We start from the raw sequence: 136,811 nt of genomic DNA on the forward strand, positions 1-136,811 counted from the left end.
AAAAAAAAAGTTTGCATCTATAGAGCAGTCATTAAATAGTGATCTTTGAAATTATAAATATCTGAACTAAAATAATGCGGATGAAACAGGTTAAAGAATTATCCCTAAAAGTAGAATAAAAACACAGAAACACATTCAATAGGAAACAAAAGGCAGCAAAAGGAACAATTTCTCAGTGGAAAACATGTTGGAAGCCCGTGGGGAGTGTGGGCTGTCCCAGGCATGGGGCAGGCACCAGAATCCCCCAAAATACGAGGCATAGCAAGGGGTCAACAAACAACTTCTTACTGAGCCAGATAGTAAATATTTTAGGCTCAAGAGACGTAAGGTCTCCGTGACCTCACTTTGCCACTGCAGTGCAGAAGCAACCACAGCTGGATTCCAATAAAACTTTCTTACAGAAACAAGCGGCTGGCCCTCGGGATGGAGTCTGAGAACGCCGAGTCCCTCCGTGTGAGGCCAGTAGGAGGGTTCCACATCAGCACCGGGAAGGGCACGTTGCACACAGGGGTGTTGGCCCCACTGTGGCCGGTCGGCTCGAGGGGACCATCCAGAAGGCCCACGGGCAGCATGGGGAGAGCAGATCAGTCCTGCAGGAAATAAAGCCTTCCTGCTCCATGGGAACATGAGGCAAAGGTGGAAGATGGCCGAGAGAGAGTCTGTGTCTGAAATGGACTTCAGCGTGAGAAAAACCGATAAAGGGCAGGACTGAACGCCTGCTCGGGCGTCCACAGCCACATGCCGAGGGCCCTGGAGCATGTGGCCCAAAGAGGGAGCAGGAGGCTGGGAGAGGACTAAGCCAGGACGTGCACCCAGGACTGCATCCTTCAAGTCCCTAAGCAACAGCATTTGGTGGCCAAGCGGGGCTCCTAGGTGCTGCATGCTGGGTCCCCTCCCAGCCCCTGCCCACCCAGCCCCCAGACCCAAAACCCAGGAGCACACAGAAAAGCTCCGTGGTGTGTGTCTGTCCACATCAGCATCTCTGGTCAGAAGCACATCCACACGGCCAGGTGGCTCAGCCTGGAACCTGACATAGATCCCCTTTGACCAAACTTTAGTGGGAATTTTGAACCTTTCCCCAGGCCCATCTGTGCATTTCCTTGTAAAGTCCAGTTTTAGCAGAACTCTGGTAGGTCAGTGTAGCCAGAACCCCCACCCTCGCTCTGACAGCTTCCTCACCCTCCACCCTCCCAGGTGAGGTCCGACCACGCGGTCCTGCCTTCAGCAAGAGCCCTGTGAGGTCGAGTAGGCCAGAAGCCCCCTCACCCCTGAGGTTTTCCTCTTGGTAATTTTCCATCCACTGACCGTAGTACCCGCACCTGTCGGGAGGGTCTGGAATAAAGGCCACATTAACGGGTACCACTGAATTTTCTCTTTAACAAGCTCGCACACCACCCTCAGGACAGCGAGCATTTGCTGAAGAGCGAGTCCCACAGAGAGAGTGAACGAGCTCACTCGACAAGCATAGAGGGTCACTACAGACCCAGGTGCTCGGGACTCTCTCAAGGAACAGCTCCTGAGAACTTTGGTGGCTGGAATATTCTGGACAGAGGAATAAATTAGGAGACATAAGATCTTTGGTGCCATTTTGTATTTCATAGTGTAAAGAATGAAAGGAAGATGCAGAACAGATCATGTTATAATTAGCCACTAATTTATGTGCCATGTTACTGTTTGAGTTTTTATCTTTCTTTTAATGTTGTCTCATATTTTGACAAATGAGGAAGAGAGAGAGAACTAAAGCCTCAAACCTTCAACCCTTCCACTAGATTATGACCAACTGTGACATTTTATTACCTTCCTCCTCTGCTTCTAATAGAAGAAATGGAGTGAAGGCTCAGAGATACAAAATAATGAAATGTATCCTGAATCCAGGGAGTGGCCGCTGAGCAACGCTGTGGAAGACCAAGCTCTGCGGGAGGGAGGGCCCGCCCTCCCCTGCGGCCCCACCCAGAACTGCCTGCAGCTGGCTCTCCTGCCCTTGTGGCCCCCGCGCCGAGGACTAGAGCAGCAGGGCTCACAGACAGCCCAAGTATGTTAAGAGACAACTGTTGCTGCCCAGGGATGGCACTCTCTTCCCTCAGGAAACATTATGTCCCCTGGTAACGGCCCTATGTCCTCCTGAGAAGTCACCTCACCCCAACACAGCCAGTCTGGGTGTGAAAAGAGGGGATGCCCTTCCCTGGCTGAGCAGAGACACTCCCCAGGGACTGCATCTTGACCCAGCTGACCCCAGAGCTCCTGCATCCCTGCAGCCCACCCTTTCCTCCAGACACCCTGGTCTGCAAGAGGAGCAGAGGCCAGAGAACACTCCCTGACGTTGACAGGTCGGGATTCGCCTCACAGCAGTAACAGAACCCTAACCTCCTGTCACCCCATGGACACGCTTTTGCTCTACGACCCATGTGGGACATGGAACCCAGGGTCATCTCCAAGGCTCAGGGGTCACACACTCTCCCATCTGCAATCTCCATGCATGACGTAGGTCTGCCCTGTTCACCACAGAGGGGGGCACACAAGGGTGACCGCCAAGCTATTCTCTCTTGGTGGTCTTCCTGGATGTCCCAGCTGGCCAGGGTGCTCCCCCTAGGGTCCCCATGGGAGGAAGTGCCCCAGCGATGCGGCTCTCTGTCCCCTCACCCTGAGCCCAGAGCTCAGGCAAAAAGGGGCAAAAATGGAGCCTGACTGACCTCTGGGCGCCCCTCTTGTCCTCAGGGCCTCCAAGCCCAGGCTGCTGTTGGAGTCACCAAGAGAACCAACCTAGCCAACAGGGCCTGGACCCCAGGGAGCAATGGAAGGAGACACCACATGAAAGGAAAGCCCATTTTGCCCACAACGGATGTGGGTGGGTGCCCATCACTGAGGCCCCTGGGCTGCAGGACCTGGAAGAAGCCAATGTCCATCTATACCTAGAGATGACAGCAGCCCCCACCCCACTAGTGGGCAAGAACCCAGACAACAAACAGGTGGACCCTGGAAGTGCACTCAGCTCAGCCCAGCCAGCAGAGAATGACTCAGGGTTTTCCAAGGAGTGCTAGGATGGATTGGTGATGCCTGCAAAAGATACAGGCGATGGCACTGGTGACACGCGTTGTGAGTATGTGCCATCTCTACAAGAAGTCTTGACATCGTCATCACCACCACCATCTTCCCACTGAAACTAGGGACATCCTTCTGACCTCAGTCTCCCAAGTGGGGCCTCTTGAACCCAGAGTGTCTGGCCAACTCCTGGGCTAAGGAGGGGTGACCATCTGGACCTGCAGGGGCTGCAGGCTGCTGGCCCTGAACCCCTCCTACCAAGGTAGCCCACCCCTGTGGACCCGGGGAGGGTCAGGAAATCAAGCCTCTGAGAAAGAGGGACTGGTTTCCACATGCCCCAAAGAAGGAAACAGGATCCGAGCCCTGGGTCCCAGGGTGAGGGGATGCTGAGGGACGTGTGAATTGTGGATGGGAGTCTGGGGCAGCCACACCCATGAGAATTGCCATTTATTCCCGAAGTTGCCAAAATCATCACCAAGGATTCACCAAGGGGTGCGTAGGGGAAGGAGGAGGCTCAAACACTGATGGGGGGTCAAGAGTTTGGAGGGAGGGGGAATGGGTGGGGGCCCAGCCGTCCCTCCCCCTCCTAATGCCTTGGGAACGGGGTCCTCCTCTGGCCAGTGCCCCTCCCCACCCCGTGTCCAGCTTCTCTTCGGGGAGGGGGGGACATGGGAGGAGGGCGTAGTGTGAGTGGGTGCTGGGAGAGGGAAGGGCGCTGGGTGGGCCCATTTCACATGCACTCACAGCACTGATCTCCAGGGAGCAGAAAGGGGGAGGCAGGGCCAGGCCGGGCCAGGCCCCTCCCGCCCTGTATTATAGGAGGAAGGGGTTCGTGCTGGGGGCCGGGGGGCCCGGGGGCAGCACTGGGGTCAGGCCAGGGCCCCCAAGGGGAGAGATGTAGGGGGGTGCTCCAGGGCCTGGTGGTACAGGGCTGTGCCGGAGCTGGTTCAGGGTGAGCGTCGCAGGTGGGGCAGGCTGGAAGGGGTTGGTGACAGAGGGGCCGGTGGCCGGGGCTCCTGCAGGGAGAGAAAACAGACACATCAATAGTCAGTGGGTGCCACTCACCAAGCAGCTGTGTCCAGCTGGGACGTACAGCGGGTGTGGAGAAGCGGGTGAGAAGCGACCCTGAGAGGCGCCTGCTCTGGCAGAATGGGCAGGAGGACCCGGGAACGGGCAAGCGAGCCACACTCACCACTTGGCAGGAAGGGGTTGGAGGCCTTGGCTCCTGGCGGCGTGGGGCCCGGCCGGCTCACCAGCGAGTCCAGGTCAACAAGAGCTGCATTGGGCCCCAGGAATGACTCCGGCGTCTTCCGGGTGGGGGGCGTGGGGGTTGGGGTGGCTGCAGGTGGGGGGCTCCCCACAGCCTCAGCCAGAGACCCCCCAACCCCACTCATGTCGAATGCCCCAGGGCTGCGGGCAGGCACCTCTCCTGCAAGCAGCTCCAGCTCCCCTGGAAGGAGCCAGGAGAGGGGCTCAGAGGGGTTGCCAGCAGGGGTGGCTCCAACCCGGGAGCAGTGCAGACCAGGTGGGGGCCCCTCAGAGGGCCCAGCGCTGGAGGCCAAGGAGGAGGGACTAGGGCACAGAGGCGGGCATCGCCTGCCCAAGGCCAGCAGCTCTGAGGGTCAGAGCCCAGATTCAAAACCAGGTGGGTGTGATTCCAGTGAACAAACTAGAAGGAATGACGGAACAGGGTGTCGCCGTGACAGCCACAGCACAGGGCCTGCTGCAGGGTCTCTGACCCAGAAGGGTAGGCAGGGCAGGACTATTTACGGGGCACTTCTAGTCTCAAAGGAGCTGTCCCCACAGAAGCTAACTAATGACACAGCCCTAAACAGGAACTTCGAGTGGAGAAACAATGGCAAACACCAATGACCCAGGAGGTTTGATGACATTTGCTGGCTCGAGGTCTCATTTGTTTTTTTAAATAGAAATTCTATCTAATGCTGAAGAAAAATGCACAAATTTGTATGGGGGCGGGGAAGGGCCTAAAACGAAAACTGCAGAGTGGACAGTTAATCGAAAGCGACCCTAGCGTGAGAGGACCCAGCAGGAAGCGTGGGGCCAGGCACTGTCCTCCCCTCACTCCCCACCCCCTGCCAGACACGTATTTCTGTGCCACAATCTGCGCTTCAATAGAAGTTCCCTTCATTCGAAAAAAAAAATAAAAGTGATCAAAGTCGACATCTCCCACGGGCAGATACCAGCAGCTGCTGCTAAGACCCCAGAGCACCCATGTGGTGTTCTCGACACCTCGGACACTCTCCAGACGGGTTGCAGCTGAACGCAGCGCCCACTGAGGACGACCCTGGGCCAAGGGACGCTAGGGGTGAGGAAAGAGACGGAGGAGGGAGGGCAGCATGTCAGGGCCACTTTCCAGATCCTGGTCACCACAAGGCTGGAGACACAGGACAGACCGTCCTGGCTCTTAAAAACACATGGAAACACTCAGCAGGTCTGCAGTGCACTCAAAAGCAACCCGGAAGCAGAGGGGTCAGAGGTTGGCATCTGGGTGGGGAATCTCAAGAAGGAATTCTTTGTACTATTCTGCAACTTTTCTCAAAGTCAGAAAGAACTTAGGTATATACTTCTTTTAAAGGCAGGTGGATGGGTCTGGCTCATTCTATCCGACTGCACTCTTCATTCACCCTTAAGTGCGGCTGGCCCTGCTGGCCCTGCCTGGGCTCCAGAGGAGCCACGGAGCTCCTGCGGTGGGGGGGGTTACCTGTGCTGCTCCCGGAGGTCGGCAGGGCTGTGCGGAGTCGGTCGAAGTCAGAGAACTCGTCGGGCTCCGTGTCGAAGCCCCCAACTGCTGCAGGGGGGCAGGATGGTCTGCTTAGCACCTGCCCAGGGACCCTGCCTCTACCCCCACCTCCAGGTTTAGCACCCTCTCCCCCAGGACCCAGGAGACGACCTGCTCACACTCACTCACTGGGGCTCTGCCTGCCCGCCCCACCCCCGCCCAGTACCTGTGGTGCCGTTGGTGCTGGGCTTCGCAGGTGACCCTCCCCAGGGGTCTGAGAAAGCTGGGGCTGGTGCCCAGGGATCAGAGGCTGGGGGTCCACTGACAGGGGCCCCACCTGGGTGAGGAAAATGGCACATCAGGGGCTGGTGACCTTGCCTGCCAAGGTAGTTCGGGGGCTTGTCGCCATTCAATCTGTGGCTATTCACACAAAAGCTCCCCCCACCATTCCCCTTCCCCCGAGAAGCCCACCCCAGTTGAATGCCCCAATATGCTTGAGTTCCAGCTGTGGGTGTCATGCCTCCAGGCTCTGTCCCTGTACCCCACCCAGGGCGAGGGGCCTCCCCGCTGTCTCCCCTAGACCTGCTCACATGCTCAGGGCCCTCCCTCAGCTCCCTGTCACCCCCCTCCATCCCCATCCCTGTCCCTGTCCAGCTGAGCATCTGGCACCTTCTCTCCTGCCCCAGCTCCACCCACTGCCCACATGAGACTCGGCCTTCTGAGCAGCCCTCTCCACAGCCCAAGGCTTCCGGGCCCCGATTTCACAAGCTCTCCTCTGGGCTGTCTCACCTGACCCCCCTCAGCTCTTGCTCAGGGCCCCCCATCAGTGCCCAGGGTGCCCCCCCCAACTGCCTGGCACCACTTGGCTGTGTGTCCCCATCTAAGGGCATGGCCCAGCGAAGGCCACATCTAAGAAGGCGGTGGCACTCACCATCGGAGCTTCCCCATGGATCAGGCCCCTCTCCAGCTGCAGGGGCAGGGGTCCCACCCCAAGGGTCAACGGAGGGCCCTGAGGGGGCAGCAGGCCTCCAGGGGTCCCCAGAGGCTGGCGTGGGAGCTGGAGCACCCCATGGATCAGCAGCTGGAGGGACAGGGGGACCCCCCCAGGGGTCCGAGGTGGGGGCAGCCGTGGGGATGGCAGCAGCCATGGGCGCGGGGCCTCCCCAGGGGTCGGAGGCTGGTGGAGGAGCCGGGGCTGTGAAGACGTCGGCAAGATCCATGAGGGACGACTACAGAGTGGGGAGAAAGAAGAGAAGGAACATGAGGGGGTGGCAGGGCCAGGCGTGGACCAAGCTGAGCCCTCAGGCATTTGGGGGACAGCCAGGGCCTTGGGCCTCGACAGGAGCCATCCACAATAAAGGATGCAAGGGAGGCAGAGCCATCGAAGACCCCCATGCGCCCTCCTCTACTCTCATGTTCCCAGGGCAGCCTGCCTGTCCACCTGCCCCACCCTGACCCAGGTCACCACGAAGGAGCACCCCCAGTCCCCTCACCCTTGCCCCCCGTCCATCCTCTGCACAGCACAGGGAGGCTCTTCAACCCCACCTGCCCTGAGGTCCTCTGCATGGCCCTGGTGAGGACAGAGGCCCACCCCACCCCTGAACCTGCAGAACCTCGCCACACCTCCCCCTGGAACTCCCGCTGAGCCCCGACCCTGGCCACCCTGAGCTTGCCTCTCCAATGGCCCCCACGCTGCCTGGCAGTCAACGTCCCTTTGTTCTCAAGGTGGAGGTGCCCCCCACACGCACCCAATCAGCACCCCTGAGGCAAAGGGCCCCCGGGGAGAGATGAGCCAAGTTTTACCCAAAGCAGCCACATCCATCCTCCCCACCTGTTCTCAGGGCAGGGTGGGGCAGGACAGGAGCAGAGAAGAGATGGGGGGTCTGGTGCCCCAACTTCCTCCAGTGGAGGAATCCTCACTGGGGATCACTGGGAGCTGCATCCTGAACTGGCTTCTCTGTCCATCGAGAAAGTCCCACTGTGCTCGATCACGCACAGCCACAAGCGATCTGCTGCCCCTCCTATGGGGAGGGGGCTGTGTCCCCACTCCTTAAATCTGGGCTGCCTCAGGACCTGCTCAGACCAACAGCGCATGGCACAGGCCGAGAGCCTGCCCGGTGAGCTTGCCCTCGTGGTGCAGGGAGGGAAACAGCAGCAGCAGCCACTATACCGTGAAGGCACTCAGGACAGACTAGTGACCAGTGAGAGGCCACAGGAAGAGGGTGGAGGACAAGGCCAGCATGAGGGACCTCGGTCCCGTCACACTGAGCAAAAGAACCACCCAGCCGAGCCCTGTCCACAGAGCCGTGAGAAGTAATAAAACAGGATGTGGAAAGAGCAAGGTTCTGGAAAGGTCTGCAACTCAGCTTCAGGGCACACAAACACCAAGGAAACACTGTCCCTCTCCAAGGTCAAGGGGGAGGGAGGGGACCATGCTTCTCTTGCTCACCAATCAGCCCTCAGTGTCTGGTGCATGGCCCAGCACTTAGGAGGTGCCTGAGAAAATGGAACAGATGGATGGCTGGATGAGCCCTATGCCCTCCTGTGGCTCACGTCAGGCTGCTGTTAGCCTATTCTGAGCCTTCCTCGTCCAGCTGTGATGACCAGTGGCATCAGCACCTGGCAAGGTGAGACCACAGCAGCACCTGGGCCTGGGCCTGGCTCCACACACCTGCAGAGAAGACCCTCACCTCCAAGGCAGGAGGCAGCTGCGGAGAGGCCCAGTGGGTTGTTGGCCCCGGGCCCCAGTGGGGAGAGAGGGGCTCCAGGGCCGTGTTTTTCAGTCTCTGCCTCCCGGGGACCTGGCAAGTAGGATGAAGAGCAGCTCACAGGAGGCAGAGAGAGATCAGCAGCAATGGCAGTGAATCGGCCGTCGTGTGCAGAGGCGCCCACACTCACCTCCTCCTTGCCCCCCGTCTCCCTCTTGCTCTCTTCTATGGCCATCTGCAGCCTCAGGTCATCCCCACGACGGATCCGCTCTTCCTGTTGGGGGCACGGAGCAGCCAGCCAGAGGGAGGGGTCAGAACAGAGCAATAGGCAGACGTTGACACCCCCAGCCTAGAAGGCCCCCAACCACCCCCTCCCACCCTGACAAAGGCAACTTTAAAAAATTGAAATGGGATGCGGACAATGTATGGAATGGGATGGGACACCTGGGTCAAAGGTCAGGGAGGACACAAGGAGGAGGGTATGGTCTGGGAGATGAGGAGTGTGGGGGGTGTCGTGCTGGGGGACAGCCCAGGCCTGGTCCCACTGAGTCAGTGGCGTCTCCTGCACTGGGGGAGCAGGGAGGCCCCTGCTTCACCCAGAGCAGCCACAGCATGTCTGCCTCAGGTTCTGTCTGACCCGAGGTCCTTTGGCTAAAGATGCAGAGGTTTGAGCACACGGGAGCCTGTGGGCTGGGGCCCAGAAGAATGGGGGAGTTCTTCAGGAAGGGGCAACGGGGCTGGTCTGAGGGGAGCCCTGGGCAGGGGCAGGGAGGCTGCTCTGACCTTATCGTGCTCTTCTCGGCTCAAACTAAGGGCCAGCTGGAGCTGGACGTCGTCCTCAGGGCCGCAGGACGGGGGCTGGGGGAGAGAGAGCGTGAGGGGCCGGGGGGAGCCAGAGCCACAGAGAGGCAGGCCGAGAGAGGGGGCGGGTGGAGGAGAGCCGGGGTTAGACAGGGCCGAAGAAGCAGAGACGCAGTCGGTCACCCAAGCCCATGAGGGACACGCAGAGGGGCTGGGCCAGGACAGGCCCCAGAGAGGGGAGGAGGAACAAAGACAGAGCACAGGACTCGGGGGAGAGGACCCGGTCAGAGAATGAGAGGGGGCACACGCCTGGGGAGATCAGGGCCAGGAGGAAGGAGGCTGGGGTGCAGCATGGAGATGGGATGGCAGAACAGTGAGCCCTGGCACCACAGCCCAGGTACCTGGTCGGCCTCCTCCTTGCTCATGGCCAGGGCCAGCTGGAGCTGCAGCTCCTCCTCCCCGCTGCTCTGCGGCCACGCCTGCTCCGCCTCAGGCGGGGGCCCAGAGCCCACAGCTGCTGATGAGGCTGGGGGCAGGGAGAAGGAGGTGAGACCCAGACCCTGAGCAGATGGAGGCTTCAGTCTCCATGTCTCCTCCCCTACCCCATGACCTCGGAAGGCCAAGACTGCAAATGAGGCAGGGATCAGACACCAGGTCCTCAGGAAAGCAGGCGGGGGAGTGCAGGGCCCCCAGGGGAGGACAGAACAAAAGTCTGCTGATGGGGAGGCACAGTGTGGCAAACTCTGAGCCCTGCCGCCAAGGCTCCTGCAAGACGGCTGGCCTGGGATGCCCCGTGCCTTGGGGTCTATCCCATGGCCTGGGGCCTCAACGCTCAGTCGGCCTGGGGTGTGGGGAGGCCCAGGGTCTCAGCTTCCAGGGCTTAAACTGCCTCTGGCAGGGAATGGTTGGAATGTAGGGACAAGGACAACATCTGTTCAGACTGTGGGATCCAAGGCCCAGTCAGAGGAGAGGAATGGGCCGACAAGAAGCCCTTGGTTCCAGGAGCAAGAGTGGGAGAAGGGAGGGATGGGGCACCTGGAAGCAAGGCAGGACCCTACCAGGAGATAGGCAGGACATCCCCAGGCTCCACAGGCAGCAGCTTCCCACCTCCTGCCCTCGAACCCGTCCTGCCCTCACACCAAGTCCTGCTTGCTTCACTCCCCAAGGCCTGGGGGTCCCTGCCCCTCCACAGTGTAGAGAACAGACTCTGCCCTGGGCCAGAGCAGCCCCTGCCCCACCCTCCCTGCCCTCCGCACCACCGTGGATGCATCAGCAGGTTCCATCTGCTCTAGCGCCGAGACACTGTGCTCCTGTGTCCTGGGCCCCTGTGCCCACCGGCCCCACTGCCAGGCTGCTCACAGAAGAGCAGGCTCCCAGCTTCTCTTCACCCCACGCAGCAGCAGGCTCCCAGCTTCTCTGGCCCCACCCACACTCAGTCTAAGCAGCCCTGTGCCAGACTCAGAGTGGTGTCCCCAGCAGGGGCCAGGGCTGGGGGCACAGGCTGGGACCAGGGTGGCCAGCTGGGTGAGGGACAGAGAAAGGGTGAGAATGGGAATGCAGGTAAATGACTGTCTGAGAGGACAGAGACAGACGGAGGGATGGGGTCACAGACAGGCTAACCCACTGGGAGGACAATGCCTCTGTGGTCCCCTCCCTGTCCTCCTCTGCCCCAGCAACTCCCTCCCAAGCTCTCAGGACTCCCAGGTGGGTGCTGGGAGCCCACAGCCCATTGCCAAGCCCCTGCCCCCAGAGCTGCCTGGTGCTCAGGGAGGCTGTAGGCCCCACCTCCCACTTCATGGGCCAGTAAAGGCACCGAGCAAGCAACGTTCTGACATCCCCATCCCTGGAGCACCTGGCCTTAGTGTGAGCTCCCTGTGGGGCCACCAGGCCTTCCCAGCCGCCTGAGAGTTTTGGGGCACACTCTCTAACCTCCCTGGCCTCCTCCCTCCTCCTCACCCCTCCATACAGCTCGCTCTAGGACAGGGGCCAGCAAACTGTGGCAAAGCCACCCAAGAACTAAAAAGGTCTTTATGTTTTTTAATGGTTAGGGAAAAAATGAAAAAAAATAGTCAAGACATGTGAACATTACTTGAAATCCACACTTCGGAGCCCATGAGGACAGTCTGAGGGCAGCACAGGCCCCCATTCACGTGTGGATGGCGTGGCCGGAAATGCCGAAGATGGTCACGCTCTGGCCCTTCATGGAAAATCTGCGATCTCCGCTCTAGGATCTCCAAATACCAAAGACTCCTCCCTGAGGCCCCCTGGCTCCTGCCCACATCCCTCTTTGGGTCCAACCCAACCCTGCCCGTCCATCCAACCACCTCGAGCCAGCAGCCCCTCACTACCTCCCACACTCCCCTCCTGGTGTCCCCCCAGCCCCATCACTCCTCCATCACCTGGCTTCCTTCCCTGCACTTTACACTCTCTCTGCTCTAAATGCTGTCTGCAGGCACACAGGTCATGATTCTGGAGTCCCAGGTGGGGCCTGACACACCCTACTATGTCCCATGTCTCTCAGTGGGTGCTGAATAGTGATTCCAAACTCAACTCATCAAAAGAGAAGGCCTCATCTCCCCCAGACGAGCCTGACCGCCCAGCCAGATCCCCTGAGGGTCACAGGCTGCCCTGGCAGGTCCAGCCAATGCCACTTCCAGGGCAATGCACCATCCTCTCCCCATTGCGACCATCTCCTGCCAATCAGAACACCTCCACCCATCACCCAGACCAAGCAACACTCTCAACACTCTACCAGCTTTCTCCACCCAAGTCCCTGAACGGCTGGCGTCGTCTCTTCACGGCTGAGCCCCCAACCAGTATAGAACACATTTCCCAGCACAGTCCAGGACCCACACACCCATCCACACAACTGGAAATGTTTCACGAGACAGATCTCGGCCTGATGGCGTGCAGTGTGCTCTGGTTTCCTACTTACTCTATTTCAATGTTTTGTAAAGTGGTCACAACCCACCTAACTGAGGCCACCACCTACGAACATTTTAAAGGCTCATGACCAGATACAGGGGCACGTGCCTGTAGTCCCAGAACTTTAGGAGGCCGGGGCAGGAGGATTGCTTAAGCCCAGGAGTTCGAGGTTATACCGAGCTATGACCACACCACTGCACTCCAGCCTGGGTGAGACCCTGTCTCTAAAAATAAAAAATAAAGGCTGTTCAAGCAAGCCCAAAGGCCTTGTGGTGGCCTGCAGGCTCTGATGCTGGCCTTTTGGCTGTGTCTCACTCAGGCCACCACCCTCTGCCTGGAGTAACACCCCCCAACCCCCAATCTTGCTGTGGACGGGAGGACAGCACCCTGACGTGTCAGCGTCCAGTCCCCTCAGGAGCCCCTGTCCCTAGCACTGACTATTCTCAGACAGGACCATCACCCACCTGCCTGGCAGCTCCACGAGGTAGAGCTCTGCCTGCCTCCCTTGGCACCTGGACATACCTGGGCCCTGAGGAGGCGCTCAGCTAGTTTTGTGGCTGAGCAGAATAAAATTTCTCAATTCTAGGGCCCCAGGGTATGAGGCAGGAGACAGAAAAGGGCCCAGGTGAGCCTGTAAGACAAGCATCCCGGCTGGAGAGAGGAAAACGAGGGAGAAGGGAGACAGGGGCTCAGTGGCTGGGCACAGGAGCCTCCGCAGGAGAGGAACAGACTCTAGGCCACTGGGCCTCAGCAGGGAGAGGGGAAGGGGCCTCACCCGTGGCAGTCTGCGCCAGCTTCTCCTTGGTCTTGAGCGCGTGTGCCCGCTCCTCTCGCAGCCGGTCCTCGTCTCGCAGCAGGGCCACTAGCTGCTTGGCCTTCTCACGCACATTCACTCCCTGGTCCTTGCCATCTCGATCCACATATTGGAAGTCCTTCAACGTCTGCACGGCATACATGTTCTCCTTGCACTGCTGCGACACGCGCTCTGAGCCGGTCTTGATGAGGTACTCCATCAGCGTCATGGCCTGGGGGCGGGGGACAGGGACACACCAGTCACCAACCAGGCACCATAAAGATGGGCTGGAGACCGCGCCGAGGCCCAGGCCCTGGGGCAGCCGCCGGGATTCAAGTCCCACACCCCATGAGTCGTCGGCAAGTAGGCACATATCTGTCCACACAACAGAATATCATGTGGCCCTGAGAAGGAACAAGGCACTGACACATGTTGCCACATGGACCAAGCACGGAAACACTGTGCCCATGAAAGAAGCTCGACACAAAAGTCCACACTGAGTATGATTCCACCAATGTGAGATGTGCAGACAGGTGACTCCATAGAGACAGAGAGCAGATCATGGGTTGCCAGAGACTGGAGGGAGGGTGGGTGCGGAGGGACCACTTAGGGTGTGGGGTTTCTCTTTGGGAAAATGAAAAAGTTCGGCAACTAGACAGAAGCGGTGGCCACACAAGATTGTGAACGTACCAAACGCTACTGATTGTTCACTTTAAAAGGGCGAACTGAATGCTATACAAGCTCTAGCTCACCAAAAATTAAAAAGAGGAAATGGCAGCTACAGTCGCAGTAATCACTGCAGCCGGCCTGGGCATCAGTGCAGAACTGTTCTCTCTTTTTTTTTTTTTTTTTTTTTGAGATAGGGTCATACTCTGCTGCTCAGGCTGGAGTGCAGTGGTGAAATCACAGCTCACTGCAGCCCTGAACTTCAGGACTCAAGCGATCCTCCCATCTCAGCCTCCCAAAAGGCTGGGATTACAGGTGTGAGCCGCGACCCTGGCCTATTTCTTTAAAAAGAAAATCTAAAGTAACATCACACACACACACACACACAAAAACACATCTGTTAAATCACAGTGAACGGTAACTTAGAAGGCTTTCTGTACTGTTCTGTAAGTTTGAAATGTGTCATCCCTTTTGAATGTAAAAACTCGCACAGACATGGGACAGCAGTGAAGGTAACAAAGGGGGAGCTCATCACCTCTGGCATGAAGGGAAGCCGTGGCCCAAGGAACACACGATTCCACAACACCAGGAACAAAAAGACGGGGGTAGGAAACATTATTGTTCCACCTGCATCCTTTGGTATCTTTGTATTTTATAACATGAGAACAAACCCCCTTTTCAACAAATTGAAATGAGGGATAAAAAACAGTCTCTGTGGCTCCCCCAGCCTGGGCTCAAGCCCCGCTCTGATGAGCAAGATGAGGGGTTGCAGCCCCTTAAAGGCTCTGCTGGAAGCCTCGGCCACCATCCTCAGAAAAAGGCACACCTTAGATTGTGCAGGTGATTCCAGGGCTTTCATGAACCTCCAACCCATCCAGGGCTCCTAGGTGTAGAGAGGGAAAAAGGGAGGGAGAAGTCAGCCACTGAAGCTAAGCTCTGTCTGAACCAAGGAGAAATTTGCAAAGAAAAATGCCAGGGCCATTCATATCTCCCTAACCCTTTGAGGCAGCTGGACCTACATTTGGCAAGGCTTTCTGAAGGTGTGTTAACAGTATTTGTGTCTGTAATCAGAGATTAGTCTTTAACTGGCCCTCGAGGTGTTTACACATTAGAGAAAGGAAAGAAGGAAAGTGATTTCCATGCATTATCACACCCCACTCCAAGAGGCAGTCCTGGGTCCAAAACTCCTGGGGCCCTTGTATGTTGGAATTCAGAATTTTCCAGAGTTCAGACCAGTAAGATGATACACCTACCACACATAAAAGAACTCACCCAGCAGAGAATTATACCAATTGTCACACTAAGGGGACCAACAAACCCCCATATAAATGACCTCAGGTCAGGCTTTCCAGCAAATGGATTATGAACAACTTTTGTTTTCAGAGCTCTTTGGACTTTGGAATTGCAGTGAAAAAGACTGTGAACCAGAAAATAGTGCAAATACTCACCAACAGCAAAATGCATGTATAAACTGTGGTAAATGCACACAGTGGGACCACCACATACAACACGGGTCAACCTCCCAGGCCTGACGGTGATGGTGAGCAAAGCAAGCAAGCCACGGAGGGCCACACACATGAGTCCATGTACATGATTCAAGAATTGCCTCGGGAAACTCGAGTCATACAGGTGCCTCTGGGGGAGGGATATTGTGAGGGAGGCTCCTGTGGGGCTGGACACATCCTCAATCTCCGTCTGGGCAAAGGTTAAACAGGTATACAAACAACGTCTAAGCTGATCGGGCTGTACACTAATGATTTGCTTAGATGTTACTCCTCACAGAAAAACATAAAACTTTATTTTAAGAGTGGACAACTGGGCTAAGTGTAGTGGCCTGGAATCCCAACACTTTGGGAGGCCAAGGCAGGAGGATCACTTGAGGCCAGGAGTTTGATACCAACCTGAGCAACACAGCAAGACCCTGTCTCAAAAAAAAAAAAAAAAAAATTAGCCAGGTGTGGTGATGCACACCTGTAGTCCCAGCTACTTCAGAGGCTGAGGCAGGATGATTGCTTGAGTCCAGGAGTTCAAGGTTTCAGTGCTACAATGACACCACTGCATTCTAGCCAGGGTGACAGAGCAAGACCCTGGTCTCAAAAAAACGAAAAAAAAAAAAAAAAAAAAAAAAAAAAGTGGGCAACTGGATAACCCAATAGTCTTTATTTTTAAAATAACTTTGTCAAGGATGTCTAAAACAGAGTCAGCAAACTTTTTCTGTAAAGGGCCAGGGGATAAATATTTCAGGTTTTCAGGCCATACACTCTATCTCGACTACTGGGCAGCCATGATGAATGGGCCTGGCTGTGTTGCAATAAACCTTTATTTACGAAAACAGGCGGGGGGCGAGATTTGGCCAGTGGATTTCAGTATGCTGATCCCTGTTTTAAGATAAAGATTGAGACCCTGCATTCTTCAGAGAAGTTAGGTACAGTACAGGGCTGAGAGGGTATGCTCTGGGCCTCCTCTTCCAGCTCTACTACATCCTGGGTAGCCCTGAGCCTCAGTGTGCCTCAGTTTCCTCACCTGGAAAATGGAGAAAAAGAAGGAAAAGTATTTCTTTCACTGGGTAACAAGGATTTCCACAGGGCCACACATGCAAGGCACTGAACAAACACTGACCCTCACTCACCAAGACTCGTCCCCAAGGCCATGGAGGGAGGACATACAGAAGCCAGCCCTGCCAGGTCCCCAAGCTCATACTTTCTCGACAGGGGGCAAAAAGAGTGCCAGCCAGGGCTCTTAGGGTGGGAGAGGTCGAGCTCTGGAGAGATGGGCCCAAGACTCAGTTCCCCCACAACAATGGGCAGACAGCTTCCCACTCTGGGCCTTAGCTTTCCCAACCATCAAAGAGGAAAGTTTGCTCCTGCCCAACCTACCACTCAGGGCTGAAGTGACAAAAACGAGACCATGGTGGCAAAGGGATGGCAGGAAACAAGAGGACCTGCCCTCCTGCCAAGACAGGTCAGCACAGAGGGCTCTGGAGAGGGCCAGAGGGGGCGCTGCAGGCTCACAGTGGCTCAGGGACCCTGGGTCTGGGGGATTCTGTCCTGGTCACTCACACTTCTGGGAGGGGACTGAAGCCTGAGGGAGGTGGAAGCCAAGTGCCAGCCAAGAAGGGAGGCACTGGCCAGGCATGGACCCAGGAAGCGCTGCCCCACCCACCCACCTGTGTCCTGGGCCTGTGCCTAGCTATCTGCATGCACTGCGGAAGGGGCACGCACACATGCTGACCCCACACAGCCACTCTCAGGACAGCGGCACACTGAGACCACATCCCATCCTCAGCATGAGGAAGCACAGGTGCAGAGTGAAGTAGGAACCCTGTGCCCTCAGCCGCATGGGCTGGGGACCCCCAAACGCCCAAAGAAAAGACCGGTGCTTTGGAGAACACAGAAAAGGGAGCCCCCAAAATCAGAAGAAGCTTCAGGGACAGAGAATGGAGCAATGGCTGGGCGGGGATAGGGCCCAGGAAAGACTGCAAAGGATCAGAGGGGAGCTTTTGGGGGGTAAAAACGTTCTATGTCTTGACTGTTATGACAGTTAAGAAACAGATGCATCTGTCAAAACCAGAGATCTATACCTACAATAGTGGTATTCTAGGGGGAATTTTATTGTATACATATTATATCTCAGTAAATCTACCTTTAAAAGTTCTTAAAAAGAACTAGGATGGAAGAGTCGGCTAGGACCTGTGATCAAACTGACCCACCTAAGGCTGGCAGGGTCCTCTGCTGTGTTCTTACCTCTATGGCACCTGCCAGCCTGTCTACATGTTCCAAACCTGATCCCTACCCACCCAAGAGCTGCTCGAGGGTTGGGGCAGGATCTGATCGGGGCTGAGTCCCTAACACCATCCAGCAAGGAGCCACCCACAGGAAGCCTCAGGACAGATGTGTGGAACGAACACAGGACAAGTTTAGAAAGCAGCCTGAGTCTCACCTGGCAACAGGCTCCATCCACCCCTGCTACTTCCCTGCCCTGCACCCACACCACTGCACAGCACGCTCCCCAGACTTCCAGGCCTTGGCACTTGCTGACCACCCTCGCCCAAAGACCGCCCTACTGTTCTCTGGCCCCGGCATCACTACCCCAGCCACGGGTGAGGAAGGACCTACTGTCTGGGGCACCTGGGGACCCATCTCCCTCTACACACCCATCTCTCCAGCCCCTTGCCTCCACACAAAGACTCGCCTGCATCCCTGGCCCATTCTCAGCTGGACAAACACCACCCAGTCCTTCACAATAAATGACCAATTACTGACTCAATCTATGATTCAACCCAAGCCACAACCCAGTGTTCGTCTCTCAAGATGGGCATGGAAACAAGCCAGAAGAAACGGGCCTCAATTCCCTGCTCCAACTCCCTGGGCCTGTCTCTGAGCGGAGGGAACCAACCTGCTCATTTTAAGACTTAAGCAGGAAGTCTCAAAAATCAGCAAGGACAGGGAACTCAGCCAGAACACACCCCAGTCTAAGTCCATGAGAGCAAGCCTTCCACAGATGCTTGCTGAAGAACAGCAACAGGACCCTCCAACACTCACCAGCCACTGCCCAAGAGTCAGACGTACATCAACACCCAAACCCTCACACACAGGGAGATACAAGAACCAGCCTGAGGCCCCACGACCAGGAGAATCACCCAGTCAACCTGACCCCGGCCCACATCCTTGGCCATTTTGCTGTAACACAAGGAACAGAGTGACCAGAAGGGGATGCCAGGCCCCAGGGCCCCCAGAGCAGTGGTCAAACTGGAAGCCCACCCAAGTCCTACCCACAGACACATTCCCTTTGGCCCAAAGCCTGAGATCTGCGTGTCTGTTCAGCGGATTAGGGTGTGCACATGGGACCACCACTGTGGAGGGTATTTTGGCCACATTTACCAAAATTAGATATGCACGTGCTCTTTGACCCAGCAATTCCAGTTCTAGAAAATGATAAACGTACAGGGATATTCATGGCAGTCTTGCTTACAAAAGCAAAACACTGCACACTCCTTACAAAAAACTATCAACAGGGAACTAGTGAAATAAATTATGATCGATTCATACAGTTGAATATTCTGCAATCGTAAAAGAAAAAAGTGACAAATCTTTTACATCCTAACAGGGAATGTTCTCTAAGATAGTCTCATTTTCCCTTTTTAAATTGGGGTCTAATTTACATACAGTAAAACTCACTCATTTTAACGGTCTGAATTCTGACAAATGTGTACGGTATGTAATCAGTGCTGCCATTAAGATACACAACAGTCCCATCATCCCCAAAATTTCCTTGTGCTGCCCCTTGGTAGCCGGCCCCTCACCCTCAACTCCCAGCAGCACCAACCTGTTATCTATTCTGTCCCTACAGGCCTGCCTCTCCCCAAGTGTCAGATAAATGGAAGCAAACAGAACGCAGAAGGTGAGGCTGATATGGTTCGAGGGGTTCACCCATGCTGTCGGGCACACAGCCACAGCACAGCATCACCTGTGTCAAGGGGAGCACACGTCTTCTTGGACAGGTACACACAGGTGGTCCCCAGAAGCTGGCTCCCGGCTGTTCTGAGGAAAAGAACCAGGCATCTGGGCACACAGAAGGTATAGAAACCGAGGACCCTCTCAGGCCTTCTGAGTGTATAAATCTTACAAATGCATCCTTCATTTAAAATAGTTTTAAATCATAAGGCTCAAAGCTTCTTAAAATGTTTACAACAACAAAAAAAGGCCAGGAGCAGTGGCTCACACCTGTAATCCTAGCACTCTGAGAGGCCGAGGCAGGTGGATTGCTTGTGCTCAAGTTCAAGACCAGCCTGAGCAAGAGCGAGACCCCGTCTCTACTAAAAATAGAAAAATTAGCCAGGTCCTGTGGCACACACCTGTAGTCCCAGCTACTCAGGAGGCTGAGTGAGATAGGAAGATCACCTGAGCCCAAGAGTTTGAGGTTGCAGTGAGCCACGGTGACGCCACTGTACCCTACCCGGGGCGACAGAGCAAGACTCTGTCTCAAAAAAAAAAAAAAAAAAAGGTTTTACATTTAATGCAGTATTCCAGCCCCTCTTGAGAACTGGGAAGACCCCCCTACTCAGGGCACACACAGACTCTGTCCCATCCTCCACCTCCAGGGGAGGGGACTCAAGGCGCTGACCTTGTAGACGTGCCGCCAGTTCTTGCCGTGGTCGTTGAGCCGCTTCCAGATCATGCTCATGATCTCCGAGAAAGCCACAACGTTGTAGGTGAGGTCGGCAATTTCGGACATGAGGGAGCTGGATGGGCCCCAGGGGTCATTGCTTGTGGCCTCTCGAACCTTGATCTCTGCCTCTGAGTAGTTGTGGACAATGTTCTTCATCTGGCGCCTCAGGGATGAGGTCGACATGGTGCCCAGCAGCAGTGAGGGGCACAGGCCCCCCAAGGCGTGGAGTGATTGGGTGACTCTCAGAGGGAGGCCTCAGCAGGTGCTGGCGAGTCACTGCATCTGAGAAGGGGAGAGAAACTTTGAAAACACAGACAGGATATGGGCTGCCCAGAGCCCAAGCCCGACCTTCCTGGGGCTCCCCACTGCCCTCAGGGTGGAAGACAAGTTCCTAACTGTGGCCTAGAAGGCTCTGCCCTTTGTTAACCTCTGTCTGAAAGTTACCCCATCCAGCTTTCAGTTCCTCAAACATGCCTGCCTTCTTCCTACATGGGGCCTCTGCTCAGCAAGGCAGAGTATGCAGTGGCAGATCACAGGCCTTCGCCCCACCTCAGCTATCTCCAAGCTGGGCTATGCTGGGAAGGCCAAGAACTTCTGTATCTCAGCTTTCTTCTCTATAAAATGGGGCTCCGTGCGATGACCTAGAGAACTGAGATAACCTGGTGAGCAGAAAGCGCTCTGTAAACACTGGCGGCACATCATGAGACCCTCCATCCTGCCCGTGTGCTCTTCCTCCTTCCTCGCCCAGGGATGCCCACTGACCCCAAGGGATCCACTTTAACTGCCCAGATCTGCACCCAAACATCACAACTGCCATTCCCGTGAGCTTCATCGGTAGACTCAGTCGCCCTCATGATTTTATATTCATTTGTCTGATTCTGTGGCTAAGGTCGACCCATGAGCCCCATGGGGACAGAGAACAAATCTGTCTGGAAGTGGCTTTTCCCAGCAGAGAAGATGGCCCAGAAAAACCATTCAGTAAATGGTGCAGGAAGGAAGTGAAAGAGGGAGGGCAGGAAAGACCTTTGGAGCAAGGGTGGAGGGGGCAGGAACGTAGGAATCCAGAGGATACTCGGAAAGGAACCCATGAAGGGATTAAAGAAATAGGCAGAAGGAAGGAGCCATCCCAGGGTGACAAAAGGATAGGAGATAGCAGGGGACTGGGTGGCCCAAGGGCAGGGAAGTCCAAGGCTCAAGGGAGGAGAAATAAGGAACACAGCCACACTGCCTGGGTCCTAGCTGTGCACCAGGCGCTCACTCAGTACAGGGTACGTTATCTCATGTAACAGACGAGACTGGGCTCCTAGAGATTAAATGTTTCAGCCAAGGTCACACACTTGGAACAGCAGTGCAGACTCTACCCAAGGCCCATTTCAATTTCCAAACTTACACTTTTAAACTATGAACCTGAACTGCCACTGGTGATGAGAAAAACGGGAGGGGAATGAAGCAAATAATGACGATACCAGCAGGTACTTGCCCAGCACTCACCCTGAGCCAGGCACTGCTCTGAGTGCTACACACAGATCAATTCAATTAATCCTTACAACTCCATGATTCACAGCCACCTTAGAGGAGAGGAAACTTGAGACACAGAGAAGTTAACTCCCTTGCCCAGGGACACACACCTCACCCTTGGAGCAGTCTGGTTTCAGAGCAGGCTCTGACCAACAGTCTATGCCGCTCCAACAAGCCACAGAAGGAGATTTTCGGAGCCCCACCATGATCTAAAAGGGTGAATGAGAGAAGTTGGCCCCTGCCTTCAGCTAAGGCCAGAGAGCCAAGCACCTGAAGACAGGTATAGCTAGTTGAACAAAAGCAGCCACAATCCCAAGACAGGCAAAGCCAGACAAACTACGATAAAGTAATGATGTGACAAATACAGAGAAAACGACTGACAAGAAATTAAATAAGAAAGAGAGACAAGGACAGAAAGAAACATAGAAAAGCCCAGGCAGAGAGAGCTACCCAGAGACATGGTGAGACAGACAAAGACACAACAAGAAGCAGATACAAAAACATGGGAAGACAGGCAGGAGGACAAGGAGACAAGACATAAACTCTGAAAAAAGAGCCCTGGGACTGAGAAAAATGGGATGTAATGGAAAAGAACATGAAATTTGGGTTCAAAACCTGGCCACATCAGCTACCAGTGGAGCAAACCTCCTTGAGATTTGGTTTGCTCGACTCTGAAATGAAAGAAAGAATTCCTATCTCGCATGCTTGTTGATTAAACAAGATGGGTACATAAAGTGCTTGGCTCTGTGCCCCACAGATAGTAGGTACTCAATAACACTGGCTGCCATTATTATCAGAGAAAAAACACAGAACATTCCCAAATGGGTGGCGGCAGAAGATGTGCTACCTTAATACTGTGTACTTATTTAAAGTGTGTTACAAAAAATATATACAACTAGGACATAAAAGCTAAGCTCGCAGATATTGCTTAGAATGAGACTGGTTTTCAAATTAAATTGACTAAAAAAAAAAAAACTAATAGATTAAATAGAATGCAAACGATATGGCCGAATTCTCCAAGAGGTACTCAAATGACCAATATCTAACACTTACTGTGTAAAACAGAAAATCTCTAAGTACTATAATAAAAACCAGAGCTCCCAGTAACTACAAATTTGCTACATCCTAGACACTGTTAGGCACTTTATGAGCATCATTTCGATTTAAATACACAAGGATACTATGCTGTAGGAACTATGAAGGCCCCCACTTTAAAATTTAGGGAACTGAGGCTTGGAGACAGAGATCACCCGGCAAATATCACACAACTAGCAAGCAGCGGGTGCTTCCGAATCCAGGGTTGGAGCTCTTAACCACCACACCAGAGACTCAGAAACCTGGAGAAAGGCGGCACCAGACACCTGGGAAGAAACTTCGGGATTTGTAGGGGTATGAAGACAAGAATGAGATGCGAAGACAGAGCAGCAGCAAGACGTGCACCAGAGGCAGAGAGGTCTGGCGGGAGGGGAAGCAGATACCTGGGGAAATGAAGACACAGAAACCCAGAGAGATACAAACAAAATCCTGACAATTAGACACAGACATGACAGGCAGAAGGAGAGTCGGGACACACAGGGACACTCCTATCTCGAAATCCTTTTGTAAAAGCACTGAAACAGACACGGAGATAGAGCAACGCAGAGACAGAGGCAGAGAGGCCCACGAGACATAGAGACGTTAATAGAGACACAGACACGACAGAGAGACCGACAGAGACATAGGGGCAGTCGAGGCCGACCCAGGCACAGACACACAAAGGCCGGCAAGGGAAGACTAGAAGCCAGAAACACCCAGGATCAGAGGCCCGGCCGGAACCGCGCGCGCTGCAGCCCAGGCCTGGGTGCCCAGGGCAGGCCGGACCGCCGCGCTCCGCTCCGCGACCCGTGCCCCACGCCCTGCGCCCCGCGCTCACCTCGGCCCCCTCACGCCTGGCTGCGGGGGGTCATGGCGGTCAGCCCCCTGCCCCCGCTCGGCCTCGGTGTCGGGGGCACGCGCCAAGCCGCGGGCGGCAGCGGCGAAGCGCGCACGGGCGCACGCGCGGACGCAGGGAAGGCCGCACGCCGAGGGCCCCGCCGCCCCGGCGCCCGGCAGGGGCGCGGATAGCCAGGCGGGGGAGGGGAGCCGCCAAAGAGACGGGAAGAAACCGAAGGAGGCGACGGACCGGAAGCGGAAGTAGCAGCGCGCCCCGCCCGCCGCGCCGCGCCTGGCCCCAGCGGGCCTCACTTCAGCTGCCAAGCCCGCCCGGGCCGCATCACTTCCGGCGCGCAGACGGCTGTTGTAAGGCACTCCTTACGTCACTTCCGCCAGGCACTGAGGCTCCGCGGACGTGCCAGACAGACTCGTTTGGCCACTGAAGGGAGGCGGGAACCAGAGACCCTGGCCTGCGCACGCCACGCCTGCCCCGCGCGGCGGCTCCAGGGCCCGCAAGGCCATCCTCCCTCCCCTCGGCAGAGGGAGCCCACCCCAGAGCCCCACGCCCTCAAGGACCCTGCGCCACAGAGACCCCCCAAGAGCAGGTGCGCAGGCACGGGATGTCCCTGGGGTGCCCAAAGTACTAGCCAAGGCCCGCAGTTTGCCAAAGAAAACCGCCCACCCAGAACCGAAAGGGAGAGGGGTCGGACACAATGGACACAGAGCAGTCCCATAAAGTAAAATACAACAAAATGTTTAATGAGCAAATTCGTCTTAGCAAATATGAAACTGCCACAGAGAGTAGGAGAGGGACAGGAGCCACGGGACTAGGAGCAGGTCGGGGGAAGACTAAAGAGGAGAGAATCAACTATGTAAGAAACCAGGGAGGGAGGGTCAGAGAGGACCAGAGGCCAGAGGAATGGAGCTGTGGTCCTGGTGTGGGGGAGAGGGCAGGGCACTGAGGGCCGGACAACAAAATTCAAAATAGTTTGGCCATAAAATATAAACACGCTATATTCCTACCATGGGGAAGAGGAGAAGGGGGTACAAAGGAGAAGGAGAGGCTGTTTTGGGAGGGGCTATGGGGGTCCTACCCCACCCTGCTGTGCACCCCGTCCCCATCTCAACCCCTTCCCTCTGTGTCTGTGTGGGTGCGTGTGTCTGAGTGGGCCTGTGTGCGCACTTCCCCAGTCCCCTCCCTGCCCTAACCCCCCAACCCCCCACCCCCCACCCTTAATTGCTGCCATTCCAGTTACTGCCGGCTGTCATTCGGCTGTCACTCCTCTGCCCATCATCTTCAGAGGGGGAAAAGGGGGGGCGGGAGGGGGGAGGAGCCCCCAGCCAGCCCTGCCCCCACCCTCCCCCACCCGCCTCTACCAGAAGTCCCGGCGGTGGTAAGAGTCGGGGTCACAGTATTTTGTGACAACCACTCTGTTGGCGAACTTGCGGCCCGTCAGGCCCTGCATGGCTTTCTGGCAGTCAAACACAGAGGTGAACTCCACAAAGATCTGTGGGGAACAAGAGGCAAGTTTGTGAACAAGGCTCACTCCCAGCAACCAGCCAACATCCATCCAAGCCCAGGACTAAAGAGGGAAAGGCGACCTCAACACAGGCTTCAGAAAAGGACCCTTAGCGCAGGTTTGGCAGAGTTCACGCAAACATCCTCCAGGATGAAAGAACAAGAGCACAGATAAGAGAACAGAAACCTAACAGGCATGGAGAGAACAGAAGCTTGCCTGAGGCACACAGGGCAAGTTAGTGGTGGGAGACAGAGGCAAGCTCCCAAGAGAAGAGAGGGGCCGCTTGTGTTGAATATCATTCTGCAGCCACCACAGCAGGTACTTCTGAACCCACCCCAAGGGCCATGCTCTCCCCAGACAACAGATGAGGATGGGAAGCTCAGGAATTAGGATTCAAGCCCATGTTGAATAGAGACGAGGGAAACTTAATTTGAACCTTGATCTATTCAAGCTTCTAATCCTGCTTGAACCACCAGTTTATGGGAAAACGGAGAAAGGGAAGGATACAATGAGCCTACTTAAATATGGGATTTCATACAACAAATGACTCTATTTCTTCAACAAATAAAATGGCTTACAAAAAAAGGGAACTAATAAATTGGAAGAAATTTTGTAAACAAATTTGAAGCGGGGACATTGGAAGCTAACTGTAAAAAGTACATTTTTGAGACAGTAAATTTGAACATGGATTAGGTATACAATAAGGAATTAATGTTAATTTTATAATATAATAATGGTATTGTGGTTTTACTAAAATTTTTAAAAAAGGTTCTCCAGTTAGAGCTATAGTTCTCAACCAGGGGCAAATGTGCCCCAAGGGGACATTAAGCAAAGTCTGGAGATACTTTAGATTGTCACAAAGACGGGTGTAGCGGTTCTGCATCTAGTGGGAAGAGGTTGGGGATAAGCTAAACATCCTGCAATGCACAGCACAGACCCCCACAGCAAAGCGTTAACCCCAAATGTAAGTAGTTGAAAAATTAGAGAAATATACCTAAGTATCTCAGGTGAAATATATCTGAGATATGCGTTAAAATACTCCAGCAAAAAGGCGGGAAATAAGATGAAGATAGAAACTAAGAACAAAATATCAATGACTTAGAAGCTGGGTGATGGAGCACTATATCAATAATATTACTACATATACTATAATACAAATAATATATCACTATTACGGTCTCTGCTTTTTAAGCATGTTTAAAAAGATTCATAATAAAAAGCGTAAGAGCAAAACAGGAATAGGATGCAATAAATTTTAAAAAGTAAAATAGGTCCTCTGATACCAATGCCAGGGTCTCTCCACCCATTCTTCCCAAGAAGTGTTCACTCAGCCCCTGTTTCACCAGGGTCTATCCCAGAGCAAAGGAAAGCAGGGGTTGGGGGGAGCTCCAGAAAGAGGAAAAGACAGTAGATGCTGCCGTGACCCTCCCTCCTCACACCCCCTCCCCCGGCCCTCTGCCCACTCACAACCCTGTGTTCTTTCCACCTCTCGAGCCACCACCTTCCCACCCAGCCCTGTCTCCCGGGCAAGCTCATGCAGTCCAACATCCAAATCAAGGTCGGTCTCTCAATGACATCAGAGTTTCCATCAGCCCTTATGCTAGGAACACAGATCTGTCCACCTAATTGCTTCCTAGACATCTCTACCGAGTGTCTCAGAAACCCCAAAGCCAGGTGGCCCCACTTTGACCTCCCCCCCCCCAAACCGTTCATCACCCTTGCATGTCACTTGCCATTCCCCGGTCATGGAGCTGCCACTCTTGAGCATCTCACTGATCTCCCTTGCCCTCCCAGCAGACCCAAACCAATCACACCCAGGGCACTTTACAGGCTCATGTCTCAAATCTGTCAACTTCTCTCCATCCCTGCTATTACTTTAAATCAAGTCACCATCTTTCACCCAGATTATTCCAAAAGACCTCCCTCGTCCATCTTCCAAACCACCAAAATCACCTAAAAAATATGAGCACAGCCCTATTCTCTCCTTTAAAAACCAACTACTCCAGGGAGAAGCCACAAGGTACCCTGACCCTTCCACAGCAGACACCTCGACACCATGCACTGCCTGGAGATATTGATGGTCTTGAGGAGCCCATACTTCCTGCACTCCCCTCGTCATGAATTAACAAGGCCCTTCCCAAGCTGGCCCTGCAGAGCCAGCGTCCTCTCTGGCAAAACCTGCTCTCCCACCACCTAGGCAGCACTAACTCTACCAGCTCCTGGCCAGCCCCAGATGCCCACAGCCGCCCCTCAGCCCTCCCCCTGCTCAACCACATCCCACCCTGCAGGGCTCAGCTGGGCAGGGCCAGGGTAAGTGCCAGGTCTGTGCCCACCCCCATCCCCCGCCTCCTTATGATAAGGAGCCATCTCTATCTGCCAGCTTCCTTCCCATCTCACTGAGACCCACACGGCCCCCCAGGTCCTCCTCAACCTTCCCCACCATCTTCCTCACCCATTCACTGCCTCTCTTAACCCTGACCCCCCCTGTCTAAAGACCGCACCATGGAATCCTGGCCCAACTACTCCAGGTGGCACATGTGCCAGGCTCACAGCCGTGTTCCCAAAACTGCTGCTGCTCAAGGGCAGGAAGGGCTTCTGTTCACTGCTGAACCCTCAGCACCGAGATCAGAGCCTGCCCACAGCAGGAATTTCATAAATACACCCAGCAATGGATGAAAGAACAGTTCACGGGCCTCACCGCCACCTCACGAGGAGGATGACAAGAGGTAATTACACCCAGCACAACACCAGAGGCAGTCAGACTTGGCTCAGAAATCAGACCGCAAGCACCTGAAACCTGCCTATGTGACCTATCAGCTCTGTGCCTCAGCTCCTCTCACAAAGGGGCCTAGTAGCTACTGGGAGAACTCGGGCCGGTACAGGCACAGCCTCAGGAGAGCACCTGGCTAACAGGAGACACCAGCAGGTGTGGCCATGACTATTTCGAGGATTTCTCCCCCACTTCACAGACAAGGCAAATCCACTTGCACAAAGTCACATAACAACAGAGAGGCAAAGCCAAGTTTTGACACTAGTTGCTTCTCAGCCACAACAGCTGTGTCCCCAGCTTCTGTCTCACCTGTGGGCCCTAGGACCCCACTAGGCCACACACCTCTCTGGGTCACCAACATCTCCCACAGACAGGCCTGAGGGGGCACTCGAGGGTGGTGTGTGTACATGTGTGTACCTTAAGACGGAGGGAGAGAGAGAGGAAAAGAGAGGGAGGAGGAACATGTGCCAAGCCCAGAGTGCCCTGACCTTTCCACAGCCGGGCACCTCGACGCCATCCACGGGCCGGGGAATCTCAATGGACTTGACAAGCCCGTACTTGCTGCACTCGTCTCGCACGTCCTCCACAATCTCCTCATACTCCTCGTCATCCAACAGCTCCTCGGGCAGCACCATGTTCATGAGGCACAGGACCTCAGTCGGGTGGCCACCCATCTGCACCTGGGAACTCATCAGGCCTGGCACTTGCAGGGTCACAGGCGTCTGATTGATAGTGCTCTGTGGGGCAGGGGGCAGAGGCGTCACAGGGGGCCCTGACCCAGCCTCCCTCTGCTCAAGCCTGTGCCCCTCAGACTTCCACCTGGGGAAAGGCCATCCCCTCCACTTGACCACCCCCGTCACACTGCCCCCCAGGGATGTACTCAATGCCCCTCAAATCTCCTCCCATGAAAGCTGGGGCAGAGCTCAGAAGAACCTGCCCCCAGCCAGCCCCTTCCCACCCCCAGGGTCCCTCTAGCCAATGGAAGATGACGTGCCGGGGGGCTCACCAGCGTGGCATTCTTGGCTCCCACACTCGCCCTCTGGACAAGCAGCTTCTTATCCCCCAGCTGCATCCCATTCAGCCCTGCGATGGCCTGCGTTTGGAGGATGAGGGGCGGGAGGGGATGCAGGGGAGAGGTGGGGTCAGGACCCAGAGCCCGACACCTCCCCTCAAGCCGGGGCATTGGTGGGGAAGAGGGGAAGGCAAAGGGGTTAAGAGCTTGGAAAGAGCCAAAACCAAGGGCAAGGGGAAGAGCCCCATACACAGGACACTGCTTCAGGCTGGCCACCTCCCGCCCCATCCCAAGGAAGGGAAACCTCGGCTTGGAAACAGCGCAGGGCAGGGAAGGGCAGACGCGGCAAGTGGGCAGGGACCCGGGACTCACCTGATCTGTGACGTTGATGTCCACGTACTCACAGAAGGCGTAGCCCTTGGAGAGCCCCGTGGCACTGTCCTTGACCAGGTTGAAGGCCTTGAGAGGCCCAAACGATGTCAGCAACTCTTTCACCTGCAGCAGGCCAAGAATCTCTCAGGGCTGGATGGGCACCGGGGTTGGGGAGCGACTGGGAAGAAGGCAGGGGCCTTACCTGATCATCATTCAGGTAGTTGGGTAAGCCCCCGATGAATAGCTTGTGTGCAGAGTCAGGGACCACAGTAGACACAACCCCTAATGGCAGATGGGAAAAAAGAACTTCAATTCCAATAGAAGGTCACATCCCAGAAGCCCAGGGGAAGATCTACAGGGTGAGCTTCTCACTGGCAGACCAGGACACTCCCCACCTGAGGTGGGTAGGAGGGACTGCACACCCACCCTCCCTTCCCCATTCTGAGAGGAGGAGACGAGGGCAATGGCACACCACGGCTCCTCCATCAGAGAATGCACTGTATCTCCCAGACCTGTCCAGACTCAGAGGAACCTCAAAACAGAGGCATCCCCCAGAACACCAAGGGCACAAAGACCTGCATTCACACACCTATCTGCTGCATGACGTTGGCAGGTCACCTTCACTCTGAGCCTGCTGGTAAGTCACGATACCCTAGACCCCTTCCTCACCCCTCAGGTGCCTTTCGCCAACAACCACCCAGGTAAGTCTCCCTATTAAATCTCTCAGTCCTTTCCCTTCACAGCAGTCAGTTCATCTGTGCCACTGCAGGGATGGGTCTGCTCTCACAGGGGTGGCATGAGCTCAGAGGCTGCTCAGTGAATGAGCTGCTCAGTGAGTCTCAGAACAGTGTCCCCCGTGTTGGCTGGTATCATCTCAGTGGTGACTGCTGGCCGTGGCTGGGATGCTGGATTCGATGTCCACAAGGGCTGAGATGTCACAGTGTGGTCACACCAGCAGAGTTTAACAGCCCCCAAACCACTGAACTCTGAAACAGACAAGTGCCTGCCACATGGGGACGGTTCACGGTTCAACCTGATCCCCAGGCTTCGCAAATCTACCATTTCATTCTCGGGGCCATCCTGTTAGATGTGAGCTATGTAAGGCCCCAGCACCCATCCAGCCTGACACCCAAGTTCAAGGCCCAGCCCTTGGCCTCCCCTTCCTCTGCAGCCCCTACACCCAGTGGGCGTGGCCCTGTCCTACCTCCATTCTGATCTTGGGTAAGGAACAGATAAGACAGAAAATGAGAAAAAGCCTCAGCAGCTGAGCCGCTGTGCCCCTGAGAGGAAAGGGAGGCAGCACCCCATCCACCCTCCAGGCTCAGATCTGCCCCAGTGCACCCTCTTCCACCACCGACCCCAGCCCGTCTAACCCCACAAAACTGGAGGCACCAACCAAGCCAGCTCCAACCATCAGAGGTGAACCCAGTTGAGTATGGCCACGCAAACCATGGGAGACACAGCTTCTGTGTCACCAGGACAAGCCCAAGTAACCTGGGGACAGGAACAGATACTGAGCACTCGCCATAGGCCAGGGACCATGCCACGCTCCTTCTATCTATTACCACAATGCTCACAAAAGCCCTACCTAAAGTACAAAAGGAATAAACCGAGGTATAGAACGAAGTCACAAAGGCAGAAAAAGGAAGCCTCCAGAACTCACACTCAACCATGACTCTCCACAGGTAGCTGGGCAGGCTACAGGCTCTAACCACTGTGCGTGTCTCAGGAAGTAGCATAGGGCCAAGGGTGGGAGAGTCAGGTTCCCTGCGTTCAAATCCTGGTTGTACCCTATGAGGCTCCAAGGGCCTCAAGCGTCTTCAGCGGTAGAACAGGGAGAACGCTAGTGCCCACAGCACAAGGTGCGTGCATGAGAACAATTCATGCCAAATGTGTATTTAATACCAGGCCTGAGGACAGGCACAAGAGTCCCCACAGCTGGGGTATTTGCTAGACTCCCTGACCACAACAGGGCCAGCCCAGCCCAGACAAGCCCTGGTAAACACTAAGTCAGTGGCATGACCCACTGTTACACAGTGACAAGTTCAAGGGAATCTTCTCAGAGCCTCAGATTCCTCCGCTCATCAATTCCTCCATTTAGCAGGGACATTCCCAGAGTCAGACGGGAAAACAGGGGCAAAGTGACTTTGCAGGAGTCGTACCTCTAAAGGATCCCACATGGAGCAAAAAAAGTGTGGGGCAGAGATGGACTAACCCAGATCCAGCGGGGATCCCGTCCCCACCATCCCAACGCTTTCCTCATCTTTGAGATGGAGAAATGCCCCAACTTCACACGGTGACCAGGCCAGCTCAGCCCCAATGGGCATCCTGAGAGGAGCTCAGCAGCCACAGCTGTCACTGCCATCACTTTGGGCTCAGTCCCTGCCAGAGCACCCTACTACCCTCAGAACAGCTGAGCGCCTTGGCCTGGTAACGGAAGCAACGTTAGGTCCGAAACCTGCCATCCTATCCCCCAGGGCCCACATGTGCCGCACCCCCCTCCCCAGAAAGAGGTGCTGCATTTCCCCAGGTGCAACAGTGGATGAGGTGGTGTAGACAAGCCCGACCGAGAGATGTATGCTGCATCTCTCTTTACAAAAGCAGGTGGGACTTGGGCAGGTTTGGCCCAAGCCCTAATTTCTACCACAAAATTGTCACAGAGGTTAAGAGAAGATCCACGGAGCACACTTAGGACAATACCTGACACACAAGCACCAACAAATGGTGGGCTACTTACATAATTAAAGACGAATTGAAACACCGTGAATTTACCAGGAAGACGCACAAAGGAGATGTTTACAGCTCGATCTCATAAATGCACCCATACGTAAAAAGTCATCAAGCTGAACACTTAAACATTTGAGAGTATGTCAGTATCTATTATACCTCAGGTTTCTGATAAGTTAAAAAACATGCCCTGAATTTACCAAAACTCATGGTAGCAAAGCACTGGAGGCAAGTTGGGGACCAAGCTGAGGTCCTGCACTGACATGGATGTGCCTCCCTCTGAGCCCCTTGTTCCCCACTCCAGGAAGGGGAGAGCCAACATGGTTTCTAACGGGGTCCTCCAATGCGAAGCCTCAGCCGGGAGCACCCAGGCCCTCCGTGTTCCAGGGGCCTGGGCCGTCAGCCTCACTCAGCCAGGCAGCACTTCCCATACCCTCACAGGGCCTCCAACAAACCTAAATCCTCACTTTCACTCCGTCTGCTGCAGGGGTAAGCGAGCTAGTCTGCAGGCTGGATGAGGCCTGCCGCCTGCTTCTGTACAGCCTGCAAGCTTTCCAAAAGAAGACTATTCCAAGGCATGTGGAAAACATACGAAATCCAAATTTCAGCCACCACACACACTAAGGCACACTCACTGAACACAGCCATGCTCATTCACTCAGGTAGCGTCTGTGGCTGCTTTCACACACAGTGAAACAGCTGGCCAAGCCTTGGTCTGCTACATTATCTACCAATCAAAGATGACCCTTAACACAGCTGTAGAGAATGGCCCAGAATATAGGATTCGAGGCAAACGCTGGGAGACAAAAAAATGAGTCAATACCCAGGTGCCAGATCCCACCCCGGGGAGCTTTGCTGACATCTGCTGATGCGCACCAGCACTGACAGACACACACGGAGCCCTCTGGGGTCCCTGAGCTGTGAGGCCTCAAAGCAGAAACATGGCCCAGACCGTAAGCCCCTCACTTCCCCAGCACCTTCGGCCTGGTCCTGGCTCTGCCACGTACAAGCTGTGTGTCCTCAAACAGGTCCCAGCTCACTTCCCTGGGCCCCAGGCACCCCCTCTGCCAGGAGGAGCAGACCCAAATCAGAGGCCTGGGGGAAGCAGGGGGAAGACACATACACTCCAAAGCACCTACCCCACTTCCTAAGCAGCTCCAGCAGGGCTGAAGAAGGGAAGGGTGGGCTATGGAAACAAGGCTGGGGGAGAAGGGGCCTTGACAGAAGCCCACTCACCAGGCACATAGACAGAGGGGTTCTCCGACATGCCAGGCAACGGCTGGTAGTCATGAGGCCTCCGGATCTTCAGTGACTGGCCCTGGAAGATGATGCCATCGAAAGCCATGGCCTGGGTAGTCTCGTCCACGGAGCGGAACTGAATGGAAGAGAAGCATTTGTGAGGGCTAGGGGTCAGGGACTGGTCTACCCCAGGGGCTCTGTGACCAGGATTTCCTCTTTCACTCGTGTGAACAAATACAATGCGCCAGGCCCCGTGCTGGGCACTGGGAGGACAACAGATGTGTCCCTGCTTCTAGGAGTTCACACTCTGGTGTGTTTATAGACACCAGCACTCAACACAAACACACAACTGCAAGCTGTGATAATGCTGAAAAGGGACAAAGTACTGAAAGAGAATGTCACAAGAAAAATCAACTAAATGAGGTGGTGATAGCACTGAAGTCTTTCTGATAAGATGACATTTACGGTTGACATCCAGAGCAACGTGACTCAAAGTGGACCATAATGAGACAGTTGGAGACGGAGCACTTCGAAACCTTTGCAGAAAGCTAACATCACTTCAACATCTTTACTGTATTTTACAAGAGTATTCATCCGCCAGGAGTTGAAAATTAAAAACCAAGGTCCTCAGCACTCCGAGAGGCTGAGACAGGAGAATCGCTTGAGGCCAGGAGTTTTGAGACCAGCCTGGGCAACGTACCAAGACCCTCATCTCCACAAAAATTTTTTTAAAAATTAGTCTGGCATGGTGGCATGCATGTGGAGTCCCAGCTACTGGAGAGGGTGAGGAAGGAGATCACTTGAGCCCAGGAGTTTGAGGCTATAGTGAGCTATGATCACACCACTGTACTCCAGCTTGGGCAAAAGAGCAAGACCCTCATCTCAAAAAACAAACAAATACATAAAATGAAAACCAAAGTCCACCCCCGGTTTCAGAAACACTAACAGGAAACGTTAGTAGCATTAGTTAGCTACAGTAAATAACCCTAGCCAAATCCCGAGATAGGGAAGGTGTGTTCTGGGAAGGCCAGTATGGCCAGAGTGCCTACGACTGGGCCAGAATGGTGTAGACAAGGCTGAAGAGGTCTGCAGAGACCCAAAAGGCCTCCTAAAGCTGCCAGGGAGAACAAAAGGCAGGCAGGAGGTAGCCTCAGATTTGCAGAGCCCCTACAGAGCTCACTCTGGCAACTCTGCAGAGGGGCCCAGTGGGAACAGGCAGCACAAGGAAGCAGGACACACCACAGGACCAAAGGACAGGTCTTCACACCACTTACACTTCCCTGGCCCTGTCACTCTCCCAACTCACCTCCAAAAAGGCAAAATTCTTGTCTTGGTTAATCTGCACAGCCAAGACCGGGTTGCCAGGGGCCTGGGTCAGTCCCCCCAGGCGCATCTGGGCGTTGAAGAAATCCATCATGGCCTCCTGCAGAGGGAATAGGAGACAGGGAGGGGCAGGGGAAGGGAGGAGGAGAGAGGAGGGGGAGGGTGAGAGAGGGAGACACAGAGGGGTTTGGGGTAAGGGGAGAGGGACAAGGGGAGGGCGGAGGGGGAGGGGAAGGAACAGTGGAATATGGGTGGGGGTGTAGAGATCAATAGTAGGAACAAAAGCAAGAGGAAAACGAGAGAAAACGGGAAGGAAGCAGTAGCGAAAGACAGCCAAGGGCAGGAGATGGACAGGTGCAGGGGAGAGCCATGGGGTCCCAAAAAAAATCAGGGGAAAGGAGAAAGATCATTCAAGAAAAGACAGATGGAAACGAAGACAAGAGGGAAAGGAAAAAAAACATGAAACACAGAAAAGATGAGGAGACAGAACACACAGGAAGGAAAGAACACCCAGTGAAGACAGACAGGGAAATGGGGGGCAGTAGAAAAGGAGCAGCAGGCAGGAGCAGAGAGGGCAGAAAGGGAGGTCGAAGGGCGAGAGTGCAGGAGCGGGAAGGGAGGAAGGAGTGTGGGGAGGAAGGGGCAGGGACGGGAGGGGAGGAGAAAAGAGTGATGTGGAGGAATCTGGCCCTGGAGTCCGGGGGCTGGTTTATCAAATGTAGCAAAGTGCAGGTTGAGAAAGTCAGAATGGACCTTACTTGCCTTCGACGATGGTAGCAAACTTTTTGTTGCTACGAGGGATCTCAGCCCCACAATATTTCACTTTAAAGAGAAATGGAAACAACTCTTTGATCTCGGGATTCTCAGGGGGTGCCACGGGAAGGGGTTGGGGAGAGGGATGGGGGAAAGGAGCGGTGGGGAAGGGGAGGTCAGGGGCGATCAAAAATAAAAGAACAGCGACCATGGGAGGCATGTGGGGGAGAGGATGGGGACAGGCGGCAGAGAACGAGAGGCGTGTCAGAAAAAAACTGAGGGGGGGAGCGTGCGTCTGTGTGTGGAGTGTGTGTGTGTGAGTGTGTCCGAGTCTCCCTCTCTGTCTCTCTCCGACACGTAGGTACAACACGTAGGTAGGTACGTTATGTGTGTGCTTGATCCCTGGGTTGCTGGAGGAGGTTAGGGGAGGGGAGACGGGAGAGGGGAAGAGGAGGGAGGGAGAGGGCCACCCCCAGCCCGGCCCGGCCCCTGGCTGGCTCAACTCCATCGGTCCGTCTGGGAGGGGGCCGGGGGGTCTTGCAGGAGCAAAGTCTGACCCGTGCAGGTTGGGGGAGGGAATGGAGGGGAGGGGAGGAACAGGGTAGGGGAGCGAGGGAGAGGGGAGGGGCAGGGGGAGGGCAGTACCTCAGTGATGCCAAAGGGGATGTTGCCCACGTAGAGGCGACGGGCCTGTCTGGTCATCTGGCTCCCGACCACAGGCACCGGCGTTGGGGTCACAGCCAGACCATCAGGGGTCATGGTGGGGAGAAGGGCAGTGGCTGGAATCTGACCCGCAGCTTCAGGAGTGAAAACAGGATTAAACCACATCAGGACAACTATCGTGACCAGAGCTCAAGGACCACCCCTCACACACCCTGAGAACTCTCCCTCCTCAGCTGAAAGCTCTTCAGGCTCTCAGCAGCACCCTCCAGAACCTTCTTCCCAGCATCAGAGGCCACCACCCAGTAACTGCTGCTTCTAAGAAGCCACGTCTCCTAAAAGTGTCCAGATGGAGGCCTCATCCCTCCCTCAACCACAGATGTCCTCAGATCGTGTCCTCCTCCAGAGAACTTCAAAAGGGCAGAGGCCAGAAAACCCAGGGGCATAACCTCCCCAAGCACACACACACACAGGGGAATGAGTGATGGAGAGAATCATGCATGCCCCCGCCCCCTATCCTCCACCCTCTGGAGCAGCCCAGCCGGGGCCTACCTTGCATGGCCTTGTACTGCATTGGGGTGATATGCTCAAAGCCAGGAGGTGGCACGTCCCAATATTTACGGACCTTCTTCTTCTTCTCATGGCGAGGGGAACGACTGGGGAAGGGGGAGGGGAGAGCGGGGCAGGGCAACCTCAGTCTGACCAACAGTGGGCCTGTAAGCCCCTCCCAGGCGCCCCCTCAGCCCCCCACCACATAAGCTCCGCTCTCTCCAGGAGGGAGAAAATCAGGGACAGGGCTGGGCCCAGGCCTGGGGAGGGTGCTGGTTTCAAATGCTTGGGCCAGGGCTGGATGTGGGCAGGGCAGGGGACACAGGATGTGAGGAAGGTGAAGGGAGTGGACGTCAGGGTGGAAGGGGCAGGAAGAGAAGCTCACATCAATCCACCGTGCTCCTCTTTAGCGCCTCTGGTCAAAGGTTTGCTGGGGGGTGGGAGGGAAAGGTATGGGGAGGGGTGACTGGGGACCCTCGTCTTCCCCACACACCACACCTCCCCCGGACACTGAGCCCGAGGGCAGGGCCGAGGTGAACAAGCAGCAAGCAGGCCCCCCTCGGCCCTGCCATTTCCCACCCCCCAACACTCCCACCCCCAGGAAAAAGGAAGTGAGGAAAGCAGGAAGGGGTCAGGACAGACTGCTCTCTAGCTGGAGAAACTGAGATGGGAAGAGGCAGGACTTCCACCCACCTTGCCCTTCCTCACCTAAGGGGGCAGAGAACAGAGAGGGGGACCTAGGGAGGGAAGAGGCATTAGAAAAACAGAAAACAGGCATCCCTGAGCTAGAAAGTAAGCCCAGGCCCCACTCCAAGAACTCCCTTTTCCAGGAAGGCAGGGAAGAAAGAAACTGCAGACAGAGACCAACCCCCTTGAAGACAGTCCCACAGAGAACCACAGAGAGTCGAAAAGAAGAAACAGGACCTCAGAGTCAGGGACAGAGAACAGCCCCTTGTGAAGGAAAAGACAGAATCAATTCCCAGTATCCAGATAAAAAACCCTATTGCCCCCAGCAACCCACCAGCACTACCAACAAAGAAAATGAAAGAAATCACAGAAACAGGGAAAAAACAGAATTCAAGACAGACCAAGCAACAGATCCCTCCCCCAGACATACACAAAGAAAGAATGAGCCACAGAGGGCCCAGGACCAGACACACACAGGCCACCAACTGAGCACAGTCATGGGCTAGCTGACACCCCCAACTCCCAGGCTGGCCCAGCTGTGGACCCCAAGCCCTGGTACCTTCGTCGCCGCCTGTCCCGGGAGGCGCTCCGCTGGTCCCGGTTGCGCCGATCCCGGCTCCGGCTCCGGCGTTTGCGGTCCCGGCTTCGAGAGCGGCTGTGGCTGCGCTTCCTGTGCCGGTTCTCCTTGTCCCGCTCTGGGCAAGGGTGAGAGGAGGGAGAAAGGATGAGCAGAGGAAGGGCGTGGGCCCAGCCCACCCTGCACGCTGGTGGCTATGCCCGAGCCCCAGGGAGGCCACCCCCAAAGGAAAGGGATTTTGATGGAGGAAGGGATGTAACAGGCCTCCTGGGTCCACAAGCGAGTCCAGGGACTCAGGAGACCAGGGGAACGGGGCCTGCAATGCCCCCGGGGTGTAAGATACCTGAGGATGCTCAGGAGGAGCTGGGGAGCCAGAGAAGACAGAGGAGGCTGGCTCCTGGTCCCCCTCGAGGGCTGAGGGGCCTGACCCCAGGGTCGTCCCTGAGAGGGGCAGGGCTAGAGGCTGGGGAATCAAGAGACCCAATGATGTTTTCCTGAAGGGACCCAGTGACCCCTCAGGAAAGACCTCTGCAACTAGCTGGCACCCCCAGCCCCACCATCAGGCCCAGGGGTCAGGTGCCAGGCACGATCTGATATCCCCAGGAAGCAGGGAAACTCAACCCATCCCTTCCCAAGCAGGTAAATTATACAGGAGCACCCTCCCCCAGGGAGGGGCCTCTTTCTGAATTTGCAGACTGCAGGGAAGATGCCCCACCCTGCTTCAGCAGGTCAGAGGAGTTTGCCCCAGCCACACTTGAATCCCAACCATCTAATCCTCCCTGCCTCACTCACCCCCTCAAAGCCAAGTACAGGAGGGGGTAGTAGAGTAGGATTTTTTCCCTAAACCCCTCTCATTTGCCTCCAAGGCGGCCACAAGGAAGGGAGCCTTGCTAGCAAAACCATAGAAACCTCTACTCCCACCAGACACTTCACCCTCTGAAGAAGGGAGATGGACCCTTACAGGGAGAGAATAAACCATGAGAACTGGGGGTGTTCATGAGCACCATCGTACGTATTTCCCTAATTTAAAGACACCTGATTTCTCAACTATCCATCAGGAACACACAGGCAAAAAAAAAAAAAAAAAAAAGATAAACACATTAATGTGCTCACGTAGTTTAACATGTAACTCCTAAGAGTGGTGATCTCTAGGGACAAGAGGAGGAAAAGGCAGTGAGGAGGTGTCAAAGCACACTTTAGCTTCACTCATATTTTATTTCATGTATTTTTCTGATGCAACGTGAACTTTTTGTAAACGCATCTCAATTCCATAACCACTAACACTCAAGAAAAATATGCACCCAGAAGAGAAAATAACTTAGTAACAAACACTGAGATGCTTCTTACAACTGAAATCTGTACTAAATAGTTTTATTTATACTTAATCCTCACTACTGCTTTGGAAAAACACTGCTGGGGGCTCACATAATAGATAAAAAAAACTGAGGCACAGAGAGCTCACAACTTTTCCAAGGCCCAACAGCTAAGAAACAGTGAAGCCTGAATTTAAACATTGTAATTTTAGTGAGTTAAGCACCAGGCTATACTCCTGAACGTGGCAGAACACTCCAGAGTCTGAGTGGAGCCACTAATGACAATGGAATTGTCTCCTAGAAGGCCCCCCCAAAAGAAACCAAAGACTAGGATGGCAAGAATCGGCAAGCCAGATCAGCAGTGTAGTGGGGTAAGCACACAGGCACGGCACTGGGCAGAGAGCGCTGGCTCCACACTTGTAAGATGAGCAGACTGTGAGTCCCAAGGGCCTTTCCTGCTGCTAAGGCTCTGAAACAGACAAGCAAGCAGCGAGAGACCCACAGAGGCAATGATGCCCACTGGGTGCCTGAAACACAGACAAGGCAATTCCCTGTAGACACAGGTAGCTAACAAATGGACTGAAGCCAAGAGTTGCAGGGAGGCTGGCCTGCAGAGGCAAAGACCCACAGACAAGGTGACACATGGACAGAGCTTCCCCTATGGCAAGAACCCTCTCCCACACTGATGCTGCAAAGATAAGAACAGAGAGGGAGCTTCATTTGCTGTGTTGTGGTAACCTTGTAGGAGCACCTCCACCAACCCAGGAGCCCTGCCAGGTGTCAGGACCTGGCTTCTCAGAACCAGAGGGGAAAACCTGGGAGAACCAGAGCAACATTATCTGAAAGAGCCTCGAAGAACAGCTCAATCAGCTCCACTTTGCATTCCAAAACAGTTGAACTTGGCCTTGCAACCAGACACAAATGAGAATCAGTAACAATGTTTCTGCTTACCAACTGTATAAAACCACGCAACAGTAACAACCTTTAAGATTTGTATTTTTTTTTCTTTGAACAAAGGGTCACCACATCTACTCTACCCAGATGTTGGAAGGACTTGCCAGAATAACGTTTGGAAAGCACATTTCCCTGCCCTTCTCCAACTCTGACGTCATCTCTATGTGTGCCGAAAACTTGCCTTTCTACTTCCTCTCTAAGCATGGGATTTCACAATATCACTTATTAGACACTTAGTGTATGCCAAGCCACACACTTTAGATGTTATTCCATTTAATATCAGCTCTGCCTCTGACCAGCTGAAATATGGAAAGTTTTTAAATTTTCTGAGCCCTCAGTTTCCTCCCCATAAAGGCATGGAAACCATTCTGGCTTCAGAAGGCTGTTACAAGGATCTACTTAGAAAAACCATGCTTAAGTCAGAGGAAGTGGCGCACACCGGTCATGCTGGCTATTCATTCGGGAGGCTGAAGTGGGAAGATCCCTTGAGCCCACAAGTTCCAGACCAGCCTGAGCCAAATAGTGAAACCCCCATCTCCCAACTCCAAAAAAAAAAAAAAAACCAAAAAAAAGGAAGGAGAGAGAGAAACCATGCTAAGAGCAACGTGCCCCTCTTGTGGCACATGGTAAGCACTCAGAGTATCACTGCCACTGTCATTAATACCACCTATGTTAATCCTCTTAAAAACCCAATGACAAAAGAATAATGATGGTCAATCTGCAGATGGAAAAAAACCAAGCTATAAAGGTACTGCAGTAACACAGCTACTAGGCAACAAAGTGTGTATTTGAACCCAGATGTACTCAACTCCAAAGACCATACTCTTAGGCAGTACATAAATCACCTAAGACAGAATCAGACATACCTTGGGCACTCAGTAGATGTTATTTCTTCCCCAGGAACTGTTTACTAATTCAGCCAGCCACTGCCCTACACAACTCCAGCCTGGGTTCAAAGGAGAATTCAAGAGCCCTCATTCCATCCTCAAACTCCAGCTAGAAACACGGATCTTAAGCTAAGCTTCAATATTTAAGACTGAGGTCCCCAACCTTCCCTACTCCTAAGTTTCCTCATTCTCAAACCAAAATACAAAGACAAGAAAGAATTTTAAAACATCTAACGACTCTCCCAGTTCTAATACTTTTGGAGTCCCTAACAGATCAGCACTAGCATGGCCTTGGGCTTTGTTCTGACCCACCACAATCCTAGACACCACACAAGGGGTATCTGCATCCCATCTTCGGCATAAGTATTCAACTGGGCCAGATCCCTTTTCCTCAAGCAGAGCCTCTATTCTCCTATCTCTACGTTGATAAGAATCATAAGGCTGAGTCTAGGAGCTCTGAGTTTGGGATTGGACAGGACTTGGGTTTGTCAAGTTAGGGAGATGTGGGGGAGCAAACACTCCATATAGTGACTGCTGGGAACGTCAAAAGCCCCGTGTATGCAGGATGTATGCGTGCGGGACACTCAAAAGAATGCAGATGGTTCTCTTTTACGACTGTACAGGCGTCCAACACGTGTATCTGAGGCGCCCCACGACCAGTGGCTGGGGCACAAACGCACTGGAGGGAGAATTCACAGGAAATCAGCAGAAAGAAAAAGGGGTGCGAGGGACGCACGACCTCCACGCGCGCCCCTCGAGACGGTTCTGCCATCATCCACGTGAAGGAGGGTGGCCCATCCTCACAACCACCATTTTGGAAACAAAGGGGGCGTGGAGACGGGGGCCGACGGCCCAACCGGAAGCGGAAGTGCCAAGGCAGCGGGAGAAAAAGGGATTACGGGACCTAATATAATCTCCTTTACACCGAAAAGGAGCAAAGAAAAAAGTTCGCGTCGAGGTATGTGGCACGCTCGCGGCGCGTCCCCCGCGCCGCCTCGGCCGGGACCACGTGGGGCGCGCAGACGCGCGGCGCGCGCATGCGCCACGGGCCCGCGCCCTGCCGCCCCCTTCCCTTCGCCGCGCGCGCGACGGAACGCCAGATCACGTGAGCAAGGCGCGCGCCACGGAACCGGGGTGGGGGGGGGCACCGCGCAGCACAGAGAGGGGAAGCGAGGGGGAAAATGGCGGGGGGCAAAGAGCGACGTGGGGAGCCGCCCGCACCGCCGCATCGCGACCCCGTCGCCCTCACCTTGTTTATTCTCGTTGAGCTGCCGCTCGAACTCGTCGAAGTCCGACATGCTGAGGCGGCCGCGTAGGGCCCTGTGCAGCTCTCGCCTCGCCTTGCCGCCCGCCCGCTCTGGCCGCTTCGGCTACTTCCGCCGCTGGCTTCGGCTACTTCCGGCCGCCGCCGGCGCTTCGCCGCCTTCTACCTAATCAAGCCCCCGGCAGCCCGCCCCGCCCCGCCCAGGCTCCGCCCCCTCTCCCCACCCGCCCCCTCCGCGAGCTGCCCCTGTCCCCCCCGAGCCTGGCTTCGAAGCACGTCGGCTATTTCCGGAGAGTGGCTGAAAAGGTCGGCCGGCGCGGCTTCGGCTGCTTCCGAAAACACCCGAAGCGAGGGTTTTGCCGGCTTCCCAGGTCTCCGTAACTTTTCGGAGATCAGCTCCTCAACGTTCGGAGGTTTCTGCGGGTCCTCGCGTTCCTCCGCGCCCAGCCCCCTCTAAAGGTTCGGCGTCTTCTGACAATTCAAACCGCCCCAGTCTGTGGCTTCTTCCGCAGACTCGCCCCGCCTTCTCCGCCGGCCCTGTCCAAGCAATCGTCCACTTCCGACAAGCCTAACCGTCCCGGACTTCGGCCCCTGCCGAAGGTTTCCGGTGCTCGCCCTCGGGTCCCTCCAGAGATTACGCTCGATTCCAAGATTCGGCTCTTTCCGGAGATTCCACTCGTTCACTCCTCCCCTGTCGGAGAACTTCGGCTTCTTCCGCCACCGCTTCGTAAAGGCCTCACTGACGGGGAACAGCTTCGGCTTTTTCCGTCGGCGCTTCGGCTCCTTCCGGCTTCGGGAACAGAAAAGGGAGGGAGGACGGAGGCAAGATGGGTCAGGGAAAAGGATACAGAAAAGGGGGCGGGGTCCCGGCTCTCGGCACCTGGCTCTCGGGGTGGGGAGAATGGAAAGAAAAGAAGGGCCAACCTGGAGGAGGACCTGAGAAGGTTGCGTGAGGCAAAAGCAGCCAGCGAGCGAAGGGTGCGCGCGGCCGATGCGGAGGTTGGCAGCGCGGCTTTGTGCGCCTGCGCGGGGTGGAAGCTAGGAGCTGAAATGGACTTCTGCGCCTGCGTAGAAATCTGTCCCCGGCGAGGTTCCTCACCGCTCCAGTAAGGAGGGGGACGGGTTCCAGAGTCCACAGTGCGCGTGCGCGAGATTTTCCCTTCCCGGAGGGAAGGTACTGCATTCCTTACCGTTGGGCAAGGCCGCCCTCTCCTGGTTGCCTTGGTAGCCGCGTGACGGGTACGCTTGTCTCTCCCGCCGCGCAGGCGCAGGAGACGGTTGGAAATACTACGTCCGATAAAATACTATCTCCTTACCGCCCCCTGGCGGGCAGGCGGAACCGTCCGCCCAGACAGCCGCTGGTCCCCGCGGTGGCCGCGGCTGGAGGTCATTGAGTCCCGCCTCCTGCCGCTCCGCCGCTTCTCGGGAGAGCCCAGCCAGGTGTGTCCACACTTCTCTTCCAGAGCTCTGCCCCCTCCGAGTTTCCTGGGGCACAGCTGCTTCTCCCCCTCCCACCTCTGCCTCCAGGGGGCTAATTACACCCTGTCCTCCCCAACCTTCCCGCTTCCCGCCTGACCGCCGCTCCCTGGAACCAGCTCACCAGCCCTGTCACCATCTCCGTGGCGACAGCCGCCCCCTTCCAGGCACGTCCCCCTCCTAGGAAGAGGCTGAGGCCCAGTTTATTCCAAATTTTTATGTCTCTTTTTTAATTTAAATTCTCTGAATAATTCTCTGTCTCACGTGGAATGGGAGTGGTCCGTCCGGGAATGTGGGTGGGCAGCTCCTGGCAGGGGAACAGGCGGGCCAGCCTCTCCCGGGGCCCGGGGCATACACAGACTCCCCCGCAGAGAGGGGCACCCAGCCAGCCGGCGTTCTTGGGAGCGAGGGGCCCGGCGAGGGCAGGGCTGGCGCGGCCCGCGTGGCGGGGAACGCCGTGTTTAGGAAGGGGAGGCGGCTCTGGGGAGCCTAGCCGAGGGGGACCCCTCCCACAGAGGAATGAGGAGGATGCTAGGACGGCGGGGGAGAGGGGACAGGTCTATATACAAGGGGCCCCGGGGTGGGAGTGGGGGCCTGCGGGAGGAGGAAGAGCGCGCGCAGAGACGCCGCCTGCCCCGGGAGGCCCCTTGCGGAGCGCCCGGCTCGTGCACCCGGGCCGGCATCACCGCTTGAAGCGGTAGGTGATGGGGAGCAGCAGCTTGCTCTTCTTGAGCGCCTGCACCTTCTTGAGCGTCTCGTCGTCCAGGGCCAGGAAGCAGCGGCGGGAGTACTCGAGCAGGCGCTCTTTGGAGGGGTCGAACTCTCCCACCTCGGCCAGCTTCTCTGGGGCCACGATGAGCAGCTCGGCGATGGGCGTGGTCAGCGCCACCGTGTTGCGGTCCACGCGGTGGTGCTCGAAGGCCCGTGACATGCTTTTTAGCTTCTGGAAGGTGCCCAGGATCTTCTTGTAGCGGCAGAGAACCCCGTCCGCGTCCTTCACTGCGGAGCCCGGGGTGGGGGGCACAGAGGGAAGGAATGGGCACGGGGAGGGAAGGGCCAAGGCCGGGACGGATGAGGAGTCCAGTCCAGGAAGGCATGGAGAACAACACAGAAAACAGGAGGAAGGGGAGACGGGACAAGTGCAGGTGGAGTTCGGGCCAGGGGGAAATTGAAGGTAGGCCCAGAGAGGATGAGGAGAGAAATGAGCAGAGACTGGGTTAAACCACCTGAGCCACAGCCCCCTCCCTCCCCGCCCAGTCAGGTAGCTTCCAGCGCCCTCCTCTTTTTCACTGATGAGGAAACTTAGACTCAGGAAGAGTAAGGAAGTGCCCAAGGTAGCCCTGCTGGTGAGGGTGACCCAAGATGTAAGGAAGGTAAACCCGGGACCACACGTGGATGGGGGGCAGCGGAGCCAGGTCTGGTCTTTTCACAGCTAAGGAGGCCAAGGCTTGGAGAGGAGAGGGGACTACTTGAAAGGACACACAGCAGGTCCGTGCACCACACCGCTCAGCGCCCACCCCACGCACCGCGCTCACCCCGCTGCCTCTCCCGGGCCTTGGGCTTCCCCAGGCGCCTTCGGCCGGCGCCTCCCTTCTGCCTCTGCCGCCGCCTCTCGCTGGCGCTGCCTTCTTCCGACGCTCCGCTGAGGGAGGAGGCTGCTGACTCCAGGTCAGAGGCCTCGCCCCCAGCCCCACCCCGGCTGTCCCCCTCCACTCGCCGGGACCCGGGCTTCACCCGGCAGTGGTCCTCTGGGGAGAGAGAGAGAGACACACACACACACACACACACACATGAACTGCGGGACCAGACATCACATCACAGATCTCAGGGGGAAAAGAGGGGGCCTCGGTGCCTGGAGGCCAAGTCCCCAAACTGGAGTCCTCAACGAGATACACGGACAGAGTGCAGTATAGACGCAGGGATGGCTGAAAAAAATAGAACCGGCTGGAGTTTGGGGGAGGCAGTCATGGACAGGAGTTTTCCCAGAGGCCTGGGTTGGTAAGAGATCTAGGGGAGGGGGCCGAGTTGACCAGAACCAGAGATCCCAGGAGGGTCTGTGACTACATGGGGTTCCCATAGTAGGGGAGGGGCTTTCTGGGGACTTGATGAGACCTCCAGAGAGTGGATTCTGGAAACCCAGGAGGCAGGTAAAACCTTGGCTGGGTGGTGTGGCAGACCCTGAGATATTGGGGGCTCTGGGTCTGGCAGACTGGGGAAGGTGACCACTTCTGCCTGGATGGAGGGAGCCAGCTGAGGCTCAGACTCAGTCCTCCAAAAGGTGAGTTAGGAGACAGGTCTGGTGTTGGGGTCCCCACTGAGAAAATCCAGAGGCCCTGGGGCCCAAACACTGGGGGAAGAGGGCAAGTTGCCCAGGATGGAACCATCAGAGTGAAGAGATGGTGCTAGGTGGTGGTGACCCAGGCTCCAGCGCAGAGGAACAGCCAGATATCTAGAGGCTGGGGTCCCTGGTAACTAAAACACCAAGAGACCACAAGCCCCCCCCCCCCCCTTGCCCAGACTTTTGAAGGAAAGCAGTGAATTCACAGAGAGGGATGTGGGAGCTTTTGAGGTGACTTCCCAGCCAGGGAGTTGCAAGGGCCCCACTGGGGCTTCTATGGGGGATGGTCTCCAAGATATGGACTAAAGATCTGGCAAAGGAAAGCCCTGACCACCTGAGGAAGGGGATGAGTGTAGTGCTCAAAATATATTAGCAAGCAGGGCATGGCATCCCACCAATCAGAAGAAAATACTTGCTGTAAACTGGCTTGGCCTTAGGACAGCATGAATATCAGCTGTGGGAGCTCCCTGGGCTGCTATTGGTCAGGAATTATAGCAATGCCAGGTAAGCAGGTGGAGGCTGCCCAGAACTCTGAGGCAGGGTATGGGGGAAAAGAGATGCTGAGATCCCCACCCAAAGAGGTCCCACCAGCGGAGGGGCTGAGTCCAGTGGCAAGGTACTTGATGTCTTTGCTGGGGAAGGAGCATTAATTAGCCAAGGTGTGGGACAGGATGTGGGAAGACAGGGTGTCAAACAGGGCTGGGGGACAAGGCTGGATGCCTGGACTCTTGGTCCTCCAAGACCAGGCTGAGGTGAGGAGCAGGCCCCTGAGGAAACACAAAGGACCAGGGTGGAGATGAGGGAGGCTGCCCCTAGCAGTCAGGAAGAAGGAACATAGACACTCAGGTCCCAAAGTCCCTGAAGGCACCGTGGGCTGAGAAAACAGACTTCAGGGTGCTTTAGGCTGGTGAGATTTGGGGGAGCCAAAATGGAAGGCAGGGGATAGACAGCACCTGGGGATGAGTGACCTTGGACATCAAGCAAGAAGGAAGCTGGGCTTGGGGTCCCCAAAACAGGCAGAGGACTAGCGAAGAGGTTAAGATGCCAGTTCCCCACAGAGCCAGCCGAGCAGTGGGGCTTCAGGCCGGTGGGCGATCTGGGTGCCAGAATGCCCAGGAGTGGGCCAGGGAGGGGACTATATCGGTACCCCTCCTACCTGCATCCATCCGGGCAGAAGAGATGAATTTGTCCAGCTGACACCGCAAGAAGTCCCTCTCTTCCTCCAGGTCCTCTATGCGCTTCTGCAACCAGGAATTCCTCTCCAGGGCCATGTGTAGCTGGGCCTTGACGCTGTTCATTAGGGCTAGGGTGGGGGATGCAGCTTCTGGAGGCTCTGGGGACAGCAGGGAGCAGCAGGGGACACAGGTCACACTCCAGGGCTCTAGTGGCACCCCGCTGGTTCCAGTCCCTCCATGACCCCCTCAGCTCACCCTCGAAGTTTCCCCGAGAGGGGCTTAGACTGTAAAAGATCTGTGAGTCTAGGTGGGGCGCCTCATCGAAGGGGATGGAGATCTCGAAGGCCTCATCATCCTTCTTCACTGGAGAGGAAAGGCCGGGGGTCACCCCAGAGAATTCCCCGGCCTCCTCTGGCCACCCCCAACCACAGCAGCCCTGGGCAGGAGGGGGCAGGGTGGGCAGGTTACATTGGGACAAGGGTAGGGAAGGGGACCCAGCTTCCTCACTTGTCCGCCTCCGGTTGTTTCGGTCATTCATGGCTCTGCTTCCTGCGGACCTGGCAGCTGAGCGCCTCAGGGGCACTGGACAGAAACAGCAGCCACAAATGGAGGGACGTGGATGGACTTGGGGGCCCTGGCCCCTCAGAAGTGAGAGAGGAAGGACCTGTGGGCCTGGACTTGAGGACTGAGGTGAGGTTTCAAACTCCTGGAATCTAGGGAATGAGGGTGCGGGGGGCCCAGACACCTAGGTCCTGGCGGAGAAGTGGACTGGGGACCTGGGCTCCTGAGCATTGAGGAAAAGGGAGCTGGAGCCCTAAATTGCTGGTTTCCCATGGGGTGGACAGAACAGGGACACCCTGGCCTGCATGGGAAAGACCCTCATCACGGGCCACCTCTCAGCCAAAAGAAGCGGTGGGTGCAGGGGGAAAACTGTGCCCCAACTTCCAAGCACAGCGTGCAGATCCAGCCCACGCGCGGTGCCTCCCCCATCCCCGGGAGGCCCCCACCCCTCCCCCGCACTCGCATGGGCGAGCAGGACCCCTCCCCCATGATGGGGGGTGCTGGATGCGTGCGCAGTACGAAGGAAGGTCACGCGTGGGGATGCGCCCCCCGCCCCCGCCCTTTGTCCCGCGGGTGGGAGAGGGGAGCAGTCGTGGAAAGAAGTCCCAGCGAGGGCATGCACCAGGCCAGGGGTGCAAACGCGGCCACCATCCCCCGCCCGTGGATGCCCGGGGTCCGAGGGGCCGGGGCCCCCCGCGCTCACCCACCCGCGCGCGGAATCCGGGCCGGGGACCGATGGTGTCGGCGGCGCCCATGCCCGGCGCCGGGGAGCGTCTGCAAAGTGTCACGGGGAGCGGAGGGAAGCGCCCACCCACCCGCGAGCGGGCGGGGCGGCGGAGGGGGGGTAAGAGTCTTGGAACTGGGCGGCGGGGCGGGAACAGACGCGGGGACTCCACCGGTCCCGCCAGCCCGGCGCTCCTCCTCCAGGAGTCCCCCGGCCCAGGTGAGACCCGCCGTTTGCGGCAGAGGCCAGGGGATGCACTTGCATGATGGCCCCTTATGGCGCTCCCCCCGCCTTCGCAGAAGCCCAGGCAGGGAACGTCACGAAATTCCCATCCTGGAGAGCTGGCGCGGCTCCGGGGGTCCCCTGGGTGGGTGGCGATGCTCGGAGTGGCCCGGTAGAAGGCAGAGGAGTGCGTAAGACAGCCAGGAAAGTTGAAGCGAAAGGAGAATCTCATTTTGGCGATCTCCCAGGAACTGGCTGGTGCAGACCTCCTAACTGCCCCCATCTCCCACAACTAGACCCAAAGGATGTAAAGGCCAAGACGGGGAGAGGGGTGTTACCCCCTCCCCGCAAATGAGGGCCAGGAACATACCACCCCCACCCCCATGTTGGTGATTAAGAGCTGGCTTTAGAGCAGAGCTGGATTCCTGTCCTGACCGCTCCTGTTGTTGCTCGCCAGCCTATTTACACACCTGCAAAGGGGAAGGTTATAATTCCTTCTAAATTCCTTTGCGAGGATGCCCTGATATGACACACGCAAAAGCTCAGCCCAACGCCCCGCCATAGTCAGGGCTCAAGATCAGTGCACTTAGTAGTATTTGAGGTCAGATGGTGGTTATGAACACTGCCTCTGCTTCTTTCCCACCCTGGGGAATACGTATGGAAGATTTGTTCTGCCCAAAAGGGGGTCAGAAGAAATGAGGCCTAGCACAGTGCCTGGCACAAAATAGACAGGAAAGGAAAATGAATTAAGGAAGCAGATGTCTATTAAGCTTAACGCTCAACTCCGCCTCCCTTCCTCCTCCTGCTCCATGCTCTGGAATTCTGCCAGCCCTTATGAGAACATGGTTTTCATCCTGTGGAGGGAGAATCTAAATGTCTGCACCACCTGGAAAGCTGTGACCACACTCCTCCTCTCTTTGACTGACTTCACAGATAAACTGCAACCTGGATCTAAAAGTCCAGGGGGAGCCACCTGCCCTAGATTGGTCTTTTTCAATCTACAGGTTGCTGGGTGGAGAATTCAATATAGTAGGATGCACTCAGCAGTTAAAAAAAAAAAAAATGTCAATGAAAGAAACATTCTCATGCCCTGTACATACCAAAGGTAACTATTGTTAAAGAAACTTTTCACATATATTTTGTGTATTTGTATACTGGGTTGCCATATAAAGTGTGTTTGTTGCAGTGGATTGTGGTTTAAAAATTTTTTTTTTTAACTTAAAAACACTCTTCTCAGATGACACGCATCTTCAGGAGCTGAGGTGGGCCCAACTCCAGTGCAGACCAACCTTCCCATTCCCCAGCCAGGTAAGCTGAGACCTGCGGTGGACCAGGTACTTGCTGGGGTCTCCCTGCTAAGCAGCCATCAAAGATGCTCCAAGGCGCTCTCTCCAAAAACAAACATCAAGTGCTCAAAGTGGGAAACATGTTTATTGTTTGTCCAGTCTCAGGCCTGGTTGGCGTTGGGAGGCAGATCTGGCGCCCCTTTCCTCAATATCAGCATGGAGGCCTTGAAAAAATTACATAGATTCACGATAGCCCCAGCCACTTTTATGAGGCCAGAGAATGTCCACACACTGCACTGTTCCCCCACCCACCCCTCTAGTCCAGGCTTCACCATGGCCATGGAATATCTGATGTCTTTGAAGCTAGAGGACTCCATTCTGTGTGAGGTCTCATTCCCATCAAAGCTCCAAAACAGGAGAACCTGAAGATTACTCACGGGCTCCTCCTTCAGGCATGGCTCGGCCTCCAGGATGAGGTTGGTCTGTGTTTATGTCCAGGGCCCTGGAAGCCAACCTCCAGGCACCAGGTATCCCCCTGAGTTCCATGGCACCTGGGGCACCCGGCAGCCCAGCTCATGGGTGCTTCCACCGAGTGTGCTTCTGCAGCGTGTTCTGCTCCATAAAGCGCCGAGGGCAGTGTGGGCATTGAAATGGGCGCTCCCCTGAGTGCACCCGGCTGTGCTGGGCCAGCTCACCTGCATCCCGGAAGCGGCGAGGGCAGAGTGGACAGCCATGAGGTCGCCCACCACCTGCCCGATGAATGGAGTGGTGCCTCGCCAGGTGGCTGGCCCGCTTAAATGCCTTCCCACAGGTGTCACACTCGAAGGGCTTCACCTCTGAGTGGGTGATGCTGTGTCGCTGAAGGTAAGACATGTACTCAAAGACCCTTGAACACACGGGGCAGCTGTAGCACTTTTTCTGGGCTGAGGCCCCATCAGCCCCTGGCTCCCTCTGTGACTCCTCACCCACCAGCACTGTGTAGGGGACACCCTGGGTGTCAATGAGCAGGTAGTGATTGGGCATCGGAGGGGACGAAGCCTGGGGAGAAACCGTGGAGGAGGAAGGTCCAGGTTCTGGGGACCGGCCTGTCCGACGGGGAGGGTCCTCCATGGCCTCACTGGAGGAAAGTGCCAGGGGCTGAGGGGACGACAGCACCAGCATCCGGAGGGGTGGCTGAGGACTGGTGCATGGGAGAGAGGAGGAGAATGTTACATAGAGAGACGCTCAGCACCACAGGCTCCACTGTTTTTACTCTATATACCCAACCCAGGACCTCTGTATCCCCCTCCCGTCGTCAGTCTTTCTTCTACCCACCCCTCCACTCTGTAACCATCTGTAAGGTTCCCAGGGTCTCCCTTCTTTGAAAACCTCCCCTATCCTTGGTGCCCCACCACCTAGTGTACTCACAAGATCTCTTTACCCTCCATGCACAGCCAGGACCTCGATCTCTTTCTTCTCTGTGCCCTCCCCAGGCTGCTGAGTGCCCCACCCCATAGATCTCCAGACCTCTTTTCCCTCCATATGACTTCGAACCGGGTCTGAGTGTTGGTCCATTCTATACACTCCACTCAGAAGCCTTTTCTACCAGCTCTACGTAAGGCCAAGCCTACTCCAGTAGACTGTAACCTTAGGATCTCCAGGCTCTGACCCGCCCCCTGGCCTCCTCCCTGAACAACTCTGTGCCCCCTCCCCTCACCCACCTACCTACCTCCAGGTTCTCTCTAGTCCTCGCCCATCCACCACCACCCCCAGCTTTTTCTAGTTCCTAGCGCTCTCCAGGGGCCCACTCCCGGGTCCGTGGCCCTAGCCTTCTATGCCTACGTAAGTTCTCGGTAGCGCCCCTCGGAGCGCCAGAACAGCACCCTCTGGACGCCCGCCCCGCGCACAGGTATTCCTCCACCCGGCCCCGCCCCTCTCCGCCGCGCGCTCCCAGTTCCCTCCCTCCTCCCGGCCCCCGTACCCAGTGCAGCAGCCTCTCAGGTCCGGGCGACTCCAAATGGCCCCGGGATGCCCTCGTAGTTGCAGGCGGCGGCGGGACAGGGGGCCTCCCAGTGTCCCCTAGAAGCAGGCGGCGCCGGGTAAAGGGAGAGCGAACCCGGGGAGAGAGAAGAGGGTCCCAGGGAGGAAGGTGGGGGCGGGGCGCCTGAGCCTTCGCTAAACACCTCCGGCCGGAAACACTCTCCCAGAGAAAGGTTCCCAGGTGCTCAAGGTCCGGTCACCCTCCCTCCCCCCATGCCCGCCACCCAACACACAGACACCCAAGTAAGAGCCTGAAAATGGAGTGCGGAATGTTTATTGAGCAAAGGGTGGAAGGGTGGAGGTCGTGAGCAGAAGAGGGGGAGATACAGAAATGAACCAGACCGTGCTCGTGCTCTTTTGTTGTCTCTTCCCCTCTAGGACAACAACCGGTTTACCACTTCAGATAGCAGAAAACCAAGGCTCAGAGAGAGGTCACTTCACTTGCAAAGGCTCACAGCACAGATGGACCGGAACCCAGTTCCGACTGGCTCCCAGGTCCAGGGAGGGGCAATGACTTTGGTCTACATCACACAGCTAGAAAGAGGGGGAAAGAATGATGCTTCTCCTTTTAAAGATGGGGAAACTGAGGCCCAGAGTAAGGCAGTAACCTCAGAGCCAGGGAGTGTGTGTGGGAGTGACGCTGTGTGGGTCAGACTTGGTGGCCCAGAGAGGGACAGGGCAGCACAGGCCGGGTCTTGAGCTTAGTGGAGGCGCACGTGCTGCGCCAGCTCTGCGGCGTCCTGGAAGCGGCGTGGGCAGAGAGGGCAGGTGTGCGGTGGACCCGCGCGGGCACGGTGCGTGGCGCGGTGCCGCGACAGGTGGCTGGAGCGCTTGAAGGCCTTTCCGCAGGCGCCGCACGTGAAGGGCTTGAGGTCCGAGTGCGATACACGGTGGCTCTGCAGCCGCAGAGGGCTAGCAAAGACACGGGCGCACTCCGGGCAGCTGTAGCCCTTGCGAGGGCCGGGCTCTCCCGGGGGCGCCTCGCGCTGGGGCGGTCCCCGGGGCTCCTCCTCCAGCTGCACCGTATACGTGTAGGGGACCCCGTTGGCGTCGATGAGTAGGTGGCGGCCCAGCCGCGGGGGTCGGGGCCCTGCTGCCGAGGAAGGAGTGGAGGAGGGGCCTTCCGCCTTGGGGAAAGGGGGAGCCTTGGGGGACGGTGGGTCCATGGCCTCCGGAGAGGAGGACCGAGGGTGGGGTGGCCGCGGCGGCAGCAGCAGCATCAGGAGCGGCAGCTGCGAGCGGCGGAGGGGAAAAAAGTTAAAATCGCCACTTCCTTTTAGGAAAAGCTTCCTAAAAGGGAAAGCGTCCCCATCTCACTGCTTGTTACCCTTTCTGCGCCATTGACCCCAACAAAATAAAAACTCTGAGTCCAGTCCAGATTTCCCAGCTTCAATCAACCTGCATTGAGAATGGTCCCCACCTGCAAAACCCCGCCACAACCTTCCCTTCCTCCAAGGTCCTCCTCTCAGCTCCCAGGTCTGGTCTGAGGGCGTGGTCCTCCCACTTACCTTACTTTGCCTCCCCTTCCCCCACCCCCAGCAGGCAATCAGTCTCCAAGTCTATTTCTTTGTTTTGTTTTCTCCCTAACCCCAGTTAAGAACTATTTCCCCCTTTACTTCTCACACCGGAGGTCCTCCCGGAAGTATCTAATCTGTCAATTCTTCTCTTCCCAATGTCCAGCCCCAGCTCAGGTTGCATCCTCTGTCCCCCGCCCCCCATCAGCCTCCAGGCACTCCCAGATCTCCATCCCACTAGACGCCTGAGGGCCTCTCTCACTTCCTGTCTAGGTACATCCCAGAGCCCCACTAACCCAATTCCCCACATTTCACTAGGTTCCGCTATCCTGTTCCTACACTGTCTCTCAAGGTCTTGCCATCCTCTCCCCACTACGGAGCCCATCCTCTCTATTTCATTTATACATCCCTAGGATGCCCCAAATGCCTTCCTTCTATAAACCCCAGGGCTCCCCCTCCCTTCTTGCTACCGGCTACCTTCCCCCCAAGAGTCCCCCCTCCCCTACATATGACACTAACATTTTTACTTCTTTCTATACCCTGTGGGGGCCTCTTTCCACTCTCCGTTATACATACCAGGACCGTTGTATTCCCTTTCCTACTCTACCTCTCCCAAGCCCCCTTTCCCTCCTTTCTAGATACATCTGGCATCTCTATTTCTCCTCCTCTTTAACTCTTGTCGTGGGGGGGGATCCCCTCCCCCTGTTATACATAGCACGGCCCGTCCACCCCTCTTCTCTTTCACTCTGCTCCTCTTCCTCCTGTGAACCCCAGCGCCCGGGCGCCCTCCATACTCCCAGGCGGCTACAACCCCTGGGGGGCCCTCTTATTCTCCTCTCGTTCATCCGTCCGGACCCCACAGTCTCCCTCCCCGCCACACCCCCACCCCCACCGCCGAAGGCCCCAGCTCACTCCCCCTAGCCTTGCCCGGCCTCGGCGCCGGCCCCGAGCCAGGCTCCTCCCTCCATCCCGGCCCCCGTACCCGGTGCAGCGGCCTCTCGGGTCCGGAGGAGCGGGCCGAGGTCCCGGGCGGCCCCGGGCTTCCTCTGGCAAGCGCCGTCGGCGGGACCGAGACTTCCGGGCAGCTCCGGGCCAGCGGCGCCGGGGACGCGGGGACTGGGGGCGCGGGGGCGCGAGGGGCTGCGACGTCCCTGGGAAAGGGAGCCGGCCGGAAACGCTCGAACTCCACGCGAAGGTTCCGCCGCCTCTGAGGCGGCTGCTCCCAAAGGCTGGCCCGCCTTTATGGAGCGCCCCTGGGAGACCGGGGGACTGGAGACTCGGGGCCCGCCAAAGAAGCCGATCCCCCTGTTTCCCCTCCCACCTCCTGAACAGGAATAATTCAATCGCTTTGACGGAGATCAGCCAATAAACTGAGGCTAAGCAAGGTTAAGTCTTTTGCCCGAAGTCCCACAAGGAATTGGGGCGCCCAAGTTTCTCCTCTTTCCACTGGGCCACCCCGCCTGCTCAGGCATAGCCACCCCACAATGCAAAGGGCGAGGAGAAGGGATGTTTCCGTGGGCTGAGCAAACGGGGAACGCGAGGTCCAGAGGCCAGCCGTTTACTCTGATGTAGCACAAGCCATGTTTCTCCAGCAAATGGGGAAACCAAGGCCCGTAGAAGGCCAGACGTTGCTAGATATGGAGGTGGGGAAGGGCGGCACTTCCCACTGGTCACATGGGGAAACTGAGGCCCAGAGAAGGCCAGATCTTGCCAGATATAGAGGTGGGGAAAGTGATACTTCCAGTGGGCACATGGGGAAACTGAGGGCAAGAGAAGGCAAGATGTTGCCAGCTAAGGAAGTGGGGGAGGGTGGCACTTTCCACAGGGCAGATGGGGAAGCTAAGGCCTATGGAGCTGCGACATTCCAGAGGCGACAGGGGCAGAGCCGGCCGGCGTGTGGGGCGGCTCAGGTAGCTGGGATGCTCGGAGGCCCGGGCGCAGGCGCACACGCCAAGGGCTTGAGCACCGTGTGCGCTGCAGCTGCACACGGGAGCTGCACACCGGGAGCTGCAGCCCTCTCCCAGACCCAGCTTGGCGACCGCAGCTTGTCCTCCAGCTGCCCTGTACTTTTAGGGCACGCCACTGTCCGGGAGCAGGCATGGAGAGGAAGGGAGAGCGCTGAGGACGGCTGGGGGCCCTGGGACCATAGGAGGGTGGTGGCCAGAGCTACGTCCTAGACAGTGGTCCACCAGAACTTTCTGCAATGGTGGAAATGTTCCATGATCTGCGCGCTGTCCAATAGGACAGCCACTAGCCACGTGGGATTACTGCGCTCTTGAGATGTGGCTCAAGGACCTGAATTTTAAATTTTATTTACTTTCCCATAATTTAAATCTAAATAGCCACATGTAACTAGTGGCTACCTACCTCATGGGACAGATCTGAAGACCATCCTCAACCAGTCGCAAACTGGAGGCCCAAGGGCCACGAGGTTTTGTTGGTTTGTTTTTTTTGTTTGTTTGTTTGTTTTGTTTGTTTGTTTTTTTGAGACAGAGTCTCACTCTGTTGTCTGGGCTAGAGTGCCGTGTTGTCAGGCTAGCTCACAGCAACCTCAAACTCCTGGGCTCAAGCGATCCTTCTGCCTCAGCCTCCCAAGTAGCTGGGACTACAGGCATGTGCCACCATGCCTGGCTAATTTTTTCTATATATTTTTAGTTGTCCAGCTAATTTCTTTCAATTTTTTTTAGTAGAGATGGGGTCTCGCTCTTGCTCAGACTGGTCTCGAACTCCTGAGCTCAAAACAATCCGCCCACCTCGGCCTCCCAGAGTGCTAGGATTACAGGCGTGAGCCACCGCGCCCGGCCAGGTTTTTTTTTTTGTTGTTGTTGTTTGTTTTTAAACATTTTACCGGACAATGTTTTAAAAGCCAGAGGATGCTGACACAAATTCAAATTCCCAGGTACACTTTGAAAACCGCTTCTACATGTGGCAACAACCTGCTGGAACTGAGAAAGCAGCCACCTTTTCCAGAAAACCTTCAAGTGATCCAACAATTGTGATATGAAGCTAACATTAAAGATCTCCTAGGGCTTCCATTTCCAGAATGGCAGTCCCCAGGCGCACAAGGCGATGAGCGCTCAATGTCTGCTGTGCGTTGAGATGCGCTGTGCACACACAAAATACCCAGATTCCCAAGACTTACTTAGTACAAGAAAAAAAGGAGAGAGAGAGAATGCGAATATTCTCACAAATAATGTCAATGTTGGATTGCATTTTGAATGACACCTTGGATATACTGGGTTAAGGAAGGTATGTTATTAAAATTAATTTCATCTGTTTCTTTTCACTTTTTTTTTTTTTTTAGTGTAACCACTGGAAAATTTAACATTACACGTGGCTCAAATTTTATTCCTACTAAACAGCACTGCCCTAGAAGTTCTTCCTCTAGTAATTTTATTGGAGCCGGGGAGGCAGGAGAGGGCATGCCTGGGGTAAGGGGCTTGTCCCTGCTCTGGTCACCTGCCTGCACATTTAAGGCATTTGAGTTTGTCCTCCTTCCTACTCCCTGGATCACCATCTCATATATCTTCAACCACACCTTCCGTCTACACCACGGTTTCTCGACTTTAGCAGTACTAACATTTTGGGCCATAGTATTCTTCATTGTGGGGGGCTGTCCTGTGCACTGGAGTGCTCAGCAGCATCCTTGGCCTCCACCCACCAGATGCCAGTAGCATCCTCTCCCAGTGGTGATAATCCAAAATGTCTCCAGACATTCCCCAATGTCCCCTAGCAGGAAACATCACTCCCAGTTGAGAACCACTGATTTACTCGGACAACTCCCCAATCTGAGCCTCCCACCCAGATCCCTCTCTTGAGTTTCAGGCCCATATAACTAGCTGTATCCATGACAACCACACCGGCCACACCCACCCCAGCCCACCCACCCCCACCACTATCCCCAGAAATAATGACAACAATGACCAACATTTATTGAGCTCTTACTCAGGACCAGCCATGGCTAAATTCACTACACCCTCAGAGCAGACCTACCAGGTGAGTTCCATGAGGATCCCTATTTTACAGATAAGGAAACAGAAGCTCACAGAGATGGTGTGATTGGCCTAAGGTCATACATCCCTGACCTGAGTCAGTGCATGTGACCCTTGCTGGCAAGCACTTCACACTTCTCCTCAATCCCACCACCGCAGCCACCCCAGCGCAAACCCTGGCTTCCAGCAACAGCCCCTCCATCCACTTCTTCCTGGGATCCTGACCTCCAGTTCCCATCCCGTATGGGCCCAAAAGATTCTTTTCACAGCTGTGTTGAATGTGACTTCTGCACCATTCAAAACCTTTCCATGTCCCCTGTTACCCTCAGGACCAAGCCCAAGTTACTCAGCTTGGAATCAGAGGCCCTTGGTGAGGTGGTCCAGCCAGTTCTCCACCCCACCTCTCATTCCTGTGCTCCAACCACACACGGCATCTCAGAGCCCCTGGCCAGACCTGGAGTTTGCACAGCTCTACATGCAAAGGCCTCTGTGTTTTCCTCTGCTTGGCAATTCTTCTCCTTGCCTCTAGTGGCCTCCTCCTTAGCCTTCTGGAATCCTGTGTACTCTGACACCCGCCCCCTTGGCTGGCTAGGTATCACGTGTACACCCCACTCACCAGTCCACTAGCTCCAGAAGGATCTTTTCAACACCTCCTCTGCTTAAAATCCTCCCAGAGTTCTGCCTACACTATAAACCCCTTAGCCTGTCATTCAAGGCCTCTTGCAACCTGGCCTCAGCCACCCTTCTCAACCCTGACCAGACAGCTGCAATGGATCATCCTGATTTCTCCATTCACACCTCAATTTTTGGGACACTGTGCCTTGGCGCATGCTCTGTCCAGGGTTTCCATTCCAGCCCCCAACACTACCAAATAAACACCTTGGCCCCCAGCAACCTCTCTCTCCCTCCAGCCTCATTGTGATAGGTTACTCATGTCCCCTGAACCTCAGTTCACACTGAGCATTCATATCCAGGGTCTCGCTTAATCCTCTCAACAGTCCAGGGAAGCTGACAATCAGAAACACCCACTGAGCTCCCGAAAGGGCCAGAGGCTTACCTCGGATCTCCAGAGAGTGGCAGAATGATGCCTACTCCAGCACCCTCGCCTCCCTTCTGCTGCCCAAAGCCTCTCCAGCCTGCAGTCTGGGCCCTGCCTCCTTCAGGAACCTTTCCTAGATGACCCCCTCTTCTCAAAGTCCACTATTTACCCCACTTTATCTTGCTTTCACATGCAACAACCCCTTTTACCTCTTGGGGAGTAAAGTGAATCCCAGGTCTGTGACCCTGGGTCAACTGGGGTCCAAGTAATCCACTCTCCGCTTTCTGCTCTCTCTCTCTCTCTAGACCTCACCCCCTGGTCTCGGCAGCCCCTCCCCAACCCTGCCTCGCAGGGCTTCTCAGTCTTCAACACCCACTGCCCTGGGGGCCACGCCGGCCCACATCTAGCTCCCTCACTGCTCCATTGGCCAGGACTCTAATAATGCCACTGCTCCCCAGCCTGCTCACTCCTCCGAGCCCCCGCCTTGCCTCCGTACCCAGGTGCAGCAAACTTTTGGGTCCGGAGGTGGCCGAGAGGGTGGGTGACTTCCGGGGATGCTCCCACTTCTGGAGCAGGAGGCAGGGACCAACCAGCTTCGGGATTCGGAGAGCAGCAGGAAAGTACTCCCACCAGAAACTCACACTCACAATAGAAATGATCCAAGTCGTTTCGGTTCCGGCTCTCCTGCAGCAATTAGAAAAGTATCAAAACTAACATTTATTTGAGCCTGTCACAGTAGGCACTGTGAGTTGCTATCAAAAAGTATTGAAGCTATTCTGTGCTACCTTTGAACAGTATCTGACCTTTGTAGGCTACTTACCACACCTGACATTCTAATGTCTCATTTCATCCTATGCATCCTGGAATAGGAACAGTGTCCCATTTTTACAGATGTGGAAACTGAGCTCCAGAATGGGACATTGATCGATACCAGTCTATAAAGAGGAGCTAGGACACAGTCAGGGATCCAACAATAAACCCTGCATCTCAGCCCTGGCCAGGGTGATGGGGCAGGGGGAGGGAGAGAAGGGGTTCAGGAACAACAAACCAGTTCCTATTTCACAAGTGAGGAAGCTGAGGCCCAGAAAGGGAGTCGCTTGTCTCACGTCACACAGCAAGTAAGCAGTGAAGCCAGGACCCTGGCCCCTGTGCTCTGGACGAGAAACAAGAGACTCCATGGAGCCCCTATTGCCTCTCCACTGCCCAGCTTAGTGGGCCCAGACGTCCTGGGCCAGCTGCTGGGCATCTTGGAAATGCCAAGGAGGACAGAACAGACAGGTATGAGCTCGAGGCAGCCTGGGCTGCTGTGTGAAGTGATGCTTTGAGAGACTGCTGAAGTACTCAAGGGCCTTGCCGCAGACAACACAGAGGTAGGGTCAGAGATTTGAGTGGGAGGTGCTGTGGCTCTACATGTGCAAGGAGCTCCTGAAGACCTGCAAACTCTGGGGACCAGTGAACTGGCCCGTCTCCTTTTGCCTCCTCCTGAGCTGCCCCCTTCAGCCACTGGAGTATATGTACAGAGTATCCCGTGGTTGTCAATAAGTTAGTGACAGTTGGAGCTTAGGGACATAGGCAAGGACAAAAGAAGTGACCACCTCGTCCTGGTTTGAGACAAGTCCCAGGACTATGCTAGTTTTAAAACTGAAAGGAAGAAACAAAGAGCAAGGCAAGAAAATAGATGTCTTAGCAGATGTGGTAAATCACCACCATGTGTTGACAAGGAGGGGAAAATTCATTCCCATTTTATGGACAGGGCTATTGAGAACAGAAAATTAATCCCCCCATCACAAAGCCCAGACAGTGCAGAGATAAACCCAGGATCTGCGAGTTGTGGTGGTTCGAGCCTGTAATCCCAGCTACTCAGGAGGCTGAGGCAGGAGGGTCACCTGAGCCCAGGAGTTCGAGACCAGTCTGGATGATATAGAAAGACCCTTTCTCAAAAAAAAAAAAAAAGGATCCTTGCCTCTTATGTGAGACTAACAGGGAGGGAAAAGCAGACCAGTAAACTGCCCTAGAAGGTGAATGATCCTTTTTCGCTTTTTTCTCCTTTTTCTGACAACTGTAGATTTCCAGCACATGCTGAAGTTGGAGATTAGTCTTGGACTTCAATCTTAGTAACTCAGAAAAAAAGTGGTTGTTCATTAGTGGCACCAGAGCCAAGCTCTGCAATTGACATCTCTGAAGTTGGATGTTGCCAGGGAAGGAGTCCCAGGACATTGCTTGCTAAAAGCATCAGTTTTGTGCCCATGTCAGTAATAGACTCAGTCTGCTCTAACGCACCAGGACATGTGGAGCCAGCTCTCTGGTACAGCTGAACTCCCAGGGGCAGAAGGAACATGTACAGGCAGCCCAGTAGATGAGCTGGTGCTGGCAAGGAAGGATCACTTGAGGCCTTACCACAAGCCTCACAAATTGCCAGACCAGTGGAAGAATATGGGCCTCGAAACAGAAAGCTTCTTAAAGACATGCAGGTACTCAGAACCGCTGTAAACCAGGCCAGAGTCAGCTCCATTGACTTCCTGAATGCAACTGGGCTTGTCCACTCACACTGTAGATGTGCAACATAGAGTATGCCCTCCCAGGTATCTGCCTTGAGTCAGGGAAGGAGATGATCATGGAGGCCCAGAGGGGACAAAAGAAGGCGTCCAGATCAGGGGAGGGGTTCATGATGAGGGCAGGAGAATCCACTGTTGATGAGGATAAACTCGGGGTCATTTCTGAATCCAGAGGAGCAGCTAAACGAAGGAGAAAACACATTAGCTAGATGTGGTGGCACTCCTGTAGTCCCAGCTACTTGGGAGGCTGAGGCAAGAGGATCACTTGAGCCCAGGAGTTCGAGGGCAGCCTGGGCAACATACCAAGACCCCATCCTAAAAGATTTAAAACTTGAGAAAAAAAAATTAAAAGGAGGAGGAAACACATTAACTAAAGGTGGGGAGAGGTAAACTAAGGGTTCAGGTAGCCAAACAAACTGTTTACCCCCCAATCTTTGTTTACCTATTTCATCCTCATCCCCTTCCTCTTTAAACCCCTCATCTGTCCACGGGGCTGAGGAATTTCCCATGACTCTTTCTCTATGTGCCCAAACTCTACTGTAACATTAGCACTTCTCCACACTCTCAGGATTTTGTGCAGGTCTCTTGTATCTATCATCCACAATTTCTATCATGTACCCTGAAAGTCTTCTTACTGTCCCCTAAGATCTGTGTGGACTATGCTTTTCTTTACTATCTAGCCCTCGACCTCCTTTCATGCCCCTCACGGGTTTTTTCTTCCCAGCATCTCTATTCCTCCCTCATCAGGAAACCCTCCTCTCTTCTAGGGTCTCCCCATACTCTCCAAAGTTCTTTCTCTCCCCCAACTCCAAGATCTCTTCCTTTCATGCTTGTTCTGCGACACCAATTAGTGTTTCCATCCCCCAGAAGTCTCTCACCTGTCAAAACCTGTATCTCACCCACTCCATCACCTCCCGCCATCCCTTTCCAAGCCCCGCCAAGGCCTCCCCGGTTTCTGCCCCTTCTGTGTTCCCAGAGATCCTCCCCAATCGTGCCCCCAACGCGTCAGTCGGGTCCAGTCTTTTCCACCCCACAGCGCCCCGGGCCCACCCGAGCACTGCCACAGGCTCTCTCTGGAGGACCCTCCCCTCTCAGCGAGCCGTCCTCAGGTTCCGGGACCGCGACGCAGAGCGTGGCCCCTTCCCTCCGTGCGGAAGGAGGAGCAGCCGCCCCGGAGTCCGCTCCCAGGGACTGAAGCAGTGGCGGTACTTGATCTTCTAGGATCCCTTGGAGGATCATGGGGCTCCGACTGGCAAAGAAGGGGAAGGTGTTCGCGAGAAAGCCTCCCGGTCGGAAACACATCCTGGAAGGAAGGGTTCCAAGAACCTTTTGGTCCGCTACTGTGCGTCTCAGCCCTTCGTTCAACAAATATTTATTGTCTCTTGTATGCCAGGCTCTGGGGATAAGACAGCGAGAGAACTAGACCAGGATAGTCCCTGCCTGCCTTCCTTTCAGAGGCTACAATTCTTATAGATCGATCTTTATGGGATTCCTGCTACGACAAGGAACCCTCCCAGGCCTCGTGGGGGCGACAAAGACCGAAATATCAGGATGTCTCGCCCCCACCTCAGCACCTGCTGAGGGAGGGAGAACACTCTTCCTTTAGGCTACAGAAACTCAAAGACTACCAAAGACGACTTCAGCACCACTAAGGAACGTTAAATAGTTCAAGACTAGGATTTCGAAGAAGAAGGTTCTTTAGTTTCTCAAATGCAGCCTAGAGTTTCACAGATGAGGAACTGAGACCCAGAGAGGTTAAATGAAATGATGGTTACATTCTGTGGATGGTAGAGCCAGGATTAGAACACAAATGGAGGAGGTCTTTACACTTTCTCATCCCAGCATCTTCACTTTAGGGAAATTATTCTGTGACCCTTCAGGGATACAATTGGTGAAGGTGTGAAGAAAGATTAGGTTGGAAATGATAGCTTCCTTTTTTTTTTTTTTTTTTTTTAAAGAAGGGGTCTCACTGTGTTGTCCAGGCTGTTATTGAATTCCTGGGCTCGAGGGATCCTCCGAATTCAGCCTCCCAAGGAGCTGGGACTACAGGGGTTTGGGGAGCGCTTCCTTAGGGGAAGAGTTTTCTGAGTGTGAAACAGAAGTCCCAGAGTGGGTGAAGGGTGTGGCCTGGGGTTGGTCAGTCACACGCTGGATGTGGGTACTGGCAAGTAAAGGCAAGGAAAAACAAGAAGGTGGGTTTTTTTTTTTTTTTCGCCTATGCCTCGCGCGGCCCCGGGACAGGGCACGGCCGCCCGCCCCCCGGGCTGCCGAGGGCTGCTCTACCCCTCGGTTCTGGCCGCCGGGAGCAGCGGAGCTGCCGGTGAGCAAAGCTCGAGGGGACAAGGTGGGGTTTTTCAATATCCATTCACGGAGAACCCTGTGAATTCATGAAGAGGCTGCCTTCTTGCCTCAGCACAGACTGTCTTGAAGGATTAGGATTTCATGGCAAAAATCAGATTTTAATGAGGCAGTTTAGAAATAACAGGATCCTGATTCTGTTCTCAAAACAATCAGACTGCAAGTCTCTCCAGGAGGATCTGAGAAGCATTGTGTGATTTCATTCCCCATTTCATGACTCAGTTTCCCCATCTGATGTGTAAAGGTTATTATTCTTTTTTCAATTTTATTTTATTTTTATATATTGAGATGTAAGTTACATAAGGTACACAAGTCTTAAGGTTACAGATCAATTAATTTTTGCATATGTAAATAACCATATAACCAGCACCCAGACTGGGTTAGATAACATATCCATCACCCAGGGGCACCCTCAGGCCTCCTGTCAGTCATCAGTCCCTACCAAGGGTAACCACTATTCTGACTTCTACTCCCAGTGATCACTTTGGCCCAGTTTTAAACCTCATATAAATATAATTGTACCACAGGTATTCTTTTGTGTGTGATTTCTTTCACTCAACATTATATGTATGAGATCATCACTCATGCTGTTTTTGTGTAGCAATAGTTTTTTTTCTCATTTTTGTGTAGAGTCTATTGTGTGACTATCCCACAATTTCTTTCTTTCTTTTTTTTAACTGTAGATGGACATTTGTTTTGCGTTTTGGTCCATTATGAATAAAGCTATTATTGTACATGTCATTTGTTTGATATAAGCACTCATTTATTCTGGGAATGGAATTTCTGGATCTTAGAATATATGGCTTTTGTAGGTACTAATGGGTTTCTAAGTGATTGCAGGAGTTTACATTCCTGTCAGCAGTACATGCAAGTTGCAGTTGCTCTATACCCTCTCCAACACTTGATGTTGAAAGTCCTTTTAACTTCAGCCCTTCTAGTGGGTCTGAGGTGGTATCTCATTGTGCTTTTAATGTGTATCTCCCTAATCCCTAATGTTTCCCAACATGTGTTTGCCTGTGTGTTTTAGGCCATTTTAATATCTTCTTTTCTGGGGCCGGGTGCGGTGGCTCACGCCTGTAATCCTAGAACTCTGGGAGGCTGAGGCGGGAGGATGGTTTGAGCTCAGAAGTTCAAGACCAGCCTGAGCAAGAACGAGACCCCATCTCTACTAAAAATGGAAAAAAATTAGCTGGACAACTAAAAATATATAGAAAAAAATTAGCCGGGCATGGTGACACATGCCTGTAGTCCCAGCTACTTCGGAGGCTGAGGCAGGAGGATCGCTTGAGCCCAGGAGTTTGAGGTTGCTGTGAGCTAGGCTGATGCCATGGCACTCTAGCCTGGGCAACAGAATGAAACTCTGTCTCAAAAACAAACAAAAAAAATCATCTTTTCTGAAATGTTTATTGAAATATTTTGCTCATTTTTAAGTTGAAGGAATCTCTCATTCTTAATGACCATATAGGAAGCTGGGAAGATCAGGGGAACTAAGACCTGGTAAAGCTAAGCTGACTTACTCATGTTACATAGCAAATCAGGAACAGAGACATACTCCCCAGCCCTGCTCTTTAATGGGTACAAAGTTTCAGTTGTGTAACGTGAAAAAAGTTCTGGAGAGGGATGGTGGTGATGGTTGCACAACAATGGGAATGTGCTTAATGCCACACTTTAAAAATGGTTAAAATGGTAACTTTTTTACCACAATTTAAAAACAGCAAAAAAAAAAAAAAAAAAAAAAAAAAAAAGGATATTGACTAGCTCAGTGAGTCACTGGGAGTGCTGGAGGAATAAAGTCACAGATAAGTAACAAGGAACAAAAACCCAAATCCTGCCACAGAATTGGTCTTGCAGGGCAACCACTGTGCCAATCGCTGCCCAAAAATGTTAGACACCAGAGGTTAGACCAAGGCCATGTCTGCTCTGGGGACTCAGTCTTCCTAAGACCCTCACTAGAAGCGCCACCACCTCATTTTTCCCCTGAAACTCCAATTTAACTGGGTGTCTTGAATTTTATCTGGCAACTGTATCCATAACCAGTCATTACAATGTGCTTTATACGTACCCTTTTGTTTGTTTGTGTTTTTTTAAATGTGTACTGCTATTTTGTGGGCATTCATTTTTAATATACTTTTAGCTTTAGGACATTTTCAGATTTATTTACATTTAGAATCATTTAATTCTAAATCATAGCATTTAGAATTCTAAATTACAAAATGTAAAATAGAATGATAGAATATAACATTCTAAAATATAGAATTTAGGATAACTACAATTATTTAACTTAATTAAATTCTCACATTTAAAATTCTCTGAAGATAGTAGAGTTGCCAGAAACCTTGCATCCAGTTTCACCTATTACTAACATCTTAAACAAGTATAGTACATTTGATACAATTAATAAACCAATATTGATACACTGTTATTAACTAAAATACAAACTTTATTCAGATTTCCTTAGTTTTTAGCGAATGTCCTTTTTTTATGTTCCAGGATACCACGTTCCATTTTGTCTCATGCCTCCTTAGGCTTCGCTTGGCTGTGACAATTTTCCAGACTTTCCTTGGTTTTGACGACTGACAATTTTGAAGAATATTGGTCAGATAGTTTGTAGAATGTCCTTTGATTGTGGTTTACCAAATGTTTGTCCCATGATTACACTGAGAATGTGCATCTGGGGAGGAGGACCGCAAGAGGGAAAGTGTCACTCTCATCACATCATATCCAGGGCACATACTATCAACATGACTTATCACTGTTGCAGTTGACTTTGATCACTTGGCTAAGGTCATGTATGTCAGGTTTCTCCACTACGAATTTGCTCTTTTTCTATGCTTTCTATACTATACTCTTTGAAAGAAGTCACTATGGGCAGCCCATACTTGAGGATGAGGAAGTTATGCTCCACCTTCCTGAAGGCTGAGTATCTACATAAAATATTTTAAAATTTTCTGCATAGGGTATTTGTCTCTTCCTCTATCTATCTATCTATCTGTCTATTTATTTCCTGAGACAGGGTCTCACTCTGTCACCCTGGGATAGAGTGCAGTGGCAACATCATAGCTCACTGTAAACCTCAAAATCCTGGGTTAGAGTGATGCTCCTAGCAACAACCACACCACACCTAGCCCCCAGATCTTGGTTTCTGTATCATTCTCTTTTAAAAGGGACAAAGGCTTCTGGGGAAAATGGCCGATTCTTGGACTGGGGGACTGGGGCAGAAAATTTCATTTCTGTTATACTAAATCTTGGAAATGTGGTATGTATTTTACACTTACAACATGTCTTAATTTGCCCCAACCCCATTTCAAGTGTGCCCAAAAGCCACGTGTGGCAATTGACTACCACAGTGGATAAACAGGTCTGTAGAAGAAAGCAAACAAACAGGCAATTATAATGTGGGGTCATAAATGCAATGATAGTTCCAAGGGGCCAGAAGGGAGAATTGGAATGGTTTTCCAGAGGTGACATCTGAGTTAAGTCTTCGAGGACACATGAGCATTAGCCAAGTTAGTAAACAATGGGGTAATTGCAAGCAGAGTGAATGCTGGGTACAAAAGCCAGGACTGAAAGAACCTAGAGAACTGTTCTTTCACAGCAGCTGAGGATACACAACGTGCCCAGCAAGGGACGGGGTAAAACGAAGGTGTATTCCAGAGAGAAATGTGAGCAAATGTGAACCTGAAAAAGCCAACCCTTCAACAGGGATCCTAAGTGGCTAACTGGGCCTAAATTTAAAATAGAGCCAAGTGGCCATTTGCTGACCAGAGGTCATACGTTACTCTGAGTTCCCCTCAAAACCTGTACCTTTTTAACTTTGGAACTTTCAGAGCTCACCTGAACCAACGAATCAGAACTTGGCTGAATCAGCCAGTCAGAACTAAGCAAGTTTGAATCCTTTATTTGCATAAACAGACCTGACTGGAAACTTGGGTGGGAACTTTTGCCATAAAATTTGAACCCTCTCTTGTTTCTCTGGAACATACCTTCCTTTTATGGTGGAGGCCATGTACTCGGTTTGCAAACTGTTCACTGGAATAAAGTCTTTATTCCAAATTCCTTTTCAGAGAACTTTTGTTCACGTGGAAAATCCCGGGATCTTTTTAAAATGCACAACTGCCCTATTTTAATAGCCTGAAGGCCGGGCGCGGTGGCTCACGCCTGTAATCCTAGCACTCTGGGAGGCCGAGGTGGGCGGATCCTTTGAGCTCAGGAGTTCGAGACCAGCCTGAGCAAGAGCGAGACCCCATCTCTACTAAAAATAGAAAGAAATTATATGGACAGCTAAAAATATATATAGAAAAAATTAGCCGGGCATGGTGGTGCATGCCTGTAGTCCCAGCTACTCGGGAGGCTGAGACAGGAGGATCGCTTGAGCTCAGGAGTTTGAGGTTGCTGTGAGCTAGGCTGACGCCACGGCACTCACTCTAGCCTGGGCAACAGAGTGAGACTCTGTCTCAAAAAAAAAAAAAAAAATAGCCTGAAAAATTTCAGAGTGGCAGAAAGGATTTCAACGTGAGAACATAATAGTACGAGTTCCCCACGTGTTCCACTGCAAAGGCATTATGCTTGGTACTTTATACATAATTTTATGATTTTATTTCATCACAGAGAATCATTCCTGTTTTACAAGTAACAAATATGAGACGCAGAGACGGAGTTCACTGCTCAAAAGCACACTAGAGCGATGGACCGAGACGAAAGCCCCCTCTCTGACATCCCAACACCTCAACATCCCTCAACCCAAGGAGATGTTCTCCGTTCCCACTTTCGGAGGCTAATTACCCTCCCCACAAATCATCTCCTTCCCCGCCCTCCCCATAATGGCCCTTCCAGCGGTCCTCAGCTTCTCTATGGTTTTTTTCCCTCCTTACCCATCTATCCACACCTTTCCTCTCACTTCCCTTTCCACCCTGGCCCCTCTATCCGCCACCCTCCTCTCTATGGTTCCCCCCGCGTCTTCTCCACCCGGACCCCCAGGCTTGCTATAGCTGCTCCTTCTCTGAGCTCCTCAATGTTGGGGCCATCTGCCTCCTCCGCCTGTTGGGCCAGTTATCTGGGCTGCCTCTGTGGTCTGGCCGAGCAGAAATTGCGGCCAGTGATAGAGTGCTTTCAGGGACAGCCTGAGTGAAGGAGGGACCGTAACTTCCAGGGAGGGACCCTGTGCAAAAATGCTCCGGCTGGAAATACGAGGCACAGGGAGAAAGGAGCCGCTTTCTGCTTGGGCCCACACCACTCCCTCTAATAAGTGAGATCCCCCCACTCCCGCCAATTCCCCCCAGAATCAGTCTCCACAGAGGAGTTTCCTGTTTCTCTTCGTTTTTGTTCTGACCGGGAGATGGAGAAATGCCCACCTTATTACACAGACGGGGGGAAATGAGACCCAGAATGGAGAAGGAACTCCCTCAAAACTAGTTACTTGGGAACCAAATGAGACTCCTGACTCTTCAATTCTTAGAACCTCAATTTTTTCTATTTTAAAATGAGTAGGATAGATAGTAGCAGGAAGGCTCCTAAAAGAGACAAGCAAGGCCCTTGCAATCAGGTTCCCAAGTCTGAGTCCCAGTCTTACCTTATCAGGATTCCCTCCTTCTCCTAGCAAAGCGGGTATTATTCTTTCCCTTAAAAGGAGTTAAGCATCGCTGTCGAGGTGGGTTTACCATAAGTCTAACGAAGCTTAAGCTTCAGAGGCTCCTCAAGGGCACAAACCCTTCCCTGAGTAATGAGTGTCAACAATTCAAAGAATGTTTAAGATTAGTCATTACTTGAAAAGGTTTGCAAAGCCCTGTAACTTTAATTCATTCGTGAAAGAAATGTGATTAGGATTGCCCCAAATTTGACAATACTAAGACTACAACTGTTGTGAGTCTGAAATATAGTCTAAACTATAAAGTGTTGTCATATGAAGAGCTGATCAAAGGATACAGGGCAAGAAGTATTACAGAGCTGTGTCAGGTGGTAAATTAATAAAAATACCTTGTATACTTTAAAATTGGGAATTTTCTTGTGGTAATTATCTTTTAAATATTGTAATTGGTTGGGATTTATTTTCTCATACTAAATAAATGTTCGCCTATGTATCTTATTTTGTATTTTTAATTTTGTATTCTTTTTCTTAATCGTATAAACTTCACCTTCTACAAAAAGTGGATCTGCCCCTGTCTCACACTCAATGACCTCTCCATAAATGTTAGTTATTTTTAATATTATTGTCATTTGTAGAACCAACAGGAAGATTTGAGGATGATCTGCTTTTCTGAGGATTACTATTGGCTTAGGACTTCAGACACCCATTGTTACCAGCTACTTATTCATTTATTCATATCACATTCAATATACTTATGTATTGATTCTCTAATTCAATTAGTGTTTACTGAATACTTGTAACTTCCCAGACAATAGTGTACATGCTGGAGATATGGCAGGTAAAGATATAGACATGGTCTCTATCTTCAGAGAAATTACAGTCTGATGAGAATTACACTGATTTGAGGTTTTCAAAAATCAGATTTAACAAATTGTTTACAGGCTCCCCAATCCCAACATTTTATGATGAAAACTTTCAAATATATAGAAAAGCTGAAAGAATTGAATAGTGAACATGCATATACCTGCCGTAAGGCTCATAATTTTTAAATATCAACTACAGTTTGATTCTGAAAAGTCTTTATGTTTAACCAATTCTTTTTTTAAGAGCTTTATTAAGATACAATTCACATATTATAGAATTCACCCATTTAAGGTGTACAATTCAATAGTTATTAGTATTTTCATAGGTGTGTGCAAATACCACTATAGTGAACTTTGGAACATTTTCATCACCTAAAAAAGAAAACCCATACCCCTTTGGTATAACTCCTCTATTCCTCCATCCCTACCCCAAGGCCCCTTCCACGTCCCAACTCCCAACCCCCGCCCTCACCCCTAACCCCCGCCCTAAGGAACCACTAATCTACATTCTGTCTCTATAGATTTCCCTATTCTAGAAATCTGGCATTAATGGATTCATATAGTATAATATGTAGCCCTTTGTGTCTGGATTCTTCCACTTAATATAATGGTTTACTTTGTTTGTTTGTTTTGAGACAGGGTATTGCTCTGTTGCCTGGGCTAGAGTGCATTGGCATCATCATAGCTCACTGTAACCTCAAACTCCTGGGCTCAATTATCTTCTCACCTCAGTCTCCTAAGTAGTTGGGACTACAAGAGCGCATCACCCGGCTAATTTTTATTTATTTATTTTTGTAGAGACAGGGTCTCCAACTCCTGGCTTCAAGTGATCCTCCCACCTTGGCCTCCCTAAGTACTAGAATTACAGATGTGAGCCATCATGCCTGGTATCATAATGTTTTAAAGCGTCATCCATGCTGCAGCATGTATCAGTACTTTATTCCTTTGTATCACCAAATAATATTCCATTGTCTGACTATACCATGTTTTCTTTATCCATTTATCAGTTGATGCACATTTCAGTTGTTTCTGCTTTTGAGCTATTATGAATAATACTGCTATACACATTTGTTTATGAATGTATACTTTGGCTTCTCTTGGGTACAATTTTATTCTCTAGGAATAATATTACTGGGCCATATGGTAACTCTATCAGCCAATTCATTTTAAAAGTCAAGAAATCTAGGACTGCGAAGAGAAATGATGTGCTTAATGTTTTACAGCAAGGTAGAGATGGAAAGAAGCAAGGCTAGATCCCACATCTTCTGATTCCAAGTCCAGGACTCTCTCTGCCATTTTCCAATTGCTCCATGTAGCCAGACTTCTAGACTCGGGTCATGCAATAGACTGTTAGTTTCATGCTAGTCAATATGGGACTCAGGAGCAAACAGACAACAGGTGAAAAGACAAAGAACCCACATTTACTGAGTACCAATTGGTTCTAGATATTATGCTAGACCTTTAACATTCCCAGTCTGTGGCCAAATGGCATGACAGTGCCCACTTTGTAGATGTCAGCTGGACACTAACAACCTCAAACAAACTCCCAGCTGGTAAGTTGTGAAGTTAATACAAAGAGCAATTAGGCAATATCTACTAAATTGAAGATGGAAATTAGAAGATGTTCATATTTTCTGTGATCCAGCAATTCAACTCCCAGGTATATAAACTAGAGAAAACTCCCTTTGAGTTCAAGGAGATATGAACAACAATATTTATGGCAGTATTGTTTGCAATATTAAAAATCTGTCTGGGCCGGGCGTGGTGGCTCACGCCTGTAATCCTAGCACTCTGGGAGGCCGAGGCGGGTGGATCGCTCGAGGTCAGGAGTTCGAGACCAGCCTGAGCAAGAGCGAGACCCCGTCTCTACTAAAAAAATAGAAAGAAATTATATGGACAACTAAAAATCTATATAGAAAAACTTAGCCGGGCATAGTGGCGCATGCCTGTAGTCCCAGCTACTCGGGAGGCTGAGGCAGTAGGATCGCTTAAGCCGAGGAGTCTGAGATTGCTGTGAGCTAGGCTGACACCACAGCACTCACTCTAGCCTGGGCAACAGAGTGAGACTCTGTCTCAAAAAAAAAAAAAAAAAATCTGTCTGGCCAAGTAGATTGCATGCCTGTAGTCCCATCTACTCACGAGGCTGAGGCAGAAGGATCATTTGAGCCCAGGAGTTCAAGGCTGCAGTGAGCTATGAATGCACCATTGCATTCCAGCCTGGGTGACAGAGTGGGACCCTGTCTCTTTTTTTTTTTTTTTTTTGAGACAGAGTCTCTGTTGCCCAGGCTAGAGTGAGTGCCGTGGCATCAGCCTAGCTCACAGCAACCTCAAACTCCTGAGCTCAAGCGATCCTCCTGTCTCAGCCTCCCAAGTAGCTGGGACTACAGGCATGCACCACCATACCCGGCTAATTTTTTCTATATATATTTTTAGTTGGCCATATAATTTCTTTCTATTTTTAGTACAGATGGGGTCTCACTCTTGCTCAGGCTGGTCTCGAACTCCTGAGCTCAAACGATCCGCCCACCTCGGCCTCCCAGAGTGCTAGGATTACAGGCGTGAGCCACCGCGCCCGGCCTGTCTCTTAAAAAATATATATAACTAAACTAATGTCCATCAAAGGGAGAATAAATAAATAAATATATGCAATATGGTATAATCATCAGTGGAATATCATACCAGCATTACTAATGAGTGAGTAGACTATATGTTCCCATGCAGACAAATATAAAATCAATGTTGAGGGGGAAAAAAGTTAGAGACAGTTACCTTGAAATAGTATAATTTATTATAAAATTTTAACACATGTATAACAATATTATATAATTTCATATGTGCATCAAAATTTAAAAGGCATGCATGGCAATGATAAATGACAAATGCAAAGTTGAATAGCCTCAGTAGGTGAGGGAGAAGAATGTATGGGTGTTCATAGAAGGCTTAGATTGTATCTGCAATGTATATTTTAAGGGTTTTTTTGTAAGTACAAGATGGTATTTACATTATTCTGTATACCTTTTGTATATAGAAATAGTTTGTAATAAAATAAATATAAATAAAAGACTTTTTATATACATGTGCATATATATACATATATATCAGTTAAGATAGGTTATGCTGCAGTAACAACCCCAAAGCTCAGTGGCTTAACACAACAAACATTTATCTTAAATGCTAATATACATATCCAATGCAGCTCAGCACCAATGCGGGTTTATAAATAAGGCTCCCTATGTGTGTGTCAGTTAAGGTAGGTTTTGCTACAGGAAAAACAACCTCAAAGTTCAGTGGCTCAACACAATAAGCATTTATTTTACATGATATATATCCAAGATAGGCCAGCACCAGGTTTATGTTCATTGCACTCCTTCAACCAATGATCCTTTACCACAGAACAGTAGGAATGGAAGGTTGTGGATGGTTCCATGGCTCTTAATGCGTGCTGAGGGCACACACATCACTTTCACTTATATATCATTAGTCAAAGAAAATCACATGGCCTCATCCGACTTAAAAAAAAAAAAAGTATAATCCTATCATGTCCCTAAAAGGAACAGGAAATTTAGGCATGATCAAAATGTTAGGCATCTCCTACCCTGCCCTTCCAAGAAAACCATTTGAGGATGTTTCAAACTCCTCCCTATCTCTTTTCTCGGTGGGTTTCACAACATTTCTACAGTTCTATACAGAAGAAAGGGGGGTGGTCAAGAGAAGTGTAGTGACTTATCCAAGGTCACACGGCCAGGAATGAATATATTGGGTCGCTAGGAAGAGCCCTGTCCTTGGTGCTGCCGAAAGCCCTCGTCGTTGAGCTGTCCTCCCAAAGATCACATCAACTTTCTGGTTTTTTGCTTCCTCCCAGGACCACCTGTGTTGCACTATCTTTCTTTACATAGACTTTTTAAAAACCTTACATGTATAAACTTCGCGTCATTACGTTATCACGAGCCACACAGAGACGGTAACCACAAAATGTTTACTGAAAACAAAACAAAGGCTCTTCAATGCTAATGAGGCTCCCTTGACCACCAGAGCCTCGGCTCTGCTTGTGTTGGTTACTAGGGATGTCCGAATTTGTCCCCAGGGTGTTACACAACCCCACAGCCCTCGCGGGGCACCGACAGGTAACTAGAAAAGGGAACAAACCCCTTTCGCCCGGGGTTCGGCCTCCTTATGAGCGCCCCGCCCCCGCCGCCGCCGCCGCGCCACGCCCCCCACTGCCCTGCAGTGCGCATGCCCAGTAGCTGGTACGGAGCCCGAGCCCCGCCCCTTCTCAGAGCGACCATAGCCTTGGGGGCGGGGTTTGGACACAAGATGGCCGCCGCGCGCCTGGAACCCCCGAGTCCGAGCTCACCGACCCCGGAGTCGCGTTCCCCGGAGCCGCCGGACCTGGTGCGGGCGAGGAAGGGGCCCGGGGGCTTGAGGAGGGAGGAAGTCGCATTGCAGGGGGCGGGGTCGGGGCGGGGTCGGGAAAAGTATTTAGGGCTCTAGCCCTGGGGGTGGGGCTTCTCGGGTTTGAGCGAGGGGCGGGGCTTAGGGAGGACCCTATGGGGAGGGTGGCAGGGGCGGGGCCTGAGGACAGTGTAGTCTATGGGGCGAGTTTGGGTCCAGGGAGAGGGGTCCCGAGGATTTATTTTGCATAATAAGGGGGAGGAGCCTTCAGAGACATTCTAGGGCTAGTGAACTTGGGTGGAAGGTTGGGAAGGTGACCCTGAAAGGTTGGAGGGTTATAATTGGGGTACCCATGTGGGGTGCGGGAATGATTCTGCAAGGGTCCCAGTAATGCACCTCAAATGCCCAAGGGAGGATTTGGGGGTAGAAGTGGATGCTCCAGGTGACTTTCGAACCTCCTCCGCGTTCCCTCATTCAGGATTGGAGAGTAACTGCAGATATTCATCCAGCCAACAAACATTTACTTAGCTCGTACTTGGGCTCTGTAAAGAGAGGTGCCCACGACAGACAAGGGCTGTGTTCTCTTGGAGTTTGTAGTTTCGTGAGGGGAGAGAGACAATAAATGGGATTTATTGTAATATGTTCTGGAAAGGAAATAAAGTAAGCCGATACGGTGGGGGTGGGGTAGCTAAATTTAGATGAGAGAAGTCAGCTGGGCGCTGGCTTTATTTATTCTGAGGTCAGAGAGAGAAGCAGGAGCGAAACCATGGTGGATACTATAGTGATGATTTGGGGTTTTAAGTGCAGCTGGAGCCACTGGAGGGTTTTGAGTAGGAGCAATGACTTGATCTGGTTTACATTTTCAAAAGATCCTTTAGGCTACTCTATGGAGGTGAATTATAAGGGGGTAGGAATAGTAACAGAGACTCCCCTTTAGGAGATTTTTTTCAGTGTGGAAGCAAGAAATGATGGGAGTTTTAACTAGGGTGGAGGAGAGAAAAGGCTGGATTCATGATGTGTTTTGGACAGGAGGGGAAATGTTGGTGGGGATGCAGCAGAATCCTGGAGAATGGAGAACAGGATCTGGAAAGTGAGGGGACCAGTAGACTGCAAAGGAGCCAGATGCTTTAACAAATGGGGGCATTTAGGGAGCTTTTGAGACAGGCTCCACTTTCTTCTCTCCCTGCCCAGGTCCTGGTGCCTGATGATGGCCGCCCCACCACACCCCCCAGTGACCTCATCGAGATTCAGGTGGTAAAGGTGACCGACACCACCTTGGTACCTGAGCCCCCGGAGCCAGGTTCTTTTCACTGTGCCTTGTGCCCAGCTGCCTTCCGGCTGGTTTCCGAGCTGCTTTTCCATGAACATGGCCACTTGGCAGGGGCCGAGGGAGGCGGACAGGCTGGGGACCCAAGTCGGTGTCATGTGTGCGGCCACAGCTGCCCGGGTCCCGCCAGCCTCCGTGCCCACTACAGCTTGCACACGGGAGAGCGGCCCTACCGCTGCCCAAGCTGCCCCCGCGCCTTCAAGGCCTTGGCACCTCTGCTCCGGCACCAGCACCGACACGGGGTGGAGCCGGGGACCTCTCGGAGGCCTCCGGAAACGGCAGCAGTTGGAGAACAGAGGCCAGGGGTGCCCCAGGAGAGGTCGGAGGTGGTGATGGCGGCGGCGGCTGCAGGTGCGGCAGTGGGGAAGCCTTTCGCCTGCAGGTTCTGCGCCAAGCCCTTCCGCCGCTCCTCAGACATGCGAGACCACGAGCGCGTGCACACGGGCGAGCGGCCCTACCACTGTGGCATCTGCGGCAAGGGCTTCACCCAGTCCTCGGTGCTGAGCGGCCACGCCCGCATCCACACGGGCGAGCGCCCCTTCCGCTGCAGCCTCTGCGATCGCACTTTTAACAACTCCTCCAACTTCCGCAAGCACCAGCGCACCCATTTCCACGGGCCGGGGCCTGGGTCGGGAGACTCTGGAGGCCAGCTGGGGCCATCGGTGGCTGAGGGATCTGGGAGTGGGTGTGGAGCAGGGAACACTCTGGAAGAGGGGGGTGGGGAGACAGGGAAGGTGAAGGTGGAGGCTGACCAGTAGGCTGGGAGAGCTGGCTGTGAGGGAGTTAACATCACAGTAGGTAGACTGCAAGGGGGTGGGGATGGGAAAAAGGCAGGGGACAGAAGAGGGGAGACTGGGGGAGAGATGACATGACAGCTAATGGGAATAGCCATGAGCAGCTACCGTTGGAGAGCAGAGGGAGAGAACCAGGTTCCAGACTCCCACAGACCCACACAGCACCTCTGGGAGACTCAGAGAAAGGGACAGATAATGCCTTGTGGGTGCCCAGCTAAATGCAAGGACCATGGGCTGTCTTTCTCTGCCCCATTTGCCTTGTTGGGTTATCCTAGTGCAAGACACAGCGTGTCACAACAGGGCCTGGGCACTGCAGAGTGGGAGCCAGGGTTCAGTGGAAGGGGGAGTATCTGGGTCCACCATAGTGGTCCTGGTCCAGTCCTTCTGGAGAATGCTGGGCTTTCTTGGGGCTCCCTAGAGTGGACTAGATGGAAACTTTTGCCTACCTCACTGGATTGCACTGCACCTGGGACGGCTACCCACCCTAGGCAGAAGACACCCACCAGGTCATCTGTAAAGAGACTCTGGGATCCCATCACCTCAAAGCCAGAGGGTCCCCAAGTCACAGCTGAGAGCACTTGAGCCTCAAGGATGTAAGCCTGACCATAGGGTCTTGACTCCAAGAGTGGCTACCCTCGCCCCCATGGTGGTCCCTCCATAACCCATCCAGACTCTTCTTTGGAGGCAACTGAGAACACAGCAAGCAGCTACCTAATATCCCCCTCCCAATGCTGTAGGCTCAGAGCCTGTGGTCTCGCACTTCTACAAAGTAGCCGGGTTTCTCTAATTCCCTCCACTCCCAATTTGAAGCAAACAGCTTACTGCCTAGTCCCGGGCAATCCCAAGGGAAGGCTGACTGATGGTGACATGGTGGGCTGGCCAGAGGTGAGAGGAGGACTTGGGAGCTGGAGGTGGGAAACTTCCAGTTCTGTTCCTATTAAAGGACCTTCTGAAGGGTTTATGTCAGTCTTGTACTCTGGTGTCTGTTTGGGGGAGGTGGGGGAAGAGGGGCCACATTGTGGTCTTGCCACCAGCAGTGAATTGTGTCATAACTATCTCCAAACCTCTGTTTCCTCATCTTTAGAATGGGGGTGAATAGGCTTCCGCTATTTGGAGATGTTATGTGGTTCATTTGGGGGTGAGGGGAGTCAGGGAGGTTTGACAAAATGAAAGAACTCCTGTGACTGGCATGCTTGTTGAGGAGGGAGAGTCCCTGACTTGCACACGTTTCTGTTCACCCAGTATCCCCCATGAGATAACCCTTAGACAACTCAACAGGAACAGAACTCATTCTGTTTCCCCAAAGGAACATCCATGTTTCCTATGCCATTGGTACCACTACCCAAGCTAGAAACTTGGGCAGGTTCCTTAAGCCTTCTTTGTCCCTTATCCATGTATCTAATCCCTTATCAATCTCCTTCATTCGAGCCAGTTAAATATCTATGGAATCTGAACATATCTTTTCATCATCACTACTCTTGTACACCAAGCCAACAGTGGTCTCACATCCAGATAACTATGCAGCAGCCTGCTCCACTGTCCATACTGCAGCCACATAGGTCATTGTCACCAACCCGCAGCTCCTTGTGGCTTTAAGAAGGGTTTACAAACATGAATGCCTACAGGAGATAAGTGAAAATGTAAATAAATGAGTAATGGTCAGGTTCAAGGGGAAAACACCAGTGAGGTGAAATATGGCAACTGACACTTGAGCTTAGTGTTGAGATTCAGAGAAAAGTGGTGGGAATTGGTGGCAAATTGGAGCGTGAATGCCCCATTGGAAGAGGGTAATGGCTACTTAGATCTGGGAGGAGATGCAGGTTGGGTTGCTAGATCTTCCAAATTTTTCAGAAGTTCCATTAGTTCACATCATGTAAAACCTTTTGATTTCCCAATGTTGGCAACTAAGTCAAATTTCATTTTTTAAAAATGCAGAGTAGGTAAAATGTGTTGGTCACCATATCCAGCCCAGCAGCTGCCAGTTTCCAGGCTTTATCCCACAAAATCACCCAGGCCCCACAGCTTGGAATTCTAGACACTTCAGGATCCAGCTTCCTACACACACACACACACACACACACACACACACCCCTCAACCTCCAGCCATACTAATCTGAAATTCTCCAAAATAGCTGGGTTTAGTTCAAAAAACTAAACGTTTTACATGGAAATCTCTGCCCACTTCTTTACCCAGCAAGTTACTGTTGCTTTATGTCATCATTCTGGCACCCCTTTCTCCCCCAGGAAGCTTTTCTAGCCCCCCACCCCCATCTGACAAGATGACTTCTCTGTGCTCACTGAGCCCCCAGTAATATTTCCATGTTCCTTGTATTGTGATGCTCCACTTCCATGCCACTTTTGAACCCTGGAGCATTGGCACAAAGTCTGTCTCATCATGGGTCTTCAGCGTTAGGACATGGTGGCCAGCTGGACTCACCCAGGCAGCGCCCTCTGACCCAGTTTCGTCTTCAAGTTCCAGTATTGAAGTACCCTGGGAATGAAGTCCAAATTCTGTGAATTTGCTGGGTGCCTTTGGAGCTCCTTTGTTCTCCAGGACCCCAGGCCCCTCTTCTGACAAATGATATAAGTAAATGCACATTGCCAGGCACAAACCTCACTGTTCTGAGAACCAAAATGAGAGCTACGAATGGCCTTTTGAATCTCCCAAATCATTATCCTGGAGGGGCAGATGCTATATGCAAACTGTCTCATAAACGCCAGTCTGCACGAGGCGGCAATACAGCAGTGGCCCTCTTACTTGAGGCTGAGGGGCAGGTCCAGTTCATCTGTTTCCCCAGCACCCAGACCAAGACCTGCAGTCAGGAGGCTTTCAGTGAATGGTGGAGTGAACAAATGCTGAAAGCATCACAAAAGGGAAGGGATCCAGGCACCTTAAATCTGTTCCTGAGTGCAAAGGACTTACCTGTCTCGTTCATGTCCATTTGCCCAACTCACAGACTAATGCTTGGAATATGGTCAATCCTCAGAAAATCTCTGTTGAGTGAGAGTGTGTGAGGCAAAGGTGCCAGAGAACCAAAATCCCAGGGAAAACATAAGTCCTCAACCTTGTGTTTTACCACCACTTACTCCCCACTCTTCCTGGGATACAGGGATGGACTCCAGCGGCCCTGTTGGTAAGATTTATTATTCTCCGCTCCATACAAGCCGCGTCTGCCACCCGCCCCCCACCCCACAATCCAAAAGAGCACCCAGCCACCCCCCCCTTGTGCCCTCCCAACTCTGCTAGTATTCCACTGTCCGGCCAGATTCCCAAGGAAGGGGGAGGGACAGTTCGGACCCATCTCCACCAAAGCTTATTGGGGGCAGAATGCTGCTGGAGGGGCCGATGAGGGTTACAAAGGAGGGTTGGACGGAGGATCAAGTTCAGTGTCTGATGGGATGAGGGGAGGGCGGAGAGGTCCAGGATGGGAGTGATTCAGTCTTGAGTTTGTAGGGCATGGGCCTGGAGGAGGATAGTCCATCCGAGTCCCGCAGGATGGGGCAACAGCGAGGAGTGGGAGAGTCTGATCAGCAGCCCGGGAGCGGGGAGTCGAGAAGAGCATCTGATTGGAGTGGCCGATGGGAAACCCCCGCTCAGGCATCCTTCCCAGCCAAGGTGCCTGCCCCTGCTCCAGGGCCCCCGAGGCCCTCAGCCTTGTGTGCCAGGCGGTGTTTCTTGAGGCCGTAGGTGTTGGCGAAGCCCTCGCCACAGGAGGAGCAGCGGAAGGGCCGGCCGCCCTGGTGGGCCGCCAGGTGCTTACGGAAGTAGCCCGGATCCTTGAAGGCCTTGAGGCAGGCGGGACAGCGGAGCTCAGGCCTTGGCGGCTCATGGGCGCGCTGGTGTCGCAGCACGGAGCTCAGATAGAAGAAGCCCTTGCCGCAGTGCTCACAGCGGTAGGCGCGCTCACCCAGGTGCAGCCGCTGGTGCTCCAGCAGATTGGAGCGGTAGCGGAAGGTCTTGCCGCAGGCACCGCAGCGCTGAGGCCGGGCCACGGCGTGCAGCCGCCGGTGCTCCGCCAGGCTGGACGACTGCGCAAAGCGCTTGGCGCACACGCCACACTTGAAAGCCCGCTCGCCGGTGTGCACCACGCGGTGCTGCCGCAAGTACCAGGAGCGCAGGAAGCCCCGGCCGCACACGCCGCACCGGTAGGGCCGCTGTTCCGTGTGGCAGCGCTGGTGGCGCATCAGTAGGGCTGCCTCCCAGAAGCGCTTCCCGCACACGGGGCAGCGGAAGCCCCGCTTCTGCCGGTGGCTGCGGCGGTGCAGGAGCAGGTCGTAGGCGCCGGCAAAGCTCTGGCCGCAGAGGCCGCAGCCCAGGGTCCGTCGCACCAGGTGCACGTACTTGTGAGTTACAAGGCCCAGGAAGTGCTTGAAGCTCTGGCCGCATGTAGCACAGCTGAAACGCTCAGGGCCTGAACTGGCACCCCCGCCGGCACCTGCCGCCGCCGCCCCGGCTGCGTCTTCGCCCCCAGACACCCCTGCCAGAGCCGCCACGGCCGCCCCCACCTCTCCGGCTAACCCGTTGTCCAGCACGCTGGCCGCGTCGGTGCCACTGGAGCCATCTGGGGCTTGGGGGCCGCCGGGCGTGGGAGGCAGCAGGCGCTCGGGGGCAGCCTGATGGACCAGCTTGTGCCACATGAGGTTCTCGATGAAGCCGAAGGTCTTGCCGCAGGCGTCGCAGCCATATGGCTTCTCGGACATGTGGGCCTCCTTGTGGCTCATGACGTGAAAGAGATCTGGGAAGTGCTCGCCACAGTCCGAGCAGGCGTAGCTCAGCCCATCGGTGGGCCCTGAGGACCCGGCCGAGGACCCAGGCCCACAGGCCCCCGGCGTGCCTTGGGTGGCCGGGAGTCCAGCAGCCCCGGCCAGGGCGCAGGGCAGCTGGAGCCGGTGCACCTGGCGGTGGCGGGTGAGGCTCTGCGGGTAGCCGAAGACCTTGCCACAGAGCTCGCACTTGTAGGGCCGCTCACGCGTGTGCACCACGTGGTGCTTGCTCAAGTGGAAGGACTCACGGAAGCGCTTCCCGCACACGGGGCACTGGTGGGGCTTCTCGCCAGTGTGGATGCGCTCGTGGCGCTTCAGGGTCTCACGGCGCCCGAAGCCGCGCCCACAGATGCCGCAACAGAACGTCTTTCCAGGGACACTGGCACCAGAGCCTCCCGCCCCGCTGGTCCCAGCCCCGCCGAGCAACAGCGGGTGTGCCCCCAGGAGCGGGACTGGCACCGCACCATACACTACGGCCGCGGCGGCGGCAGCAGCCTTCTCACTATCTGTGGCAGAAGGGTCAGGGGGCAGGAGATAAGGGCCTGGGGGAAAAGTGGGCGGGGGCTGCGGGACTGAGGCCGCCCCGTCCTTGGGTGCGTCAGTGGGGGCGGCAGCAGCGGTGGGGGCATGGGCAGCCTTGTGCCGGAGCAGGCTCTGCGGCGCCGAGTAGGACTTGCCGCATAGGTCGCAAGGGTACACCGGCCGAGGGCCCCCAGCCCCCGCCCCTGCATGTGCCGCCTGGTGCTTGAGGAGGTAGGAGGCGTCGCGGAAGGCCTTCCCGCAGATGCCGCAGGGCAGGCGCAGGAGGTCTGCGGAGTGCGTCTTCACGTGCCGCTTGAGGCTCTCCCTGCGATTGAAGCTTTTGCTGCACACAGAGCAGGAAAAGGGCTTCTCGCCCGTGTGGATGATCTGGTGCTGGTGGAGGTGGCTGGGCTTCTTGAAAACCTTCCAGCAGAGTGGGCAGGCAAACGGGCCCTCGCCGCCCCCGGACGTCGGAGGGGGCACCCCGACACCAGCAGGGGCGGCGGGGGCGGCATTCGCGTCCCCGGAGGGGGCAGGCGCCGTGGGCGTGGCTGGAGGGCCGGAAGAAACAGCGGTGGGGGCGGCAGCTGCAGCGGTGGCCGTGGGCACGGGGAGGCCCAGTGGCGGAAGTGGAGGACCGGGCTGGGGTGGGACCCCGGCAGCTGGTGGCACATCCTTGTGGCAGCGGCGGTGGCGGATGAGGCTGGACACGTGGTTGTAGGTGCGGCCACAGACGCCGCATTCATAGGGCCTCTCTCCCGAGTGCACCAGCATGTGCTGAACCAGGTGCGAGGACTGTTTGAAGGACTTCTGGCACACGCCGCAGGGGAAGCGCCTCTCCATCAGGTACTTCAGCCTGCGGAAGTAACCCTTGTCGTCCTTGGCTGGGTCGCAGGCCGCCCCTGCGGCGGGTCCTGGGGGGGTCTGCGACGGGGCGGGAAGCTGTCCGGGAGTCCCAGTGGGTGCGCCCAGCCCTGGTGTCACCCCCGGCCCAGATGCGGGCCCTCCTCGTTTCAGGTTCCCAAACAGGTGCTGGTGTCCCGAGAGGTCAACGATGCCCCACTGCGGGGCAGGGAAGGCAGCATCAAAGAGGGGGGGCGGGGGCGGCCCGAAGGCGGGCGGAAGGGGCGGATCAGGCTTCTTGGCTTGGGAAGAGGAGGAGGACGACGACGAAGAGGAAGAGGAAGAGGAGGAAGATGACGAAGACGAGGAAGGTGCCTCCGCCTTGGGCTTGAAGGTCGACTGGGGTGGGTAGTCATACTGGGGCGGAGGGGGCTGGGGTGGGGGCTGGGGTGGGGGGCCAGGGGCACAGGGCAGAGCCGCCACAGCCTTGGCGTGTTCCCCGTACAGTTCCATGGGCTCAAAGCGCTGGTGGTTGAGGAATTCCAGGAAGTCAAAGGGGTAGCTCTGGAAGTGGACCCCATCCTCGCCCCCTATGCCGCTGTTCGCGCCACCCCCGGCGCCGCTGCCTGCTGGGTTTGCCTCCATCTCCGACGGGTGGGCAGACAGGAGACCCTGTGAAGAAGAGGACAGGGCTAAGGACGTGGGCCAGCAGGCAAGGGGAGCTGTGTGCCAAGACTCGGGTCCATCCTCTTGCTGGATCGCCCCTTCCCCATCTGCCAGGGCCAGGCTTCCAGCCCGTTTCCACTTCTCTCTGCCTCACTTTCTCCTTCCCTGTCCGTGTCCCCAACCCCTACGACTGCCCCACCACCATCTGCCTCAACTCTCCAACTCCTTCCACGACTCCCCATCTTTTCTGGGGTCGACACAGCTTCTCTGTCCACCCCCAGACCCTCTCTTCCATGCCACCAGCAGGCCATCTACTTTCTCCGCTTCTTGGACTCTTAACTCCCCAGGGGTGCATCTGGTCTCAGTTCTCTGCTCAAACCTTCCCAGGCCTTTTGTGTCTCCCGGTTTCCCTGAACTCTTGCCCCACCCCACCCCCATACATACACACACCAGCCCTCCGTTCTCATCCCCTCAGGTTTTACCCCTGTAAAATGAGGATAATAATAGTTTCCCCCAGAGAGATTAAGAAAGTGGACTCTGGAGCCAGAATGCCAGGTTCAAATCTAAGCCCCGCCACTTTCTAGCTGTGTGATCGTGGGCAAGTTACTGAACCTCTCTGTGCCTTCCTTTCTTCATCAACAAAAGGGGATGACAAAACACATGCCTACTTCACAGGGTTGGTGTGAGGATTCAGAAAGTTATTATGTGTAACGCTCCTAAGGTGGATGGTTCCTGAAGCTCTGTAAGCGCTCACTAAATGGAAGGTATTATATTGTTATTACTGTCACCACTGGTAGTAGAAATAGGGAAGTCAGGGCAAGCCAAGAGAACTGGAAAAACATCAGTGGTGGCAGGGGGGCGGGGGGGCGGGGGGGGGGACAGTGAGTGCACTCTTTTAATACAAGGTGGAAAGGAGAATCTGTTTGCCTGGGAGAAATAAATTACAGCAAGGAGGCTGGCTGGCATTTACTCAGAAGGCAGCCTGATAAAACAGAAGACACAGACCCTGGGCTTTGAAATACTTGGGTTCAAATCCCATCTCAGCTAAGATCCAAACCATCTCCATATTTAAAATGGGATGGTCACCCCTACACTGTAGGAAGCATCAAGGGGGCTGAGATAGAAAGTAATGAGATGTATGCATGAGCAGAGTGCACTCGATCCCCTGAGCTGTCCGTACCACCCAGGACATCACACACCTGGGCTAAACCCAGCAGCAGAAACCCAGGGAGCTTGAGTTCGTGTCTTTGCCTCTAGGAGGGCCTTCTCCTGACCCCTCCACACCAGGAGTCACTCTCTGGCACCCCCTTTGGAGTACTTTTCATTCTAGATTGTAGCTCTATGTCTGTACCCCTCCTTCCCCTACTAGAACCTCAGCTCCTGTAATTAAACCCAAATTCTTAGACCCACTCAGCAGCCTCGGGAAATGCGTCCATCCAGTCGGTGCAGAGCCAGTGGGAGAAGGGCCCATGGGGTCTGGCCTGCTTCTCATCCATCATCCCTCCCCATGGGGACCTGTCTGGCTCTGTACCCAGCCCACTGTGGGGGGTCGAGGGGCCTGCCGAGGCCCAGGCCCTTCGTCCTCTATGCAACCAGCTTGTGCTCTCTCACAGGTGAACGGTGAGTGTCTCCTCTGCCCCCACCCCCATCCCCATCCTGGAGTTAGATATTTTTAGTCTCCAGCTCTGGGTGTCCTTGTCCTTGGACAAGACTCAACATCCCATGCCCTTCACATCCCCTCCATTTAATCTGATCTCCGGGGAGAGCAAAGGCATGGCTGGGGTGGTAACTGAGAGACTGTGGGTAGAACCCAAGTTGGGGAGACAGCTCTGGAGCCAACCAAGTGGCTGGGGCAGAAAGCTCCTGGTATAAGGATGTAGGGAGTAAGGGAGCGATTTGTGTGCGATGGGGGAGGGAGTAAAGATGTTTTGGGGAAGAAGTCACTGCCCTGCCTTACCTGTTAGAGCACATACTAATAACAGCTATCATTCATTGGGCATATCCTACAAGCTGGCCACTATTCTAAGTATGTTGCATGTATTAACTCACCGAATACCTACAACTGTATGAAATAGAGACAGCTGTTACCTCCATTGGACAAAGGAGAACACTGAGGCACAGAGAGGCCAAGTGACTTGCCCCAGGTCATCTGGATCGGTGGAACTGAACCCCATTCCCACCCCTCCCCCCATGGAGTGCCTTACCAGGGCTGTTCCCTGAGCGAAGGGAGGCAGGGTGGACTGTCAGTAGGAGGCTTACTTCAGGGTGCTCTCTGGGTTATGAGGGGTGTTTATACAAGTGGCCTTGTGTGTCTGTGGGTGGCAGGGGGCTGTTACTGTCTCCTTGGCCTGGAACTTTCTTCCCCAATTTCAATAAGCCTCCCTCCCCGGCATCTTTCAGGTTGTTACTCAGCACCCCAGCACTCTCTAGTTCCTCATGCACATTTTTTTTTTTTTTTCAGCACAGTTCCTACCACCAACTTATTTTGTATTCCTCTGCTGTGTGTCTATTGTCTGGCTCCTCATTAAGAAAGCAAGGACTTGGCCCGTCTTGTTTGCCAATGTGCTCTCAGCACTTAGCACAGCACCTGGCTGGACAAGTATTTGCTGATATGTAAAAATGAGACATCACCTTTCTAAATCACTAATGGATCCACAAAGAAATTACAAATTTGAAAATACTTTGTGATGAATGAAAATGAAAACACAACACAGCTGAGGAGATGCAGCCAAAGCAGTGCTCGGAGGGAAATGTATAGCCGTGAATGCCTTTATTAATAAATATTTGTGAGATGAGTGAAGGGATGAGACTGAACTGGCCAACCCCCCAAAGTGACGGAGAGAGGGGGACATTTAGCAGAGATGGAGCTAACATGCAGGGGGTGTCCCTAGAAAGAGGAATTCTGGGGGTAGGGTGTATAGATGCTGAAGGGGATACAGTAATGGGGAACAGAACTGATCAGGTTCGTGACAATTTCCACTGGGAAATCTGAGACAATTCCTCTCAGGGGACTCAATCCTTAAACTGGTGTCTTTTTAAGGGGAGTTGTCACAGGAGGGTTTTATGTAGAGAGAGACATGATGGGAAGAGACTCCCCCACCAAAAGGCAGAAGTCCCAGAGCAACAATCTTAACAACGCTTGTTTATTGCTCAACCACTTTGGTATTTACCATTGCTTGGATGCCTCACAATAGTCCTGTACCATTACTAGTACCATTTTATGAGTGGGGAAACCGAGCAGCAGAAGGGAGAAGTTATTCCCCCAAGGTCATATAGCCAATAAAGGGGAAAGCAGGTATTTGCTTCCAGGTCTTTCAGATGGAAGCATCTGAAAGCATCTGTGGGCTATTCTGCTGCAACAAAGCTGCCTGTGATGAAATCCTAGTCTGTTAATAACAATAACAGTAACATAAAATAACATATAACATTGAATGAGTGATTTCTATAAGCCAAGTACTCTTTTTAATCCTTTACATGTGTTGATTCAATGAATCCTCCCAACAACCCTACAAGATGGTTACAGTTACTGACTCTGAAATACAAAAGAAGAGACTGAGGGCCACACAGGTAAATTAATCTTCCAAAGTCACACTGCCAACAAATGTCAGGAGTTGAAGACAGACTGTGGGGCTCCAGAGTCCATGCTCTTAGCCACTACACCATGCTGTCTTTCCAGATTTCACCCTCCAAAATGAAGAAAGATGCCCCACTGCACCTTATATAGAAATATGCATTGCTCCACCCACCTCCCTGCCACCTAATACCAAGTCTCTTGGCTTGACCCAACACCAGGACAAGCCACTGACATCTGCTGAACTCTAACAAGCATTGTGCTAGGTGCCTTATGTGGCTTGTCTCATTCAAACTTCATAATGAACTCATAAAATAAGTATTACTGTTATTCCCATTTTGCTGACAGGAGGACTAAGGCCAAACCATGTCCTTCCTCTGCTCAAAACCCTGAAGTGACCCCATCTCAAAGTAAAAGCCAAAGTCCTTACAACGACCTACACAGCCCACAGTCTCCCAGCTGCTCCCCCAATGTGCCAGCTCCATTCCTGCCCCAGGGTCTTTGCACTAGCTGTTGCTTCTGCCTGAAATGCTCTGACTCACAGGTATCCACCGTGCTCACTCTTTCACCTCCTTCCCACCTTTGCTCAACTGTCTTCTCAGTGAGGCTCTCAGTGACCACTGTTACCTGTCGCCCAGGGCCATGCTCCTGACCTCCCTTATCCTACTTCATTTCTCTCCTGCCCGATCATCATCATCATCAACTGTGACATCACATATTCTACTTCTTTGCCTTGTTTTTGCTGGTCTATCCCTCCAGAGGGTCAGCTCCACGAAGGCAATAATTTTTATCTCCTTTGTTCACTCTCTATCCCCAGGACCCACAACAGTTCTGGCTTCATAAGCATTTGCTGAATTAGTGAATGAGGCTAGGAAAAGAAGAAGTGGTTGGCTCAAAGCTATGAACCCTAGTGGAATCCAGGACCTGTCCTCTTCACCACTTCACTCCTGGGAGGAGGGAGCTATTAAGAGCAGCCCCCTGGTGGGCCACACCTGTCCAGGAGGAGGGGAATTTTCACTCAAGTGTAACTTTCTAGTGTGTGGCTTTTTGGAGAGACAAGATGACAAAGCATAGGAATCTCTTGAGAGGCCTTCCTGACACCACAACCACCTCTCTATCCTCTTAACCCATGGCATTTTACTGCACACATGCATATATATTTCGTTTTTTAATCATCTGCCCCCTCAGCCAGTATATCCACTCTACGACGACAGGGATTTTTGTCTATTTTGTTCTCTGTTGCATCCCCAGTGTGAAGTAGGTGCTCATTAAACAGTAGTTGAACAAGTGTTTATGAAGGAACATATGAATGAATGTGGGAGAGGATGAACAACATTCTAGGCTTGGTAGAGCTGACAAGGGCCAGATAATTTATCCCAATGCCCTCACCTCCAAGGCCCTTTGAGACCAAAACTTCCCCCATCTTGTTCTTCTCTTCAGTTCTTCCACTCCAACCTCACTGGCCTCTCTTGCTGCTCCTCCACTTACCACAATTATGGACACCTCGGGGCCTCTGCACGTGCTGTTCCCTCTGCCTAGTCACCCAGATGTTTGTGTGGCTAAGTTATCTCTTGTAATTGAGGTTTCACCTCGAAGTAACTCATCAGACTCTCAGAGAACCCACAGAACAGTATTTATCTTGTTTATTTACTCGTTTCTGATCTGTCTCCTCAACTAAACTGTAAAATCCCAGAAGACAAAAGAACTGTGTTCATCTCTCTCTCCTTCATGGCTGTATGCCCTGGAACTAGAACAGTGAATATTCATTTAATGAAGAATGAATGCCTAAGAAAAAAGAGGTCACACCCTAGTGAAGCTAAGGAGTCCAATAAGGAGTCCAGGGTGATGACATGACAGCTGGGTGAAAAGCGGCAGGTCAGGACAAGAGTTGATAATGCCAAGGGAGGAGGAACATTCTGAGAGGGAAAACCTCACAGCCTCACCGCACAGCACACTGTTCCGTGGCAGAAGTAATAGAGACAGGAGCTGACCAGGGTGAGGATGGGGTGGGAGGTGGGGCAGGAGTATTTCATGGGAGCCTGGAGCTAAGCAGGCAGATATTTCTACCTGAAGGGGCAGAGCGTGTGTGTGTGTGTGTGTGTGTGTGTGTGTGTGTGTGTGAATGAACTCTAGAGGGAGCTGTTCCATGGGGGCGAGTGGATCTGAAAAGGGTATTCTTAAGAAGAATCACTGGGGGGGTTGCAGGAAAAACGGCATTCCTGGTGCTGACCAGAATATAAAGTATTCTTACACCAACGAAGGGGGCATTCAGGGGAGGTGTAGTTAAGAGCTTGGGCGGGGGTGCTGTGTAAGGACAGAGAATGGGTGGCAGCTCTGCTGCAAAGCATTAATGCAACACTCTGGAGGCAATCTTATAGGGGATGTTAACAGAGTTCACGAGCAGCTGCCCTACATGGGGAGGGGGGCAATGCTGGTGGCGTTTGGAGGGCTGTCCTGGAGAAAGCAATGAGGGATGTTATGTGGAAGGGATCCTATGAGAAAGCACTAGTTGGGGGCCTTGGGAGCAGTTTAGGGGATCGTCACGAATGAAAGCGTTTTGGCAGCCGTCCTATCGGGGGGTGTTCATGGGGGAGATATCTGGAATGGTCTTATGGGGGAGCAGTGATGGGGGTCCCCTGGCAAGGTCCTGGCGGGAGAAGCACTGACATTCTGTGGGTGGGGGGACGTTCTGGGGACCATAGCTGGCCAGGTCGGGGCCCCCCGCCCCTGCTGCCCCCGGGCCCCCGGGCCACGCTCCCCGTCACTCACCGGCGCCGGGGTCTCCGCCGGGAGGAGGCCGAGGAGGCGGAGAAGGCGCCGCCGCTCCGGGGAGACCCGAGGGCCCGACCGGAAGTGCCGCCCCCTCCCCCCTCCCCGGCAGCCCCGCGCCGCCCGCCTGCCAGCCCGCCCGGAAGCGGAAGTCGCGTCTGTTCCCCAGGCGCCGGCGTGGAGGATCCGAAAGAGGAGGCGGTGACGGCGCCGGAGAGGGGAAGTGCGCCTGCGCATTCGCTCGAGGACGCGGGAGGGGGAAGCCGAAGGCCACTTCCGGTGGGCGAGCAGAGCCAAGTACGCCTGCGCCCTGTGTGCCGCCTCTTCTTAGGGCATGCCCACTCGCTCCGGACATCCGATTAAGCCACACCTCTGACTAGGGCTCTCACGTAAGCCCCGCCCCCTGATTCTGTATCATGCTCATTTCAGAGCTTATTTATTGTAAGCTCCGCCTCTCGCCTCAAAAATGCGTCCTCTTCTCCCCACCCTGACGCAGTTTCTCCTGTTCTCCCTCTCCAAGCCCCTACTCTGTAAAACTTAACCCCTCCCTCTTAGGCCACGCCCTCAGCCGTGCCTCTTTCTTCCAAGCCCCGCCTCTCAAAGTTACTTAGGCTGAGCCACGCCCATTGCACTTAAGCCCCGCCCTTCCACCCATAGCGTTTAAACTGCACCTCATAACGTTTATGGGATAGTTCTGCCTCGCACCTCTAAAGCATTCCCTTAAATCAGTGCTCCTCAAAGTACAGTTCGGAGACCAGCAACATCAATATCATATCCGGCTCTCTGGCCCAGACCTACTGAACAGAAACCATGTTGGTGGGGCCTAGGGATCCACGTTTGAAATACCCTTCGGTCGATTCTGATGCATGCTGACTTTGAGAATCACAGCTTTACCACACTTTACATTGCCCCTCACGTATAATCTCTATAAACCTCGCTGCCAACTTAGTCCCACGCCAAGCATCTAAGCCTAGTCCTATTTGGTCCCTCCTGCTAGGCTTCCACTCTCTTTGCGACTTCCTTTAGTGCCTCCTCTCTTAAATGCTGCCTTCTCTCCCCATGACCTGAGTAGCAGTATGCCCACACCTGAGCACCTTCTCCTAATAGTTAAGTCCCATCTACATACCCGGGTCTAAGTTTCCCCCTTTAAGTCCCGCCCCTCAGATAAACTCTATCCATTCCCTCTAAATTGCTCTCTCACTTTCTGTGGGCCAACCCCTAAACCTCTTTAAGCCCCACCCCAATTCTGAGCCCCTTCTTCTGAGATTCGTCCTAGTTCTGGCCTAACCAGCCCAATAAGCGTTGCCCCTCGCTCTCAGCCCCGCCCTCTCCCTAAGCCACACCCCTCTCTTTCTAAAACTTACCGAAATTGTTAGTCCTGCTCACACCTTCAACTCAGTTTTTCCTTCCAGTGGGTCCTCAGATCATAGAGATGGGGCAAAAATGTTGGCTGCACAATTTCTGGGAATTTGGCTGGGACGGGGAGGTGGGGGCGGGACCTAGAATCACCTTTGCATAGAAGATTCAACGTTGCATAGAAGATTGGATATTTACTGGGAGTACAGTTGGCCCTTGAACAATGTGGGTTTGAATCGCACAGGTCCACTTACAGGGGGATTTTTTTTAACCAGAGAAAACGGTATTTGTGGGATGTGAAACCCGTGTATACGCAGGGCGGACTTTTCATAAAAGCGGGTTCCGCAGGACCGCCTGCTGTATTTGAGTATGCGTGGACCTTGGTACATGCTAGGGTCGTTGAACCCATCCCCCGCATACACCGAAGGACGAGGGATGATCGTACTCTGGGGTCCGATGGAGATGGGGGAGGGGCAAAGGCTTTCTCCAAACCATTTTTGGCGCCGTGCTAATGAGGCACACGACATGGGGTCCTCTCAAATTCCGAGGAAGAACATTTGAAGGGAGGAGAAGAGGAACGTCATCCTGCTACGATCACTGAACACACACAGGAAGCCAGTAGGCAGAGATTTATTTCCAGAGCCCCTGCCTCCAAGGGCCTGTCAGTCCGGGAAAAGGGGGCAGAAGGCAGCAGGACCCAGAAATTTAGGTCCCCGCCATCCACCTCCTCCCACAACGGGAAGACCTTCAGAAACAAAGGTGCCCCGGCCCACTTCCCCAGGCCCAGCACCAGCCAAATTCCCAAGTTTAAACCTGGCCCTGGCCCAAGGAGCAGTGGCCGGCGTTGTGGGTCAGGCTGGCTCCTTCCCCTCCGGCTCCTCTTCCTCGGGCCCTGCTGTGGCCGGGATGCCCTCGTCATCCCACGGTGGTTCAGGCCCTGGGTCCGGGGGACACAAGGGTACCCCCATGGCCTCCGGGTGCTTGCGTTTGGCATGGCGCCGGAGCGTGTTGGCCTCTGTAAAGCGCAGCCGGCAGACAGGGCACTGGTACGGACGCTCCCCGGAGTGGATGCGGTGGTGGTGGGCCAGCTCACCTGCCTCGCGGAAGCGGCGGGGGCAGAGTGGGCAGCGGAAGGGCCGCAGGCCGGCATGGATGTTGCAGTGCCGCCGCAGGTGGCTGGACCGCTTGAAGGTCTTGCCGCAATCCTTGCACTGGTGCGGCTTCAGCTCTGAGTGCGAGATGCTGTGGCGCTCTAGGTCGGAGAGGTAGGGGAAGGCCCGCAGGCACACAGGGCAGAAGTGCGGGGCCTTCTTGGGGCCAGAGCCCTCAGGCCCACCTGCCGCTGACCCTTCAGAGACTGTATAGGGCACACCCTGATCATCGATCAACAGGAGGTCGCTGCCACCACTGCTGCCCACTGGGGCTGTCACTCCCTGCGCCAGCGGGGGCTCCTGCCCTGACTTTGGGGGGCGGCCCCGCTTACGAGGGAGGGAGGCTTTGAGCGTCCGATTCGAGGAGGTGGCCCCCCCAGGACGTCGGCCTCGACGGCCCCGGGGAACAGGAGGAGGTAAGGCCAGAGGTTTCTCTTCCTCCCCGGGCAAAGGCGAAGGCAACGGGTCTGGGCTGGGGGTGTCCATTGAGAAGTGGGGGGGCTTGGGTCTGGGCACTGGAACCGGCTAAGAGGAGAGAGGGGCAAAGTCAGTGCTGGGAGGGTCTGGAGCACCCCTGTGTCCCCCAACACCTCGCCTGTCCCCTCTCTCCAAGTCTTTGGACTTGGGCATGCTTGATATTCACCGGGACACATAATTATAGTCATGTTGGTGGGTAAAATAGTGAGATGATTTTGTACCAGTTGGTAAACAGCCACTGCCCTGAGCTCCACAAGTGCCCCCCTCCCCCATGCCTCACTAAACCTTCCTCTGGATCTAGAAGTTCAAGGTCAACATAAGCTAAAATAAAGAAAAACCTTCTAGGGAGGATAGAGTCCAACTGAGGGTGCAGGCCACTAATGTGATGGTGGAAACAGAGCCCATCAAACCCCAGAGCCATAGAGGCCTCCGGAAGGCTCTTGTCCCTCCCTTCTGATTGACAAAAGTGGGGAAGTAGTTCAGGACTGGAAAAGGGACTGATCCCAGGTGATATTTGACCCTGATTCCTGGGTGAGGAAATATATATGAGCTGTTAAGAGCCTGAGTTCAGATCCTGAATCTGCCACTTACTCTGTGTGTGGCTTTGGGCAAGGGGTTCACCTCTCTGAGCCTCAGTTAAGTGTTTTGCAAAATGGGACTACTCACCCAAGTATGCCATGGGGATAATACACACGAAGTGTTCATACACAGAATCTTTTAGGAGACATGAGTAGTTAAGCCTTACATCAACCCTCTGAATAAGGGTTCATCTTCCCATTTTGTAAAATGGGAAAACTGAGGCACAGGAAAGCCAAGTCTGTTGCCCAAGTTCCCTCTGCCCTAAATTGGCAGAGCCAAGACTTGAACCAGGTCTTGATTCCAATGGCCCAGGAAATGAGAAGAAATGGACACAAGGGGCACGGGGAAATCAGGTCTTTCAGTCCTGGGTTTGAATCCAGCTCTGCCTATAATTAGCAAGTCACCCTACAAGAGATTTGCCTCTCTGAGCCAGTTTCTCTCTCTGTACAATGGATATACCTGGGTTGTCAGGAGAATCAAATGAGATAAAGGGCTTTAAAGTGCCCCTAGTACCCTGCCTGACGCATAGTAAGCACTCAAACCACCACCACCATCATCTCCCAGTGCCCACTCCAAAACTGGGAGCTTGAGAATGGGGTGTAAGAGCGGAGGGAAGGCACAGGTACAGCTAGGAACAGGTGCTGCAGGTGCCCCCTGCACCCCCGTTTTAACTGTCACATACAGAGAGGTCCAGAGAAGGGCAACCACCTTTCCACGATCATATGGCTCACTTCCGTGGGGTAACCTAGACTAGAAGCCGGGTCTCCGGAATGGAGGGAAGGGGGAGCTTGATCCCTCGACCCTTCCCTCCCCTCTCCCCCGGGCAGGCGCGCCCGTCCGCCCCCGAGCTGCTAAGCCCGCGCGCGGGGCGGGCCCTGCGGGGGCGGCGGCCAATGAGCTGCTCGGGGACCGCGGCTGAGGGCTGCCAGGAAGGGGGTCTGCGCGCGCGCGCGCGCCCAGGCCGGCTCCGCGGGGCGCGAGGTCGGCGCGCGCGCGCGCTGGAGCGAGCGCCGGAGAAGAAACAGGTGTTTGGGGGGCGCGCTCCGTGAGCGCGCAGCCTCGGCCTCCCCTCCCTCCGCTCCCCCTCCTCCCGCCCGGGCCCCCCGCCTCTCGGGTACCTCATTTGCATGTCGCCTGGGCTCGCGTGTGTGCGCGCGCGCGGAGGGCGACGGGGCCGGCGCTTGGGAAGGGGCGGGGGTGAGGGGGCCCTGCCCCTCGGCGGCGGCGGGGCGGGGGCGGCGGCGGCGCGCGCGCGGGGGCCGGCCCCGCCCCTCGGAGCGGACGCCCGCGGCCCCTCCCTCCCTTCCCCTGGCGGGCCCGCGCGCCCACGAGAAACAAAGGGGCCTCGCTGGGTCCTAAGGACCGGTCACTTCCGAGCAGTCCAACCGCGCCTGCGCACTAATCGCTCTGGTTTGCCTCCAGTGGGAAAGAACCCACCACCACATCCCCAACCACACCGAAATGCCTTTCCTCCCACAAAGCACCTAGCCGGGTGACCCAATCAAAGACAGGTACCGAACGGATGAGAAACGGGAAAATGGCTGCTCATTGCCCGTAACTAACATGGCGCCTGACAGGCTTCGATGCCCCATGGAGGGCTAAGCGGATAAGATGGTGCCTGGTCTTTTCTCTCTCCGTATCGGAGTTGGCACACTTCGATTTCTCTCTTTTCTCCTGATGCAACTCTACATAATACTCAGGAGGAGTCCGAGGCTGGAAAAAGGGAATCGTATTTTCCCCCGACTAGTTAGCACTCACTAACGTCTCCACGGTGGAAAAGAAGTCATGCGCTGAGCTCCTTGCCCTTAGTCCGTATGGCGTCGCGGGTAACCCTAAGCCCCACCCCTTCCCTCTGCCCTCATTCAAGATGGTTCCAGTCTGGCTTCTCCAACCTCCAGGGCTGGGAAGGGGAAGGGAAAGAGGGAGAGGGCGGGGGTGGGGAGGGAGAGCCAAGAGGGCGGGAGAAAGGGGGAGTGCGGGGGGGAAAAGGAGCTGAGGCGGAAGTCGAGGGGCCCCCCGGGTGGAAGTGACGCTGCCCCCGCTGCCCAAAATGTCGGCGCCCAGAGGGAGGTGTAAGTAATTAAAGAGGAAAGCCGACTGACTTCCCTGGCCTCTCGGGGCCGCCCCAGGTCTCCAGGACCTCCGCTCCCTGCGAGCGAGGTGGACTTGCCTGGCCCCGGGGCCTGCCTGACTTGCCCCCACCCTGGGCGCCTGGGACCGCACCTTTTAGGGACAGGGGGAGGGGCACAAAAGGCCGGCTCTCGGGGCCTGGGTCCTGGAGTGGACTGGGAAGGGGGGACCAGCTCTAGAGCCTGCGGGGTGGAGAAGGAGGCGGGGCTTAGTGGCGGTTGGGGCGGAGCAAGGGCTGGGAGGAGCCTGATTTGGGCGGGGCTTAGGGTGGGAATGGGAGGGGTCTGGTGAAGGGAGTGTCTTGGGTAGAAAATGGGAGGAGCTTAGTCAAAGAGGTGGGGCTTTATAAAGGGGCGTGGCTCAAATAGTGGAAGGGCTCTTGGTTGAAGAGTGGAAGGAACCTCATTAATGCTTAATGGAAAACTGGAGCTCAGGAAGCAGGCAGGAGAAACTTAAAGAATGGAGTTTGGGGTGTGGCTTAGAGAAGGTGGGTAGGTGTAGTGAGGGGCGGGGCTTAGTGTGTAATTCGGAGGGTTTTAGTAGAACTATCAGGTCTTTATAATGAAGATGAAAAGGGCTTGGAGCGATGGGGAGGGACTTAGAGGGCCAAGAAAGGTCTGAGACAGTGACAGAAGTCGAGTGGAGGGGGCCTTGGAAAGGATGGGGCTTCTTTATAGGAAAAATTGAGTGAGGCTTGGAGAGGTGGGTCTTAACAGAGCGGTGGAGAGCTTAGAGAAGTCAGATAACTTGGAAAGCATGGTGAGACTAAAAGACGAAACTAGGAAGAACTTAAAGGGTAGTAGTGGTCAAAACAGCCTACTTGAGTCTTTGTTGTGCACCGGCTTAAGTAACCACGTAGCACACATTGCCACCATTTTGCTTAATCCTCACCACCACTCTATGAGGTAGGTACTATTATTATTCCCATTTTGCAGATGAAAAGAGTTTTGGTTGGTTTTAACTGAGGTTACAGGACTAGTTCTGGTCTCCCTGGAAGGATGATTCCAGTGTGCTTAGCCCCATTCACTTAGTAGTCATCTTTAAAGATGAATGGGAGGAGCAGGAGGGGCGTTGGAGGGGAAGGGGCTTGGTAAAGGATGCAAGATGATTAGGGAACAGTGGGAGGGACTGTTCCCTGAAAGGAAGGACTTTGAAAGGGAGACCTACACAGGAGTGGGAGGGGCTTAAATTGAGAGGAGCAGGAGTCCATTCACAAAGAGGGGAAGAGGCTTAAAAACTGGAGTAGAACGGACTGGGAAATGATTAGGAACACTAGCAGGTGAGTAGAGAAGAGGGAGAAGGGTCTGTAAGAGGGTGGGAGGAGTTTAAAGAACAGTGAGTGGCTTAGAGGGGTGAGTGTGGCTTAGCAGTGGGAGAGTCTCCCAGGTAGTGGGTCTGTGAGCTCAAGGAGTCTGAGAGGGGAGGGCTGATGGCGAGGTGACGCCCTCACCTGCTCCTCTGTCTCCTCCCCACTCCAGAGAGAGCCCCCACCCACTAATACATTCCCTGCTACCATGGATGATGCCCCGCTGCCAGCGCCCCCAGCCCCAGCCCCAACCCCTGCACCAGCACCGCCCGCCGCCGCCCCCCGGGTCCCGTTTCACTGCAGTGAGTGTGGCAAGAGCTTCCGCTACCGCTCAGACCTGCGGCGTCACTTCGCCCGGCACACGGCGCTCAAACCCCATGCGTGTCCGCGCTGCGGCAAGGGCTTCAAGCACAGCTTCAACCTGGCCAACCACCTGCGCTCGCACACCGGCGAGCGGCCCTACCGCTGCTCTGCCTGCCCCAAAGGGTTCCGCGACTCCACTGGCCTGCTGCACCACCAGGTGAGTCCCTTAGGCCCGCCCCAGGCTGGCCTCCCCGGGCTAGACATGTGCTCAAACCCTGGCCCCACTCTGCTCTGGGCGCAAGAAAGCTGGCCCAAGGCCTGCTCACCCACCTCCTCCCCTTAGAAAATTTCTCTCCCTCCCTCCCCGCCAAAGCACCCTGTACAATCAAAGCATGAAGTGTTTCTTAGGGTCACCACCAACCCACAAACTAGAACATTCATAGTAAATCTGCCCAACCTATACGCTCCTCTCCTCTCCCATGCCCTGCTAATGCTCCCCCCTCCATGTTATGTTTATCATTCCCTTCCTTACTGTTTTAAAAAATAGGTTTATCGGGTATATACTTAATTACCTTACTCAGAGATTATCCAGTGAGTGCCAAGGTGAAATCAATAAAGTTCATGCCTTCAGAGAATGTATATTCCTTTGGAGGTGGTCAGTAGCTAGGTAGATGAAAAACAAGAAAGCAAATACACAGGCAAGAATGTTCTAGAAAGGGAGAAGTATTAGAAAGGAAATCAATGTGTAGAAATAGAGAGGAGAGGTATGTGCTACTTCAGACAGGGTGGGGAGGGTCAGGGCAGTGTGATAATCAAGCTGAGACCTGAAGCGTGAGCAGGAGTTCCAGGCAGAGGGAACAGCATGCGCAAAGGCCCTGAGGTGGGAAGGAGCTTGGTGTGTTCAAGGAAGTGATGGGAGACTGACCATGCGGTTGGGTGGAGTGAGCTTGGAACAGCATGGAAGGCAAGGATGGGCTGGGTCACACCATGTCTATGTGCCAGACATTCACACAACCAGGGTAAGTAGTAAAACCTGATGTTTATCAATGGTCTTGTCCCCATGGCATCTGCCTTGGTTCAGATCCTCACATCCTGGATGTTGGCCCCAACTTTCTAAGTGGTCTTCCTACTTCCTGTCTCTCTCCCTCATGTCTGGCCTCTGCATCCATCACAGAGTGACCAGGTACCCACTGCTTAAAACCCTTGATCATTAGGATGACAGGGGTGGGAGCTCTGTAACTTGATGTGACATTCACAGCCCTTTGAGGCCTCATCCCTGCCCACCAGTAGGTTATAATTCCAGTGAACCATTTAACGAGCCCCTGTATGCCGGCACAGTATGAGGCTGCTGGGGGGAAAAAACAGGGGAACCAAGTGACACAGTCCACTTCTTTTATGACTTCCCAGAGCCAACAGTCTAGTGGGGGAGACATGAACTGAACAACTAGGTTAATGAGTATTAGACTGCAACTGAGATGTGTGAAGATAGAGGGTAGCAGCGTTCTGAGGCTAATACAAGAGAGATCTAAAGCAGTCTGCCGCTGAAGAACAAGGAGCTACTAACCAGGGAAAGGGATGGTGGGGGCTGGGGGGAAGAGATTTCTAGGTCCAGGGAACAGGATGTGCACTTCCAAGGAAGCAAGGCAGGCTTTTGAGGAACTGGAGAAAGGCCAGTGTGGCTGGAGCACAGAAGACAGTGTGGCACAGGAGAAAGCTGGAGAGTCTGCCAGACCCTGGAAACACAGCTGTGAGCAAAACCAATGTGGCCCCTGTTTTCATCGTCCTTATCTGATGGGGAGACAGACAACACCCAAGTTAGATGTAGACACGGAGTTGACTGGAGCCATAAGCTCTGTAGGGGGTTAGATTCAAGGAAGAATTTTCAAGGAGCTGACAGATACATTGAGACCTACAGGATAAGGGAGGGACCTGCCATTGAAAAGAGCATCTGAGGCAGTGAGAACAGCATGTACAAAGGCTCTGGGGTCAACATAACCCCTTGGGTTAGAAAGTCAGAGTGGAGAGAGAACACATTAAGTGACAAAGAGGGTAGAGTTCCCACACTGTACACCCACACTGACTGCACTCACATCATCACGTCTAGTGCCAGCATGGCAAGTGGATAGCACTCCCTGTTCCTTCGTCAGTTCCATGCCCCTAGTAGACATTACTAGTCAAGCACTGTACTCTTTCAAATCCAGTTTCACAGTCTTTCTACCCACAGGCCTCCAGGCAGACATGACCAATCAATGGGACTCCACACTCAAAGATCTCTCTCTGCTATTCTCAGACTCTTAAATCAACCACAAGGGCAAATATCAATGGAAACCTCTGTAAGGCACAGTTTTACACAGTCTATAAGCCTGGCTCTTGCCCCAGAAAAAATACAGATTCCTGGACTTCCTCCTGGGAGATTTGGATTCCCTGGATCTAGATGTGATTTCCTGGGTCTGTATTTGTTAAAACATGTTCGGTGGGACTCTGAGGTGCAGCCAGATTTGGTTCAAAACCAATTCTCTGCCCTAATACCCCCCAGGGTTATTAGTAACTGGCTCATGATAGCAGGGCTTGGGAATGGGGAGATACCCCTCCCAGGGCTGGCTTCCCTGGATTCTAGAACTGTTCTGTCCAGTATGGTAGCCATTAGCTACAGGTGGTGATTTCGATTTAAATATATTAAGACTAAAACTCAGTTCTTTTTTTGTTTGTTTAGACAGAGTCTCACTCTCTTGCCGGGGCTAGAGTGCCGTGGCGTCAGCCTAGCTCACAGCAACCTCAAACTCCTGGGCTCAAGTGATCCTCCTGCCTCAGCCTCCCGAGTAGCTGGGGCTATAGGCATGCACCACCATGCCCGGCTAATTTTTTCTATATATTTTTAGTTGTCCAACTGATTTATTTCTATTTTTTTAGTAGAGATGGGGTCTCACTCTTGCTCAGGCTGGTCTCAAACTCCTGAGCTCCAACAATCCACCCGCCTCAGCCTCCCAGAGTGCTAGGATTACAGGCGTGAGCCACTGCACCTGGCCAAAAACTCAGTTCTTTAGTCACACTAGCCACATTTCAGGTGCCCCATAGCCACAGGTGGCTAGTGGCTACCCAATTGAACAGTGCAGATAGGGACCATTTGCATCACTGCAGAAGTTCTTTTGGACAGTTTTGCTCTAAATGGTTCAACATTGACTTTGAAAAGCCATTTTCCACTCCAGGGGATTATGAAAGCTCCTCTCCACCTCCCCCCAATATACACTGGTTTAGAGGACAACAGTCAGACACCACAGAAATATTGGTTAATAGCAATTTTAATTTCCATGAATTGAGTAGTTATTTTGTGATGGTTCCACCCTATTCCCACAGCAATACTGTGGGATGGCCCATCTTATTATGCCCATTTTGCAGAGAAGAAAAGCAGAGGCCAGAGATGCAAAGTCACTTGCCCAGGCTTTCACAAAGAGTAGAAAGCAGAGCTGGGATTTGAACCCAGGTCTGCCAGTGCCCAGAGCCCTTGTCTTTAACCGTTCTCCCAGTGAGTCACAGTCCCCAGGTAGACTTGTTGAAAATGAGTGTTAGCCAGGAAGAGTGGGGGGAAGAGTTTCCCAGCCTGAGGGCACAGCATTTGCAAAGGTTCTCAGGCTGGCAGGGACTTGGCCTTTTTGAGAACTGAGAGGATGCCAGTGTGGTCCAAAACACAGAGCCAGAGTGTGAGAGTTTGAGCCAGATCATGGCCCTGTCACTTGGACCACATCCCTTTGGGAGTACAGTAATCTGTTGTGTAGGCTCAATGCTCACCCCTGATGCTCTCTCTTCCTCCCGCACTCCCAGGTCGTCCACACTGGCGAGAAGCCCTACTGCTGCCTGGTCTGTGAGCTCCGCTTCTCCTCGCGCTCCAGCCTGGGCCGCCACCTCAAGCGCCAGCACCGCGGGGTGCTCCCATCTCCGCTGCAGCCCGGCCCGGGCCTGCCCGCCTTGAGCGCACCCTGCTCCGTCTGCTGCAACGTAGGGCCCTGCTCGGTGTGCGGGGGCGCGGGGACCGGCGGTGGAGAGGGTCCAGAGGGGGCAGGCGCTGGCCCGGGCAGCTGGGGGCTGGCAGAGGCTGCAGCTGCAGCGGCGGCCTCGTTGCCCCCGTTTGCGTGCGGCGCCTGCGCACGGCGCTTCGACCACGGCCGGGAGCTGGCAGCCCACTGGGCCGCGCACACCGACGTGAAGCCCTTCAAGTGCCCGCGCTGCGAGCGCGACTTCAACGCGCCGGCACTGCTGGAGCGGCACAAGCTGACGCATGATCTGCAGGGCGCGGGCGCGCCCCCAGCGCAGGCCTGGGCTCCTGGGGCAGGCGCTGGGCCCGAGTCGGCCCGCGACGCTGGCGCTGCGGAGGCGGGCGACGATCCACCGGCTTGGGACGGCGGGCTGCTCCTGGGCCCCACGGGGGGCGGTGTGCCCGAGCTGGGGGGGCTGCTCCCCGAGGGCGGCGGGGAGGCCCCTGCGCCTGCGGCGGTAGCCGAACCGTCGGAAGACACCCTGTACCAGTGCGACTGCGGGACCTTCTTCGCGTCGGCAGCGGCCCTGGCTAGCCACCTGGAAGCGCATTCGGGCCCGGCCACCTATGGCTGCGGCCACTGCGGAGCGCTGTACGCGGCGCTGGCGGCCCTGGAGGAGCACCGGCGGGTCAGCCACGGCGAGGGTGGCGGGGAGGAGGCGGCCGCCGCGGCCCCGGAGGGGGAACCGGCGTCTGGGGAGCCCGCGTCTGGCTCGGGCCGCGGCAAGAAGATCTTCGGCTGCTCCGAGTGCGAGAAGCTGTTCCGCTCGCCGCGCGACCTGGAGCGGCACGTGCTCGTGCACACCGGCGAGAAGCCGTTCCCGTGCCTCGAATGCGGCAAGTTCTTCCGCCACGAGTGCTACCTCAAGCGCCACCGGCTGCTGCACGGCACCGAGCGGCCCTTCCCCTGCCACATCTGTGGCAAGGGCTTCATCACGCTCAGCAACCTCTCGCGGCACCTGAAGCTCCACCGGGGCATGGACTGACAGAGCCGGGCCGCACCCTGCCCTCGACCCGACGCCTGGACTCAGGGCCTGGGCCAAGGGACCTCCTGCCTCCAAATCCAGACACAGGCCCTGAAATGAGGGGATCCTGACTGGAGAGATGGGGGCCACCAAAAACCCACACAGGCCCCTGAGCTGGGGGACCACAAACAAACGGAGAGACTCCTCAGCTGGGGAGTGTGTGTCCAAGAATAAAATAGTTGGAGGTCCCAAATCTAGGGAGAGACTTCAGACCGTGGGGCCCCTGGAATAGTATGGGCACCCCCCAAATCAACAGGCCCCTAAGATGCTGGGACCTAGGAATGAGAAATGGGTCTCACAAGTACCTCTCATTTTGAGGGCCCCAATAATAAAAGATGGGCACCCCCCCCACCAAGGGAAGACTGCCCCAGTCCCTGAGAGCCATCATTCCCAACGACCTTGATCGGGAGGATGTAGAGGGACCATGTCCCTGAATTTTCCTAGATCCCCTCCAAATGCTACCCACCAGAGTCACTGGTGCCCCCAGAAATGGATATAACCGATATCTGCCTTTCCCCCATTTCATTCCCTATGCTGAAAGAGGACCAGGGTAGATGCCCCCTGCCCTCAACTACCCCCCCTCCAATTAGGCCTCTCTCCCCTACTGCAGAATGGATGGACCCTAATGATCTCCCCCCCCCCAACACTAGAATAGACTGGTCTGAAATCCCCCTGCCCAGTAGGATGGACTGATCCATATGCGCACACCCCTGTCCACACGGAATGGGCTGGTCCAGGTTGTGGATGCACCCCACCCTCCTTAGAGTGAATAGGGCAGACACTCCTCCCTCTTCCTGTAGAGTGGACTGGTCCACGTCATACCCCATCCTGTGAATTCAGTGGAAGGTGGTGGACACTGGGGCTTCCCTCCCCCTCTACTGTAGCACCTGTTGGTCTTTCTCTCCATCTCTGTTGGTTTGTCTGTCTCTGTGTTCCTCCCAACCCCAAAGGGAAGGGGGGACTTGCCTGGGGGTTCCCCCCTTGAACCTCGACCTCACCCCCTCATCTCACTCCCCAATGTCTCCAGGACCCCAATAAACCTCGTCCTGTCAGTCACTGCCGTCTCATTTTCTGATCCTTGGTTCCAGGGGTGGGGTGAGGATCTCTTCCTCCAAGACTTGGGACAGGCCCCCTAAATGGACACATCCTTGCTCCTTCCTGAGTTTTGAATCCTTTAGGTCCGCAGTCCCCAATCCCCAGGCCACCAGCCAGTATGGGTCTGCAGGCCTGTTAGGGACTGGGCCACAGACTTCTGCCATCCCTGCCCCCAGTGGTGGAAAAATTGTCTTCCATGAAACTTAGAAAATGGGGACAGCACAGCAGGAGGTGAGCAGGGAGCGAAGCTTCATCAGTATTTACAGCTGCTGCCCATCATGGCATCACCACCTGTGCTCCACGTCCCTCACTGCTTCCTCTGGAAAAACCGCCTTCCATAATACTTGTCCTTGGTGCCAAAAAGGTTGGGGATCGCTGCTTTAGATAGTACACAACCCTGTCCCTTAAATGCCAGATCCACCTCCAACAGACAGACACACCCCCTAGAAACAAGACACCCTTTGGAAGCCTCCAGTCTCATAGAAGACGCCCTTTGGAAACAAAATTGTCTCCTTAGGGACACACGTAGGAAGAGGCCCTGCCCCTTAGACTCTGCCCCTGCCGCCCCCAACCAAATTTGTGCCTTAGATCAGGGTATGTCCTTCAAATAGTCTCCTACAAAGTTCATGCCTGTAATCCTAGCGCTTTGGGAGGCCCAGGTAGGAGGATTACTTGAGGCCAGGAGTTCCTTCAAGACCAGCCTGAGCAAGAGCGAGAACTGTCTCTACAAAAAATAAAAAATTAGCTGGGCATGGTGGCACATGCCTGTAGTCCCAGCTACTTGGGAGGCTTGAGGATCGCTTGAGCCCAGGAGTTTGAGGTTGCAGTGAACTGTGATGACACCACTGCACTCTAGCCCTGGCAACAGCAAGACCTTGTCTAAAATAAAATAATCCTGAACAAAAACATTGGAAATCACCAGCGAGGAAAAGAGACCTAAGAGCGTGGGATGAGGAAAAGGGGTAAAAACCTCTCAACTACAGAATGCAGCCGGTAGAACCTGCTAGACACCTGGGACAGAGCGGAGGACAAAGAGCAAGGGGGGTGGTGTCAAAATCAGAAACTTAGACTTTGGGGCAAGAATTTCACCCTTTTTAAGTAATCTAGAAATAAAATAAACAAACTGTCTCCTACACACTAGATTGCTTTCCTGTGCCCAGTGCTCATTCTGTGCCAGGCCAACGTTGTAACCCCCTCAGAGGATCTAACAGCCAACAGAATAGATAATCCCGGCCGTCATGGAGTTTATATTCTAGTATGTGGGCAATGGCAGTGGGGAAAAGAGGCATCAGGGAAATGAAGAAGGCAATTTCATTCAGATAGATATGAGTAGTCTGAAAGCAATAGGGAAGAGTTAAGAAAGTGAGGGGCTAGGCTATGCCACCTCAGATGGGGTGGTCCAGGTGGGCAGAGGTGACATTTGATCTGATCCCTGAAGGGTGAGGAGGGACAGCCCAGAAGGATACCTGAGAGTGAGCCCGGGGTGGGAAGGATGAGATGAGGTTGAGACGTCGGGAGGGGTCAGATCATGCAGAGCCAGGTAAGCCAAGGTGAGCATTTGACTGTGTTCTCTGGCAACGGGAAGCAAGGTCTCAAGCAGGGAGGGATGCGACCACCTTGCGCTTTTCCAAGATCTGACTGCTGAGTGGGGAAGACACTGGAGGATGCAGTGTCAAAGCAGTACAGGGTCCTTGCAGTCTGCCAGGAGAGAGGTGTGGGGGGCCTGGACCAGAGCGGTGAAGAGAAATGAGTGGATTGGAGATGAATTCTGGAGGTCGAATGCAGAGGACTGGTTGTGTGCACGTGTGTGTTGTATGTGTGTAAGTGGGGTGGGGGTGGGGTGTAAATCAAGAGTAAATGGTTTGGTGGGGGCACATTGTATTAAGACCAGGAAACTGGGGAGAGGGGCCACCTTTAGGCAGGTGTTTAAGGGAATCAAGGGTTCCTCTTGAGCTGCTTAGAATCAATATGCTAAATAATAGGTTGCGTTCATATGCATATCTTCCCATGCAGTAATTCTGGTAGGCACATATCCTAACTCACATCCACTTGCACCAGGAAGTATATAAGACCGCTCACAGCAGCAACATTTTCAGCCCCAAACTCATGAACCAAAATGTCCATCAACAATACAGTCGATAAATAGTGATGGTATATTACATAACTGAATACTATACAGTAACGGAGAATGAAACACAATATCATGAATGAAAGTTACAAAGATATTGGATGCAAGAAGCCAGATACATAGAGTGTGATTCCATTTATGTAACCTTCAAAAGCATGCAAAACAAAACTGTAATATTGTTTAGGATGCATTTTGGGTAGTAAAGCAAGAAAAACACTTTTCTGTGAAACTCAGATTGGTGGATTAGACGATTTAAGCTCTGGGGACATCTGGGAAGCTTCTACGGTTGCTCACAGCTGGCAATGTTCTATTTCTTAATCTGGTGATCATTTCAAACTATTTCTTCAATTGTGCACTTTTTATCTGTGCATCTTACATTTCACCAGGACACGTCATTAAAGGGGGAAGACCTATTCTGGGGGCAGAAAACAAGTAAAAGTTTAGCACTCAAGGAAGACTTCTTGACTGGAGATCCACAGTTGCCACTTGGAAAAGGCTTCACCCCCTTGGGAACAAAGTCAGCTCCCCAGGACGCTAAACCTTAGAGATATTCCTCTCCACTCAGCAACTGCCACACTCAGGAACCAGACACTCCTTCGGGGCGAAAAGAAAAGAAAGAAAGAAATCATCTCCCTTTGGGAAAACAGGCCCGCCCCCTTCGCTACGGGCACCGCCTCCAGGGACAAGACCAGTCCACTGCGAGACCAGCTTCGACCTGGAAAGGCGCCAGGGTTGTCATGGAGATGGCCGCAGGCTAGGGACTAATGAATACGGACCTCAGGAGACTGGGGCTCCCACTCACCTCACCTCCACCGCAATCCCTTCTCTTCTGAGACTGTAGCGAAAGGGACTCACCCCATTTTTTGAGTGTCTCCCAAAGGCCACGTGCTGGATGGACGCTGTACCTAATTCGTCTTACTGTGACCCCATTTTATAGATGAGCTAATTGAAGAGGGGGGAGCGAGGGGTGGAGAAGTTTACCCTGAGGAGGATCTCAACGGATCCAAAGCATTAATTACCAGCCAGACGCTGGCGACTCCCACGCCTCTGTTTGAGGCGCTGACTCCGTCTGCGAACCGCTGGAGCCAGCCACCTGCGCGCTCACCTGACCTCCGCACGTCCCCACCCCCACCTCAGCCTGCTCCCTTCCAGGGGCAGCTTCCCTTCCCCTCCCATGCGAGTACCCAAAACTGAGTCCGCCTCATCCTCCCCACCCTTCATCCTTCTTTATTCACCCACAAATATTTGTTGAGCCCGTTATCTGTGCGAGGCACGAAGCTACCTACGGACAGAGCAGCTAAGCAAACAGGCAAAACAAGCCCCTGCCCTCGTGGAGTTTTTATTCTGGTGGGAGAAGAGACAGGCAATCAAGGGGTAATTCACAAGTTGCCTAATGTTTGTTCAAGACAAGTACAATGTCGAAAATTAAGTCAGGGTAAGGTAAGGACTAGAGAGGGTAAGGGGGAGTTGTTTTAGCTACGGTGGACAGGACCTGCGTCTCTGGGAGATATCAAAGGAGGGAGGGACGTAAGGGGAAGTTGTGTGGAAATCTAGGGAAGGACATTCCAGGCAAGGTGAACAGCAAGTGCAAAGGCCCTGCCGAGTCCTTAAAGAGGGCGGTGTGAAGCAGGAGGGAGGAAAAACATTAGGTGAAGGAGGCCCCAGGGGCCTAGACAAGTGGAGCCTTGTGGGCGGGGTCAGGGGTGGGTGTAGGGGTTAGAGGAGGAAGGTTTGGTTTTTATGCCCATGAAGATGGAGAGCCAACGGAGGGTGTTCAGGTCAGGGGTGACACGATGTGATTTCTGGGAGATGGAGACTGAACAGGAGGGAGGGGGGCTAAGAGCGGAAGAGCCAATGAGGAGGCGTTTGCAGTGCGACTGGCATCCAGGAGTAGAGCCCTGAGCCAATCAGCGCCAGGTCCCGCCCTCCTGCCTAGGGCCCCGCCTTCCCAGCCAGAGGTCGGCGGGGCCCAGGCCCCCCTCTCACCTGGGCCGGCGCCCCGCCTCGTCCCTGCTCTGCGCCTCGGTCTCCCTCGCATCCGGCTCGGCCTCCACGCGGGTCCCACAGGAATTTCTCTAAAACACTAATCGGATCATGTGACTCTCCTGCTTAAAACCTTTTCAATGGCTTCTCAGTGCACTCGGAAAGAGTCCAAGTTCAGCCTGGACTAGAAGGCCTGCCACGGTTGCTCCGTGCGGCTCTGGTCTCTTTCCGCCACCACTGGCCGCCTTTGATGCCCCAGTCCAAGACCCCCCCCAAGTCACAACCCCTCTTCCACGTGCTGTTCTCTCTGCTTAAAATTTTCTTTCTGGTCACCTACACTGCCGGATTCGTTTTTTCTTTAAAACAAAACAAAACAAAAAAGGCTTTCAGGACTTCAAAATATAAATGATAAAATAACACACACATCGTAGATATATACCCAAAAGAATTGAAAACAGTTCTTCAAACAAAAACTTATACACGAATGCTATAACAACACTACTCACAATAGCTTAAAGATAGAAACAACCCTCATGTCCATCCACAGATGAATAGATAAACAAAATGTAGTGGGGGCCCCTTCCTATCTGTGGGTTCTGCATTCGTGGATACAGAAGACTTACTGTAAGGGACTAGAGCATCCAAGGATTTGGTGTCCGTGGGGGTCCTGGAACTAATCCCCTGTGGAGACTGAGGGCGGGCTGTACTCCTACAATGGAATATTATTCAGTCACAAAAAGGAATGAAGCACTGATACATCCTAAACATGGATGAACCTTAAAATCATTATGCTAAGTGAAAGAAACTAGTCACAAAAGACCACACATTGTATGATTCCATTGATATGAAGTGTCCACAAGAGGCAGATCCATAGAGACAGAAAGCTGATTATCGGTGGATGGGGGCTGAAGGGAAAGGGAGTGGGGAGTGACTGCTCATGGGGACAGGGTTTCTGTTTCTGCTGATGAAAAGGTCTGGAACTAGATAGTGGAGACAGTTATAAAATATCACGAATGTACTTAATGCTACTGAATTGTATGCCTCAAAATTGTAAATTTTGTTACGTGTATTTTACCAAATAAAAATAAAGTTAAAGCACACACACCCATATTCTGACTGTCAGCTTTGAAATATTAGAGATACACCTGACTCCTCATGGACCCACCTCTGAGATCTGGCTTTTTCCCATCTCAGACATCACCCCTACCCTAAATTTGGTGCTTATTATTTCCATGGATGTTTTTAGACTTCTACTCCACATCTATATGTCCCTTAAAATATAGTATCCAACCACATGCTTTTAAAAATCATGGTCTTGATCCACTATAATTTTTCCTATCCCTTTGTGAAGTCACAATTCTTACCTAAGATTCACGAACTTTGAGACCTTCTGGTACCTCACTTTCATCCTATTTAAGAGGGAAAAATAATAATCACCTACTTCATAAGGTAAGGAGGAGTAAATGGGTTCTTATTTGTAAAACACAAGAGCAAGCTATTATTTATTTTAGTTATTTTTATTATCCCCATTTGTTTCTTTTTCCTTTACTTTTTTGAGCATATAATACATTCACATGGTCTCAAATTCAAAAATATAGAAGGCTAGAGTATGGTAAGTTTCACTCCTGGAAGTGAGACTATGTTGCCAGTTTCTTTCTTTCTTCTTTCAGTTTTTCAGACACATCCGCTGATAAACAAGAACAGATTTTTAGAACAGGCTGCAGGCTGTTCTCCACCTTCCTTTTTTTTTTTTTTTCCCCTCCCCTTCACGTTATCACTTGGAGACTTTCCATATTTTTACACAGTGAACTTCTTGGTTCTTTTTTGCGGACACATAGTATTCCACTGGGTGAAGCAATCACTATTTATTACTCAAGTCTCCTACTGACGGGCATTTAGATTGTTTTCAGCCATTTGCGGTGATGTGCAAGGCTGGACCGATTAACCTGGTACAGACGTCGTTTTGCGCATTTCTGATTAGATCTCTCTGAAGGAGAAATTCCTAGAATTGCTGGCTCGTTAAGACCGCTCCAGATTCTTTGTACACCCCAGCCATGGACAAAAGGACCTGTTTGCCCATACTCCAACCAAAAATGTTTGGCATGAATTTAACCTTAAACAAACAGCGTCAAGCTGCATTTACACTCCTGTGAAATGCCTTTTCTGCTCCATATAGGTTTTCAAGATGTTGCTTTCATCCTGCAGGTTTCAGCTGAAACACTGTTGCCTCCAGGAAGACTTCAGGGATCACCCCTCTCCCAGTGTGAGGGCAGCTCAGTGCCTTCTCTATGCTCTGCATTCCCACAACACTTTTCTGCACAGGAGCACACATTCCTCCTCCCCCACCCAGCGTAATTGATCTCTGTCTGTCTGCTTCCCTCATCACAGCGTGAGCTCCGTGGGGACAGGGACACAATGGCCTCTGTTTTTGCCATACTTGTTCCAGCACCAAGGACAGAGCTAGCCCATAGTAGGTGCTCAGGAAATATTGTTTGCGTAGGATCAAGTGAATGCACGTATATGTGGCAAAGTATATGCAGAATTGGCCTATCGTAGGTGCTCAGTAAATGTTGGTCGCTTAGGATCGAATGAATATATTCAGAGGCTTATCACAAAGTGGGAAACTGAGTCTCAAGAGTGGATGCGTGGCTTGCCCAGGCAGCCAAGTGAAGCCTGGAGCCAGGTTCTAATCCAGAGTGCGGGTACTTTCTGAAGCCTCTGTCACTGCTTCATTCATCTCCCTCTCCAGCCACCCCCTCACCCAACACAGTGCCTGGCACAGACAGGACTTGATAAATGTGTATTTGTTGAAGGAATGAATGAATATGTGTGTCTGCTGGGGAGCGGGGGAGGCGGGCAGCTGGACCCAGCGTCCCGGGCCCCCAACCCCCTCCTCCCTCTGGGAGCCCAGAGGACAGACCCCCAGCCCCCTCGCCTTGCAGGACCCAGGAGTCCAGCCGCCCTCCCTCCCCGCCCCTGAGTCCCCCGGTCCTCCCGCTTCCGGCTTCCCAGCCAGTCTTTCCTCTTTCAGGCTCCGACGAAAGGCCGGGTTTCCGGGGGGAAGGCTTAGGCGGTGACACCGACCCAGCCTCCTCCTCCACCCCCCACCACGCTCGGGCCCCCTCCCTCCCCGCCACCACCGTCCGCGTTCGGCCGGCCGCGGGGAAGGAAGAAAGGAGCGAAGGAGGCGGAGGTAAGAACCCGGCGCCGGCGACAGGGCCGAGCCCCAGGCCGCGGGCTGAGAGAGCCTCAAGGCCTTGACCCGCGGCCCCAATTCTGCTGATCATGACCGCGGGGAACCGCAGGCTCGCCCGGAGATCGGCCCCCCTCGGGGACCCAGGCCCCCCGACCCCCGGCGGCCTTCCTCTCCGGCCCAGGGTCCGGCACTCTGCCTCTCCTCCCTGGAGAGTTCCAGCAGCTGAGTCCCCAGCCCCCTCCTCTCTCTTGTCTTAGGGGCCCAGCCCCCTCCCCAGCCCCTTCCTCCTCCGGGACCCAGGAATCCACAGCTCCTACACGCCGGAGTCTGGCTTCCCCCATCCCGTCAAGTCCCAGACCCGGGGGTCCTAATCCCCAGCCCCCTCCTCCCTCAACCCCAGGATCCCTGCCCGGCCCCCAGCCCCCTCCCCGCTCAGAACAGGAGTCTGAACCCTCCTACTCCCTGGCCTCTCCCAGCCCCTGGCGTCTGGGCACACACTCCATTTCCCGGCCTCCGGCTCCCACTCCCACCCCCTCCGCTCGGCCCCGTGGGCTGGTTCCCAGCCCCTCCCAAACGTTCAACTCCGGGGGCCCTGGAGCAAAAGCACTTGGCTGACTTTGTCTCCCTCTGTGTCTCCTCCTCTGTCTGTATCTCTGTCCTGTTTCCTCTGTGTGTGTGTGTGTCTCTCGCCGTCTTTCTCTACTGCCACCCATCACGGTTTTCATTATCTCTGCCTCTGGGACTCTGAATCTGTTTCCTCTTCTCCGTGTCTCTGTCTCTGCTGGGTGTTGTCCCCCTACCCTCCACCTTTCACCATCCTGCCACCATCCTGTTTCTCTGTCTCTGCATCTTCTGTGTGTGTCTCTTCTCTCTGTCTTTTCCTGTCTCTGTTCCCTTCAATGTCTCTGATCTCTCTCTCCACCTGTCTCTCCATCTCTCACCTCTACTTCTCTGTGTCTCTCATCTCTGTCTGTCTCTCATCTCTCTATCTCCCCTTTCCCTGGTGGAGTATCTGACCCTCTGTCTCTCCATCCCTGCCTCTGTCTGTCTCCGATCCTCTCTCTGCCACACCCAACATACCTCCCTTTATTTCTGCACACCCCCATCTCTCCCCTTTCTCCCCACAGGCATGGATCCGCAGCCCCCTCCACCTGCCCAGGGCAGCCCACCTCACCGTGGGCGAGGCCGGGGCCGTGGCCGAGGCCGTGGTCGAGGCCGTGGCCGTGGCAGGGGGGGCGCTGGAGCCCCTCGGGCACCCCTGCCCTGCCCCACCTGTGGCCGCCTCTTCCGCTTCCCCTACTACCTCTCCCGGCACCGGCTGAGCCACTCGGGCCTGCGGCCCCACGCCTGCCCGCTGTGCCCCAAGGCTTTCCGCCGGCCTGCCCACCTCTCCCGCCACCTGCGTGGCCACGGGCCCCAGCCCCCGCTGCGTTGCGCTGCCTGCCCTCGAACCTTCCCGGAGCCAGCCCAGCTCAGGCGCCACCTGGCCCAGGAGCACGCAGGCGGAGAGGTGGAGTTGGCCATCGAGAGGGTGGCCAAGGAGACTGCCGAGTCCAGCTGGGGCTCGCAGAACGAGGGCGTGGAGCAGCCCACCACGGCAGCAGCAGGGGCAGCGGAGGAGGAGGGGGCAGCGTCGGCGTGGCCTGAGACGTGGCCTGCAGGGGAGCCGGCCACGCTGGATGCCCCCACGAGCGCCACCGAGCCCCGGGAGTCGGAGTCAGAGGAGGCCGAGGCCGGGGCGGCAGAGCTGAGGGCTGAGTTGGCGCTGGCCGCCGGGCGGCAGGAGGAGAAGCAGGTCTTGCTCCAGGCCGACTGGACGCTGCTGTGCCTCCGCTGCCGCGAAGCCTTCGCCACCAAAGGCGAGCTCAAAGCGCACCCGTGTCTGCGCCCCGAGGGCGAACAGGAGGGTGAAGGGGGGCCACCGCCACGCCCCAAGCGACACCAGTGCTCCATCTGCCTCAAGGCCTTTGCCAGGCCCTGGTCCCTGTCCCGCCACCGGCTGGTCCACTCGACGGACCGCCCTTTCGTGTGCCCGGACTGTGGCCTGGCCTTCCGCCTCGCCTCCTACCTCCGCCAGCACCGTCGCGTCCACGGCGCGCTCAGCCTGCTGGCCCCGCTGCCCACAGCGGGCAAGAAGGACGACAAAGCTTCGGGTGCACGGAACTCAGGGAAGGGGCCGGATGGGGGCGACGGGGCCGAATGTGGGGGTGCCTCGGAAGGGGGAGAAGGCGGGCAGAACGGAGGGGACAACGCCCCAGCCAGGCCCCCTGCCGGGGAGCCCCGCTTCTGGTGTCCCGAGTGCGGCAAAGGCTTCCGTCGCCGGGCACACCTGCGGCAGCACGGGGTGACCCACTCGGGGGCGCGCCCCTTCCAGTGCGTGCGCTGCCAGCGGGAGTTCAAGCGGCTGGCCGACCTGGCCCGCCACGCGCAAGTGCACGCCGGGGGCCCTGCCCCACACCCGTGTCCGCGCTGCCCGCGACGCTTCTCTCGCGCCTACAGCCTCCTGCGCCACCAGCGCTGCCACCGCGCTGAGCTGGAAAGGGCCGCAGCCCTGCAGGCGCTCCAGGCCCAGGCCCAGCCATCGCCACCACCACCACCACCGCCCCAGCAGGCAGAGCAGGGGGAAGAAGGGCTTCCATTGCCTGTCCTACACATCAAGGAAGAACCACCCTCTCCGGGGACCCCACCCCAGTCCCCGCCTGCTCCCCCTGTCTTCCTCAGCGCCTCCTGTTTCGATAGCCAAGACCACTCAGCCTTCGAGATGGAGGAAGAAGAGGTAGACAGCAAAGCTCACCTGCGTGGTTTGGGAGGCCTGGCCTCCTGACCCTCCACCCACCCTCTGCCGCTATTTGAGACCCCCAGTTTGCAATATGGAGGAGGGAAGTTGAAGGAGAGGCACCTCCTCTGTCTACCCACCCCTCCCCTTCAAGCCCTTGACACTAAGGAGAGGGGGGCCCTGGACCGCCCCTCCCTCCCCATGGTCCCTCCCCTGACCCCCTGATGCTGGTTAGGAACCTCTCACCCCAACACGTGTCTTAAGGCAGGACGACTTGGAAAAGGAGGCACAGGACAGAGGGACAGAGCCTGGTGGGGATTCCCCCACCTGCCTGTCCCCATTATACACACTGGACACCATCACCTCTTTGGAACTGCCAGACCCTGGGGGTCCCCAGTGAGCAAAGGTCTGTCCTTGTCCCTTTGTCTGTCTGTGAATAAATGTGAGTTCGTGAAACCTGAGAGAGTGTGGCTGTCTGTGGAGATGGGGGGCTGGCTGAGGGGGTCTGGGGTGAGTCTGGATTTGTTCAACAGGCTCTGAGCTTGGGTTCAGAGAAGGAAGGGTGCAGGTCCCCACATTAGGGACCACAGGGCCCTCAACCAGGCGAGAGGCTCATGAACCTTGGGTTGAGAAGAAACAGGAGTGTGAGAAGATAATTACCTTTACCACTGTCTTGTGGAATCTGCGTGCACTCATTCGGTAGAGTTTACCATGCCCTTACTGTGTTTCCCGCGTGGTGCCGGGACCCGTGGATACTGAGGAGAAGGAAGTCATTCCTTTCCTCTGGAGAAGCTGGAGTTCTGGCGCTGCACTGTCCAGCAGAACTTTTTGTGATGATGGAATGTTCTAGATCTTGGCTGCCCAATTCGATATCCACCAGCCATACCTGGCTGTTTCCATGTAAATCTAGAATATATCAATAAATTTCAAATAATTAAAATAAAATAAAAACAAAAGTTTGGTTCCTCGGTAACACTGTTTCAAGGGCCTCACCTGGCTGGTGGCTGCCATATCGGACTGAAGATCTAGAACATTGCATCAACAGTTCTGTGGGACAGTGCTGCCCTAGATAAACCACTACGCAATATAGCATCGGTATTGAAAGGGCTACCTAGAGAAAACCATGGGACACCATGATGGCAGAGCAAGAGTGGGAGGATGGGGTTTCTCTGGTGATGTGACATTTGACTTGAATGAAGACAGAAGGATCCAGATGTAAGAGGAGTACTCCAGGCAGAGGAATAACAGGGGTAAAGACGGGGAGCCAGGAGAGTGCTACACATTTGAAAAACCACAAGCAATTGAGGGTAGCTTGGGAAGTTTCACTTTCTACATATCGTCTGGGTGCTGTCTTTTTGTTTTGTTTTGTTTTGACACTTTTTTTTTTTTTTTTTTTTTTGAGACAGAGTCTCACTCTGTTGCCCAGGCTAGAGTGAGTGCCGTGGCATCAGCCTAGCTCACAGCAACCTCAAACTCCTGAACTCAAGCGATCCTCCTGTCTCAGCCTCCCGAGTAGCTGGGACTACAGGCATGCACCACCATGCCCGGCTAATTTTTTCTATATATATTTTTAGCTGTCTATATAATTTCTTTCTATTTTTAGTAGAGATGGGGTCTCGCTCTTGCTCAGGCTGGTCTCGAACTCCTGAGCTCAAACGATCCGCCCACCTCGGCCTCCCAGAGTGCTAGGATTACAGGCGTGAGCCACCTCGCCCGGCCATGTTTTGACACATTTTTTAGTGGAGGGGGAAGGATATCTCCCAGCCAATCTTCCTTAAACCCTGTTCTCTCCTCTTGACATCCTGCCTTCCTCCCTTCCCCCAGTACCTTTCCTGGCTCTCTGTCACCCTAGGTAAGTAATGACATTGACCACTTAGATGTCTTTGCACCTGCAAGAATAGACAAGGGAAAGGTGAGAGCATCCCCGTTTTCCAGGGCAACAAGCTGAGGCTCGGAGAGGGAGGGTGGTTTCCCAGGTGTGACAACAACACCAGATGGATCAAAGGAGGGAGGGAGGCTGGGAAGATAGTGCTTGAGGGTCAAGGCCAGAGATGATGGCCAGCAGAGCTGCAGAGCATTCTCCCACTGATGAGTTAAGACATCCTGGCCAAGTGCTTGGAACAGTGCCGGCATGTAGTTAGGCGTCGATACGTGTTAGCTAATTTGATCATCACTGAGTCTGATTCCGGTGCTGAATGTTGGGGATAGAGTGCGGAATGAGACCACCTGGGCACCTGCCCTTGTGAAGCTGACAGACCAGCTCAGGAGACGGATTATAATCAAATGTTGGCACAAATAAATCAGGGCTACCAAATGAGACGGGTTCCCCAAAGAACTAGATCCTCTGAGAAGCTGTCGCCAAACCTTGAGTGTCGGGGAGATGGGAGGCTGGGGTATGCTTTCACTACTTCAAAGCCACTTCCTCTACAGGAACTTCCAGGGGCTCCCCATTAGCATGTTGAAATGTGGGCTCCTATTTAGTGAGAGCCAGACACCTTATCAGTACAATGTCACGGACAAAACCTGTCAAGGGAGGGAATGATAAGACTCCATTTATAAAAGGGACAAATGGAGGCTTAAAATGAAGAAGTCATTTGTCCTACTTCAGTATCACTACTGCACCTCGAGCCCTTCCTATTACAGGAGTTAGTTCGTGGAAAGGGCTAACGACAGAGTTTGGCATCAGTCAGAAGTTGTTGCTGTTGTTGCTCTGGTATTAGTCTGACAACACGGTATATACATGCTCTCAGCCAATCCTTGCTGCCTCCCCATTCTCCAGTGGCAGAAACAGAAGCCAGAGAGGTCTCTTGTCCCAGATCTCACAACTACAAAATGGCAGACCTGGGACTCAAACCCAGGCTCGACTGGCATCGCACCCTGAGTCCTTAGCCAGGCCATATAACCCTCACGATCAGCTCCCACCACACAGCCCACTTTCAAGCTCCCTTCCTACATGCATCCTGGTCTCCAGGCCCAGAAGCCCCCACCCCTGCTCTATGGGTTTGCCCACCACCTTTCCCCTACCCTGTGTGACCTGCTGCCTTGGGAGACAAACATTCCCAGAACAAAATACGGAACTGACAAAAAGAAAAGGGCCTTAGAGATGGAGCCTGGCTCTCCCGTGTGTAGGTGAAAAAACTGAGGCCCAGGTTCATGGGACAGACACAAGGAAATGATAAAGTAATCAAACAATTATGATTATTGAACTAGCAGTGGTCATGTATGGAACCCTATCATTTGTCTTTGATATATTTTACATATATTATTGCAACCACATTTGTTAATAATAAAAAATACATTTCTTGAGTATTTACCCTATGTCTGTTTTTAAGGAGATCACACAGATCAGCTCATTTAATCCTCACAACAGCCCCATAAGATAGATACTATCATGGGCTCTGTTTTTTGTTTTCATTTTTGTTTTTCTTACACATCTTTATTGCGGTATCATTGACATACAGAATTCATCTGTTTTAAGTGTGCAATTCAATGATTTTTAACAAATGTATGGAGTTGTGCAACTATCCCCACAATCCAATTTTAGAACAGTTCTATTACCCCCAAAAGGTAGCTCATGCCCATTACTAGTCATTTCCCATTCCCACCTCCTGCTCCAGGCAATCACTAATCCACTTTCTATCTCTACAGATTTACCTCTTCTGGACAGTTTATGTAAATGGAATCATGCAATATGTGGCTTTGGTGACTGCCTTCTTTCACTTGGTATAATGTCTTCAAGGTTCATGCACACTGTAAAGTGTATCAATACAGTATTTCATTCCTTTTCATAGGTGAATAATATTCCACTGTATGGATAGACCACATTTTGCTCATTCATTCGTCAGTCGATGGGTGTTTGGATTGTTTCCACTCTTTGGCTGTTTGAGTAATGCTGCTATGAACGTGCATGTACCAGTCTTTGTGTGGGCATATGTTTTCATTTCTTTTGGGCAGATTTCTAGGAGCGGAATTGTTGGGCTGTGTGGGAAGTCTGTGGTTCACTTTTTAAGAAAGTGCCAGACTGTTTCCCAAAGTGGCTATACCATTTACGGCCTCACTAACAATGAAGAGGGTTCCCTGCAGGCCCCGTTTTTCTCAGGAGGAAACTCAAGGGTGGAGATATGAACTGACTTAGCCAAGGCCACACAGCTAGTAAGTAGCATAGGTGGACATCACCCCAGGCATCATGACTCCAAAGCCTGTGCTCTTAACCATAACATGATTCATCCTTACCCCACTCATTCATTCACTCACTCACTCTTCCTAAAACTATTTACTGAGCCTCTACTATGTGCCGGGCACTCTCCTACGTGCTGCTCACTCATTGGTTAACAAAACAGACAGATTCCTCCCCATGTGGGTCTTCCATTCTAATGAGAGAAATCAGGAGAGAAGAAAATACAGCAATAAAGATGTGTAAGAAAAACAAATCAAGCAAGTAAGTTAGAAAGCATCTTACTAGGGGCTAAATGCTGGGGAGAAAGATGGTGCAGGACCAGGGAGGTGGAACTGCAGGTCTGCAGGAGAGAGCCTGAGTCCCAGGGGCAGGGCACCGCTAGTGCAAAGATTCTGAGGCAGGGATGTGACCAGTGTATTCAAGGAGCAGGGAGGCCAGCAAGGCTGAAGGAAAGCGAAAGAGGGAAGAAGGGAATGAGAGGAGAGGTGCCCAGGGAGGCGAGGGGTGCAAAGTCAGGTAGGGACTCCTAAGGACTGTGGTTTCTACTAAAAGGGGGATGGAGAGCCTTGGAGGGGGTCCTGCAGAGGCTGCCGGAGAGACTGGAGGTGCAATTTCAGCCAGGGTGATCGCGGAGGGCCTCTGCACTGGGGGAGACTTGATCCCAACGAGTCAGGGAGTTGAGCATGGGAAGTGCTGAGCTGGGGCACCCCTACTTTCCAGGGGATCTGAGGGGGCCTTCACGTGCCCACAGACACCCAGTGATGAAGAGCTGGGCCTGCAAGCCCAGCGCCCAGCCATCCGTTCCGTGAGCCAGACCAGGAGGCCACCGCCTCCCACTGCCCTGCTTCCAGCCTCCCTCTGGGCTTGGAATTCAGCCTCAGAGGCCAAGTCCTGGCACCTCCTCCAGCTCCTTATCTCACCACGCCCAGCACTGTGCCTGGCACAGACCCGGGCTCCATAAATATTTGCTGCCACTCACCCGGCTGCTCCCAGCTTCCCCAGCCCCCACCACCCTCACTTCACACCGAGGGACCTTTGTCCAAGCTGTGCCCTGCCTTAGCAAATCAGCTCTGTGGTCTCAAGGAGGGAGGGGGATGTTCGTGGAAGCAGATGTGGACCCAGGAAGAGGGAAGGGACCCACCTAAGGTCACCAGGAGATGGAGGGATTGGGAAGGAGAGGGAGAGGCAGAGAAGGAGATGGGGGGAGGAGGGGAGAGAGAGAGAGGACAGAGAGAGAGGAGAGAGAGGAAGCTGGGCCGCCTCCAGACTTCTAACAGTGGGATAATAACTGTAGCCACTATTTATTATCTCACCCATTCGCCAGTGCCAGGCACTTCACACACATTATTAACTTGTTTAATCTCCACAACTCTGTCGGTTCCTAGCACAGGCCACGCTCTCTCCTCTCACGGCCTTGGCGGGTGATTCCCCTCACCCGGAATAACCCCTTAGCCTTCCCTTCAGGCCCCCCTTTAAATGCCCAACCCAAGACCTTCCCTACTCTCTTCTCCTACACCTCATCCCTCTCTGTCAATCCCAGTTGTGGGCAGAATTCTAAGACCGACCCCAAAGTCCCCGCTCCCGAGGTGGACACATCTCTTCTCCCAGTTCCTCAATCAGACGTGACCTGGGTGCTGCTGTGCAGGGTTATGGCAGGTGGAGTTAGGATTCCAGATCAGCTGACTTTAGGCTAGGGAGAGGCTCTCTGGTGGGCCTGGACTAATCAGGTGACCCTTCAAAAGGAACAAGGCTTTTTCCTGAAGTGTGTGTGAGGCAGGACTCAACACAGAGGGATTCTCCATTGCTGGCGTTGAAGGTGGAGGGGACCACGTGGCAGGCCATGCAGGCAGCCTCTGAAAACCGAGAGTGGATTCTGGCCAACAGCAAGGAAATGGGAGCCAGCAAGGAAATGGGAGCCTCAGTCCTGTGGCCACAAGGAACCGAATGAATTTGGAAGAGGACTGTGGGCTCCAGAAGAGAGCATAGCCCAGTCAGAACCTTCATTTCAGCCCGGTGAGACCCCAAGCAGAGAACTGTCATGCCGCACCACTGCAGTCCCCAAGCCCCGGGCCGTGGACTGGTACCAGTCTGTGCCCTGTTAGGAACCGGGCTGCACAGCAGGCGGTGAGCGGCAGGTGAGTGAGCAAGGCTTCATCTGTATTTACAGCTGCTCCCCTTTGCTCACCATCCCCCCCACACCAGTCGGTGGAAAAATTATCTTCCGTGAAACCAGTCCCTGATGCCAAAAAGGTTGGGGACCGCTGCCAGACTCCTGACCCACAAAAACTGTGAGCTAATAAATGGGTGCTGTTTGAAACTGCTACACTTGTGCAAATCTGTTATGCAGCATGGAGAATGAATGCGGTCTCCCTGTTTTGTTTCCTTCCTGGTGCATACCATCAAAGTTGGCTTCTTTATTTGTTTAAAGTGTTTCAAATCCATCTATCTATGTTAGTTTCCTAGGGCTGCTACAACAAAGTAACCCAAGTCAGGTGGCTTAGAACAACAGAAATTGTCTCACAGTTTTGGAAGCCAGAAGTCTGAGATCGAGGTGTCCGTGGGGCTGTGCTCCCTCTGAAACCTGTAGGAAAATCCTTCCTTGCCTCGTTTGAGCTTCCCGTGGCTTCCAGCAATCTTTGGCCTGCCTGGGCTTACAGCTGCCTCCCCTCAACCTCTGTCTTCATCGCCACATGCGTCCTCCCTGTATGCATGTCTGCGTTCAAATGTCCCCTTCCTGTGTGCACACCAGTCATATTGGAGCAGGGCTCATCCTACTCCAGGATGACCTCATCTTAATTACATCTGCAACAGCACTATTTCAAATAAGGTCACATTCTGCAGTACTGAGGGTTAGGCCTGCAACATATCTTTTGGGGGGTGGTGCAAAATTCAACCCATAACACCATCCTACCTGCACGTGCAACTTGCTAGGGTGCAAACATTGGCAGTTTTACCGCTGGGTTCCTAGAGCCTGGAACGTAACAGATGTTCAAAAAAATTTTTTTTTTGTTAAATTATTTGATGAATTATTTTTCTGGGCCGCTTTCCTCACTGTCTCCTTCTCATTTGCTCTTCATTTTAGTTTATCCACTGGCCGTCCCTCAGCCCTCACTAGAGCGTGAGGGTCACCATCGTGTCCCCAGCACCTGATGCTCGGGAAATACACAGCACATCATTGTTCAATAAATGAGTGAGGTGAGAATTATAACCTATCCCACCCCCATTTTACAGAGGAGGAAACTGAGGTTCAGCAAGGTCAAGTGAGTTGTTCAAGGTCACAATGGGAAGTAGCAGAGAAGGTTTCAGTCAAGACTGACTTAATTATCAGTGCCTGTTCCGATAATAATAATAATAATAATGCCCAATAGCTAACACTTACATAGTACTTATTATGTCAAAGTCCTTTATATGCTGCGGCGGGCAGCTTCTGACACAGGCCCCAATGACCCCTGCCTCCTGGTGTTCACACTCTTGAGTAATCCCTTTCCCCTGAACGTGGGCTGGACCTTGTGACTCCTAATAAATAGAATACACGAAAAGCAATGGATGTCACTCTCAAGATTAGGTTATAAGGGACTGTGACTTCTGTCTCTTGCTTCTCTCTCTCCCTCCTCCCACCCTCCCTCTCTCCTGTTTGGCTTCCTTGCTTTGATGGAACCAGCTGCCATGCTGTGGGCTGCCCTGTGGAGAAGCCCTTGTGGCACAGAACCGAGGGCAGCCTCTATCCGACAGCCAGAGAGGAAATGAGACCCTCAGTCCAACAGCCTGTTAGAAGCTGACTCTAGACATGAGTGAGCTTGGAAGCAGGTCTCTCCCCAGTCGAGCCTTCAGATGAGACCTCAGCCCTGCGGCTACCTTGATGGCAGGCTTGTGAGAATCCCTGAAGCACAGGACCCAGCTAAGCTGTGCCCAGCCTCCCGACACAGAGAAATCATGAGATACAAAATGTGTGTTGTTTTGAGTCACTAAGTTTTGGGCATAAATGAATACACATATATTAACCCATTTAATTTCCATAGCAAGCCTATGTAATTTATACTATTATTATCTTCATTTTACAGAGAAGGAAACTGAGGCACAGAGAGGCATACATGTCTGTCCAAGGGTAGTAAGTGGCAGGGCTGGGGTGTAAAAGCAGCTAGCCTGGCTCCAGGCTTCATACTCTTAGACACCGCACTGTTGTTGTTGTTGTTGTGGTTGTGAAATAATGACTGCCGTTTGTCAAAGGCTTTCCCTTAACTAGTTCCTTTGCAAGGTTCTCTCCATGTGTCTAGTCTTCATAGTCACTCAATGTGATATATCTTCATGTTCCTAGAATTACTTATATTTTTGAATTTCAGTTGCAGAGGGTGGTGGTGACGGCACATTGACATCATTGGTCCTTGCCGCTGCCAAACTGCAGCCTGGCCAGGAGACAGCTGGACCACCTGATAGCTGCCCTTTCACATCTTCAGATCACCTGCCGAAGCTCCCCCTTGGCTGAGCCCAAAGACAAGCCGGAGGGAGTCCAGTTGTCTCCATACCTTCCAGTCAGGACAGGTCACTTGGACAGAGAGAGACTTGGATGGGAAACAGAAGGTAGCTGCATGTTCGGATTGCCTGTTCCCCACCACATACACGATGTGGCAAAGGGCTCATGGGAAAATCTCACAGGGGTGTGTGCCCAGAAGAGGAATCAGACTCAGGGGTCGGGTCTCACTTCCACTGAATCTTCCGTCTCATTCACTGGTCTATGCCCCCCCCCCCCAGCAATGCCTCCGGGTCCCCATTTTCCCACGCCCCCAACCACTTGCTAACATCTGCCTATCAGATGGGTATCGAATGGAATCTCCCCACAGTGGCTTACCGGGTTGCAGGCGATGGTGAGCGCAGTCTGCCCTGGATGCAGGCAATGAAGGGGACGTTGGCAGAGGATGCAGCAACAGTAATGAAACTGACCAAAACTTTCGGCTGCTTTGCACTTTCACCAAGTGCCGGCAATTGTAAACAACGTCTGTGATAAACTATTCCTCCCTGAAAAACACCCTTGTTGGTCTAAACATTTGCTATTGCTGCTGCTGCTGTTATCATGAAGTTTTAAATATATACAGACATGTTTGCATGTATATATGTGTACATATATACAATATATACACAAATGTGCATATATGCATAATTAGTACATTTTTATTACTTTTAATTACTTATCCTTTAATAAGCATTTTATTACACACAGAACTTAATTCAGACTCCAGTTTTACAGTTGGCCCCAACGGCAAGGACACGCATTCATTTTGGGAGGAAGTTCCTGACGGTTGGACTCATTCAAGTTCAATACATATGCAATTTTTGCCTCCAGCACTCAGGGTGCTACACATTCGTGCTTTGTTGAAAATGATCATTTTGAAATAAACATTGACAACACAGTGACTGTAAAGACCAAGACACAGAGCTAGAGTAACTTCCCTTCTGCCCTTCCACAAGGTCCCTGGAATTGGTATTTGTGTATAAAGTTTACAACATCAAAATAGAATGCCAACTGCGAGGTGCAATTTTTTTCATGTGATAAGTGAAAGTTTTAGCTCATACCTGAGATATTTACTGAATTTGAGTTAATACCTCTAAAACTGAAGAATATTCTTCTTTTTCCATCTCTGATTGTTTCAAACTAAAAAACAAATCTGGACAAGGATGACAAATGATGACTGGAAATTGTTTTGTTACATGTGGGAGAGTTTCTTATGAAACTAAACATAGTCTTAGCATACAGTTCAACAATCGAATTTCTTGATATTGGCTCAAATGAGTTGAAAACTTATGTCCACACAAAATCCCACCTGTGAATGTTTATAGCAACCCTATTCATAACTGTCAAAACTTGGAAGTAACCGAGATGTCCTTCAACATGTGAATGCATAAATCAACTGGGACATGTCTATGCAATGGAATATCATTAAGCAGTGAAAAGAAAGGAGTTATCAAGCCATGAAAAAATATGGAAGAGCACTCTGGGAGGCCGAGGTGGGCGGATCGTTTGAGCTCAGGAGTTCGAGACCAGCCTGAGCAAGAGCGAGACCCCATCTCTACTAAAAATAGAAAGAAACTATATGGACAGCTAAAAATATATATAGAAAAAATTAGCCGGGCATGGTGGTGCATGCCTGTAGTCCCAGCTACTCGGGAGGCTGAGACAGGAGGATCGCTCGAGCTCAGGAGTTTGAGGTTGCTGTGAGCTAGGCTGATGCCACGGCACTCACTCTAGCCTGGGCAACAGAGTGAGACTCTGTCTCAAAAAAAAAAAAAAAAAAAAAAAAAAAAAAATATGGAAGAACCTTAAATGCATATGACTGCATGAAAGAAGCCAACCTGAGAGGGCTACATACGGCATGATTCCAACTCTGTGACATTCTAGAAAAGGCAAAACTACGGGGACAGTGAAAAGATCAGTGATTGGTTGCTGGGGGAGGGAGGGATGAACAGGTAGAGAACAGAGGATTTTAGGGCAGTGAAACATGATACTATAATAGTGAATGCATGTCATTAAACACTTGTCAAAAACCATAGCGTGTACAACAGCAGGAGTGAACCCTCACGTAGACTATGGACTGTGGGTGGTAATGATGTGTCCATGTAGGCTGGTCGTTTGTAACAAATGCACCGCTCTGGTGGCAATGTTGACGGCAGGAGAGGCTGCACCTGTGTGTGTGGCGGAGGGGATGTGTAGGAACTCTCTGTACCTTCTGCTCAATTGTGCTGTGAACCTAAAACTGCTCTGGAAAATGAAGTCTGATAACTTGAAAGAAAGAAAAAAAAAACCCCACAAGTCAAGAAAGAGATGCTACTGATTATTACATGATTATGACTGAAAATAGTTCTGTTATATACAGGAGGAAGGGTGTTAAAATTCAAAGCAATCTGGGTGTCCAATAGGTCGCCTTCGCTGTGGTCTCTCCCTTACTAGAATGCCGTCTCTGCCAGGCCAGGTACTTTTTTTTAGAGCTTTATTGAGATGTAATTCACATACCATACAATTTACCCACTTAAAGTGTACAAATCCGGCGGGGTGTGATGTGCACCTGTAGTCCCAGCTATAGGGAGACTGAGGCAGGAGGACTGCTTGAGCCCAGGAGTTCTAGGCTGCAATGAGCTATGATTGATTTATTACTTATAAATATTAATAAAGTGTACAAATCAATGGTTTTTGGTATAGTCACTGAGTTGTGCAACTCTCAACATGGTCGATTTTAAAACATTTCATCACCCCAAAAAGGAACATTGCACCCCTTAGCTGTCACCCCAATACTGCACTCCCTGCCCCTCAAGCCTGAAGCAGCCACCAATCTGCTTCCTGTCTCTATACAGCTGCCTGCCAGAGCTGGGTGTTGTTAGCTTTGCTCTCTGCTCTGTCCCAGAACCGGCAACACTGCTTGATACATGGTAGCAGGGTAGGCGTTCAATGGTTATTTAATTAATCTTCCTTGTTTTAATTGGAATCCCAGGCATGGCTGGACTGGTCTCTTTTGTTTACCCATTCGCTAGGTCTCTGTCCAGAGGCCCCTTCCTCCTCCACCCATTGTCCCATCAAGACCATTGGGAGCCACTTCTGGGCTCCCCATTGTCACCTCTGTTCAAACAGGTACACCCCATTTTATAACTGCCTGCATCCTGGTGGGTGGTACCTTCCAGACACGCCCAGGGCAGGGATAGATTTTTGTCTGCCTGTCTCCCAGGGCCCAGCCCCAGCTCAGGAAACGTGTGTTGAATTTGAACTGAAACGAGAGAAGTCAGCAACCTTGACCTACTTCTGCCCCCAGCTCCTGGCCCACAAACATCGACAAATAGCAGAGAGGCCGAGGGTGTGAAAGGCAAGAGTCTGACTGAGCACGTGAGTTCCCTCCTCCGCTGACCTGCGGCAGGACCCTGGGAGGAGGCGTGATCTCCATCAGTCTCCCTTTCCTCAACTATGAAACCGCGCTAATAATAGGACCGCCTCCCGGGGGTGCTGTGAGGATTAGCACCGGGGCTGGCATTACCCAGTGTTCGCTCAGTGCTCGATATAATTATTGTTAATCACACGGGATTTACGAAGCCATTACACACCCACTGCCTTTGGCCGGCAGGCCGGCAGGCCGGCCCCTCGTTCCACGCACATTTCCTGAGAAAAGAATCCAGTGTGTGCTGGACACTTTGAGTCCTTCTGTGTGACTGAGGTTGCGGGGAGATGGGGTGGGTGGGAAATAAGATGGAGCAGGCGCCAGCTCCAGAAGGGCTCAGAGGCCCGGCTGGGGAGCTTGGACTCTATCCCGAGGGCAGTGGGGAGCCATGGGAGGCTGTTGAGAACGGGAGGGACCAGGTCAGAAGCCAAGAGTTATTAACAGAAAGATACCTCTAGGGTGGTGAGTGGGGCGCTCCAGGGGAGAGACTGGAGGCTGGGAAGCGGCCGGGGCAATGGTCCACGTGGGAAAGGAGAGCATGAGGCCTGGAGAGCAGCTGCCGGGGGTGGAGAGTGTGATGATTATTAGCCTGTGGTCTCCAGGCGTTCAGAGAGACCGATAATGGATGGACTTCAGCGGGGTCTTTAATCCCCAGCGTTGTCGGCCAAACGGTGTGTTTCCATTTCTACAAAAGTAAATAGAAACAAGGCAAAAATAGTCTTGATGACATGTTTTCTTTCGCTCAACACAGTTGATTCTCCTTGTTTATGGCCGTTGTGTTCCATAAAGTTGCTGATAACGTCAAATTGCCAAATACAGAGCCTCTGTCCCTGGGGGAAGTACAGGGTTGTGTTCCCGAAAGTCTATGGTCACAACATGTTCATCGACCAATCAATACATAACTTTGTTTATTTGTGTGTTTCTGTTTAAAGACAACTTTTAGGCTGGGCATGGTGGCTCATGCCTGTAATCGCAGTACTTTGAGAAGCTGAGGTAGGAGGATCCCTTGAGGCCAGGAAGGAGTTGGAGACCAGCCTGGGCAACATAGCAAGACTCCATCTGTACAAAAAATTTCAAAAATTAGCCGGGTGTGGTGGTGGCGGCACCTGTAGTCCCAGCCACTTGGGAGGCTGAGGCAGGAGGATCGCTTGAGCCCAGGATTGAGGTTGCAGTGAGCTATGATCAGGCCACTGTACTCCAGCTGGGGTGACAGAGTGAGACCCTGTCTCTTAAAAAACAATTTAAAGAAAAGACACGTTTTAAATATAGACGTTGTTGATTCACTGACATGGAACTCAGGGCCACCAGCAGTATAACTCACGCCCGAAAACAGCTCATTTAACACATAGATTTTCTCTGTAAGGCACATCCCAGCCTCCCTGGAGCACTCAAGAAACCTTCGACAGCACTTCGGCACTAAGCTTGGGGGCCATTTTAAACTGCAGAATCACCAAAAATGAGAACATCACGGCACTAACATGAAAATGACCCTTGTTTATAGAATGGGCTGAAACAAGAAGGCAGAATGTCACCTCGTTCACCCCAGCTGGGGACGTGTACATCCTCAACTCAAATTTTTCACAGTTCTGTGAATGCGATGAAAGCACTATGCTTTTATTGTTGTTGTTTCCCCTTATTATTATTTATTTTAAATTGGCAAATAAAGATCATATATATTTATCATGTACAGCATGATTTCTTTTTAGAGGTAGGGTCTCACTCTGGCTGGAGTGCAGTGAGCTATTACTATGGTGGCACAATCATAGCTCACTGCAGCCTTGAACTGCTGAGCTCACCATCCCAAGTACCTGGGACTACAGGCTCGCATCACTGCACCCCAACAACATGATTTTATATATATGTTTGTATACATACACACACACACACACACACACACCCCGTGGATTGGCTAAATCAAGCCAATTAACATACATTACCTCACGTACATATCATTTATCTGCAGTGAGAACACTTGAAATCTATTCTCTTAGCAATTTTTAAGTATTTAATACATTGTTATTCACTATAGCACCATATTGATTTGGGGGCTAACAATAAATTTTAGGGAGTGGTCAAATATGCACATAAGGAGATCGACTGTATACCCCCAACGTTATCCTATCAACATGTAATTGGTATAAAGATTATCAAGGAGAAAGTCCACATTCTCTTTTCCAAACTTGGAGTCTATTTCATGCTGACAGCACATCTCAATTCAGAACAGCCATGTTTCAAGTGCGTACGAGCCACACATGGCCAGGTTTTGGTAGGAGACAGTGCAGATTCTAGCTTTCCTCAGATACTCAGAGGGTTCTATGAATTCAAACAAATAAAAATAAAAAACGGATGCCAGATGCAACCACCCTGGAGAGCCATGTGACATCATCTAAGAAAGCTGCACATTCTCCTGTCCTCTGACCCAGGAATTCCACTTTAAGGCCAATGCCCCAGAAAAAAAAAATGTGCCACTTAGCACAAAGCAACATGTATAAGAATATTCTTTGCTCCCCTGCTCATAGGAGCACAATATTGGAGAACCCTAAAGCCCAGCATCAGAATGGATCCACTGAAGACCGTATGTCCACACCCTAGAATCTTGTAAACATCTTTGCAAAGGAAATAACCTGAGCTGCATGGAACAACCCCGGGGAAACTCACAAGCTCAGTGTGGAGCTGGAGAGGACAAAAGCAAGCTGCGGAAGGTCGCAGACGTGATACTATTTATACAACATTAAAAACATGCAAGGCGATACTCTCCAGCAATGATGGATTTATACATATGTAGCAAAAGTCCTTATTTATTTATTTATTTTTAATTTTTTTTTTTTTTTAAGGTGAAGCAGTGGGAGTGGAGAAGATACAAAGAAATCTGAAACTGGTTGTGATCAATTTGTTGTAAACACCACTGCCCCGACCAGCTGCAAACAGTCTTTTTTAATCAAAGAATAACAAACACCTCATTTGGGAGAGTGGTTACTTCTGGGAGGGAAAGGAAGGATTTGGGAAGGAGAGCTTTCACCAAGGATTTCAATTATCTTTGGAAAGTTATATTTCTTTCTTTTTTTTTTTTTCTTGGGTGGTGGATATGTGCACAGATGCTCGTTATATTTGGGAGGATAGTTTTGTTGTGTGTATGCCTGAAATATTTTGTTGCATGGAGAATCACAGCGAGGTTTTGTGCTGTGTGTGAGCAGGTCAGAGATGATAAGAGTCAGCCCGTGTGGCCTGTCTGTGCCTTGGAAAATAATAATTCCTATATCATAGGTAGATAGATGATGAGGATTAAATGAGATTATTGTACAGGTATATAAAGCTCCCAGGAAAGTGCCTGGCCCTTAGTGACAGCCATAAGAGGATTTGTTAATGATAATAATAATATGAAGCACCCAGGTATACTCAGTGCTATAGTTTGTATTTTCATCCATTATTGTATTTAACAATATTTGTTCAAAGTATGTTTGGTGTAGTAGAGAGAAAACAGCATTACTGTCTTTTTTTTTTTTTTTTTTTTTTTTTCTGAGACAGAGTCTCACTCTGTTGCCCAGGCTAGAGTGCCATGGCGTCAGTCTAGCTCACAGCAACCTCAAACTCCTGGGCTCAAGCGATCCTACTGCCTCGGCCTCCAGAGTAGCTGGGACTACAGGCATCTGCCACCATGCCCAGCTAATTTTTTCTATATATTTTTAGTTGTCCGACTAATTTCTTTCTATTTTTAGTAGAGATGGGGTCTCGCTCTTGCTCAGGCTGGTCTCGAACTCCTGACCTCGAGCTATCCTCCTGCCTAGGCCTCCCAGAGTGCTAGGCTTACAGGCGCATTATTGTCTTAAAACGGGAGCAAAGGTTAACTGCACCACGATGATTGTTAAAGGCCAAGATTTTGATTTACTGGTTTATAATTATATTTGTTCTAGCACAAAACAAATTAATTTAATGTTACGGCTTCTTTTCTCTTCTCTTTCTTTTTTTCTTTTTTGGCCTGAGGATGGGATGGGATGGTTGGTGGGGTAACTCAATAGTTTTTTGAAGTGTAAATTAATTTTTTATGTATTCTTTCAGTATATATTTTATTCATTGGATTTACTTGCAAATATATGTAATATATAAGTAACATATTATATATGAGATCTACTACAGTTTATATAATTTACTATATATGGTAGTATATCTAATATGATTGTACTAGATATAATATTGTAATGTACATTATATTGTGCATTATAAATATTACATTTTTTAAACAATATTGCTCTGGGTAGGAGCTGCGATCACCTTCCATTCATACAGGAGGAAACTGAGGCACAGTGGCAGTTGGACACTTGTCAGCATGCACTGGCCTGGCCAGGAGTGGACAAAGTGGACAAAGCCCAGAGAGGGTGATAGAAGGAGCCCTTGGGGTCTGGGGGCAGGAGGGGTGGGGTGCGGGAGAGGTGTGAGGCTGGAGGCCAGCTTTAAAGAGGGGTGTGTGTGTGCCCTGAGGCCAGGGCTGGAACCTCCCCCACCCACACCTGCACACTGAGGTCACTCTGGGTGACCCCGCAGAGTGGCGTTACTAAATGGGGAGGTGCAAAGCTCCCTGGATCATCGGTGAGCCTCTGGGGGAGGGCTGGGGAGGGCTGGAGGCCTGCACCGTCCCCTCTCACTCTCCTCCCAGGGGACCCAGGTGGCCGGCCCTCCAGCCTGACCTTTCAGCTTTAGCGTAGCAGATGCCTCTGCAGTCGCTGCAGCCCCGTGCCGTGCACAGCCAACCCCAGGGCCAAGGGGGAGGAAGTCGGCTGGAGTGGGCACCTGAGGTCTGTCTCCCAGAAACCGACGGGCAGGGGGCAGAGAGGAGCCCCAGCTCTGCCTCTCCCTGGCTGTATCTGTGTGGCCAGTGACTCTGTTTCTTCATGCCTCAGTTTCTCAATCAGTACATTGGAAACCATCATTCTACTCACCCAGGGCATTGGGAGGACTCCGCAAAGTCTTGAATGAATGAGAGAGAGAGAGAAAGGGAGGGGGGAGCCCAGGCCTGGCACCTCGGAACCATCAAGTAAATAACCATCACTGTATTATTCTATTTTAAAATTTTGAATGAGTAACACACACGCATGGGAAAAATTCAAATAATGCAAAAGGCACAGTGATTAAAAAGTTCCCTGAAAGCCATGTAGGATATTGATTCCTGACTCAACTAATGTAAATAAGGACTTAAAAAAAGAGAGAGAAATTGAATACAGACTGGTTGTCAGCCAATTTTAATAAATTATTGTTAATGTCATTAAATATGATACCTGCAGTTGAGGTGGAAATTTTCCTTAAACTTCTATGGAGAGATGTGCACCCAATGTCTTGGAACAATTTATCCTGATGCCTGCAGTTTATTTTATCACTTGCAGTTTTTTATGGGGGAAAATTTCAAACATAACCAAAGATAGAGACAGCAATGAAATGAGCCCCTGGTTCTCGAATAGTAACACTTACCTGCCCCCCCCCGCCCCGCCACCTCACAACACACACACTTTTATTTTCTTTTGCTGGAGTATTTTAAAGCAAATACATGTCATTTCCACCCAAGAAGATTTCAATAGGTTATAATTTCTTTTAAAATAATTTATGTCCCCCCCACCCCAGCGTTCTTCCTACTTTTCCGTAGGTTTGCGACTTTTCCCAAGCCACGCTCTGCAAATCCAAAGAGCAAAGGAAGTTCCACCTCTGCCCCCACTCGAGCCCTGTCCAGCTCCCCCGCGGCTAGCGGCAGGGCCAGTTTCCTGTGGATCCTTCCAGAGCCTCCGCAAAGCTGTTGTTGCTGCGACTTTATTAATAGCAGGGTTGTAGTAGTGGTGGAAACGCGAGTGGGGCAGGCGTCAGGCCTCTGAGTCACACAGACCTGGCCCGGGGCCTGCTCCCCTCTTGACCTGTGTAAGGCGATCGCCTCTCGGAACCTCAGTTTCCTGCTCTGTGAACTGGGGCTGAATACTGACCCCTCAGGCAGCTGGGATGATCCAGCGCGAAGCCCCCCGAGTAGGGCCAGGCTCGGGCAGGTGCTGAGGCAGGAGAATACCTCTGCTCCCAGTGCAGCTCACGGCTATCTGAGCTCCGGGGTCTGAGGGAGGAGGCACTGGGGGGCCGGACTGCCAGGTCTGAGGGAGGAGGCCCTGGGACCTGGCCCCCTGGTGTTAAGGAGCAGGGCTTTGGGAACACTCCCCTGGTTCCTGGACACCAGCGCTCCGGGCTCCTGAAGGAAGACAGAAGCGCTCAGCCCCAGGCCTGTCGTCCCAGCTCAGGTGTGTGAAGGGGTCTTTGCCACCTTTCTCCTCTGTCCTCGGGCCTGGACCTTGGGGGTTCACAATATGTTTTGTCCCCTCTGTCCTGGGACCAGAGCCCAGAGTCCAAGCCGGTCTAAGTTTGGAAGGGAGAGGGAGGGGGCAGCGGCCAGACTGGGTGAGGGAGGGGTGTGGGGGGACAGGATGTCTCTGTCTCTGAGCTGTCACACACACCCCTGTCCCGGGCCCAGAGAAAGGGAGGGACAAAGGCTTTGACAGAGTCAGGAACAAAGCGAGGAGAGAGACACAGAGACACGGGGGACAGCGAGATGCCCAGAGGGAGGCAGAGAGAGGGGCAAACACAGGCGGAAAGAGGGAAGGAGGGAGGCAGAAAACAGAGTGTGGGGACCCCCCGATAGGCCGAGTCAGTGGTCAAAGAGTGGGCGGAGTGTGGGGGCAAGAGAGGGCTGGGGACCAACAGAGACAGGACAGGGAGAGGGAGTCCAGCCCGAGACCCACGGGTGGGCTGGAGACAGGGAAGGTGGAGAGAGAGATTCACGTAGAAAGAAAGAGACTGAGGCTGGTTAAAGAGGGGTGAGAGGGAAGAAGGGAAATAAACAGGCAGTACAGAGAGGGACACGAACCCAGAGGGAGACAGAGACGTCTTCCAAGCTCGACAGAGTCGGAGAGACACTGGGAGACGGAGGCAGACCTTGCCGACGGGCTTCTGGCCCTTGGCTGTGCACAGCGAGGACCTGTGGGTGTGGGGGGTTCGGGGGGCTGGTTGCTTTCTGGGGAGCCCAGACAAGGGGTGCCTGCCCAAGGGCCAGCCAACACCAGGCGACCCTGAGATGGAGCCCAGGGCCCCCGAGACCCCCGAGGATGGGGACCCAGAGGTGAGAGACGGGAGACAGGGGAGGAAGCGGGGGCAGGGAGGCCACACAGGGAGACAGACTGGGGGAAACAGAAAGATCTCAGAGACCCGACACAGGGAGGCAGGATGATGGAGACCCAAGGAGACACAGGGAGACTAAGGCCCCAGAAAAATGGCCTCAGAAACAAATGACAAGATGCACTGGGGAGAAGACCATGGAGAGAGAGAGATGCGGGTGGAGGGGGAGGTGTGTAGGCTGAGGGTGCAGCCCCAGCTGGGGCTGGGGGCTTCTGGCCCACTCCTACAGATGGGGACAGGCGGGGCCTCTGAGATAATGACCCCTAACCCTGCCAGGACACAAAAACAGGTGGCCTGAGGCTGGGTGAGTCATTGTGACTCATCCTCCTCTCTGGGGACAGTGACCCCTGTCTTCTGCCCCCACCCGCATCCCTGGGCTGGGCCTCCAACCTCCTCCCCTGCCACTCTCAGCAGACCCCAGACTCACCTCCTCCCCTCCCCTGCCCTTCTCTCGTAGGAGGACACAGCCACGGCACTCCAACGGCTGGTGGAGCTGACAGCCACCAGGGTGACCCCAGTGAGGAGTCTGCAGGTCCAGTACCGCCTCATCCGAAAGCTGGGCTCCGGCTCCTACGGCCGTGTGCTCCTCGCCCAGCCCCGCCAAGGGGGTGAGTTCGGCCATCCAAGGGCAGACTCCCAAACTTCCCCTTAACAAGGGCTCCTGGAAGCCTCCCAGACAGGGGCCATTCCCAGGAGGAGCTGATGGGGACCCTTCTTGATGGGGACGCTCAGAAAATTAGGATCTCTGTGATCTTCTGGGAAACAGAGGTGACCCAGAGAGGGTAAGTGTCTGCCTAGGGTCCACAGCAGGGCAGGCACGCAACTTGGAACCCAAGTCACCACCATATCCCTTACTTTATGCAAGAGGAAACTGAGGCCCAGACAGGGTGAGGCAGCTGTGCAAGGCCACACAGCAGTAGAGGCAGAGCGGGAGGGACCCTTGGGGAAGGTCTCCTCCAACCCACACTTCACAGGTGAAGAAACTTGCTTTGCCCACAAGAAGCCTGAGGCTCAGAGGGATTAAGCGGCTTGCCTGAGTTCCCCTCTGGCCCCATCTCCCCGGCAGGTCCAGCCGTGGCTCTGAAGCTCCTACGTCGGGACTCGGTCCTGAGAACCACCTTCCTGAGGGAGTTCTGTGTGGGCCGCTGCGTCTCCTCACATCCAGGCCTGCTGCAGACCCTGGCGGGACCCCTGCAGACCCCCCGATATTTTGCCTTTGCCCAGGAGTATGCGCCCTGTGGGGACCTCAGCGGGATGCTCCAGGAAAGGGTGAGGCGGGTGGGAGACAAAGGCTGGGACTGCTTCTCACAGGTCCAGCTCTGTTCCAAACCCCAGTTCTAGCTCCAACCCTGACCCCAAATGACCTCCCCATTTCTAATTCTCAATGCAATTCCATGCGTGACCCCACCCTAATCCACCTAATCACCAAACACAAGCTAGATGAGCAGGGAGCTGGGGGTGGGATCGGATGGACTGGGGCTGATGCAGGAGGTGGGGATGGACACAGAGCTGGGATTTTAGTTGGCATTGGGATTAGGGATGTGGACGGAGGTGGGTGGGTTGGGTTTAGGGCTGATTATAGATTGGTAATTCATGGGTATGGAGAAAAGCATGAATAGGGTTGCCAAGGGAGGCAGAGATGGCTGAAGATGTATATACAGACTTAGTGCAGGTGGGCTGTAATGGGGTTTCCTCTGGAAAGGAGCCCAGGTCAGGACTGAAACCATGAAACTCTAGGGCCTCTTGACTTTGAAGATTAGGGGTGTGGATATTTCTAGAAATAGACTTTAGATTTCAGATAGGGTTGGGGGTAAACGGAAGGAAAGAAAGGATGAAGCAAGAGAGGAAGAAGGATCTATGGATGGATGGATGGATGGATGGATGATGGACAGGTGGGTGGATGGATGGGTGAGTGGAGAGATGAATGGATGGATGAATGAGTGGCTGGCTGGCTGGGTGGATGGATGAATGGATGGATGGATAGGTGGATAATGGATGGATGAAAGGAAGCAAGGAGGGATGAGTGGGTGGATGGATGGGTGGGTGGATGGATGCATGTGTGCATGGATGGATGTAAGGATGGAGGGATAGGTGGATAGATGGGTGGATGAAAGGAAACAAGGAAGGATGAATGGATGGATGTTGGATATTAAACACTTGATTAAGTTATTGGATTGCTGACTGGTTGCATGTATGTTGAGCGGATGCATTGTTGAATATTGTTGGATGGATAGATGGTTTCATGGATGGATTGCTGGCAGCTGAATGAATCAACTAATCAATCAATTGATGAAGTAAACCGGAGGGCTGTAGAACAGGCTCTGAGCTAGAGATGGGATCTAGATGAGTATGGGACTAGGATTAGGGTAAGTTTGGGATCTGGGTTCTCACCAGAGATCTAGATGGTTATTTGAGAGGAGATATATAAAAAATGTTCAGAGTGGGTCTGAGTACTAGGGTTAGGAGAAACTTTGAAAGAAGCTCAAAGAAAGAGCTTCTGGTTAGAATTGGGGTTCCAGTGGGGAAAACAGCTGGGAGTTAGTCTGGGGGAGTACAGATATGGGTGCAGGCTGTGATCTATAGGAGGGTGATCCAGAGGAGGTCTTTGGAAGGGTGTGTGGAGACACTGCAGGGAGCCACTAGTTTGGGGCTCTAGATTCTCAAATTGTAAGAGTCAGAACCTTTAGGGCTCAGGAGTCTAGAGCCTCTTTCAAGGGCGATTAAGAAGAAGGAACCAAGACACCTTGACCTTTCTCCTTTCTCCTTGACCTCAGGGCCTCCCCGAGCTGCTGGTGAAGCGGGTGATGGCCCAGCTGGCCGGAGCTCTGGACTTCCTCCACAGCCGGGGGCTGGTCCATGCAGATGTCAAGCCGGACAATGTACTGGTCTTCGACCCCATGTGCAGCCGTGTAGCCCTAGGTGACCTGGGTCTGACCCGGCCAGAGGGCAGCCCAACCCCTGCACCCCCAGTCCCACTGCCCACTGCACCACCCGAGCTCTGCCTCCTGCTGCCGCCCGACACCCTGCCCCTGCGGCCGGCCGTGGACTCCTGGGGCCTGGGGGTGCTTCTCTTCTGTGCAGCTACTGCCTGTTTCCCTTGGGACGTGGCACTGGCCCCCGACCCCGAGTTCGAAGCCTTCGCTGGCTGGGTGACCACCAGGCCCCAGCCACCTCAGCCACCACCACCCTGGGACCAGTTTGCGCCCCCAGCTCTGGCCTTGCTCCAGGGACTTCTGGACCTGGATCCTGACACTAGGAGCCCTGCATTGGCTGTCCTGGACTTCCTGGGGGACAGCTGGGGGTTAGAGGGGAACAGAGAGGGACCCGGGGGATTGGGAAATGAGTCCTATGAGGGTGGTGAGGAGGGGGAAGAGGGAGGGTCAAGCTTGGAGGAGTGTACAGATGAGGAGGATGACGACAAAAGTGGCAGGAAGACAGAGACAGATGCGGGAGCGCCCTTACCAGGTGACTGAGACAGGTGGCCAGAGCCTGGGCCAAAGGCCCTTCCCCCAGCCCCCATGGCCACCTGGATGGGGAGACAGCTGCTCCCGGGACAACGGAGGGAACACACTGCACCTCTGCCTACTGAGTGCTTCACTTGAATGTGCAATTCCCCTTCCAACTGAGGACCCAGGGGTCCCCCCACCCCTCCTCCCTCAGACCCAGAGTCTAGCCCCAGCCCCTCCTCCCTCGAGGACCCTTCCTGTTCCGTCTGTCCTCAGTGTGTTCTTGAATGTGGTTCCCCTCCATAGATACATGTCTGTGCTCTGCGGGCATGCCGAATGCACAGCATGGAGTTCTAAAGGGATCACTTCTCTCCTCTAAGACCTTGGGTGACTCCCACTGTCCATGGCAGAAAGTCTGAATTTTCGGGATCCGACACTATCTGAATCTCAGCCTCCACCACTCCCATTTCCCTGGGGTCTGGGTATTGCCGTGGGAGCCACTTTCCATCTGGACCCGTGTACACACACACACACACACACACACACACACGTTGCTGCTGGCACACACTGGCACATCCTGTGCCCTCCACGGAGAGCACCTTTCCCCCAGCCCACGGCTCCAGAAAGTGGCTCCCACCCCCAGCTCTCTCTCGCCTTCTGGGGAACTTAAATCAGAACAATCCCTTTTTCTTTTTCTGTCTCCCATCTCTGACTGTCCAGGATGGACCCCTTTCATTTCTAGATCCTTCCAGGTTTTGCTGCCTCAGAGCAAAACCACAGTTAGTGATTGTCCAAGCACCATCCATCTTTCTCGGGCCCGTCCATCCTAAGAGCCAGGCCTAGTTCTGACGGGCCTCGTCATTTCCCCAGGCCAGCCTGGGCCCCTGGTTTTCCTGTACCACCTCCCTGATGGCACACGGACCTCTGGCTCGGTTCGTGCCTGCAGGGCAGGAGCCGAAGAGATCCGATTCTGTGTCCCCAGCACCCAGCGGAGGCTCAGGAACAGGAAACTGTGTCTCCCCCAGCGGAGGCTCAGGAACAGGAAACTGTGTCTCCCCCGTCGGAATGTATGCTTTCTGGGTTGAAAAGTGAGTTCGCTAAGTGCAACATGGCACCCTGGGCTGGACCCTGGGACAGAAAAAGGATGTTCGTGGAAGCGCTGATGGGATAAGAACAGTCTGGTACTTGCCTAATCATTAAGTTTTTGGTTTCCACAAACATACTCTGGGTTGCGTTCATGTGCCAATGTTGGGGAAGCTGGGTGAGGGGCACGTGGGAAGTGCACAATCTTTGCAACCGTACTGTAAATCCACAAT

At 53.4% G+C, this 136,811-nt stretch overlaps 11 protein-coding genes across 17 annotated transcripts; 4 read left to right on the forward strand and 7 right to left on the reverse strand.

The window, feature by feature from the left end:
* Window positions 1-3,344: 3,344 nt before the first annotated feature.
* On the reverse strand, window positions 3,345-23,529 carry EPN1 (epsin 1). Of its 4 annotated transcripts, XM_069458304.1 has the most exons (12): window positions 23,271-23,529; window positions 21,469-21,567; window positions 19,796-20,122; window positions 12,989-13,238; window positions 9,690-9,814; window positions 9,271-9,345; window positions 8,678-8,761; window positions 6,711-7,008; window positions 6,006-6,116; window positions 5,762-5,848; window positions 4,232-4,489; window positions 3,349-4,055 (listed from the first exon to the last, which is right to left on the reverse strand). In XM_069458304.1, exons 3-12 carry the CDS (start codon window positions 20,021-20,023, stop codon window positions 3,853-3,855), a joined length of 1,719 nt encoding a protein of 572 aa, XP_069314405.1. In that variant the 5' UTR covers window positions 20,024-20,122; window positions 21,469-21,567; window positions 23,271-23,529; the 3' UTR covers window positions 3,349-3,852. The 4 variants fall into 4 exon arrangements, with proteins under 4 accessions (XP_069314407.1, XP_069314406.1, XP_069314405.1 ...); XM_069458305.1 differs by lacking the exon at window positions 21,469-21,567 and having other exon boundaries at window positions 3,348-4,055; window positions 5,762-5,845; XM_069458303.1 differs by lacking the exon at window positions 21,469-21,567.
* A 473-nt stretch (window positions 23,530-24,002) lies between these two features.
* On the reverse strand, window positions 24,003-43,026 carry U2AF2 (U2 small nuclear RNA auxiliary factor 2). Of its 3 annotated transcripts, none has more exons than XM_069458340.1 (13): window positions 42,801-43,026; window positions 41,862-42,666; window positions 37,441-37,576; window positions 36,580-36,624; window positions 36,198-36,301; window positions 35,631-35,782; window positions 34,216-34,332; window positions 32,907-33,045; window positions 29,146-29,225; window positions 28,944-29,066; window positions 28,554-28,652; window positions 28,048-28,296; window positions 24,003-24,777 (listed from the first exon to the last, which is right to left on the reverse strand). In XM_069458340.1, exons 2-13 carry the CDS (start codon window positions 41,908-41,910, stop codon window positions 24,643-24,645), a joined length of 1,428 nt encoding a protein of 475 aa, XP_069314441.1. In that variant the 5' UTR covers window positions 41,911-42,666; window positions 42,801-43,026; the 3' UTR covers window positions 24,003-24,642. The 3 variants fall into 3 exon arrangements, with proteins under 3 accessions (XP_069314441.1, XP_069314443.1, XP_069314442.1); XM_069458342.1 differs by having other exon boundaries at window positions 28,566-28,652; window positions 42,801-42,995; XM_069458341.1 differs by having other exon boundaries at window positions 41,862-43,026.
* Window positions 43,027-43,824: 798 nt separating this feature from the next.
* On the reverse strand, window positions 43,825-47,403 carry CCDC106 (coiled-coil domain containing 106). 2 transcript variants are annotated; one of them, XM_069458110.1, is made up of 5 exons: window positions 47,373-47,403; window positions 47,121-47,228; window positions 46,847-47,023; window positions 44,888-45,100; window positions 43,825-44,351 (listed from the first exon to the last, which is right to left on the reverse strand). In XM_069458110.1, exons 1-5 carry the CDS (start codon window positions 47,401-47,403, stop codon window positions 44,035-44,037), a joined length of 846 nt encoding a protein of 281 aa, XP_069314211.1. In that variant the 3' UTR covers window positions 43,825-44,034. The 2 variants fall into 2 exon arrangements, with proteins under 2 accessions (XP_069314211.1, XP_069314212.1); XM_069458111.1 differs by lacking the exon at window positions 47,121-47,228.
* A 2,649-nt stretch (window positions 47,404-50,052) lies between these two features.
* ZNF581 (zinc finger protein 581) lies at window positions 50,053-51,496 on the reverse strand. Its single transcript, XM_069457881.1, has 2 exons — window positions 51,066-51,496; window positions 50,053-50,838 (listed from the first exon to the last, which is right to left on the reverse strand). Exons 1-2 carry the CDS (start codon window positions 51,083-51,085, stop codon window positions 50,232-50,234), a joined length of 627 nt encoding a protein of 208 aa, XP_069313982.1. The 5' UTR covers window positions 51,086-51,496; the 3' UTR covers window positions 50,053-50,231.
* A 439-nt stretch (window positions 51,497-51,935) lies between these two features.
* Window positions 51,936-54,353, reverse strand: ZNF580 (zinc finger protein 580). The gene is made up of 2 exons (XM_069457654.1): window positions 54,174-54,353; window positions 51,936-52,909 (listed from the first exon to the last, which is right to left on the reverse strand). Exon 2 carries the CDS (start codon window positions 52,895-52,897, stop codon window positions 52,379-52,381), a length of 519 nt encoding a protein of 172 aa, XP_069313755.1. The 5' UTR covers window positions 52,898-52,909; window positions 54,174-54,353; the 3' UTR covers window positions 51,936-52,378.
* A 19,543-nt stretch (window positions 54,354-73,896) lies between these two features.
* ZNF784 (zinc finger protein 784) lies at window positions 73,897-77,041 on the forward strand. The gene is made up of 2 exons (XM_069457577.1): window positions 73,897-73,974; window positions 75,166-77,041. Exons 1-2 carry the CDS (start codon window positions 73,897-73,899, stop codon window positions 76,057-76,059), a joined length of 972 nt encoding a protein of 323 aa, XP_069313678.1. The 3' UTR covers window positions 76,060-77,041.
* Window positions 77,042-79,219: 2,178 nt separating this feature from the next.
* On the reverse strand, window positions 79,220-89,316 carry ZNF865 (zinc finger protein 865). The gene is made up of 2 exons (XM_069457137.1): window positions 89,231-89,316; window positions 79,220-82,896 (listed from the first exon to the last, which is right to left on the reverse strand). The coding sequence occupies exon 2, from the start codon at window positions 82,867-82,869 to the stop codon at window positions 79,690-79,692; it is 3,180 nt and encodes a 1,059-aa protein (XP_069313238.1). The 5' UTR covers window positions 82,870-82,896; window positions 89,231-89,316; the 3' UTR covers window positions 79,220-79,689.
* Window positions 89,317-91,200: 1,884 nt separating this feature from the next.
* ZNF524 (zinc finger protein 524) lies at window positions 91,201-94,033 on the reverse strand. The gene is made up of 2 exons (XM_069457711.1): window positions 93,912-94,033; window positions 91,201-92,262 (listed from the first exon to the last, which is right to left on the reverse strand). Exon 2 carries the CDS (start codon window positions 92,221-92,223, stop codon window positions 91,438-91,440), a length of 786 nt encoding a protein of 261 aa, XP_069313812.1. The 5' UTR covers window positions 92,224-92,262; window positions 93,912-94,033; the 3' UTR covers window positions 91,201-91,437.
* A 762-nt stretch (window positions 94,034-94,795) lies between these two features.
* Window positions 94,796-102,642, forward strand: FIZ1 (FLT3 interacting zinc finger 1). Its single transcript, XM_069457393.1, has 3 exons — window positions 94,796-94,865; window positions 96,402-96,749; window positions 100,352-102,642. Exons 2-3 carry the CDS (start codon window positions 96,438-96,440, stop codon window positions 101,546-101,548), a joined length of 1,509 nt encoding a protein of 502 aa, XP_069313494.1. The 5' UTR covers window positions 94,796-94,865; window positions 96,402-96,437; the 3' UTR covers window positions 101,549-102,642.
* Window positions 102,643-109,911: 7,269 nt separating this feature from the next.
* ZNF579 (zinc finger protein 579) lies at window positions 109,912-113,220 on the forward strand. Its single transcript, XM_069457341.1, has 2 exons — window positions 109,912-109,986; window positions 111,117-113,220. Exon 2 carries the CDS (start codon window positions 111,119-111,121, stop codon window positions 112,811-112,813), a length of 1,695 nt encoding a protein of 564 aa, XP_069313442.1. The 5' UTR covers window positions 109,912-109,986; window positions 111,117-111,118; the 3' UTR covers window positions 112,814-113,220.
* Window positions 113,221-131,948: 18,728 nt separating this feature from the next.
* Window positions 131,949-135,705, forward strand: SBK3 (SH3 domain binding kinase family member 3). Its single transcript, XM_069458405.1, has 4 exons — window positions 131,949-131,993; window positions 132,507-132,657; window positions 133,116-133,318; window positions 134,824-135,705. The coding sequence occupies exons 1-4, from the start codon at window positions 131,949-131,951 to the stop codon at window positions 135,520-135,522; spliced, it is 1,098 nt and encodes a 365-aa protein (XP_069314506.1). The 3' UTR covers window positions 135,523-135,705.
* Window positions 135,706-136,811: the final 1,106 nt, after the last annotated feature.

The sequence above is a fragment of the Eulemur rufifrons genome, chromosome 24 (genome assembly GCF_041146395.1).
Source record: "Eulemur rufifrons isolate Redbay chromosome 24, OSU_ERuf_1, whole genome shotgun sequence".
In the NCBI taxonomy this organism is placed as follows: Eukaryota; Metazoa; Chordata; class Mammalia; order Primates; family Lemuridae; genus Eulemur; species Eulemur rufifrons.

Coding starts and splice junctions, on each gene's coding strand:
- ZNF524 (XM_069457711.1), bottom strand. CDS start 92,223: ATGGACACCCCCAGCCCAGACCCGTTGCCTTCGCCTTTGCCCGGGGAG.
- ZNF580 (XM_069457654.1), bottom strand. CDS start 52,897: ATGCTGCTGCTGCCGCCGCGGCCACCCCACCCTCGGTCCTCCTCTCCG.
- CCDC106 (XM_069458110.1), bottom strand. CDS start 47,403: ATGAATGACCGAAACAACCGGAGGCGGACAA. Junction 47,229..47,372: donor AAACAACCGGAGGCGGACAA/GTGAGGAAGCTG, acceptor TTTCCTCTCCAG/TGAAGAAGGATGATGAGGCC. Junction 47,024..47,120: donor CTCTCGGGGAAACTTCGAGG/GTGAGCTGAGGG, acceptor TGCTGTCCCCAG/AGCCTCCAGAAGCTGCATCC.
- U2AF2 (XM_069458340.1), bottom strand. CDS start 41,910: ATGTCGGACTTCGACGAGTTCGAGCGGCAGCTCAACGAGAATAAACAA. Junction 29,067..29,145: donor ACTACCTGAATGATGATCAG/GTAAGGCCCCTG, acceptor GGCCTGCTGCAG/GTGAAAGAGTTGCTGACATC. Junction 28,653..28,943: donor ACATCAACGTCACAGATCAG/GTGAGTCCCGGG, acceptor CTCCAAACGCAG/GCCATCGCAGGGCTGAATGG.
- EPN1 (XM_069458303.1), bottom strand. CDS start 20,023: ATGTCGACCTCATCCCTGAGGCGCCAGATGAAGAACATTGTCCACAAC. Junction 9,815..12,988: donor GCTGGCGCAGACTGCCACGG/GTGAGGCCCCTT, acceptor CCCTGCCCCCAG/CCTCATCAGCAGCTGTGGGC. Junction 4,056..4,231: donor CAACCCCTTCCTGCCAAGTG/GTGAGTGTGGCT, acceptor CTCTCCCTGCAG/GAGCCCCGGCCACCGGCCCC.
- FIZ1 (XM_069457393.1), top strand. CDS start 96,438: ATGGATGATGCCCCGCTGCCAGCGCCCCCAGCCCCAGCCCCAACCCCT. Junction 96,750..100,351: donor CTGGCCTGCTGCACCACCAG/GTGAGTCCCTTA, acceptor CCGCACTCCCAG/GTCGTCCACACTGGCGAGAA.
- ZNF579 (XM_069457341.1), top strand. CDS start 111,119: ATGGATCCGCAGCCCCCTCCACCTGCCCAGGGCAGCCCACCTCACCGT.
- ZNF865 (XM_069457137.1), bottom strand. CDS start 82,869: ATGGAGGCAAACCCAGCAGGCAGCGGCGCCGGGGGTGGCGCGAACAGC.
- ZNF581 (XM_069457881.1), bottom strand. CDS start 51,085: ATGGAGGGTAAAGAGATCTT. Junction 50,839..51,065: donor ATGGAGGGTAAAGAGATCTT/GTGAGTACACTA, acceptor CCCATGCACCAG/TCCTCAGCCACCCCTCCGGA.
- SBK3 (XM_069458405.1), top strand. CDS start 131,949: ATGGAGCCCAGGGCCCCCGAGACCCCCGAGGATGGGGACCCAGAG. Junction 131,994..132,506: donor CCGAGGATGGGGACCCAGAG/GTGAGAGACGGG, acceptor CTTCTCTCGTAG/GAGGACACAGCCACGGCACT. Junction 133,319..134,823: donor GCGGGATGCTCCAGGAAAGG/GTGAGGCGGGTG, acceptor CCTTGACCTCAG/GGCCTCCCCGAGCTGCTGGT.
- ZNF784 (XM_069457577.1), top strand. CDS start 73,897: ATGGCCGCCGCGCGCCTGGAACCCCCGAGTCCGAGCTCACCGACCCCG. Junction 73,975..75,165: donor CCCCGGAGCCGCCGGACCTG/GTGCGGGCGAGG, acceptor CTCCCTGCCCAG/GTCCTGGTGCCTGATGATGG.